This window comes from Pongo abelii, chromosome 3 (assembly GCF_028885655.2).
Source record: "Pongo abelii isolate AG06213 chromosome 3, NHGRI_mPonAbe1-v2.0_pri, whole genome shotgun sequence".
Classification (NCBI taxonomy): domain Eukaryota; kingdom Metazoa; phylum Chordata; class Mammalia; order Primates; family Hominidae; genus Pongo; species Pongo abelii.
In genome coordinates, this window is record NC_071988.2 from 100,907,080 (window position 1) to 101,051,258 (window position 144,179).

General features: G+C 35.0%; 1 long non-coding RNA gene across 1 annotated transcript; it reads right to left on the minus strand.

Annotated features, from left to right (window-relative positions):
- Nucleotides 1–16,300: 16,300 nt before the first annotated feature.
- On the minus strand, nt 16,301–82,152 carry LOC129058851 (uncharacterized). Its single transcript, XR_008524265.1, has 4 exons — nt 82,079–82,152; nt 23,984–24,043; nt 21,484–21,584; nt 16,301–16,461 (listed from the first exon to the last, which is right to left on the minus strand). It is a non-coding gene; the product is annotated as an uncharacterized LOC129058851 (long non-coding RNA).
- Between the last annotated feature and the right edge of the window lie 62,027 nt (nt 82,153–144,179).

Sequence of the window (144,179 nt, forward strand, 5' to 3'; positions counted from 1 at the left end):
TTTTGAGCACTTCTTCAAGGTACTATTGCTATCTTCATATATCTTCTCCATATTAATGATAAAGAAAGTTAGATCTGGTGAGGTTAGCCCAACATCACAGAGCTCCTAATTACCAGAGCCAGGGTCCATCCCGGGTCACACTCCCTCCACAGTAGACATGACTGCCTATTGCTTACAAGCCAAATAATCTCAAGTCAACATTGAAAAAACACTGATTTATGTACCCTAATTCCCAACAAAGCAAAATTAGGATTTTGTGCTTTTCTAATATGTCTCTCTCTCTCATCAGATTTGCGGCCTATCAAATGGACCTGCCATCATGGTCCATAGTGCTTTCACTGGACATAATTATGCTTCTGCTGAGGTTTCTTTCTTTTCTTATTTTTCCCCTTCTCTTTGCACCCAGCCATACAATGACTATGACTGGCCATTTTGAGTGTCAGAGGTCACCCTTCCCTTCTGTACCAAAGTCGTTATTAGAAAACTCAAAAGACTCCTGGATTTGAAATTTCTTCCTTGAAGATAATATAAAGAGCAAATAAGCCACAGCCCTGTTGCCGTAAATTCAATGTAGCATGACAGTGTGAAGGCTAGCTAACTCCACATATTAAAAATATTCTTTTACTTTTTATTCTTGATTACTTGACACCTGGAGCCCAGGAGAGACTGCCCTTCTCAGGGTTACTTAATAGGGATAGAAATGACACATCTATAAGAGTGTCTTTTATACGCAAACTAACCCATCCAGAGCCCATATCCCAACTACCTCCTCCATCAGATTTTCATACTCTAGGCCACTATTCTCCATCCTAGTCACCCCAGGGCCAGGTACCAGACAACTACAGATAGCCCCTATACCTTAGAGCAATTATTCATACTAGGAAACCCTAAACCTTTTTACTCTGTCTCATTTATCTCTTCCCATGGAACAATGCTCTTGTCCATGTTTTCCCCTACACCTTCTGTTTCCTAACTGACTCTGGTGATACCCTCTGGGTCCTCCAACAGCATGGCAAGATATGTGCCCTCCTCTTGGTATCGGTGAGTATGACAAGCTGTCTTTTCAATGGCAGTCATCTCCTAATGTGTTGGTCCCACCATACTTGAATAAAAACAAAATCTACATTTTAAAACACTCCAGAAAAGCCCAGTCTCATGGCATGATTCACACTCCCTGGAATGCTATGTTTGTTATTATGATTCTGTATGTGCTGAGCATTAAAAGAGCACAGGAGAGTCAGCTGTGATTCCAACCGGGGCTTTTACAGCCTGGTTTGGACAATAGCTCTTAAATGGCTCCACCTATATTAAGAGAGGATTCTTCAGTGTATTGATAATCTATACAAAATCTTTTTGTTCGTCATACACATGATTAAAAATATCAGTGCGTCATGTCAGTGCTTAAAACACGGGATGGGGGAACAGCCTGATGTTTCATTACAGGTCTGCCCCCAGAAAGTATGTGAGCTCATGTAGGCATTGACCCCTCACATACTAAATGGGCACGTCTAAGCTCTATGCAAGAAGTTAAAAGTAAAACCAATAGAATGAAGAGTTGCAAGACTAAAACATAAATGTTTAAATGCAACTCACTCTGAGCAAAGTTTTGAATGCCTAAAATGAATTCAGGCTGAATAGAAAATGCTCACAGCTACCACACAAAGCATTGTTTATTTTCTCTTGTAAAGACTCGTTCCCTCAGTATCTTTTCTTTGCCAGTTTGTGACGTTCTCTGGGGCAATTTCCCATCACCGCTGCTGCCAGCCAGCTGATCACCATAGTAGTCAACACAATGACCCAGGAGAGCACCAAGACACCCTGCTGTCAACCGGTTTGCAGGATGTAGCCTCAGCAAAGTGAAGAGCTCCAAACACCCCTGTGCTCTCTGGCTCAAACTTGGCAGTTTGAGGAGGCTGCCAGGACAACACCAGGAGGGGAGCCAGGGGAGCAGTGTGCCAGAGTCAGCAGGTGGCAATGGCCAACAGCAGCTCAGAGAGGCAGATCAGTCTTTCCAGCAGTGAAGACAGCCAACCGAGGTGAGAGCCAATGCGGCCCTTGTTATCCAATGTATAGGCATTGTTATAAATGACATCAGAACCCCCTGTACATTTCTCACTGGGCTTGTTAGCCAGGTGGCAGTCTTACCAGTCATCATTGCTCCAAGCAGAGCGTATGTTATAACGTTTAACTTACACTTGAGGCCAGATAATTACATTTCTTGGAATAATGTCTTGGAGACACAATAACAATGAGTTCTAGTATTTATACAATCCTGTTCTATAAAGCAGTTAATGAACCTGACAGACAGCACTTAAGTGAGATTTAGACCACTGCTCACAAATTGGTAAGGAAATGCTAGCCAGCCACTTAAAATATTTGAAACCTAATATGTAGATATAATGTTTTAGAATTCAGATCATGTAAAAATTGAGATAAAATTAAAATAAAAATCCAGGAGTTCTGAGTGTCATTTTTATACACAATCCAACATATCAGTTGATGTAGTATATAAAAGTCTGAGTGATGCCAGTACATTTGTGTTCATATTCTATTCCCCTGAAATGGCAAGACTGAAATACAGTAGAATACTAGCCTCTTTTCTTAATTTCAATCCAGAATAGGATTGCATATGCATAAGGGAAGTGAAAATTATTCATTATAAAACTAAAACGTTTCAAGAGCAGAGATAATATACAAAACAGATGTTATAAAAGATACTTTTCAAGTTGGAATGTTCCAAGTTGTAATATGTTTCTGAAATGAGCAGAGCCTATCAATTAAGAAGTAGTCTTGCTTGCTTATAACAAATTAAACACTCTTCTAGAATTTGTATACTTGAGGAATACATTTAAAAAATTAAAACAGACTATCTGTGTTTTTGAGGATATTACAATCTTGTTGACAGAGCAAAACTAACAAGAGGATTACCAGCCAACATTAAAGGAGACCCAGTTCCAGAATTTTCTTGCAATCAGCCCAGGAGGAGAGAAAAGATTATGGAGGCCAGGAGTAGTACCGGAAGACTGCACGGAGGAGGTGGGATAAATTGCCAGGACTTAGCATGGGTAAGATTGGACTCCAAAGCCTTCATTATATACAGCCCTAGACTAGGAGTCAGAGTTTCATCTGCCGCTATATAATGGTGATTACTATGATAAGTTCAATCATTGAGAATCAATCACAAGCCAGGAACTATATTAGAATACTGTGAACAAGACAGGTTGTGATTGTTTTTGGAAGTAAAGACTCCAGTAAATATCCTATAAATGCTGCTAGGTTCACTCAGATTAAATCTGGTTTGTTCTCTGTGCCTGAGGACGATCATGTATGTCCAACAAAACAAACTTACCCAAAGGAAGAAGCAGACCAGATTGTCTTAGTTAAAACTTCCTTCAATTTCCTATCTTCACAGACAATGCTTCTATGGCTTTTTAGAAAAGCAGAATCAACTAAAAATGTGGTGGAAAGCTTTTCTTACTCCCCTCAATCCCTAGGGAATGAATACTTGAAGTAGTTTACCTAGAATCCTAAGACTCAGGAAATAAAGATTGAAAATCGCTGGATAGGCTAATTTTCCAAAACCCTTTTGATTCTATGATCTTGAAAATAAAGCTAAGAATACCAGGTGGTAATTTCAAGTTCAAGCATAGGCTATAGATACATTGTTTCTAAAACGTTGTACAAGACAACTGATACGCAAAGTTCTGGAACTGGGTATAGAACCACTCCTCTTCCTGCCACCATACTCAGGTCCTCTCCTCTTCCCAGCACTACATTTGCCCCCACTCCACCCCTCCACCTCCCACACACATTGGTTCATCTTTACTCAGGTCCGTATATGTGTTTTATAATTATGTTACCATATCCCTCCTTTCTTTCTTTTCTTTTGCTATTAACAACTTTAATTTGCTAACACAGGATTGTTCACACTTGTGTTCCAAAGTTTTGAGAAAAGTAGACTCCAGCCATCCTGCCTCACAAGAAGCAATGGACATTTCAACATGGCAGAGTCATTTCACACACCTGCTTGCCATTTCTAAGTGGCATCTAGCACAACTTGTTTAGATCTGCCACTTCCTGGCTTCAGATTTGTTTCATGTTAGATTTGGGGGGAAAACACATAGAACATTTTGAGCAGACTTCCTCTCTAATACCGTTCTCAGCTCATCTCGTTTCATTCAGTTCTGAGACATCTGGGCAAACTCTAATGTATTACTCATAGCACTTTCCTAACATTTGCTGGGCCCATGGTAATATTTCACATTGTTCTTCGTATTTGAAAATACTGCTGATGCTGTCAGGATGGTAAACAGGATGAGTCTAAACCGAGACAGTCACACATACTCACCTCTCTCTCTTTTGGGATGTGACACCAGTTTCTGAGAGAGCTGCTGGGGGTTTGGAGGGTGATCTTGAATGTAGAACAGAACCATATGAACAGCTACTGTTTAAGAGATCTTGTGGGTACCTACTAGCTGAACAGGGCTGAAGTCACAGTTCTTATTGTATCACCAACTCCCCTCAAGAGATAGTTCAAAAAGGTGAATTGACATTCTAATACAGAGGCTTCAAGCACAGCCAACTAAAGTGGCTTCTTTTGGTTCCTCAAGCAGCCCAAGCTTGTTTCAGCCACAGAACACTTACCCCAACTGTTTCCTCTACCTGGGACTCTCATGCTTCCCTTCTTCCCAGCAATGGCACTTTCTTATTCTTTAGCTCTCAGTTCTCAAATAAGTCTTCCTCAGAGAAGCCTTCCCTGATCACTCTGTCTAATGCAGCATGCTACTCCCACCCCAGTATTCTCTAATATGTTTTCCTGTTTTATAATTAATATCTTTATAGCACTTATGAAAATCTGAAACGATCTGGTAAATTTATTTGTTATTTATTGTTGTATTGTTTTTTATTAGTTGCTCTGTATTAAATATAGGATTCTTGTGATCATTGACTTAATTAATGTACCATTTGACTAGTGTTTGACAAATCTTATGTGCCCCCCAAACTGTAGAATAAGTAAATAATATACTTTTTGCTTTCCAATATATTTTCCAGTTATGGTTTCACTTATTCTTCTCCTCACTCAGTCCTTCCCTTACTTTCTTTTCCATCCTGAAGTTGGAGAAGAGAACTTAGATGGTATAATATGCTAAAGTACCATTATAGTTAGGAAACATTCTCTGAGAATCCATAAAAATATATTTTCATATAACACCTCTCCAATTTCTGCCCAATTTGAAAGAATTACCCATTTGCTGGAGATTAGTGCGTCAGCCTGTTACAGATTAATTACCCAGGTGGCCCTCGTCTGCATGGGAAGTAAGAAAGCAACAGTACAAATCAGCCTGAGAGAGAACAAACAAGAATCATCACCTGCTCTTTTTCTCTTCGAATTGGCAAATACCAGCCATATACAGTCTGACCATTATAGGAAAGCAAGAGACCTGTTAATTTTTATTATGAACAAATTATAGCTATGACCTATAATATCTGATATTTTTGCTTTGTAATCCTAAATTCTAAATTGCTTCAATGAACAGAAGAAAATCTTAGAAGCCCATATGGCTGTCAAATTAGCAAGCGAAGACTTGGAAACACCATGTCTGAGCCCACTGAATCAGATAAGTAGAGATGCAACTTTGAAGTACTGGGATCTCAACTTATCTCATGTGTAGAAACACAAGAGTTCTATATATGTCATGAATTAACACAATCACAAGCTGAGAAAGGAAGAAATAGCATTGAGCATTGGTACACTATCAAAATCAAAACAAAATAAAAAGGAATAAAGTAAAATGAGCACATATTGAAGTACATAGTATATCTACAAAATATCTTGACATAGCATAATCTGACCTTAATGCATCTTTTTTACGGGTAGATGATTTTGCATTAGAATCTCACATAAGATGAAAGAGTTGCTTCAACAGGGCAGCACTTCTCTGAGGAGCCACTGTGTTTGGCCCATCTGCTAAAGAACTGTGGGGAATAACGTCTGCCCTACTGGCCTCAGCAATCCACTGCATTAATAGAACATAAGCGCTTATGCAATGGCACTGGATCTGTGGCAGCTGTTTGTTCAATGTTTCATGCTTTTAGCCACATCTGCTCCAAATGAGTGTTAATATTGCAGTGGCATCCACTAAGGATGGGCTCTGTCAGCTTTGCTGAAGATCAGTCTGACCCCTGAAACAATGGAAAATCACTTTGTCCCAGAGTACCATCTTTTAAAATATCTGTATCCTCTTAACCTGCGGGTTACACCATCATACCCTCTCTGCCTTCAGCTTTCTCCTCTTTAATCCACACCCCCCACCCCAACAAATAAAAACCCAAGTCAGTGAATCTCAAGGAGAAAAACTGCATTTATTTCTAGCACCCTGTCCAGCAATGTCAGATAACAGTTTATTCATCCCCCGGCCCCTGGATGACATTGAAGCATATCAACAGTGACAAAAGTATATTGAATAATTATCTTGAAATTAATACATTATCCCAAACTTAAATAAATGTCATCTGATCAATATATCTTGGAATGGAAAGGGAAGAGAATGTGAAGGGCATCGCTTCATTATTCATTAATTTTAGAGTAATGTAGGCAGATGAAATGGTTATTTCAGAGCACTGCTATTATACTCACTGGCATTTTAAATAACTCCCAATATTTAACAGTATATATTCCCTTGTTGGAACAGCTTATAGATGTTAACACTTTGGCTTCCAGATTCTACTGTTCTGAGAAGTCAACTGACAATATTCAAAGGCCATTACTTTTATTTCTGTCTTTAAAAAATGCCTGTACATTTTCGTTGGTAACTGGGTAGCTATAGCATATACTTGTCTTAAGTCCTCATGAAATAGCCTATTAATGTTGCAGTCTTGAGGATTCTAATTGTTCCATTAATCATATTCCCAAGGATAAAATAAATAACTCAATTATATTTCATTTCTCTAGTGTGTAAATGAGATATATAGGATCATACCTCTCAGAACTTATATAAACCAGTATGGGAAATATTTTAAAGGGAACAGAGTGTATAGTAAGAGGAAATTAGTAGTTAACTTCAGTAGCTAAATTATGACCAAAGGTAATGATTAAGGCAAATATACTCTATTTTTTACTATCCCATTTAATTGGAAATCAGTATATTTCCATATATGGTGATTGTAATATAAGTATGGCATTTATAATTTATAGTCATATTTGAACAGTTTGCCCACTTCCAAAAAGAAAACACTGATAAAATTGTCAAAAACATTTTCATAAGTATGTCAAGGCAAAGATAATGCTTGTTTAAAATTAAAATATTGAGATTTACTGTTAGTTAACCCTAAAATGATTTCACGATAGAATCCTTCATTTGCGATTAATGAGAAAGAAAATCGTAGCCACAGAATCCACTGAAATAAAATTAGCTGGTAGAGATGAAGACGGACGTTCTATCAAACCAGTGAGTGATTGATAGTTGGTAAAATTCATAGAAAGTAAACAAACAAACCATTCAAAAGCATTCAAGATCAGATTCTAAAGAAAATAATTTAGCTAGACACTTCTACTTAGCAATGCTCCAGCTCTCAACTATATGTGCAGTTTAAATGGGAAATGACTTTGCTAATTAGGCATCTTTGTATTTTCTGCCTCATGAAGTCTTTGACTTATGTCAGTTCTCAGGCAGATGTAGCAAGGGAGGTACTCAGTTTCCAGCCATCACCACAGATTCATGACACACCTTCTTGTTTTACAGGCTTGGACATTTCCCACGGAGAGTGGCCACCTGTGCTGGGACTCAGGGCAGTTTTATGACCTCAATACAGAGAAAGTAACACAATTTTTACAACCTTAGTTGTTCTATGACCTGATGAAAGTGAATTCAGGGCACCAGGCTGACATTCTCTTACAGTAGCTAATAACATGATTATAATATACTCTGAAATGCAGAAGAACATTTTACCCAATAGCACAAAAATAGTTGATAATATGTGAGTATTCCTGATACCTTAAAATTTAATTTTTTAGTGATTTAGAATATGTTTAATATTTTTTCTTATTAATCTAGAAACCATTATGTTATGAAAATCTATACTCCTTTGCTTTCCATTTGAAATATTTCTTTTTCTTCATGCCTATTCATATAAAATCAAACCATCTTTAAACTCAGATTATAGCATTTCTCTATCAGGCTTTTCCTCCTAACTTCATGTCAGTTGCTCTTCCTCCTTTAAACTTCTAATGTGATATTTCTCAAAGTATTTTCTATGGATGGTCTGCAACAGAATCACCAACATTAAAATCAATTAAATTTAATTGAATTTAAATTAACTTAAAAAACAACAACAAAAATTACTCAGACCACCCTTGAGAACTACTGAGTCAAAATTTAATGCCCATTACCCATGTGCTTTATTTTGAGCCTATGCTTTAATTATATAATATTTGGAGAAATTTCTTACATTGTGGTTATTTCTAGCTCTGTTATGAGTCTGCTCTATTATAGGAACTTATTTTTTGTGTTATATTTTCTACTAGGCTATAAACTAATGAGAGTAAGGACACTGTCTTTTCTTTTCCTTTTCTTTTTTAATGTTTTACTTTGTTTTGTCTGGCAGACCATTTTTAAAAAAATTTCAACAGTTTTTGGGGAACAGGTGGTGTTTGTTTGCATGGAAAAGATCTTTCGTGGTGACATCTGAGATTTTGGTGCACCCATCACCCAAGCAGTGTACACTATACCCAATGTTTAGTCTTTAATTGCTCAGCTGCCTCCCACTCTTCCTGTCAAGTTGCCAAAGTCCATTATAACATTTTATGCCTGTGTGTCCTTACAGCTTAACTCCCACTTATAAGTGAAAATACATAATGTTCTCCAACTCCATCCAGGTGTCTGTGAATGCGATTATTTCATTCCTTTTTATAGGTGAGTAGTATTCTACCACATTTTCTTTATTCACATGTTGGTTGATGGGCATTTAGACTGGTTCCATATTTTTGCAATTGCAAATTGCGCTGCTATAAACGTGTGTGCAAGTGTCTTTTTCATGTAATGACTTTGTTGGTGGAATTGCTGAATCAAATGGTAGTTCTTCTTTTAGTTACTTACAGAATCTCCATACTGCTTTTCTATACTGGTTGCATTAGTTTATATTCCTACCAGCAGTGTAAAAGTGTTTCTTTTTTACCACATCCACACCAACATCTGTTATTTTTTGAATTTTTAACTATGGTCATTCTTGCAAGAGGAAGGTGGTATCTCATTGTGGTTTTGACTTGCATATCCCTGATAATTGGTGATGTTGAGCATCTTTTCATATGTTTGTTGGCCATTTGTATATCTCCTTTTGAGAATTGTCTATTCATGTCCTTTCCCACATTCTTGTGGGATTGTTTATTTTGTTTGTTCTCTGATTTGTTTGAGTTCCTTGTACATTCTGTGTATTTGTCCTTTGTCGGATGTATAGTTGGTGAATATTTTCTTCCACTCTGTGGGTTGCCTGTTGACTCTACTAATTATTTCTTTTGCTGTGCAGAAACTTTTCAGTTTAATGAAGTTCCATCAATTTATCTTTGTTTTTGTTGCATTTGCTTTTTGGTTCTTAGTTATGAACTCTTTGACTAAGCCAATGGCTAGAAGAGTTTTTTCGATGTTATGGTTTCAGATGTTAGATTTAAGTCTTTGATCCATCTTAAGTTGATTTTTGTATAAGGTGAGAGATGAGGATCTGGTTTCTTTCTTCTACATGTGGCTTGCCAATTATCCGAGCACAATTTGTTGAATAGGATGTCTATTCCCCACCTTTATGTTTTTGTTTGCTTTGTCAAAGTTTAGTTTGCTGTAAATATTTGGCTTTATTTCTGGGTTCTATATTCGGTTCCATTGGTCTACATACCTATTTTTATACCAGTACCAGGCTGTTTTGGCAACTACAGCCTTGTAGTACAGTTTAATGTTGGGTAATGTGATGCCTCCTGATTTGTTCTTTTTGCTTGTTTGTATACCAGTACCATGCTGTTTTCATAACTATAGCCTTGTAGTATAGTCTGAATTTGGTTAATGTGATGCCTTTATATATATGTGTGTGTGTGTAGGTTATGCGGGTTCCTTTTGGTTTCATATAAATTTTAAGATTGCTTTTCCAAGGTCTGTGAAGAATTATGATGGTATTTTGATAGAAATTACACTGAATTTGTAGATTGCTTTTGGCAGTACGGTCGTTTTACAATATTGATTACGCCCATCCATGAACATGTGTTTCCATTTGTTTGTGTCATTTATGATTTCTTTCAGCAGTGTTTTGTAGTTTTCCTTGTAGAGATCTTTCACCTCCTTGGTTAGGTATATTCCAAAGTATTTTATTTCAGTTTTTTTGGAACTATTGTAAAAGGGATTGGATTCTTGATTTGATTCTCAGCTTGGTGGTTGTTGGTGTATAGCAGCGCTACTGATTTGTGTACATTGATTTTGTATCCTGAAACTTTACTGAATTTATTTATCAGATCTAGGAGCTTTTTGGATGAGTCTCTAGGGTTTTCTTAGTATGAGATTATACAATTGGTGAACAGCAACAGTTTGACTCCCTCTTTACTGATTTGAATGCCCTTTATTTCTTTCTCTTGTGTGATTGCTCTTGCTAGGACTTCCAATAAATGTTGAATAGCAGTGAAAGTGTTCATCCTCACCTTGTTGTGAGTCTTGGGAGAATACTTTCAACTTTTCCCCATTCTGTAGAATGTTGGCTGCAGGTTTGTGATAGATGGCTTTTATTACCTTAAGGTATGTCCCTTCTAAGCTGATTTTTGCTAAGGGTTTTAATCATAAAGTGATGCTGGATTTTGTTAAATGCTTTTTCTGCATCTATTGAGATGATCATATAATTTTTGTTTTTAAACCTGTTTGTGTGATGTATCACATTTATTGACTTGTGTATGTTAAATTATCCCTGCATCCTTTGTATGAAACCAAGTTGATCATGGTGTATTATCTTTTTGATATGCTGTTGGGTTTGGCTGGCTGATATTTTGTTGAGGATATTTGCATCTATGTTCATCAGGAATATTGTTCTGTAGTTTACTTTTTTTGTTATGTCTTTTCCTGGTTTTGGTATTAGGGTGATAATGGCTTCATAAAATGATTTAGGGAGGATTCCCTTTTCCTTTTATTTTTTATTTTTTTGGAATAGTTTCGGGAAGATTGGTAACAACTCTTTTTTTGAAGGCCTCTTTTTTGGTTCTTTCTTGATTATTCCCTAAGCTGGAAATCTGTCTGGTCCTGGACCTTTTTTTGTTGGCAATTTTTAAATTAACATTTCAATATTGTTACTTGTTATTGGTCTGTTCAGAGATTCTATACTTTCCTGGTTTAACCTAGCATGATTGTATATTTCCAGTAATTTATCCATCTCCTTTAAGTTCTCTAATTTGTTCACATAAAGGTCTCAATAGTAACATTGAATGATCTTTTCTATTTCTGTGATGTTGGTTGTAATATCTCCTATTTCATTTCTAATTGAGCTTATTTGGATCTTCTCTCTTCTTTTCTTGGTTAATCTTTCTAATGGTCTTTCAGTTTTGTTTATTTTTTCAAAGAACCAGCTATTTGTTTCATTTATCCTTTGTATTTTCATTTGTTTATTTCAATTTCATTTAGTTTTGTTCTCATCTTTGTTGTTTCTTTTCTTCTACTGGGTTTGAGTTTGGTTTATTTCTGTTTCTCTACTTTCTTGAGATGTGACCTTAGACTGTCTGTGTGTGTTCTTTCAGACTTTTTGATGTAGGCATTTAATGCTATTAACTTTCCTCTTAGCAGTGCTTTTGCTGTATCCCTGAGGTTTTGATAAGTTGTGTCATTATTATTATTCAGTTCAAAGAATTTTTAATTTCCATCTTGATTTCATTGTTTACCCAAAGATTATTCAGGAGCAGATTATTTAATTTCCATGTATTAATATAGTTTTGAGTGTTCCTTTGGAGTTAATTTCCAATTTTATTCCACTGTTGTTTGAGAGAATACTTAATATAAGTTTGATTTTCTTAAATTTATTGAGATGAGTTTTGTGGCCCATCATATATGATCTATTTTGGGGAATGTTCCATATGTTAATGAACAGAATCAACTATATTCTGCAGCTGTTGGGCAGCATGTTCTATAAATATCTGTTAAGTCCATTTGTTGTAGGGTATAGTTTAAGTCCATTGTTTTTTTGTTGATTTTTTTTTGTCTTGATGACCTATCTAGTGCTGTTAGTGGAGTATTAAAGTTCCCTACTATTATTGTGTTGCCATTTATCTCATTTCTCATGTCAAGTAATGCCTGTTTTATAAATTTATCCAGTGTTAGATGCATGTATATTTAGGACTGTGATATTTTCCTGTTGGAATGATCCTTTAATCTTTATATAATATCTCTTTGTCTTTTTTAAACTGTTGTTCTTTCAAGTCTGTTTTGTCTGATATTAGAATAGCCATTCCTGCTCAATTTTGGTTTCCATTTGCATGGAATATCTTTTTCCAACCCTTTACCTTAAGTTTATGTGAGTCTTTATGTGTTAGGTGAGTCTCTTGTAAACAGCAGATACTTGGTTGGTAGGTTTTTATCCATTCTGCCATTCTGTATCTTTTAAGTGGAACATTTAGGCCATTTACATTCAGTGTAAGTGTTGAGATGTGAGACACTGTTTTACTCATTTTGCTAATTGTTGCCCGAATACCTTTTTTTCATTATATTATTGTTTTATAGGCCCTGTGAGATTTATAGTTTAAGGAAGTTCTATTTTGTTGTATTTTGAGGCTTTGTTTCAAGATTTGGAGCTTCTATTGGTATTTCTTGTAGTTCTGAGTTTGGAGTGGTGGTTTCTCTCAGCATTTGTTTATCTGAAAAAGACTTTCTCTCTTCTTCATTTATAAACCTTAGTTTTGCTGCATACAAAATTCTTGGCTGGCAATTATTTTGTTTGTGGAAGCTAAAGATAAGTCCCCAATCCCTCTAGCTTGTAGGGTTTCTGCTGTTAATCTGATAGGTTTTCCTCTATATGTTAACTGATGCTTTTGTCTCACAGCTCTTAAGACTCTTTCCTTCATCTTGACTTTAGATAACCTGATGACTATGTGCCTATGTGATGATCTTTTTGTGATGAATTTCCCTGGTGTTCTTTGAGCTTCTTGTATTTGAATGTTTAGATCTCTAGCAACACCAGGGTAGTTTTTCTTGATTGTTCCCTCAAAGATGTTTTCCAAACTTTTAGATTTCTCTTTTTCCTCAGGAACACCAATTATTCTTAGTTTAGCTATTTAACATAATCCCAAATTTCTTGGAAGCTTTACTTTTTAAAATTCTTGTTTCTTTGTCTTTGTTGGATTGGGTTAATTCAAAAGCCTTGTCTTCAAGCTCTGAGGTTCTTTTTTCTACTTTTTCTAGTCTATTGGAGACACTTTCCAGTGCATTTTGTATTTCTATAAATGTGTCTTTTATTTCCAGAAGTTGTAATTGTTTTTCTTTATGATATCCATTTCTCTGGGGAAGTTTGCATCCATATCCTGTATTGTTTTTTAATTCCTTTACATTGGTTTTCACCTTCCTCTGTTATCTCCTTGACTAGCTCAATAATCAACCTTCTGAATTCATTATCTGGCAATTCAGAGATTTCTTTTTGGTATGGATACATTGTTGAGGAGCTAGTTTGGGCTTTTGGGGGTGTTATAGAACCTTGTTTTGTCATATTACCAAAATTACTTTCCTATTGCTTCTAATTTGGGTAGACTGCTTCAGTGGAAAAATCTGGAACTCAAAGGCTGCTATTCAGATATTTTTTATCCCATAGTGTGATCACTTGATGTGGTGCTCTTCCTTTCCCCTAGAAATGGGGTTTCCTGAGAGCTGGACTCCAGTGATTGCTATTATTCTTTTGGGTCTAGCCACCCAGTGGGTGGAGCTACCAGTCTCCAGATTGGTGCTGGGGAATGTCTGTAATGATTTCTGTGATGTGATCCACTTCAGGTTTCCCAGCTATGCATACCAGCACCTGCTCTGGTGGAGGTGGTAGGGGAGTGAAGTAGACTTCATGAGAGTCCTTGGTTGTAGATATGTTTAGTGTGCTGGCTTTCTTGAATGCTGGTTATGATAGCAGTGAGGTTGTCAAGTGGACAGTCTCAGGACCTCTTGTTAGCCAGGATGTTGCAGGCAGTGGAATTCGCTGTTTTCTCCTTCCTTGAAGCAGGGTTATTCTGTCATGAGTTGCTATAATGTCCTGAGTTGGTTGGCCTCCAGCAGGAGGTGATGCTTTCAAGAGAAAACCAGTTGTGAAAGTAGAAAGGGGATAAAAGCTTACCAATAATTTATGTCTTTGTGATGGGCTACCAGGGCAGGGAGATAAATACCATCAGGTGGGGGCAGATTTAGGTAGATCTAAGCTCAGAATCTCCTTGGGTGGGGTTTGCCATGGCTACTACGGGGGATGGCAGGGTGGTTCTCAAGCCAGTGGGGTTGGTAGCTAGGGAAGTGGGAGAAAGCAGTTAGCAATAGGGCTCATCTAGCTCCCACACAGTTGGTGAGGCCAGTCTCATTCCCAAAGTGTCCTGATAATAGTTGGACATGGCAACAAAAAGTTGCCATGTTTATCTCCAGGCAGCTTGTCCATGGGACTCAGAACTTGCCCCAGGCTAAAAGCCTCCCTGCTGAGAAAGCAAACACTGTGTTCAGGCCACCCGCCTCCCCTCTACTGCCCACACTGTGGGCTGCAGCTCCCTGCACTCCTTCTGCACAGTTTCCATTCAATACCCAATTCTGCTCAAAAGAGTTTGCATCAGTTGAAGTCATTACAATGTTCAATTGGAAGCTTCTTTCACCTTGTAACCTCTCCCAAATTCTTCTGGCTACCTTCCCCAAGAGCCCCTGTGAGATATAGTCAGGGATGGCTTCCCTGAGTTTGAGCTGGAGAATGGGAGTACCTACAAGGCTCTTCTTGCTACTGCTTCTACTTTTATAGTTCATGCTAAATCTGTTTCAGCTCTAGGTAAGGTTAAATCCTTATCCTGTAATCTGGATTTTTCAGGTTCCCCAGTGAGGATTGTCAGGCCTCTGAGCCCAAGCTAAGCCATCATATCCCCTGTGACCTGCACGTATACATCCAGATGGCCTGAAGCAACTGAAGATCCACAAAAGAAGTGAAAATAGCCAGTTCCTGCCTTAACTGATGACATTCTACCATTGTGATTTGTTCCTGCCCCACCCTAACTGATCAATTGGCTTTGTGACAATACAACCTCCCTGCCCTTGCGATAATGTAGTTTGTGATATTCCCTCACCCCTGTGAAGGTACTTTGTACTATACACCCTCCCCACCCTTGAGAAGGTACATTGTAATGTTTTCCCCTGCCCTTAAGAATGTACTTTGTAAGATCCACCCCCTGCTCACAAAAAATTGCTCCTAACTCCACCGCCTATCCCAAACCTGTAAGAACTAATGATAATCCCACCACCCTTTGCTGACTCTCTTTTCGGACTCAGCCCGCCTGCATCCAGGTGATTAAAAAGCTTTATTGCTCACACAAAGCCTGTTTGGTGGTCTCTTCACATGGACATGCATGACAAGGATGTGTGTTTGGAGGTAGGTTTTCCCCTCTTGCCCTTGGTAACTCACAGTTTCTCTCCTGTCTCATGGAATTTGCAGAGGCATGCTGCTTATTTCAAATAATCTGTGAATTATTTCAGATTTCTTGGTACATTCCTGCGGTGGTTCTTGGAGCAAAATCCACTGTGTGAGTCTCCACACACTGTTCTGTCTGTCCAAGTAGGAGCTGCACAATTGTCCTGTCTCCTATCTGCCATCTTCCTCCTAACCCCCCCGTCTTTTCTTCAGCCTCTCATCTTCACCCCTGCAAACACACATATACATGCACACAAAGGTGTCACAGAGCCTTTCAAGAATATTTTGAATACTTATTTGAGTATATAAAGTAGAGATCTGAAGCTCTAAAAATGAAAGTTTTTAAAAATAAAATTTGGCTTAGGATGTGGAATCTGTCCTCATATCATTAACAAAAATATGCTTTGGATACCACTTTGACAGTCCTCCAACACCTATATCAGTCAACAGGCCAGCACAAAACAGATGGCACACTCCAAATAAGGCACCTGGAGGAGGGTACATCTACAATGGACCTAGTTACAGAGGTGTTAAGTACAGGGGAATCACAAGAGGTAGTGTTGCAATCTAAGACTTAGTAAAGAGAAGACAGAAGAGATTAGTTAACAGAGAATTTAGAACAGTGACCTGGACAAAGGTCAGCTTACCTTGCAGGGAGAGAGTTAGGCAAGTAATGCCCTGACCTCATTCTGCAACTCCCCTCTAAACTTCTGGGGCTCCCCATTGGCTGAACATAGAGGATGTTAGAAGACATGAGACCCTCTCAAAATCCATACAGGCCAGGCTCTCAGAGAAGATAGGAGAGTGAAAAACTGTCAGAAAGTGGACCTAAAGGAGAAAGTGAAAGATGCTCAGGACAATATTCTTATTCAGAGGTTATACAAAGATTGTTTTAATTAAATATATAATATATGTTGGAAAAATTAGAATTATAAACAATAAACTTTCTATCAGTCAACTGTAATTCATCATTTTACTGTCTAGATGGACAAAAAGTCAAGTTACAGAGGTGTGTGTGTGTGTGCGTGTGTGTATGTGAACATATATTTGACTTTGTTAACGAGGCACTGACCAAAAATTTTTTAAATCATTAGATCATACAAAGAGAATTCCGGCACTGGGATTTAAACTATTTTGTCAACAGTACTTTTTCTTTACTTTGTCTTGGTTTCGTTTTCATTGTCTTGTTTTGTTATGGAGTGGACCATTAGTGCTGACAGCAGAGCCTTTGCTTTATCCACTAAGATATGGGAGATCCCAGAAATGAGAAGAATTACTAAGAGAAAGATAAGGAATCTTCAAAAATTGTATAGAACAAGCAGAATTTTTGTAAGTATAGTTGTGAGAGAAGAATGTTATAGTATACATCAGGGGGCTTGGAATTATTCTAGAAATTTTGCTAAGTGTTTTTTGCCTAAAAATTAGCAAATGAACCTCACCCTCTTGAATTCTCACAGCTCAGGGAGGAGACAGACATACGTATACATCAGATCAATTCAATAAGTTTACATAGTTCTTTTCATTCACCAGGGCATAAGAGATTCAACATTGAAGAACAATAGGGTATTTGTGCTCTCATTGATTTTATATTCTAATAAAAGGAAAATACAATAAAACATATAATAACATGAAAAATATTAGATGGTGATAATTGCTATGCAGAAAACTAAAATTGAAAATTATATAATTTGATAAACGTGATTATCTGCTTTATACTGAATAAACAGTGAAGGCCTCTCAGGTGGTAATGGGTTGAGATCTGAGTGACAGAAGAGTGTCCGCCATAAGAAGATTAGTGAGAAGATTCTGGTGAGAAACAATATTACCTACCAAGGCCTCAAGGTGAGAGAAGCAGGATTTGCCTACACAACTGAAAGAAGGCCAGTAATTCTGGCATTCAGTAAAAAGGTGCCAAATAATATAGGTATTGTTAAGCCAAGGTAAGAAGTTTGAATTTTGTTCCAAATATATAGGAAGCCATTGGCTAAGGAGTGGCATGATTTTATTTCTATTTTAATTGATCACCAAGGCTGCTCTATGGAGCACAGACTGGTGGATGAGAGTGAAGGCAGGAAGCTATGATACCAGTTCAGGAGGGAGGCAATGGGGGCTTAGACTGAAGAAAGTAGTCAATTTAGCAATCTTTTAAACATATAGGCAATATAGCAATTGACTTTGAATCGATAGATTCAAAGCCTACTGTATAGATAAATTGACAGGGCTTTTAATTGAGAGACTGGATGTGAGGTTGATAAAATGAAAACGAACAGTTGATATAATTTTGGCCAATAAGCATGTAAATACACTATTTCTGCACAGTGGTATAATTGCTGCAAAGCTAATGTATGCAAAGTTCAATGGACATGTAGAAAAAGATGAGTCTAAGATTTCCTAAGAGAATCCAAGAATGCTGTACGATGGATTTGAAGGATGAACATATTTGAGTACCGAGTAGAGGTAAAGAGTGAAATACTGGTCTTGCATGTCATTGTCACCAGTGGAACTTCCGCCCTCTACTCCCTACTCATATTTCTCATTCCCCTATATTTCTGATATTAATTAATGATATCACCACATGTTTAACCTTCAAAGTTACACCTTTGAATTCTCTACCACAGCCCCCTCCACACATACTCATACACAAAAGCCTAGAGCAAATATAATCAGTAATGGGAAACCATTAGAAGCCTTCTCTTCAAAATAAGGGAGTAAGAATGGCTATGATCACCAGTTGTACTTGATAATTCTTCTGTACTTTTAATTAATACACTAAGATAAGAAAAATAAATTTAAGATTTAATGATTAGTTAGGAAGACATTATGTTTTATTCTCAGATGATAGTCACTAAAAATCTGAAGAATCTCTACATAAATTTTTAGAAATAAGGCGTTATTAAGGTAAACAGCATATATAGTAGCAACAAACAGAAAATTTAATGAGATACTTTTGTATTTACTATAACAATAAAATACTTAAGATTCATAAAGGAAAAATATCTTAAAAATGCATGAAACTTGTATCCAGAATATTATAAAACTTTTGTGGAGGACATTAGAATATTTTAAAAAATTAAGAGATAACCCAAATTCTTTTTCAAAACTCAAGATTACAAAGATGCTGCTTTGTATTAAATAAATGCATAGATTCAATATAATTAAAATGAAAATTTCAAAGAGTTTTTCGTGAAATTTGACAAGCTAAAAGGAGAACAAATATTCCCCATCATTACTCTAATAGTAAATACACCTGTGGCTAATAATATATTTCTCCACAGTAACTGCATTTTCACTGTTATATTAAACACTATTATCCATGTAATTGGTAAGAACATAGAGTAAAAAACAACGACTTAAATATTCATATTGTCACTTCTTGCAGAAATTTCTCTAATCCCTAAAATCCCAGTGAGTATAATTTCTGGCACTCCCATAACAGTCTTAATTTCTTCATACACATTCCCTTCTCCTTTGCTTGACACAGTTTTTGCCTTTGTCCATGTCCCTGACTTTACCAATGATAACATCTTGCAACACTACAGTATGACATTACAGCCAGCATATTGACGTTGCTAAGATCCAGAATATTTTCATCACTATGAGGATGCCTCATTTTTAACTTCCCTGACCACACCCACTTTTTCCCACTCTACTCTTTTTAAATCCTGGAAACCACTCATCTTTATCCATTTTAATAATTTTATCATTTCAAAAATGTTATATAAATGGAATCATATAATATACAACCTTTTGAGATTGATTTTTTTCACTCATCATAATTCTCTAGAGATTCACTCATGTTGTTGCACATATTCATAATTTGATTGTTCTTTTCTTTTGTCTTCTTTTCTTTTTTTCTTTTCTTTTCTTTTCGAGACAGGGTCTTACTCTGTCACCCAGGCTGGAGTGCAGTGGCACCATCACAACTAACTGTAGCCTCGACCTCCCAGGCCCAAGCAATCCTCCTACCTCAGCCTCCTGAGTAACTGGGACCACAGGCACATGCCATCACACCTGGCTAGGGGATTTTGTTTTTGTTGTTTTAAATTTTATTTTGTAGAGACAGAATCTTCCTATGTTTCCCAAGCTGGTCTCGAAATCCTGAGCTCAAGCTACCTCCTGCCTCAGCCTCCCGAAGTGCTGATATTACAGGCATGAGCAGCCATGCCTGGCCTTTTTTTTATTGTTAAATAATATTCTAGAGCATGAATGTACCACAGTTTGTCGAACTATTCATCTGTTGAACAAAATCCGAGCTGTTTCCATTATTTGCCTATTGCAAGTCACTATAAACATTTGGTTTTGTGTAAACATAAGTCCTCGTTTCTCTGAGATAAATGCCTAGAAGTACACCTGCTAGAGCATGTGCTATGTGTATATTTACTTACTTCTGGCCTCCATGATGTTTGATAAAAAACCCACCATTATTCCAATTGTTTTTACCCTAAAGGTAAGATGGCATTTCTTTCTCATGGCCTTCAAGATTTTTTCTTTCTCCTTAATTTTCATAATTTTAATCATTATGTGTTTTGGTGTGTGTTTCTTTGGGTTTATCCTATTTGTGATCCATTTAGTTTCTTGAATGTGTAGCTATGTGTCACACCAATTTGGGAAGTTTTCAGCCATCGTTTCTTCGCATACTTTTCCCACATTCATGATTCTGATCGCATGAATGTTAGATCTTTTGTTACAGTTCCAAAGTCTCTAGGGTTCTGTTCGTTTTTTCAGTCTATTTTCTGTTATTCACATTGAGTAGCTTCTATTTATCTAACTTCCGGGTCACTGATTCTTCTGTCCGCATCATTCTTCTGTTGGACATTGCATTTTTAAGTTTTAAAATGTTCATTTGATTTTCTTTATTTCTTCTGTTTATTTTCTGAGACTTGACATTTCTTTGTTATATTTTTGTTTCTGTCATGTTTATAATTGTTCACTGGGTCATTTTTTAAAAGTCACGGGTGCTTTAAAATCTTTGACAATTCTAACATCTCTGTCATCTCAGTGTTGTCATCTATTTATTTATTTTTTCAATTGGAGATCTTTCCAGTTCTTTATTTTTTATTGAAATCTGGACATTTTTATGTGATGTTATGATGACAGTCTAGATCTTATTTAAAACATTCTTTTAAAAATGGTTTTGCCTCACACCATTCTGGCAGAGAAAAGGGTTTTGGGCACACTAGAATTACTACTAGGTGGGCGTAGATATTTAGCTTCCTAACTTGGCCTCCACTGGCACCTGAGTTGGGGAGTTCCTCCTTACTCCTGGATAATATGGGTGTTCCGGATTCCCAGGTAGCCTCTCCATTTGAGAGTTAATGCCCAAAGCCATCACTCTCCACTAGATCTCCTCTGACACCACTCTAGCGGGGAGAGGGAGGAGTACCTCATTACTGCCAGGTGGAGATGGAAAACTAGACTCCCTATATGTTCTCCACTGACATTTTTACCACGTGAGGGAGATTTGGGAGAGTCACTCATTACCAGATGGTGTGGAGAGAAGTTCTAGCTTCCTACATTGTCTAATCTTACACTACCCTGGCCAGGCTGCTGGATGCCACATTACAGCCTAAAGAGTGTAGAAGTCTAGGCACCGACTAGGCCCTTGCTGGTATGGCTAGGAGTAGGGTCACTCTGCTTTTTTGTCTGTTTCTTTTACGGTGTTTCACTGGAGTAGAAAAATTATTGTCTAAATGTTTTCTGTATTACTAGGCTTTCCTTTTTTTTTTGGTCCTTCAACTAGAGGGAGCAGGCTTTTTGAAAGTCTATTTTTGCCTGTTCATTTCTGGGTTGCTGGCTTTTTCAGCTTCAAGCCTGTGATGTTTGAATGAAAAAATAATTCTGGGAACCCACCACCATGTCTTTCTTCAGGTCCTGAGGCAAGTCTTCTTTCTTCTCTCTACCTTTCAGAGTCTTCTGATATCTGTTTTACATATACTGTTCAGTGTCTTTACCTGTAGAGGAAGAATATAGAAAATTGAGTCTAGTATATATTTCTATAAATGGAAGTCCCCCATACTTATTTTTTACATTTTCATTTTCTAGCAAAAGAAAAATCATAAATAAAGCTTTTGTGAGAAAATTTAACCAATTTTAATTATTATTAGTATATCTTTTGTGCTGGTCTTAAAGATGTCTGATACCTCTATGCAGCTCTTAAAGACCCAAAGTCACACTAATTTTGTGTTAAAGTAGCTTTAGTTTGCTATTCAGGATAATTAAAGACATCAATTTTGGAGTCAGAAAACCTAAATTTGAGTCCTGGATTTTCTGCCTGCTAGCTTTATGAATTTGGCCAAATGATTTGACCTCTCCAAGCCACATTTTCTGAGTGAAAAATTAAGAAAATAATAGAACTCACTCCATAGGTCTGTTATAACAACCAAATGAGAAAATAAGCAGCACAAGAGCTACCATATTAAATGCTTCCTATGAGACAGACACTGTGCTATATATGTATTTCTACGTGCATAAAAGTCCTGAAATTATAGTTCTTAACATTCTATATTTTAGTAGCTTTCTACTTTGTGCTAGACAAGCTTGCCTTTTTTGTAAAATGAGAGGATTGAACTAAATAATAAACACAGGGACTTTATCTTGTGTTGTTGTTTCTCCAGCATCTGGAACAGCGTCTGGTTCTTAACGGGTACTCGATAAATTGGATTGAATTAATGAATTGACATATTTGCATAAGATATTGTGGTTTATAATATAATCTTCCTATATTATCATAGCTAATTTTAGCATACACACTACATGCTTTGTTGTAATCCATATATTTCCTTCCAAGGTAAGATGTATTAATTGAAGATAATTTTCATACAATTATGCTGATTTTTACTGCATTGTTTATTTAGTGACTGTACCTATAGAATGTATATAGTACATAATGTATAAATATATGACAGATTTGATATAGCGCCTAACAGAGACTAATCAAAGATGAACATACAAATTATCTTTCTCAAAAGACTAAACTATTAAAGGTTTTAAGCAGAAGAATCATGTGATTTGAATTGCACTTTCATAATTTAAAAAATCGCTTGGATGGAGGATTGAGAACAGACCATGAGGGGATAAGAGTAGAAATAAAGAAACCAAAAATAATACAGAATAGAGCTAATGATGTCTTGAACCAGGAAGGTAGCAGTGGATATTGTTTCTGAAAGTAGGACTTTTGACAGTAGGATGACAACAGGATGTTCTGACAAATTGGATATGTGATGCTCGAGAAAGATAGGAGTTGAAGGGAATGCCAATGGTATTTATCTGAGCAAACAGAAGGATGGAAATGAGGAAGACAGCAGGTGGATTAGATAATGCACAAAGTTATGGTGATGTTGACAAGTGGAGTCTCAATGATGTGGAGGGGCAACAGCTCAGTTGGAGTAGGATTAGGAGAGCCTCAAAAAAGAATTCTAAAATACAAGTATGGGAAACTTTTAGTGTGATTTATTTATGACTACATTAGAAGGAAAAACAATGATAATCTGATAAGATCTGACCAAAAATCATATATATAAAATATCAAAAATTTATTTTTTTAGTTTTCAAAAATTTCCATGTTTTAATTTATTATCCATTTATTCATTTTTATGAATTTCATAAACATTTTTTAAAATGGATTCTGTAGATTTTTTAGTCTACTCTGTTTCTGTTAAGAAATGCATACTCTCTTTTAAAAAATTAACTTTTACTTTAAGTTCAGGGTACATATGCAGGTTTGTTATATAGGTAAACTTGTTTCATGGGGGTTTGTTGTACAGATTATTTTGTCACCTAGATAATATGTCTAGTACCCATTAGTTATCATTCCTGATCCTCTCCCTCCTCCCACCCTCCACCTTGCAATAGGCCCCAGTGTATGTTGTTCCCCTCTACGTGCCCATGTGATCTCACTGTTTAGCTCCCAACTGGAAGTGAAAACTTGTGGTATTTGGTTTTCTGTTCCTGCATTAGTTTTCTAAGGATAATGGCCTCCAGTTTCATCCATGTTCCCACAAAGGACATAATCGCACTCTTTCTCCACACTATTTTTTAGAGAAAGAAAAAAAAAGGGGAAGATACATGTGCAGAATATCACAGAAGGTCTCTAACTCTGTGACCCTGTGTTGTGGAAGCTGGCAGGCTGTCAGCCCCTGCTGAGGGACCTGGAAGGGACACATGGATGGGGCACAGCAGGGATGAGGTGGAAGCTCACCAACAACTTTTCTATTCTCTCTGTTAGAACAGATACAAGCACAACATAGCCTCAAGACTCAACCCCAGCTGTATCTAGGTCCCAGCACCTTTCAGGCCACAGAGACAAAGAGCTGGAAATAAGAAGTAGGAGAAGGAATTTCATTCAAGTTACCTTTTCAGCAATCACCTGCTCACAGGTATCTTGGTTTATGGTATTTTCCGGATTACATTTCTATAATGAAACATATAAATACGTGTTTTTATGAGCTATTAAAGAAAAGCTATGCTAGCGAAGAAGCGAAGGTATGCTTTAACAGTATTGACATTTTAAACAAAAATATTTCCAAAACCAATATGTGATGTAAGTCCAACTTTGAAAGTCCAAACTCTGAGTAGTTGCTCCAAATGAAATTGAAGAGGAATTCTGGGATTATATTGATCAATAGTACCATTTATGAAATTTATGCATTGTATCATTTTATCTATTACAGAAAAGAAGTTGAAATGCGAAATATAAAAATTATTGGATATTTCATAATATAGTCATTATATAGGAATAAAATATTTTAAATATAATAGAATAATTGCATTATCTTGTATTAAGCAGAAAGAAATCATGCTTTTTTTTAAGCCCATAAAAGTTCACTTCTTATCTCTTGGTAGTGCCCAAACAATTCTGAGAATTAAAATATCAGCTATTCATTCTTCTATTATGAAGAGTAAAGTATTCCAAATTTACTGATGATGACGAGTGGCTGACAGGAAGATGCTACCTAGCAGATATTTTGGGGAAATCTTCAAACATATCCCTTCAAGGTAAAGGTAGCACTTTAACAACTAAGAAAGTAACTTGGAGAGGGCATCTTGAAATGTCCCCATTATTGAGTGATTAGTTTTAGCCCAAAATAAATAAAGATATATAAGATTTTCTAATCTGGGCATGCTTTAAATTTAGAAAAAAAAAAGTGTGGCTTTTGAAGTTGTTTGTTAACATTAATATAGTACTTTCTGATTACTTTGCAAGGAAAAGTGATTGACATCAGAGAAGGTGAAAATTTATTAGTCACATTTCAATAAAAAGTTTTACTATAATGGAGGATGGGATTTTAAAATTACATGATGTTTTAGTAATCACAACCTAAAATGTCTCCTCTCATTTGGCTCAACATATTTCTATAAAGTCTCTTTTTCTACCATGGCAGTTATTACAATAGTGTGTGGAAATAAATAATACTTAAGAACCAGAGCTTTGAATTTCTGTATTATACGGTTTAAACCAGATTTGAAAAGCACATTTAATTACATTGATTGCATTGCACTCAGTCTTTTATTTTGGAATCCAAAATAAAATTATAATACAACAAGGTTTTTGAAATAATAGTAAGAAATAAAATTAAAATGTCTTTAACTTTTTATTTTTGCCTCATCTGTCTTTAATTTTTATTTTTCAGTATATGTTAAATGTATATATTAGTCTAATAGTACTGATATATAACTCATAAAACAATAAATAAACATATTTGACAGGTATGCTCAAAATATTAATAAGAGTGCACTGTTAGAAAAATGTAAAGGACATTGCAATAAAGAGAGCAGAAGTAAACACAAATACTTGTAGCATGACAGGGAAACAGGGCAGAGGCTAAAAACTCTGCTTGTCACACCTAATGCACAATACTTAAAATATGAGATGGTAGAAAATTATAAACAAGACTTCATCTTCTCAAGAGCTTATTTCCGAAGACATTTTTTACAGATTTGTTTTTACTAATTAAAATAGGACTGCCAGGATCCATTTCCCATTAGAATCAAGACAACGTTGCTGGAAAAATATAAGACTTTGTTGTCCTTTTAACAACTTCTTATCTCCATGGGATTCTGATATATTTCATATTGAAACTAAAGGCAGAGGCTTTCAGAAAAAAAAATATATATTTTTTCTGAAAACACAATTAACACTCAAATCCTTTTATTCTCTTTCTAATCCTACCCTATCCTATCCTTGGCAATTACATGACAGTATGAGGACAGAGGGAAACTCTGTTTTGAATAGGTATTTTAATTAGGCTATAACTGAATATTGACACAATTCTAAGACGCGTATCAAAAATTCTAAATATGTGTTGTTCCCCTTTTGCAACTGTGTTTTAATTTTTAGGAAAAATGTATCTGAGCCCTAGGAATATTTGTTTAGCAAAGATATTCTATTGAAATTAGCTGAGAATGAAAGAAACAAAGGGAAGTCAATTATAGCTGTCTGGTCATTTGGAACCTGGCAGCATTAACTGTCAGCTAATGGAAGAGGCTAGAAACTTTTGCTTCCTCAGAACTTCTTGTAATTAATATGGCTATTAATGTTATACTTCACAGCCAGAAATCAATAAATCACTGACAAAAAAGGTAGTGCTTAAGATGCATGTGAAATTTAGTTCTTCATGAAACCTCAAAGACATCCAAACTGACATCTTCAGTATTCCCATACCTCTGCATACATACTGAACTAATTCAATGTGTTCGCAGCTCTACAGTCAGGAAATACAATGTTTAAAACAGCAGAATTGGTCCTTTTAAACAACGTCTGCAGCCTCTACAGAACAGAACATAGGGTATGCAAGGAGGCATTATCTTTTACAGAGCTGGGAGTCCCCCTATGCACTATCTCCTCTTAGCCAGTTGCCTGAGTGTGGAACATCTGTGTTTATTTTGCATGAGAAAGTTGTTTCTTGGCTTTGCCAAAATGAGCTCTGATGTGGGACTCTGGGTTTGTGGATTTTCCATAGGGTGATGATAAAGCTCAAGTGGCAGGACATTGTTTTTGTATATAATGCATATTACATGAAGTCATCCATATTTAATGACAAGTGTGCTATATTTTTAATCTTTATAGCTTTAATGTGTGCGAGAGGTTTTAATAATTGGTGCTGGGATGATGGTAATGTCCCAGAAATGCTCAGCACAACTGCTGTGGTTCTCAGCCCACAGTTTGTACAGGTTGTAAATTATGAAACTTGATTAGCAATAGACTTGGCAATATCTCTCATCTTTTGAAGATGCCAATCTGTAGCATCATGGGTACAAAATATTTTTATTCACACTTTTAATATTCACCTAGATAGCCTACGTGAAAAACCCGAGAAGAAAAATGATGAGCTTTTCAGGGAAATTAAACTGTTTTCCTACAGATTTAGAATTCTACCTGCAAAAACTAAACAGTTTCACCTCCAAAATTGTCCAGTTAAAATTCTAATTTTTCTGTATATGGCAGCAGAGTTTTAAATATTGTGGATATGTATTCTGTAATGTTTCTGGTGTTTTTTTAAAGGCTTTGTGAAGAAATCATATTATTCACAATCACTAATAGGTTACAGTTAGGAATTTCAGAGATCTAACAATTTTGGTAACTTTCATTTTCAACAATATCAATTTTTGCTTAAATTTTTCCTGTACTCTTGGTCCAAATTATCTATTCCTCAGTCCAGCAATCAGTTCCCTAATGTTGAAAGACAAGATCAATCAGTCCAATGAGTATTTACTGAGCATATTAGGCCATTCTTGCATTGACATAAAGAAATACCGGAGGCTGGGTAAAAAAAGAGATTTAATGGGCTCAAAGTTCTGCAAGCTGCACAGGAAGCATGGTGCTGGCATCTGCTTCTGGCGAGGGCCTCAGGAAGCTTACAATCATGGTGGAAAGCAAAGGGGTGTCAGCTGGTCACATGGTGAGAGTGGGAGCAAGAGAGAGAGTGTGAGAAGGAGGTCCAGCTTTTTTAAAGAACCAAATCTCAAGTGAACTAAGAGCAAGAACTCACTGATCACCAAGCGGGTGGTGCTAAGCCATTCTTGAGAGATTCACCCCCATGATTAATTCACTTCTCTCCAGGCCCTACCAACAACATTGGGAATCACATTTCAAAAAGAGATTTGAAGGCGAGAAACATCCAAACCATATCACTCCGTATTTATAGGCAATAAAGAACATCATTGGACACTCTAGATCCTGCCCATCTACCACACATCAAAGCAACTATTACCCATTCCCACCCTTATTTCCATCACAGCATAAAATGGAGAATTTACTGTCTGTCAAACCGAGGGGACTCTGGGCATGGGACCACCCAGCTCAGCTGAGGGTATAGAGAATATAGCAAAAACTTAGGGGTTATGTAAAAGACTACATATAAAAATGAAACACTCCAACCTCCCAGCTCAAACTGTCACAGTCAGTTGAATGATTGTTGGCAACCAGTTTTATATCTCCCAGAAAGGCTAAAAAATAGTTAAGTATTAACATTTGAGTGTACCACCAATGAAAGGTTGTATTCCCAGCAAATCCCCCTACTAGTGTAGCTGCTGTGCAACAAACTTCATTTACATACAAAATCTCCAAACAGCATTTTACTACCTACTTCGTAAATATCGACAGATAACCAAGCATTCACCAGGCAAGAAAACTTCATGCCACACTGAAACTGAAATTATTATCATCAGAATATTTAATACATTAAACAAAATAAACCCAGCATGTATTTAAAAGGGAATTTCAAGAAAAAAAAAGAGCTCTAGGAAAAGTAAATAAACATCCAGAAATTAAAATAAAATCACCAAGATATAAAATATAGGAAAGTAAAGACGAGAAAATTAGAAAATCTGTCCAAGTAATTCAATAATTAAGTAATGGGATTCCAACAGAAAATAACAAAGAAACAAAAATCAGATAATTATATTAAGAATACCAGAAAATATCGCAAAACTGAAGGGCATGCATATGAGATTAAAAGTGCACCAAAAGTATTTACCACTATAGATAAAATAGAGACACAATGAGGCATTATATCAAGCAATTTCAGATAAATGGAAATGAAATAATCTTTAAAACATTCAAATGTATGTGTGTGCACACAGAATTATAAAAAGATCTGGATTCAGAATGAATTCAGATCTCAATGGAAATATGCAGAGCTAGAAGAAAATGAAGCAAATACCTAAGCAATTCTGAGGGGGGAAAATCATACTACGATTTTATATCCACTCACATTGTCAGTCAGGAGAAAAATGAGGACATTTTTTTCAAGCACACATTCCTCAAAAAATGTAGCTTCTGTGAAACATTTCTCATTTAGCCACTGGAAGATATGGGCTATACTAAGTTAAAAAAAAGATAAGATACAGGAGACTGAAAACTCTTATCAAATACAGGAGGTAAATCAAGAAGATTTCCAGAGTTTATGGGGATCAAAAATTCTGGGATGACAACTGTATATCAAGCTTAGAGAAAAATCATTAAAAATTAGAACAGGAAGGTGGTGGAGTACCAAGGCTATATTTGAACATACCACAAAAAGTTTTAAATTTCTGGCATAGGATTAGGGAGGAATTTGAGATAGCTACATCTGAGATTAAATAAATGGAAATATAAGGCAAATGAAAACTCCTGGGAAAATAAAAGTACCTTGTAAAATTTTTCTTTGAAAGAAAAATAATGTAAATTATTGTACATCACATGAATCATCTGTAAATAATATAACACGCTTATAATAACTAAGCAATAAATTAAATATTAATTTAACAAAAAACTGATGAATTAATTACATTGGAGAAACTTTCATCTTGAAAATTAAGTAGTCAATACATAATGTCTAAAACTGAAATATCAAAAAGTAGTGGCAAAGGGACCTAGAATAGTTAAAATAATTCTGAAAAGATAAACAAACCTGGAGAGCTTATACTACCTAAAACTCATTTAAAGATATAATAATTAAGACAGTGTGCTATACAAACAAAAATATTTAAATAGATTCATGAATCAAAAAAGAGACTCCAGATAGAGACCCACATGTATATGGTCAATTGATTTTTTACTAAGGTGCCAAAATAATTTAATGGAAATGATGGCTTTTTTAAAAAAAAAAAACAAGTTGTGCTGGGTTAATTTAATATCAGTACAGAAAAATAGTCCTTGATCATACCTCATACTATGCTGAAAAACTAATTTGAAATGACTCACATCCCTAAATGAGAAACCTAAAACTATGAAACTTCTGAAAGAAAAATAGTAGAGAATCTTTGTGACTTAGGGTAGGCAAAGATTTCTCAGAAAACAAAAAGCACTCATAAAACAATTAAAATGATAAATTGGCCTTTAACAACATCAGTAAGCTTTGTTCCTCAAAAGAAAATATATGAATGACCAATAAGCATACGAATAGATGTTCAAAATCATTACTTTCTAAGAAAATGTAAATTAAACCGTGAGATATGGCTACACATTCTTGATAATGGCTAAAACTGAAAATACTGACAAAAACAAGTGTTAGTGATAATATAGAACTGGAACTTGCAGGACAGTTCTTCCGTGTGCTTGTACCAACCCATTTCTCCCGGCTTTCTTGCTTGTAGTTCTCAAGAGTAACTGTAGAATGTGCTGGGAATGCAGAATCGTAAGTTGGGGGAAACTGCTTGAAACAGCTCAGGTCTTGTTCCTGACCATGCTGAGAAATCTTGAGATAAGGAGAAACTGCCCAAGACAGCTAAGGTTTCGTGCTCTCTCCTCTGGAAGCAGGATGTTCTTCAAGGTGTTGCCAAGTAATTCATGTTGCCCCAAAGCTGTCGAACTCAAGGCAGGTTGTTTTTTAGGGTCACTCAGCCTAGATGCAAGCAGGGCACACAAAGTCAACACTCCATCTGCCCTAGGTAGCTTTCTTAAGCCTTCAGGACTGGCTCCCAGTGGACCTGAGACTCCCTTCTTCCCTTGCCTACCTGTAAGTAGTAAGCCCACCTCATATGTCTTGTTATGTGTGAATGTGCTCTGTCTCATAGGACTTAGACAAATTGGAAGCCAGTGCATGGTGGACCTAAACAGTAGCCCAGGATGTAGTAGGCACAGTATTTGAACTTCTGCTCTTGGTTGTTGGCATAATGATGATGTTGCTACTATTGATGCACCCTTGGGATTGGTAATTAGTGAACCTACTTTAGAAAACTCTCATACACTATTAGCGAGGGTTTAAATAGTACAACTTTAAAAGTGTTTTGGCAGTTTCTTATCAAGTTAAACATATATCTACTGCATGACCAATCATTTCACTGCAAAGATAAACGAAAACATATGTCTACACAAGACTTGTGCACAAATATTCATAGCAAGTTTAGTCCTACTAATCAAACACCACAAATAACTCAAATATCCAGCAATGAAAAATCCATTTGAAAATTTGTAGCATACCCACATAGCTAAATATGACACTTCAATACAAAGGAAAAAAGTGCTGTTACATTCAGCAGCATGAACAAATCTCGAAATTATTTTGCTGAGCAAAAGAAGTGAGAAACAAAAGAAGACATACTATGTACGAAGGTATAGAACAAGTAAAACTAATATGTAATTCTATGCTGAATAAAATGATATCAGTGCCTTGGGTCAGAGCTGGGTAGAAGAATTGACTGGAAAAGAGCACAAGGAACTTCCCTGGGCAATCACAGTGTTTTGTCTCTTGAATAGGGTGGGGAGGCCAAAGCTGTACACACATATCTAAGTTCATTAAACTGCACATCTTGTTTGATATAATAAATTATAGCTCAGTAAATTTGTTTTATTAAAAATAGTGATATAACCTCTGTTATTTGGAAATATTGAGGTACATGACCAAATAATACAGATAAAAGAATTGAAGGATTGGAGATTGGGAGTAGGATTTCAGATTTAGAGTAGATAATGGCATTTTTTGTTTGTTTGTTGTATGCCTTGTTAAACGACTTGAGTTTTACATTTATATATAAATTAATTTACATACTTATACAACTGTAATTAAATAAATAACCTTCCCATTTTCTAAATCATATGAGTTGTGCTCCAATTGCATCTCTTTTGTTAAGCTCTTTGATCTTGGAAAAGACATTTCACTTCAATAAGCTTCTCTGTGGATATTCTTATTCACATTATTGGGAATAGAAATATCTGCTGCCTCATAATTATGTTGTGAAGTCTAAAACTTATATTTTATGTTAAGCACTTAGTAAAATACCTGGCAAATACTAAATAAATTTTTTTTCTTTTAGATGGGATCTCTGTCACCCAGGCTGCAGTGCAGTGCCACCATTTGGGCTCACTGCAACCTCTGCCTCCTAGGTTCAAGCAATTCTCATGTCTCAGCCTCTTGAGTAGCTGGGATTAAAGGCATGTGCCACCATGCCCAGCTAATTTTTGTATTTTTAGTAGAGACAGGCCATGTTGGCCAGGCTGGTCTTGAACTCCTGACCTAAAGTGGTCCACCTGCCTCAGCCTCCCAAAGTGCTGGGATTAAAGGTTTGAGCCACCATGCCCAGCCTAAGTAGAAGATTTTAACCATTAATATTATTAAATATTTCTATCCTTCACATTTCCATATCTCACAAATTCCTTTAACAATTACAACCGTCCTAATTTCTTTCTTCTTCCTCCTCATGCTTTTCCATATCTCTAGTATGGAATATTTTGACTATTCAGGGCAAGTCCAAAAAGTGGCCACATATGTGTTATCAGTGTAAAACAAAAGCATTTGTTTAACAACTATTTCCAATTATCAATCTTGATTTTTTTTTTTTTTTTTTGAGACAGAGTCTTTATGGCTCAGGCTGGAGTGCAGTGGTGTGATAACGCATGACTGACTGCAGCCTTGACCTCCTGGGCTTAAGTGATCCTGCCTCAACTACCCAAGTAGCTGGGACATCAGATGCACATCACCATGCCCAGCTAATGTTTTTATTTTTGTAGAGAAAGGGTCTCGTGATGTTGCCTAGGCTGATCCTGAATGCCTGGGCTCAAGTGATCCTCCCATCTTGGCTCCCAAAGTGCTGCGATTACAGGTGTGAGCTACCACACCTGGCTTGATCCTTTTCTTTGGTCACATTATTAAAAATTGCAGGTAACTCCTTAGTTTAATAAGTCATTATATGAAAACTGTTTCTACCAGTGAGCCTTTCCTTGAATAAGACTGAATACATATTCCCTGAATACTGAGAAATTAGAATTTGTTTCCTATGTATAATAATTCACCAGGGTTTCATCTAAATTTTAGTACAAGGAGGAAAATGATAAACAGTGTCTTTTCTGTGAGGAAAGACAGGCTTTCTTTTTTATAAAACCTGTGATATACACAATCCAAGATATCTAAAGATTTTGGAGGATTATTCATTTTTCACTATTTAAAAAATCATCTACACTGTCCAGTATGTATGTTTGATTGTGAAATACAGTGATGGGTAAGATACAGATGCTCTCTTGGAAGGCTGACAGGCACAGAGCTAAATGCTATGAACAGAATAAATGCATAATGTTATAAGAGGTCATCATGTTATACCCTCAATAGGAGGGATGTTGAGACCTTATAGAGAAACACAAGGGGCTTTCCAGAAGAAATAACATCAAACAGAGGACTGCAGAGTGGGTAGTAGGCCGGAGTTTCCACACTGGCAATACTGCATACTAGTTGTGTTACCCTGTGAATCTAACAAGAGCACCTATCTCATTATGTTTGTGATAATATGGATAGTGCCTAGCACATGGTAAATGCCAATAAATATTCCCTTTTATTGTTGTGAAAAAATTTTTAGCATTAGGAGTTATTTCTAAAAGTTCTCATCCAACTAACTGTTTATAAGTGAAACCAAAAATTGTTGCTATTCAAAAGAAGAAACTTTGTTTCACAGGACAGCGTTAATACAGGCCTGGAAACTTGCTTTTGCTTGGAAAGAACTACACAAGATTCATTGCGTGTAATATGAAATCAAGAATATTTATGTACTTTAGCTACAGTTACTTTAACATCTGTTAAGACTACCTTTAACTTGCCACTTCAGTTTAAAGTGATGAATAATAAAATATGCAAATTTAAATTGTTACAAAATATAGTAAAGCAATCTTAAAGATTAAAAGCATCTTTTTTTGAGTAAAAACAATTTGAATAATTTGTATTTAAAATCTATATCCTCCCAGAAAAAAAATTAACATAGATATTTCATGGCTATATTAAGCTCAAATTTATGATCAAATAATTACTGAGTTTTACAGGGCCTAAATTAATGCATTTCAGTGTGCTTAGTCAGCCTGAATGAATGTGTTCACCAAAGTCTTGACAAACTTGAATATCTTACTATTTATGGAGCTCTAGTCATATTAATTTTAAACATTATTTGAAGATGTATTAAAATATATATATTATCCGAATAATTTATATCAGAATATTTGAGAATTATTTCTCCTTGGAAAGGGATAGTTTTAAGTTCAATCATGTTTCTATTTTTTAAGTTTTATTGATGGCCAAAGACATTGATTTTTTTTCCATTGTCTATAACTTATGTAGTTATGTGCTTTATTACAAAATTTTTTTTAATTTAGAAAATAAACAAGAAAATAGTAATCATGATATCCTGTCACCTAGATATAATTATTAACCTCTTTCCCAATGTTGAAGTACCCCAGGAGACAGTCCTTCCCTCCCTACAGGCTAAACATAGCAGTCATAAAAGGCCATAAAAGGTGATACTTATAAATCCAAGTCATATCTTATCACTCAGCTTCCATAAGACATATGTATATTTTATATATGTACACACATATATGTATGTTTTTTGGGTCACAAAGTCCATACGTGCCTCTTTGACTTTTCTGAATATTGACAAAGTTTTCACAAAGAAACTTATATGAGACTCCCAGGGCTCTCAAGGTTGTCTAATGCTTGGTATTGACAAACATTTTCATTTTTTTGCAACATGATATTTTAATTTTTGGTTACCTGACTACAAGTGATGCTGAGCATCTGTTTACAAATGTATTGGTCATTCAGCCTTCTACTCCTAAAAACTGTATATCCTTTCCCATTTTTATTCCTTTGTCACTTTATTTCTGATTTATAAGAGTTGTGTGTATTAAAACTGTCATACTAAATTTTGATTAGTTTTAGCAATTACAGACATTTTTTTCCCAGTCCGAAACTTGTCTTTGCATTTTAATTAAGGTATCTTTTTAATGTACAGAAGCTTTCTATTTTAATACCAGTTCTATTTATGGAGTAACTGGCCTCTTCTTCCATGATATCTGCTCATATATATTATAAACAGGTGATAAATAGGTATGTATGGTCAGTTTTCTCTGTTTTATTTTATCATATAACTTTAGTCACTCTGGTCTTATAGTTCAATATCTTGCACAGCATAATTTCAGTATACATTTAAATATCTTGCACAAAATAATTATTCTCCTCAATTCAAAACTTTATTAATATCTATTGGCAAAGTTACAGACTTTTCTTCACTGTTCCTACATACTGTTAATCTTGTTCAATATGTTTTTTCTAGCTACTGTGAGATTTTTCCTAATCTTATTTCAAATTCATTATTATAGATATATAAAGAAGAAATGATTCTTCTCCGTTTTTCTACTGATCATCTTACATAATTCTTATTATTTCTAATATTTTCCACTGATGTTCATAATTTAACACAAATGTCTACATTTTAAAATGATATTGTTTATCTTGTTTTGAATAACTATATAATTTTATTTTCTTGTTATATCACAATGACCAGATCTTTTAAACAAATAAAGGTGAACAAATAAAGGTGATTGCAGATATCTTTTCTTTCTGACACTCTTAATATTTAATCATCTTAAAAACAACAAGGTAAATAAAATATATAAACAATCTCGCTGTAGTCTCATCTCAGTTTTGAGCAAATCACATTTATCATCAAATCACATTCCCTGGTTACTGAGACAATAAACTGGTTTCGTTTGTAAGTCAACCTCACTGAATATGTTCATAAAGCAAATAATTGAAAGGAAATGAGGCAAAAGCCAGAATTATTATAAATCATTAGCCCCAAATAGTCTATATTGAAGCAGGATATTTCCCTGACCCCTTCTCAGGACTCGTGACAAGAGTGCCCCATTTACTCATCCTGCTGCTCTCAACTCCTCACAGGAGGGATACACGAGTAAATGAGGCAGGAACTGGAGTACATGAGCTCTGGAATCAGTTAGCTGCTTCGGCACCGGCCGGAGCAAACTCCACTCACTCAGACTCGCTGCGTTCCACCCTTCGCGGGAGGTGAGTGGGTGATGGAGCCAGGGCCAGTGCTTTGGGGTGCCAGCAGGAGCAAACTCCATGCAGGCCCCACGGCACCATCTGGGAGGGTACCTGCCACCCATGAAGCCACAGAGGGCATGTTACACTTCTCTTTTAGCTCTGACATCTGCGAATGGCTTCAGTGTTAACAGCTCAGTGGGCCTTTTTGTATCTGCACTCGTGGCTCCCGAGCTCTTGTCCAGGGTCCAGAAAAATGAAGTCACGTGAACGAATTGAAGGATGATAAATGTGGGGGATTTTATTGCCAATGAAAGTGGCTCTCCGTAGAAAGAGGGACTGAATAAAGGACAAGGCGGCAAGGTAATCTTCCCCTGAAATCCGGCCGTCTCCGGCCAGATTCTTCTCCAAAGTTACGCTGTCAAGCAGCTTCTTTCTGGTGTCTAGCCATGGTCCTTGATGTCCAGCCACTTCTCCCCTCTGCTGGTTGAGTCTGTGGCCTTTATAGGTATAGGATGGGATGGCGCAGAGCTATGGGTGGTTTAGGAAAAGGCAACATTCAAGCTGGAAAGAGGGATATAAGTTCTCACTTAATGCCAGGGTCTCAGGCTTTTCGGCTTGAGGGTGGGGCTTCATCAGGGAACCCGCCCTTTTCTGCGTAGAATTTATCTGCCTCCTATCCCTATTAATATATTTCATGAGAATATATAAAGAAATAATTCACAGAAAAATTAAATATATTTAATCTCATAATAAAGAACTTCAAATGAAAAATAATAAATTATTTTTCCACATAAAACTAGCAAAGATAAAAAAAATCGAATATTTTATTTTGGCAAGGGTACAATGAGATAGGTCTAGTGTACCATACTGTTAATAATAATTGGAATATTCTTTTTGGAAATCCCTTTTAAAATCTGCATTTGGGTACAATTTTGCATAGTGTAGCTAGAGTAGGTAATAGACCTACTGTATTTCAGTAGAATCGGGCAATCGTGTGATTAGGAAAGTTTATCATTATAGCAATCCTTCAACCTCTGTCTTGAGGCAATTTCAAATTTCCACTTTCAAGCCCCAGCAGAGTCGCTCATGTTTTTCAGGATCTCACCATGTGTTCAATTCTACCTCTTGATTTAAGTAATCTCTTTAGAAATAAGAATGTTTTAAACAATCACTCCTTTGGAGTAAACTTATTTGCAATAATATTTCAGTTTAAATATTATAAATGGGGTTACTTTTTTAAGCATTTAAATAATATGGGATGGTATTAATATTTGGAAATGATAAGGTCTTGTGGCTAATATTTTGGGGATAAGAAGCCACATACTCATCTTGCTTCTAGAGTTGAGCCTAAGACTAGAAACAGAATTTTTAGTTACTCATTTATTTTTGTTGGTGACCTTATTTTTTCCTTTTTTTTTTTTTTTTTTTTAAGAAAATGACTATTGTTTCGGTAAAAATTCTTTTTCTGAGACTGAGTCTCGCTCTGTCACCCAGGCTGGAGTGCAGTGGCACAATTTCGGCTCACTGCAACCTCCGCCTCCTGGGTTCAAGTTGATTCTCCTGCCTCAGCCTCCTGAGTAGCTGGGATTACAGGCATGTGCCACAACACCCAGCTAATTTTTGTATTTTTAGTAGAGACAGGGTTTCGCCACGTTGGCCAGGCTGGTCTCAAACTCCTGACCTCAAGTGATCTGCCTGCCTCAGCCTCCCAAATGTTTTGGTAAAAATTCTATGCCTAGTCACAATAGAGTGGTGGAATCTGGAGCCTGACTACCTGGGTTTGGCTTCTTTCTTGGCCATACATTGGCTGTGTGACAGTGGGCAAGCGGTTAAACCTTGAAACATAATTTTTAAATGAAACATTATTTCTATATGAATTTTTTTGTGTTTGCGTGTGCCAGTTGGTCAAGAATTTAGTGTAAAATAAAAGGTGTTTCCTGCCACCCACTTCATTCCTTTTAAACTATTAACTCAAATCTCAAAGCCATAGATTTCATTGAAAGCATTTCCCTAAGGCAAGGTTCCCCAAATTGTGTTTTCTAGAACAACAACAAAATGTTACTGGGTATTTGTGGAGAAATGAAGTCAACTAAGTTTGGAAAAAGATAGGCTCAATAAAGCTACTTGTATTATATTCCATATGATGTAGTAAAACAATTTATATTAATGTGAAGCTTTCACAAATGCAAAGTGAAGTTTTTATCAAGATACTTGTATATGGAACTTTATATACATATGTAGTTTACTGAAGGCAGCGTAGATGACACTTCTTTCAAGATGTCTTTGCAAGTGAACCTACTCAGACCTTGATATTCCCATGAAATATCAGGAGGGTGATTTGAAGGTAACTGCTGTAAACTTTCCATCTCCTCCTTTCTTTTCCCCAAGATATAAATTAGTAAAATAATTTCATAGCTCTCCATTGAAAGGTAGGGACTCCTGGTTAAGAAGTGAAACAGTTTCCTACCATTTAGAACTTCCCTTTTACTCTCATTTGACGATGTAGATACCCATCAAAAAAAATAAATCCATGTCTCAGGGAATCCCTTCTTACAAAATAGCTTGGGAAGGCAGTGGTAATGATTTGTGAATGGAAAGGGAACTGTAAGGAAATGAGTTGAGACAATGCTTTAAGAATTTATTGCCAGGATAGTTCTCAAGAAACAGGAACTTCCTGTTAATTTTCTGGGATTCAACAAAATGGGCTTCTGACAACTGAAATAACATTAGACACATAATTAAGCTTTTAAACTTTGAGTGGGTTGCATTGTCCAATTATTTCCCCCGGCATTCAAACTCACACACCATTGAACAAGCACAAATCCAAATGTTCAAAACAAATATGTGAGGGTGAATGAAACAGATGAGACAGGGTAATTCTTTACTCAGAGGTAAACTGACGATAATGCTTGTGAAGCAATGAGAATTAAATAGAATAGAAATTTAAAACATCAAGCATGCATGCCTGGAAACATAAATAAAATAATGAGACTGGAGTGCCCATAGAGTTCCCTACTATCAAGTGAGATCTCAACAAAAAGTAAAAGAAAGAGATTTTTTAATGAACATTATTGAAACTATAAGAAAAGTAAAGTAACTTTTCTTTCCTAATTTGAAAGTTCCTTACTACACTGAGAGCTGCTGTCAGAGTACTTCGTTGCTACCCTACCTATTGCTGATCCCTAGTTCCTGGCACATTGCCCAAAGTAGACTAACTTCTCAATTTACCTGGGGGGTGTAAATTAACCAACCATGAGTTATGGTATGAAAGAGTATCAGGACTCATTAGATCTTCTTAAACATGGACCTAAGGCTATCATTGAAGCAACCATGTGACCAATTGTAATATGTTTGTTAAAATGGATTGGGAGGAAAAAATCTCAGAGCAAATTAACACAACTTGGTAAACAGAGAAGAATGAGGGAGGATGTAAACATGACTGTAAGTGTACTAATTTGTTCATATTTCATCGTGAGTGTTCATTAGATATTACCTCATTTCTGAGGGTGATAGACTAAGAAATATAAAGTTTACATTATTACTTAAGTTTATAACAATAACCTCTACTAGAATTAAAAACAGAACTACAGCTTTTCCTAATTACTGAAAATAACTAAGCATAGATAATAATTTAAGAAACAAACCCTTATACACACAAAAATAACAAAAAATAAGATAGCAGAAGTGAAATGAAAATATTGTTTCAAAGATTGATCTAAATGTAATAAACTCACATATTAAATGGAATGGATAAAGAAATACAAGAAAGTCTCATTATAACCATATACTACGGATCTACCTAAAAGAAGACTCAGAATGATCCATGGTAATTGATAGGACAAGAGACTACCATCTTAACAAAAGCCCACCATCTTAAAGTATCAGGCTTTTATTTTTCAGAACTGTCCATTGCCACCTGATCAAATTGCAAATGTCAACCCTGACCATATCTTCAACAGCACATAATGACCCTAATCACAAGAAAGCTTACTGAAGTCCAGCCAACACTTTCCCAACCCCTCCCTGATAGGAACCTCTTTTAGAGCACACTTCCCCCAACTGGGCCCTTTTTAAAAAGGTTCAGGCTGTAAGAGAAGTTTGCTCCTGACCCTGCTGGCCAGAAGCCCTTATCAGGTTTGCTCTCAATAAACCTGTCTCAACTGTTGAGCCACTCTCTAATTTCATCTTCCTTCTTGTCTCTCCCTCTGTGCTAACAGTAATGAGGACTAAGCTCAGATATATATATATATTTATTTATTTATTTATTTATCTTGTCCAGATTCCTATCTAAGTGGTCTGGGGAGTCATGCCCTACAAACCATAAATTCTCATCAGATGGGTTTTATTTAACCCTGTATATTGTGACTTACTTTCCAATCTGACTCTGGCATAACGAGGAGGAAAATCAAAATGTTTCACCCCAAAACATGTTTCTCATCCATACTTGAAATTGCCCTGCAAAGTCTCTTGTGGGAAAAATTCACATTCTATGGAGAATGCCCTTTCCCCTGTGTTTTCTTTCCTTCCTTTCAGGATCCAAGAGATAATCACCTAAGAGCCAGGCATCCTTGTAAGTCTGATAAAAAATATTTTACAACTTGCTCTCTCTGAAGTCTGAGAGCTTCCTCTGCACAATAAAACTTGGTCTCCACAATCCTTTATCTTATCCTGAACATTTCCTTTCATGCCAGGTCTTCAAATAAACTCAACCAATTGTCAACCAAAAGATGTTTGAATTTACCTATAGCCTGGAAACCCCCACTTCGATTTGTCCCGACTTTCTGAACCAAACTGATGTATTTCTTAAATGTATTTGATTGATGTCTCATGCCCCCCAAAATACATAAAACCAAGCTGTACCCTGATGACCTTAGGCATATGTTCTCAGGATCTCCTGAGGGCTGTGTCATGGCCACGGTCACTCATATTTGGCTGAGAATAAATATCTTAAAATATTTTACAGAGTTTGACTCTTCCTCAACAGTAATAAAATGATTAAATGTATTTTTTAAAAGTACGAAAAAAGAAAACAAAGGTTGCAATATAAATATTTGACAAAGATGGCTGTATATAAATGCGATAAATTCCTTTTTAAGTAACTAAGAGTATGATGCATAATGACAATCTCAGGAAACTGTATCCACCAAATTGCACTTTATTTAAATTGTTTAAGATGTAAGTAAAAGTTAAGCGCTCCTTCCATTTCTTCTGCTCCCATCACCTTCCCCTAAACAATGAGGTAAAAATATCAGCTATAAACAATCTAAATAATTTAACTGTTAATGCTGAGGAAACAGTCTGTAGCTTTCAGTATATTATTAAAGTGCCCTAAAATAAGGTTAAAAATTACTGTTCTCAGACATCTTCTACTTTGTTCTGAGAGAGAGCACTAGTCTAGCCTTTCTTCCATAAACAGCAATAAAACTGTGCTATATATGAGATAAATGTTTTTATATATTTAACAATAAGCTGTACAGGACTATGATCCCTAAGCCCCATATTTCCTCTGCTCTCTGCATGTAGATAGTATATGCATCATGGCATAGGACTATGGAGCTCGTGTCCTGAGAGGTTAAAGAGACAGAAATCACACCTTGGAGCTGATAAAATACCTAGATTCAGCAAAGCAGACACCAGGTAGAAAGCAGCAGCACAGGGGTGGAGGGGCACCAGAAGTCTGTTTGAGACTTCTCACAGTCCTTAGACAAGTTAGACCTGATGTGAATAAGACAAGACTACACAAGGTTTACTAGCAAGCAGCCACTATTAGGTTGAGTATAGAATGGGGATACTAAGGTAAGACAATGCCAGGGGATTTTTAAAGTCCTAGTCTACCCACAGGGGAAAGACTTTTAAAATTTCAAGCAGCCAGTTAAGATGCCAGAAAAGCCAAGATTTAGATTTAGGTGCTCCCAGAGTAAGGACTACTCCAGACCTACTATAACAAATTCTAAAACCAGGATTGACAATGACTGCATTGAAGGCAGAGTTAAAAATCTGACCTGCCAGGTTATAAGGGCTTGGGATTTCCTTGAAATTTTTACAAATCATCTCTAACAAAACATTTTTAAAAAATCTAACTACATAAATAATTATATTAAAAGTGAATAAAAATATTTAAATGCCAGACTTTATTAGAGTAGATAAAAAAATCTAACTATAAAAACAAGATTGAACTATATGCTGTATATATGATACTCAGTTAAAATAATAAAGATGCAAAGGATGAAAATTCAAAAAAGTGGAAAAATAAATGCCATACATTACAAAAGCGAGTATGGCTGGCTATATTAATATAAAAATTGTAGAATTCAAAACAAAGGATATTATTAGGGACATTATATAATAACAAAAAAATTATTTATCAAGAAGATGTAACAGCCAAAATATGTATGTACCTGATGACAGATGATGAATTAGATGAAGTAAAATCTGACAGAACTAAGGGAGAAATAGACAAATCCACAATCATTTTAACACCCCTCTCTCATAGAATAAACAAATGAAAAAATAGTAAGTAAATGTATTACACTGGCAAGCAATACAGCTGTGATGGTTAATACTGAGTGTCAACTTGACTGAATTGAAGAATAAAGTATTGATCCCGGGTGTGTCTGCGAGGATGTTGCCAAAGGAGATTAATATTTGTGTTAATGAGCTGGGAAAGGCAGACCCACCCTTAATCTGGGTGGGCACAATCTAGTCAGCTGCCAGCGTGGCTAGAATATAAGCAGGCAGAAAAATGTGAAAAGAGATACTGGCCTAGCCTCCCAGCCTACATCTTCCTCCCATGCTGGATGCCCCCTGCCTTCAAACATTGGACTCTAGGTTCTTCAGTTTTGGAACTCTGAATGGCTCTCCTTTCTCCTTAGCCTGCAGACAGTCTATTATGGGACCTTCTGATTGTGTGAGTTAATACTTAATAAACTCCATATATATATGTGTATATATATATACACACACACACACACACATATGTATACGTGTATGTGTATATATATGTATATGTATATATGTATATGTACATATATTCCACTAGTTCTGTCCCTCTAGAGAACCCTAATACAACAACCTTAACTAATTTTGTAGAAAACTATGGTACCCAAGAGTTAATAATGTTTTTTTTTTTCAAGTGCATATGGAATACTTTACAAGATAGACCATACTCCAGGCCTCAGTCTCTGGGAACTTCAAAAGATGAAAATCTTAGAGTATTTTATCTTACCCCAACAGAACTAAACTAGAAGTGAATGATAATAAAATACAGAAAAACAAAAAAATCAAAATTAAATAACATACATCTAAATAAGCTATGGGCTGAAGAAGATATTACAAAGAAAATTTTAAAATATTTTGAACTAAATGATAATAAAATCACATCCTGTTAAAATCTGAAGGATGAGTACAGCTAAACTTATGTTTGAAATGAATTTTTTTACTTTTACAGATATATTATAAAAGAACATTTGGCCGGGTTCAGTGGCTCACACCTGTAATCCCAGCACTTTGGGAGGCCGAGGCGGTCTGATCACTTGAGGTCAGGACTCAAGACCACCCCAGACAATATGGTGAAACCCTGTCTCTACCAAAAATACAAAAATTAGCTGGGCTTGGTGACGCACGCCTGTAATCCTAGCTGCTCAGGAGGCTGAGGCAGGAGAATCGCTTGAACCCAGGAAGCAGAGGTTGTAGAGAGCCAAGATTGTACCACTGCACTCCAGCCTGGGCAATAGAGTGAGACCCTGTCTTAAAAAAAAAAAAAAAGAACATTTGAAGTTAATTATCAAGTTTTCCACTTTACAAAGTTAGAGTGGGGGTAAAGCAAATTAAGCCATAAGTTATTGGAAGAAAGAAAATAAAAAAGATAATATCATGAATCAATTAAATTGAAACAGACTGATAATATGAAGATGAAAAGAGTTAAACATTAGTTATTTAAAAATAGTAATAAAGTTTATAATCTAGCAGGAATAATCAAGCATAAGAGGAAAGAAACACAAATTAGGAACATAAATGAAAGAGGTGATATCACTACAGATCTTAAATATATTACATAAGTAACAATAAAATATTTTGAAAATCTACATGCCAAAACATTCACTATCATAAATGAAATAAATAAATTCCTTGGAAAAATATGACTAGTCCAGAATCTATCCATGATAATTACTTCATAATCAGAAATCTTGTCACAAATAAAACTACAGGCCAAATGGTTTTGCTAGTAAATTCTGTTAAAGATTTAAAGAAGAAATACCTTAACCTCACTCATAAATGAGGTTAATATGTTAAACCCTCAGTTCAAGAATTTAAATTTTTAATTAAGAATTAAATTAAGCCCTTAACTTAAAGGTTTAACATTTTTTAAAATGTTAAAATTAATAAAACCTTAGAACATGGGGAAATATTATCAAATCATTTTAAGAAGCTAGAATAAGCGTGATACCAAAACTAGACAAAAATATTGTAAGGAAAGAAAATTATCCTCTCCATGAACAAGGTCTCAAAACCTCTCAGCAAACTATCATTATCAATTAGATAAATACGTAAAACGAATAACATACCTTGAGCAAGTGGAATTTATTCTGTGAAAACATGGTTATGTTAAAATTGGAATATCCAGCAATATAATTAACCACATACCAGAATAAATGTAAAAACACCATATTATTTCAACACGTATGGAAAAAAACACTGAAAAAAATTCGTTCATCATACATTTTTTTCAGAAAACTAGAAAAAATATAGCTAATATAATATGTAAAGCTGAGATATCACATATTTTTCCCTAAGAGGCAAGCCAAAGACATCCACTCTGTAACAAATTTTATATTGGAAGTCCCATTCAGTACAATAAAGGAAGAAAGAGAAGTTAAAACCATAAAAACTGGAAAATCAGAACTTTTCTTTATAACAAAAACCATTCATTTAAACAAACTAATCATCTAAATAAAATTTCTTAAAGAATCTTAAAAAAAGCTACTAATATTTATAAGTGAATATAACAATGCCATAGGTTATGTAATCAATATAAAAGATTAGTTGAGTTTGCAGTAAACAATTAGAAAATGTAACTAAATACCATTTTCAATAGTATCATATATTTAAAATATTTATGTTAAAGAATTTTAACTGAAGTCTATAAATCACTATACTGAAAAACAAAACGAAACAAAAACTACTGTGAGAACTAAGGAAGAGATAGGCGAAAGTTATATATTTAAAAGATACATAAAGTTTACGAATTTTTATGGTGTCTATTTTCTGCAAATTGATCTATAAATTCCATGTCACCTTGTTTAAAATCCCATTAGCTTTTTAAAATTGACAAAGTGATCTAAAATATGAAGGGGCTAAGATAGCAAAAAAATCTTGAACAAGAACAAAGTTGAAGAGCTTACATTGATTTCAAGACTTAGTATTCAACATATGATATAGCTATAAGAAAAGACAGATAGTTCAATAGAACAGAGAGTTCAGATACAGACTCACATATATACAAACTACATTTTTTTACAAAGATGTTAAGGCAGCTCAACATTGAAAATATAGTGTTTTCTCAACAAATGGTGCTGGAGAAATGGAAGTGTGACTAGAACAAAGTGAACCTCAATCCCCGACCTACATCAAACTCAAAAATTAATCTGTAATAGACAGTGGATCACAATTTACACAACAGAGCCACAAAGCTTCTAGGTATAAACATTGGAGAAAATCATGCCTTTGGTGTTAGGCAAATATTTCTTAGATTATACTTAAAGAAAAATATTAAGCATAAAAGAAAAAAGTGACAAGTTGGATTTCATCAAAATTAATAACTTCTGCTCTTTATGCCATCAAGAAAATGAAAATAGAAATAGGTTATTTTTAGAATTTGATATATGTGTATCTGACAAAGAACTTGCATTCAGGATACATAAAGAACCCCTACAATGCAATGAGGTCGACAACTCTATTAAAACATGAAAGGAAGACTTGGATGGGCACTTCAAAAAAGAAGGTACGCAAATCACTATTAAACACATAAAAAGATGTTTAACACCATTAGTCAGAGAAGTGAAAATTGAAACCAAAATATTATACCCCTCTTTATCTATAGTATAATGGCTAATTAAAAAGACTAACTCCCAAGCATTGGTAGAGGATATGGAACAACTGAATCTTCCATATTTTGCCGGTAGGAATGTTAAAGGATGCAACCACTTTGAACAATAGCTTCCCAGTTTCTAATAAAGGTAGCCATACATTTACCATTTGGCAGAATTCACTCCTGGGTATTTACCCAAGAGAAAAAAAAACTTACATCCACGCAGACTTACACACAAATGTTCACAGTAGTTTTAGTCATACTACACTAAAAGTAAAACAACAAAAATGTCCATCAACAGATAAACGGATAAACAAATTGTGGTATATTGAGATAATGAACTTAGCAATAAAAAGGAAAAAACTACAAATACACACAATAACATGGATGAACTTCAAAATTATGCTGAATGAGAAAGTAGACACAAGAGTACATACTGTATGATTCCATTCATGTGATATTTTAGAAAAAAATCAAAATTAATTTATAGTGATTGAAATCAGATCTTTGGGTGCCAGGGATGGAGTACAAGGTAATTTTTAGGATGATATAAATATTCTATATTTTGATTAGGATGGTGTATTAGTTCATTTTCACACTGCTATGAAGAAATACCTGAGACTGGGTAATTTATGAACAAAGGGAGTTTAATTAACTCACAGTTCTGCATGACTGAGGAGGCCTCAGGAAACTTATAATCATGCTGGAGGGTGAAGGGGAAGCAGGCACCCTCTTCACGAGGCAGCAGGAGAGAGAGAAAGTGCAGGGGAAACTGCCACTTTTAAATCCTCAAATCTCATGAGAACTCCCTCACTATCACGAGAACAGCATGGGGATAACCACCTCCATGACCCAATCACCTCCCACAAGGTCCCTCCTTTGACACATGGGGATTACAAATTGAGATGAGATTTGGGTGGGACACAGAGCCAAACCATATCAGATGGTATATTACATTAGTTTTTACATTTTTCAGAACTCATTGTGCTGTATAATTAGAACATGTACATTTTATTTTATGTGTATTATGCTTCTATAATACACATAAAATACACATAGTTTATCTTTTTAAACTATTGTTCTTAGTGTGTGGAACTACATTAGAATCAAGGGAGATCTTGTTAAAAATATAGCTCCCTGGGTTCTTCGTCAGTCTTATCATTCCTTGGTGTGGGAGATAAGCCACATTTAAACATGTTCTTCAGGTGATTCATATGTACACAGAAGATTAAGGACCACCATTCTAGAGAGTTAAAGGATTTAAATATTAAAACAACACCAAATTTCTGTATATAGAATGATGAAGTCATGAAGCAAAAATATTGGACTTTTAAATATCACATGATTTGGATATCAAAGTCTTATTTTAGGATATTACAAAAGGCATATTTTTAAGTATCTAAAGCAGAGGTATTTTATCTGAAATAAATCAGAGCTGAAGGAAAAAAGCTCTACACTTGAAATTGATAAAGTTGGAACTGAAAACTTTCAATTTTCTCTTTACGTAATAAGATAATTTTTGAACCACTCAAACAGTGGACACAACAGAATATTTGACATTAACTGAGTGAGGACATTTCTTATGATTTTATATATTTTTTGGTTAAAATAGCTTCCTTGAGATACTGACAACAAATTATTGTATTAATATGAAAATTGTTTCTGTTCCTTTTTTGGTTTCTAAGGTAATTAAAACCAGCAAAGTGCAAGAGGATAATCTTCATTTTCATTCCGTCGCACATTTCTACTATAAAATTATGTCTTGTCCAGTGGTGTCATTGAATAACAGAAATGGATGTTGGTAGATCCCATGAGATTCATGTAAATACATCCTTCTGATTTCACAACAGGCTCTGGAATTAATTTGCTTGAATATCAGAAGAATATTCTTCCATTACTAACAAAAATAATAGATATGAATTTAGAATTAGGTGTCATATTATGAAGTCAGAAAGTGTGGATAGGGTGGGCATCAGCAAGTACTGGGCATTTCTCTCCAAATATCTGGATAACAATGATGCCTCTGCTATAGATCAGTAGCTTTGTATCTTTTCTGGGATAACAGCATAGGGTTATTTTTAAAAAATAAAAGCTATTCTTGAGCCTTTTCTGGGAAACTCAGGTACATATAACTTTCATAGGTACCAAGGATGATATGTACCTATGAAGGATCATAGGAACCTAGGATGATAGGATGACAAATCGATTAGTTAAAAAGTAGAAGAATTTACTAAAATCTGTTTTTTTTCCTGTAAGTGGACTGTTTATTATTATTATTTGAGTGATTGATTTTGTCTCATTTAGAATTAACTTGCTCCTTTAATCAAAACCCTGACATCACCAGTGAGCTCTTTTTTTTCTAAGTCTTTCTTTTTATTAGCATTCTTTTTATTATATATATGTAAGGTGTACAACATGATGTTTTGATATACACAGTGAAGTAGCCACTATAGTCAAGCAAATTACCTCCATTACCTTGCATAGTTATAATATTTTTTGTGATGAGTACCTAAAATCTATTATTTTAGCAAACTTTCAGTATTTACACAATATTGTTATCATAGTCATCATGTTGTACATTAGAAGTCTAGACCTATTCATCCTACATATTTGCAACATACGCCCTTTGACCTATGTCTCCCCATTTCCCCCACCCCACTCCTAGTAATTTATTCTGTTTCTATGTGGTCAACTTAAAAAAATAGATTTCACGTGTAAATGAGATGATATATGATATGGTTTGGCTCTGCGTCCTCACCCAAATCTCATGTTGAATTATAAACCACAGTGTTAGAGAGGGGCCTGTTAGGAGGTGATTGGATCATGGTAGCGGATTCCTCCTTGCTGTTCTCGTGACAGTGAGTAAGTTCTCAGGCGATCTGGTTGTTTAAAAGTGTGTGGCACCTCCCCCTTCTCTCTCTTCCTCCTGACCAGCCACATAAGTCATGCCTCCTTCTTCCTCACCCTCTACCATAATTGTAAATTTCTTGAGGCCTCCCTAGCCATGCTTCCTGTACAGCCTGTGAAACTGCGAACAAATTAAACCTTTTTCTTGATAAATTACCCAATCTCGGCAGTTCTTTATAGCAATGTGAGAACAGACTAACACAATGCAGTAGCTTTTTCTATGTCTGGCTTATTTCACTTAGCGTAATGCCTTCCAGTTTCATCCATGTTGTCACAAATGGCAGGATCCCTTTCTGTTTTAAGGTTGAACAGTATTTTATCTTATAACACACACACACACACACACACACAAACACATCACAATTTATCCTTTTATCCATCAACAGACACTTAGGTTGTTTCCATGTCTTAGCTACAGTGAGTAATGCCGCAATCAACACACAAGTGCAGATATCTCTACAAGGTGCTGATTTCATTTCCTTTGGGTATATACTCAGAAGATGGATTGCTGGGTCATATGGTAGTTCTATTTTTAATTTTTTGAGGAACCTCCTTACTGTTTTTCATAATTCCTACACCAATTTACATTTCTACCAACAATATAAAAGGGTTCTCTTCACATTATTGCCAACATTTGTTGTTGCCTATCTTTTTGGTAATAGCCATCCTAACAGGTATGAGGTGATGTTTCCCAGTGGTTTTAATTTTCATTTTCCTGATGATTAGTGATGCTGAACACTTTTTAAATATACTCGTTGGCTACTTTAATGTCTTTTTTGGAGAAATGTCTATTCAGATCCTTTTCCAAATTTTAAAAATCTAGTTATTTGTTATTTTGCTATATAATTATATGAGTTCCTTATATATTTTTAATATTAATTCCTTATCAGATAAGTGGTTTGCAAATATTTTCTTCCAACCTGTAGGCTGCATTTTCATTACATTGTTTCCTTTCTTTTGCAGAAGACTTTAATTTGATATAGTCCCACTTGGTTTGGTTATCAGAGCTTTTAGTGTGGTATCCAAAAATTCATTGCCAAGTTCAAGATCAAAAAGCTTTTCTCCTACATTTTCTTCAAGGGGTTTTGTAGATTCAGGTCTTAGGTTTAGGTCTTTAGTCCATTTTAAGTTGATTTTTGTGTGTGACATAAGATAGAGTCTGATTTCATTCTTTTCGGATCCTTTTCCAAATTGTAAAAACCTAGTTATTTGTTATTTTGCAATATAATTATGAGTTCCTTATATATTTTTAATATTAATCCTTCATCAGATAAGTGGATATCTAGTTTCCTCAATACCATACAGATAAGCTTTTATACAAATATATAATTTACCAAAACCCAAACTAATAAACGTATAGTTTAAGAAGTAATCCATGTACAAAATATTATTTGCTCTTATAATACATAATTGCTTTAAAAGTTGATTTACCTTAATGACCAGCTAAAAATTTCCCTTGCTTTGATGTTGCCCTCTAGGGTCTATGGGACCCTTTAAAGCACAGGACTCACTGCCCCCTTTCTAACTTTACTACTCCCCGCTCTTTCTCACTGGGCTGTAGCCAAGTTGAAATGAACCACTGCTGTTCCAGGAATACCAGGTATGATCCCATCTTTGGGACATGGGGCTACTGTTTTCTCTGCTTACAACACTGTTTCCTCAGATATTGCAGAGCTAACTCCCTTACCTCTTTTGACATTTTGTCCAGCATTACCTTCTCAATAAGACCTGCCTTACAAACCCTATTTAGAACTATAATCTGTCCCTGTCCTACTCCTTGCCCTCTCGATTCCTTTTACCTTGACCTAGTACTCAACATTAATACCCTATATAATTTACTTATGTATTAACTTTATTGATTACTGTCTTTTTCACCTCTGCCCACTTGGAATGTAAGCTCTAGTAAGGCAGGCATTTTCATTTTATTGATAAATCCTCAGTGCCTGGAAGTAGAAGTGTGACTGACATATAGTTGGTAATACACTTAAATGTATTTATTGAATGAATAAATTCCATGGGAGATTTAAAATATTAAATTGTCAGAATATCTATATTCAAGACTTACAGGAACACAGCTACTGAATACCATAACAAATGCTATTTTGTGAAGTGTTTAAATTTTTAGGTTTCTGAAGTATCCTTTCCATTTATAGATGTTTCATAAAGAAGATCTGAAATTCCCACTCCAAAATTGGCCCTTTTGGCTAGTTAAGAAGATGAGGGTATTGTCTAACAAAGAGTTCTCACTCGATAATAATCTCTGGAATAGAGGGAAGGAAACTTCATAATGCTGTAAGAGATTATTTCATCTGATAAGCTACAAGAATCATAACATTATAAGACAGACTCAGAAGAAAAACTTAAAGCCATTTATCGATATAGCTGAAGACACAATTATTATGAATACTTTGTATATGTTGATGAACACCTATTTATGTTGATCCAAATGACCTTAACATTCGCCAGAGTTTGACTAAATTTTAGACAGGCTTCTTCCTGACTGTAGGCCTCTGACCTCCTTTTTCTTAGAATATTTACTTCAGAAAACTTGTAAATTCTTTCTCTGTTCTTATGAAATGTAAATCTCTCAACCTCTTGCCAGTTCTGCAATACAGGAATATTTTTCTCAAGGACTTGAGGGCTGTCCTTTTGAAATGGAGTTATCAAGAAATATAGGGCTTCTATCTCTCCCTCACTAAGGGAGGGTGGGTAGGAGCCTAACTTCAATAAGTACCAATAAGCAAGCACAGATGCCCAATCACATTGACCAAGCTCCCCCTAAGACCCTCCAGGACTTCTTTTCTAGCTCATCCCAGTGCTTGAAACTCTCTCACCTCTTGTTACAGTAGAATTGAGTTTAATCTGTTTCCCTATTACAACACTCTTGAATAAAGTCTTCCTTTGCTTGTTTTACTTATCTCATGCAATTTTTTTTGACAATTCTTTCTTTGATTTTATATCCTGGGGTCCAATTTTTTGTTTAAATATTTATTATTTATTTTTGTTAGTAATGGATTAACAACTTCTGCTGTACATCAAATTATTTTATACTTAGTATATTAGTAACACAAATCTAACAAAACACAATGTGTTTTTATGATCCTAAGTGATGAGATAGCGCACAGATGAGATTCACTCAGGTGTTAAGATTTGGTGTAAAATGTTCCCTGAATGAATGAATTATAAAGAAAATTTGGGAGCCATTAGGTTCGGAGAGGCTATTTTGGAGCAGGAGATTTTAGAGGTTAGAAAGGATGTTCCCAGTGTGACAGCACTGTTGAGTGCAGCATGGAATTGCAAGCTTAGTGTTAAGTAAACTACAGCAATTTTTGCTACTGGATTGTAAAATAGAAACAAAATGCGATATGTTTCTATTCAGGAATGTTCTAACGGCTTCCATATTAAATAGAGCATAGGTGAGTGATAGAAAGCATAGGATTTCAAGTCAAAATAAACAGTTTGAATATCAGCTTTGCCACTGACTAACTGAATAATTCTGAGGAAATTACTTAACTTCTTTGAATCTTTTTCCTTATCATTGAAATGGAGATAATAATAACCACCTCAGAAAGTTTTTGGGAGGACTAAATGCGAAAATGCCGGTACCTGGATTAGAACAAGGCCCCAGTAAATGTAAATATTTACTCAGTTACTTTGATCCTAGTAAAATACAGAATTTAATTTCTACTCTCAAAGATCTTCCAGGTTTTCTGGGAAATAAATCAAATAAAAATATCAGGAATGCATTTGTGAATTCAATAAATTTTTATTGCATACCTAATATTTTCCAGCCACTCTTCAAAGCTTTGGGAATATAGCAGTGATCCATGCAGACAAGATCCCTGTCCACACAGACAGACTTCACATTCTAGTGGGAGTAACAGACAACATACAAATGTAAAACGAAATGTTTAATTTCTGATAGTGATAAATGGTATAAATAAAAATACGTTAGGAAAATCACACAGATATTGGTAACAAGGGCCAAGGTAGGGAGACATTACTTAAATAATGTGTTCAAAGGGTGACCCTTTGAAGGACATTTGAGGAGAGACCTGAACCAAGTGAGGGAACAAACTGTATAAAGGTCTACAGGGGAAGAGCATTCCATGAGAAAAAATATTTAGGGTAAAAGTCCTGAAGTAGAACAAACTTGACATGTTGAAGGAATAGAAAGAAGCCAGTGGACAATGAGTGTGCTTTCTAGATTGGTAAGAAAGAAATCTTTAATTATATGAAACAACATTTATGAAATCATTGTCTAAAAGTAGTTGCACACAGAATACATTAGTTCAACATAAGCTTTTATGGGTAATTTTTGTGCTAGATCCTGGAAGTATATTTAAAATATATGAAATTGTCTTTGCTATCATAAAGTCTATGGTCTAGTATTACATTTTCACCATTATTAATCTTTATAGTTTATTTATGCTAAATTTTGACTACAATCTAGCCAAATCTAATAGCAGAGCTTGGAATGGGGCTTTACTGTATTTGATAGAAAAAAAAGAAAGTACAGACTGTGTAGTGCAATGCTCTTTTTGAGGTCATAGAATTATATACAGTCTATAAGAAGACCTAAGCCGTAATCATGGTTTTTAAGTTTCAAGTTTTTAAGACAAGCCTCCAAGTCAATTTTGAATATTTTACAATAAGGAAAAATGTTAGAAGTTAAATATGATTTACTAGGACATATAAAAATCATGGCTGAATGGGGACTTAACTAAATGATAGCCTTCTCTTGTTTCTATACATTTATGTTTAGTTTTATAGAGTATTTTAAATATTTGTATGTCCTTTGTATATAGTTGAGAATTGAATGAAAAAGATTTACAGAAAAAGGGAAATCAAGGTTATTGAAAAAGTGGAATCCATAAGAAGAAAGTGAATATTAGTGTTAGCATAATTTACTAATTATTATATTATATACTTTTCATATAATAATTTAATACATGTGTTACTTAAGCCAGTAGAACCAAAAATACAGAAGAGTATTAAAGGCATATCTAAGGCCAGAAATCCTGCAGCTGAAAATGCTTAAAGAAACAATTTTGTAGACTGACAGATCTATAGGAGCATATCCAAGAATTCTTAATAGAGGTGATCATTCATTCAACAAACATTTATTGAGTAAGCAAGACAGTAGATGAAAATCTAAAATCTGTACAGCTCTCTGCATAACACATTCACATATATCATTCCATTTAATACTTGTTTCAATCCTGTGAGGTGTGTATTCTTATGAGGAGATATTCACCTATGATTTCTTCAAGGAGTTTTACAGTTTCAGGTCTTAGGTGAGACCTTTGACCCACTTTAAATTAATTTTCGTGATTTTGTGGTATAAGATATGAGTCTAATTTCATTATTTTGCCTGTGGACACTTAAATTTCCTAACACCAGGCAGATAAACTCTTATATAAACATTAAATACCAAAACCAGAAATTCAAAAGACTTAACATAAATGACCTAGGTCATTTATTAGTAGGTAGAAATGCTGGATGTGAAACCCAGATTCTTCAGCAACATATTCCCTGACCTTTCCAGTACACAATGTTAACTTTCCTATTCGTCTTCACAAGGTCAATACTGTATAGGGCATTCTTCTTCCTATAACCTTAATTTTATTTGATTAAGAGTTATTTTTATCACCAAAAAAATGAAAAGGCTAAATATCTTTTATAATGTTTTGGATCCAAGTGCGAAGTAGCATACATGTGGAGGAGGGAGAGAATGATATTGAAGAGAAGAGGGAAGTGGGAAAATTCATTTTAATACGTTGAACAGTAAAAGGGTAAAGCAAGAGAATGAGAGGAGGGGAAAAGTAGTAATAGGGCAACAACAGACATAGGCACATAAAGTGGAAATTTCTTTTGTTTGCTGTATTTTGCAAGTAGCTTTGGTTATTTTAGTCTGTAAAAATATTACCCAGAGAAAAGCATGACAATCCCAGATATCTTACTGCATAACCAACATCAATTTCCCCTAAATTTTGCAGCATTGTCTTCAATCCACTCCTGTGGCTTTAGTTAACACATCTCAGCTGCTAACTTCATAATTTTGATCTCCAGACCCAACATCTCTAAGAATACTATATTTCCAGGTGCCTACTGAAAAAACAAATCAACTTGAACAATTCTTTAAATTCAGCAAGTCCAAAATCAAATTCATGATCTCTGAGAAAATGTCTTATTTCTCTTCCTGTTTCCTTCTATATCTTTCACTTCTCTAAGACCAGGACAGGTTTTTTTTTTTTTTTTTTTTTTTTTTGAGACAGAGTCTTTCTCTGTCACCCAGGCTGGAGTGCAATGGCATGATCTCGGCTTACCACAACCTCCGCCTCCTGGGTTCAAGCAATTCTCCTGCCTCAGCCTCCCAAATAGCTGGGATTACATGTGACTGCCACTATGCCCAGCTAATTTTTTGTATTTTTAGTAGAGACGAGGTTTTGCCATGTTGGCCAGGCCGGTCTCGAACTCCTGACCTCAGGTGATCCACCCGCCTTGGCCTCCCAAAGTGCAGGAATTACAGGCATGAACCACTGCGCCCGGCCAAGGACAGCTATCTTTTTACCTGAGACTTGCAAACCCAGACTCTGTGCAGCTCAGCATTTTCCTCATCCCTACATCCATTCACTAATCCTATTCTTAAGTTTCGTGAAATGTTCATAAATCTATTCTTCATTGGCCTTCTCCATCCTCATCGACCTGGTAATTTCCTCATTATTTCCTGGATTTCCTGAATGATCATAAGAGCCTCTTAATTTTTCTTTCTGCGTCTATCCCAGTCTTCACACTGTCGGTAGAGGCAACTGTTTAAAACACAAATGTAATCATGTAATTTTCTTGAAATAAATTCTTATGATACCTCCCACTTCCCACAAGATAAAGCATGGCTTCTAATTTTTTAGCATGGTTTCTAATGCCCTGAACAAGTTACACTCAACCTTTTTTATACCATCCAAGGCCCCTTCCACTCATAGCCAAACCAAATTTACTTTTTTGCTTAAAAGTCAAAATGTCTTTGTCTGAATCTTAACTCTACCGAAACAGAACTGTTGGTTTCCATGTCATCCTCCAATTCTCTTTTCTCTCCTCTTTTATAGTTTTTTTCCATTTTGATAAATGTCACTTTTTAAAACTAATGGAATTAGGTTCCAAAATCTACAGGTCATCCTTAATTTCTCTCTCTTTTTTCCAGTCCTTATATGAAAATATATCACTAGTTCCTGTCAACTGTTCTTCCAAAATATAATCCCACAATCTGACTGCTACTCACAACACTCTTATATCCTCCCTGGTCCATTTTTCTCCTGGATAATTGATTGCAACAGGCACCTACTTGCTCCCCATGAATCTGTTCCTGCCTCTCTGCAGCCTATTCTTTGCAGAATAGAATGATCATTCAAAAATACAAATTCCTGATTTTTTCCATTCTTGAACTTTTTCAGAGCCTTCTGACCATCATTAGAATAACATCTACACTCTTCACTGTGATCTATAAGATGTAAATGACTGGCCCCAGGCTACTCACCGAATGCTGCCACTTCCTTCCATGTATCCCTCATGTACCACTGGCTGCACTTTCTGTCCTGTGGACTTGCCAGGGATGTTCTCACCACAGAGCCTTTGCAGTTGCTGTTCCCCCAATTGGAAATGATTTGATCTCAGATCTTCTCATGCTAATACAGATCTCAACTCACAGGACACCCCTTAGAGAGCCTTTCCCCGATCACATCTAAAGCTGCCTTCGTGGCATGACCTCATTTTTTTTTCTTCAAAACAAAACATCATTTTTCATGATGTTGCCTCTCTCTTCACTCTCTCTCTTTTTCCTTTTAAACACTTATTGAGGTCTGGAATTGTCTTATTTATGTTCATTGTTGGTCTCCTCTCCCATTTTCCCTTATGACTTAGAAGGTATGCTTTCTAAGGGCAAGAACTCTATTTACTTTGCCGACTGCTATATATCTACAGTACCTAGAAGTGTCTCAAACATAATAGGTGACCAAGAGATATTTTCAGATTGCCTGACTGACTGACCCAGAAATATACAGGCAACTACTTTTGAAGCACAAATCCATGCTATCTGAGAGTCATAATGAATTGGCAAGCTGCTTCATAACATGTCACTTTCTCACTTCTCATATCACCTTTCATGCTAAGTAATAAAATATTTTTAACGGTATAATGGGGAAATGTACAAGCTTGGGTATCAGGAAGACTCAGGTCTGAATTCTAGCTCTGCATTGACTCAGTTACATCATTTAGAAAATAAAGAAATGTTTCCTTCTTTTCACAGTTATTCAGATCATGTGTGATACATATTTATATTATAAAAATTTCCTCCCTCCTTCCTTCCCCCCACTCTCTTTTTTCCCACTTCCTTCTCCTCTTCCTATATGATTTAGAACATGTTTTTGCAAAGGAAGGTGTAAAAGAAGAAGAAAGAGGAACATATCCACATATTAATTTTAAAATGTCTCTTTGTACAGTTTAAAAATCACACTGTCTGGTTTGGAAAGTGATCTTAGGGTTCATCTAGTCTCCTCTATGATGTTTCAATATCCTCTATAATTTCCCAGCACAGTTATTGTCCAGCTTATGCTTAAACAGCTCTCACAAGGAAAATTCTACCCCTAATGCTATCTAGCCACCAAAAAGTATTATAAATTATGTATCAGACCGTGTAAAATTGTAGCATCAGCTAATATTAAAAATAGTTTTCAAAGTGCAGGAAATTCATTAAATTAGTGAGTCCCTTTAAAAGAAAAACTTCAAGTTTTTTGCAATTTATCAAGACCTCTAAGGTTGTATTTTTACTGATATTTTTAAAATAAATTCTGATAACATCAAACCTATGAAAGGTTCATCACAGACCAAATACCTCTCTAACCTTTTAAGCTTTCACAGTAAAAACTGTCTTTTTTATTTATATAAGTTTGGGAAAGATACAAATGTAATCATAACGCCCAAAGCAAAATTTTATGGCAGTTTTCAGAACTCTTCACTATAAAAACTACTCAAACCTACAAACATAAAAGTTTCCAATAAAATTTGTTTTAGATACTGGCAATAAAACACTTTTTGCTTGCCTCTTAACTCCAAATTTTGGAGCCACAGCTCTCCAAATGCCAAAGATATATTCTACCTCTCCCAGATACACATACACCAAACTTTTAATCTCTCCCAAATGAAAACACCAACTATTATTATTTATTAAACATCACTAATATTTCATATTTAGGGAATGTGTATTAATGGAAATAAAAGCAAAAATAGGTCCTAGTAAAGAAATCACAATGAAAATAATACATAAATCACTAATGTATCTTTAAGCAACTACATTTTACTTTTAAAATAATGTCCTCATGCTTTCACCCAAAAATGTTTGTGATTTTTAACCCTGAATATGTTTCATAATTAAAATGTAAATAATAAGGGAAAATGTGCATATAAACATTGAGGTGATTCGTACTGGAAGGTCTTCTGAAATTATGTGTATGTGCTACATTAAGGGCATTTGGAAAGCTGATTTCCCTCCCCTTCTGGCCCTACCAATACCACTGGAAGATACTACCAGTGGTTTCAGCACCCAGAAAACACCCAGCAGCCTCCTAGCTCTGGACTCTTCCAACTTACCAACATGGTCATTTCAGGCCTCAAGTCTTGAAGTCATTTGATTTTATCCATTGCTCTGATCTCTATTTCTTTAAGAGATCACGCAAAATATAAACCAGGCCCTTTCTATAACATCAGCATATTGTGCACTGCGGATGGAGCTAAGTGGTATATTGAAAATACCCTGCACTCAATCCATTCCTTACATAGATGTTGTTCTTTTGTTTTAGGGAAGGAATGTTGTATGGAGACATGCACAGACTTTGGCACTCAGCCCTGACACTTTCTAATTGTATTAGCTTGGCAAGTTAACCTTTATCAAGTGACAATTTTTCTCATTTATAAAACTGGGAGTAGTTTCCTTCTCTTTGTCTTATTCCTGACACCATGGTGTCATTGCTAATCTTTCATGAAACTCTTTCAGCGATAAACTTGGTCTCTCTTTAAATATATTCCCCATCATATTCAGATTCAGCAAAGCAAACCCTGAGACAAAGATTCCCGTACAAGTGACTCGCTAGGGAAAAACTACTAGGAGAGACCTGCAAGCAGATGTGGGAAACAGGCAGGGAGAGAGAAGAAGGCAACCAAGGGTCCACTTTCAAGCAATGAATTGGCCTCACCTGATGTCACAGAGTTTGGGAGCATAAATTACACATATAAGTTAATTAAATCTGAATTTCAGATCAACCATTAATTCTTTTTAGTAAAAGCATGTTTCAAGTATTGCATGCAACAAACTTTTACTAAAAAAAGTATTTGCCATTTACCTGAAATTCAAATTTAACTTGCCATCCTGTGTTTTGATTAGTAAATCTGGGAACCCTAAGGGTTGCTGGGCTTTCACACTTAGGGCTGTGAAGGTGGAGAGATGGGCACTGGGACATGGGCAATGAAGGTTCATAAAAATGGTAAGAGAGATTGAGTGGGATCTGATTGGAGTACAAACAGTGTCTGTTAGTATCTTCTATTTCCTCATTTTCTTCACAAGAAACTCCTTCCACCTCCTTTCCATTTTGGAAACTTGGCCCATCTCCAAAGAAAGCACACTTCTCTTCAGTGGAGCCTACTTTTTCTCTGTGACAAAAATGGCTCTCTACAGTTCTTCACTGTGGAAAGATTTATGGCTTCCAGATTACAAGTTCATTGCTCTAACTCACTAGAGGTGAAGTCTTTCTTCTTTGAGCTCTGCCTATTTGATTCTTGCCTTCTATCTCCTTGCAGTTTTACCTACATTCAAGGGACTTAACTAGTTCACTGATAACTGTGGCATTCAGGTCACAGGCTTACTTGAGCCCCAATTTCTGCCACAATCTTAGTTACAATTTTTTCAATTAAGTAGATTTGAAGTTCCATGATCACTTCTCCATTTCCACAGCATGTCTTTGTAATTTCACTCTTATCTAATCATCATTGGGAATTGCCCCATCCCTGAAAGCTTCACTAGCCACCTTAAAAATACTGTTGTTTATTCAGTTTTCACTCCTTTACTCCTACTATATTAGGCCTTAGACTTAATGGAGACCTTTCCTAATCCATTGACTCCTCCTGAATTACTTTCTTCTCTCATCACCCAAACATTTCAATCTTTCCTCAATATTTACAGACATTCTAAATAACCTCATCCACTTTGCATTCTGCTACACACACCCTGAAAGACTTCAACCTCCATCAATGCAAACACCTCTCCCCTCCATCCTTCCAGAATTTAGCTGAGAGATTACCATGATGTCATGTGTATTGGGAGAGCAAAACTTTCACTAATAATGACAGGAAAAAATATAAATCTTACTGAAATTGACTACATTATATATTGCTATAACATAGCATTTCCAGTGATTGGCATTTGAAGTACAAAGATGCTGTGATACATTGCAATTTTTCTTTAGGGGTCATCCAACATTTAAGATGAAAAATATGAGATTGAGTAGAATAGAAGCATGAGTCTCTATACCTAGTAATTTATGTCATAATATAATTTGAAAACACTGTTAAAAAAATGCCAAATCTATGTTAAGAATTATACATTAAAAATATACATGGGAAAAATATAACTAATAATATTGCTTTAAAATTAGGCTTGAATTTGACCCCTTTTTTCAACAACATTTGATTACATTTACTTATTTTGTAGTCTGAAAGGATAAAAGAGGCAGAAGAAATAAAAAAAGAAAGCAAAATCAGAGGGGCAGAGCAAAATGGTAGGATGGGACTCTCCACAGAGACATCAATTTGAAAAATTATCCATGCACTAAAATACTTTTTCACAAGAGCTAAGGAAATCAGGTGAGAGATTATAGTAAGTGTTTGCAGCACAATAAGAAAAGAAATATTGAAGAGAGTGGGAGGGATAGTCTTATATTACCCACATTGCCCGTCTCCCAGCCCTGGGCAGCAAAGTCCAGCAACAAATACTGTCCATGTCAGGAAAGAGAGGAAAGTGAGCACAGTACCTTGCCTGTGCCCCAACACTAGGTTGGCCGCCGCAAAACCCAACAACAGGTAGGCCCCACAGCACCAGAATCCAGGCCGGTATCCACAGGCTGAGCCTCCAGACCTGCCCTCACGCTAGGTAGGACCCCTCCAGCCTCAGGCTTCAGGCCTGCGAGGTAGACTTAATCTCCAGTATGCCCTTAATGGTGACAGGAAGTGGACAGCTCTCAGTGCTTGGCAGGCCTTGGTGGCCTTGAGCTTCCAGCTCACCCCAGTGACGTGCGTGCTGGCCACAGTGGACTCCAACTCTGGGTGTAACCCAACCCCTTGCAGGCCACAGCAGCCCAAGGCTTTGGTCCTACCCCGCCCTTCACTGTCCTTCAAAAGTGAATGAGAGATAAAGACTTTCTCAAACAGAAGCTAAGGGAGTTTATCACCACCAAACCTATCTTGCAAGAAATGCTGAAAGGGAGCTTAAGGTGAAAGAAATGGACACTAATAAGTAATAGGAAAACTTGCTTTTATCTTTTCAGATAAAAAAATAAAAATCTGAAATGATAAAAATCTCTGGTAAAAGTAAACACTCAAATTAATAATGCTCTTCATACTGCAATGTTGGTGTTTAAATCACTATATCTTTAGCATGAAGCTTAAAAGACAAAACTACTAAAATAATAATTGCTACAATACTTTTTAAGGACTCTACAATATAAAAAGATATAAATTGGGACATCAAAAATGTAAAATGTTGGGAAGGTAGTGGAGTAAAACTGTAGAGTTTTTTTGTTGTTGTTGAGATAAATTTAAGTTGTCATACATTTAAAATAATCTTTTATGATTATAAGATGTTTTTGTAAGCCTCATGATAGCCACAAACCAAAAATGTACAGTATATACACAAAAAACAAAAAGTCAAACATAAAACTAGAGGAAATTGCTTAGCCACAAAGGAAGATAACAAGAAAGATAGAAAAGAACAAAGATCTACAAAACAACTAGAAATCAATTAACACAATGGTAGCAATAAGTCCTTACTTATCAATAATTATGTTGAATGTAAATTGATTAACCCAAATCAAAAGACACAGAGTGGCTAAATGGCCTTTTTAAAGGACTCAAATGTGTGCTACCTATAAGAGACTCAATTCACCTGGAAGAACACCCATGGATGAAGGGATGGAAAAAGATATTCCATGCAAATGGAAACCAAAAGAAAGCAGGAGTAACTATACTTATATCAGATAAAATAGACCTTAGGTCAAAATCTGTAGAAAGAGGCAAAGAATGTTACTGTAAAATAATAAAGGGGTAAATTTAGCAAGCGGATCTAACAATTGTAAATATATATGCACTCAACATTAGAGTATCTAAATATATAAACCAAATATTCATAGATCTAAAGGAAAAGACTACAGTAAAATAAGCACAGGAGATTTCAACGCTCTACTTCCATCAATGACAGATCATCCACACAGAAAATGGATAAGGAAACATGGATCTCAAACTACACTGTAGATCAAATGACCTAACAGATACATACAGAACATTCCAAACAAAGGCTGAAGAATGCATATTCTTCTCAACTGCACATGGAACATTATTCACAGTGGATCCATGTTAGACCACAAAGAAGTCTTAACAAATTTAAGAATATTAAAATAATATCAAGTATCTTTTCTGACCACAATGATATGAAACTAAAAATAAGTAACACAAAGGACTTCAGGAGGTTCACAAATACAAGGAAGTTAAATAACCATGCTCTTGGACAACCAATCAATCAATGAAGAAATTAAAAGGGAAATTTAAAAATATCTAAAGACAAAAATGGAAACACAATATAGTAAAACTTATGGGTTACAGTAAAAGAAGTTATAAGAGGCACATTTATAGCAATAAATACAGGAATAAAAAGAAAAAAGAAAGAAAGAAGCAAGCAAAGAAGACAGAAAGAAAGAAAGAAAAAAAAAGAAAGATCTCAAATAAACAAGCTAACACTGCACCCCAAGGAACTAGAAAAATAAGAATAAATCAGGCCCAATGATAGTAGAAATAATATAAAAATAAAAATCAGAGCAGAAATAAATGAAATAGAGATTAGAAAAAAAAAAGGTCAGCAAAACTAAGAGTTGGGTTTTTAAAAACAAAATTTATGAATCATTAGCTATGTTAACTAAGAAAAAAAAGGTAAGACTCAAATAAATAAAACCAGAAACAGAAAAGGAGATATAACAACTGATACAACACAAATACAAAAGATCGCAAGAGACTAGACTATTATGAACAATTATATGCCAATAAATTTGATAACCTAGAAGAAATGGATAAATTCCTTGAAACGTAAAAGTTATCAAGATTAAATTATACAGAAATAAACAATTGAAACAGACCAATCGTAAGAAGATTGACTCAGTAATAAAGGTTTCCATCAAAGAAAAGCCTAGGACTTAATAGTTTTACTGCTGAGTTCTACCAAACAATTAAAGAAAAACTGATACTAATTCTTTTCAAACTAGCCCCCCCAAAATTAAAGAGGACAGAACACTTCCAAACTCATTCTCTGAGGCCAGCATCACCCTGATACCAACGCCAAACAAGGACACTGCAAAAAAAGAAAACTGTCAGCCAATATTCCTGTTGGACATAGATGCAAAAATTCTGAACAAATTACTAGCAAACCAAATCCAATGGCACATTAACAATATCATTCTACGTGATCAAGTGGGATTCATCATATGTAAATCAATAAATGTAATATATCACATTAACACAATGAAAGAAGACTAATATGATCATTTCAATAGATGGAGAAAAACCATTTGACAAAATTCCACATCCTTTCATAATGAAAACCATCAGCAAATTAGGTTTAGAAAGTATGTACCTCATAAAGGCCATATATTACAAACTCAGCACTACCATATCCAACAAGGAAAAATTGAAAGCTTTTTCTCTAACATCTGGAAGAAGGTAAAGATGCCCACTCTCACCACTTCGATTTAAAATAGTACTGGAAGACCTAGCCAGAGCAATTAGGAAAAAGAAAAGAATGAGAGGCATACAAATGAGAAATAAAGACGTTAAATTGCCCCTGTTTGAAGATGACTTGATTTTATACTTAGAAAACCCTAAACACTTCACCAAATAACTGTTAGAACTAATAAATGAATTTGGTAAAGCTGCAGGACACAAAATCAAGATACAAAAGTTAGTAATGTTTCTGTACATTAACAACAAACTACCTGTAAAAGGAATCAAGAAAAAAGAACATTTATAACAGCTATCAAAAGTTTTTTTAAATACTGAGGAATAAATTTAACCAATGAAGTGAAAATTCTCTACACTAAAAACTACAAAACCTTGATAAAAGAAACTGAAGAAGACAAATAAGTGGGAAGACATCCCACATTCATAGATTGAAATAATTAATATTGATGCTGGGTGCAGTGGCTCAAGCCTGTAAATCCCAGCATTTTGGAAGGCCAAGGTGAGCAGATCACTTGAGGCCAGAAGTTGGAGACCATTTTGGCAAACATGGCAAAAACCCATCTCTACTAAAAACACAAAAATTAGCCGGGCATGGTGGTGCGTGCCTATAATCCCAGCTACTCCGAAGGCTGAGGCACGAAAATTGCTTGAACTTAGGAGGCAGAGGTTACAGTGAGCCAAGATGGTGCCACTGCACTTCAGCCTGGGCAATAGAGTGAGACTCTGTCTCCAAACAACAACAACAACAACAACAAAAATTAATATTTTTAAAATGCCCTCACTACCTGGAGAAATCTAGAGATTCAATGTAATCTTTATCAAAATAACAATGACATTCTTCACAGAAATAGAAAAAAATCCTAAAATTTGTGTGGAACAATAAAAAACCTCAAACAGACACCCAAAAATTGATAGAAAAGAATAAAGCTTAGGTCATCACACCACCTGACTTTAAAATATACTACAAAGCTATAGTAGCTATAGAAGACACAACAGCATGATACTGGCAGAAAAAGAGACAGACACATAGACCGATAGACTAGAACAGAGAATCAAGAAGCAAGAAAATGAATAACCCAATTGGAAAATAGGCAAATAACTTGAATAGACATTCTTCAAAGAAGACATAAAAATTACCAGTAGGTATTTGAAAAATTGCTCAACATTACTAATCAGCAGAGAAATGCAAATTAGATCTAGAATGAAATCACCTCACACTACTTAGAATTTGGTATTATCCAAAAGACAAAAGATAACAAATGTTACAGAGTATGTGGAAAAAGAGGATTCCTTGAACACTGTTGATAAGAATGCAAATTAGTACAGCCATTATGGAAAGCAGTATGCAGGATACTCAAAAAATTAAAAATAGTACTACCTTATAATTCTGTGATCCCACTTCTGGGTATATAACTGTAGGAAATGAAATCAATATCTTGAAGAAATACTGTGCTGCCATGTTTATTGTAGCATTACTCACAATAGCTAAGATATAGATTATACCTAAGTGTCCATCAACAAACTAATGGAAAAAGAAAATGTGGTGTATGGAATGGAATACTATTCAGCCATACAAAATAAGGAAATCCTGCTATTTGTGACAACACTGATGAACCTGGAAGACATTATGTTATATGGAATAAAGCAGACACAAGAAAATAAGTATTATATGAACTCATTCATATATGGAATCTAAAAAAAGCAGATCTCATAGAACTAGAGAATGGAATGGTAGTTACCGGGGCCTGAGGCTATTGGAAGGGGGAGGGGGCTTGGTGTTTATCAAAGGATACAAAATTTCAGTTAAATAGGAGGAATAAGTTCAAGAGATCTATTGCAAAATATAGTAATTACAACCAATAACAATATATTATATTCTTGAAAAATGCTAAGAAAATAGATAAATATCATCACAAATATAATAACTATGTGAGGTAATGAATACATTAATCAGCTACATTAATTCATTCCACAATGTTTATTACTTCAAAACACCATGATGTACACAGTAAAAACATTCAATTTTATCTGTCAGTTAAAAAACAAACAAATAAATAAATAAAGAGAAATAGCAATTATCACTCACAAGTTGTTGGATGGCATATATTAGTACATAAATGCAAAAATTAAGATGAAACAAAGAGAAATTGTTATACATACACATAAACACAATGTTGAAAAATTTATAAAGTTTGTATTACTTTCTTGGAATTAAAAATAAGTTGAGGAGCAACTTCAAAACATTAAAACATTTTGAAGTTCAATCTTTCGAAATTAAATATAAATTCTGCTTACTTCAAAACAACTCTAGCAAGATATTTTGCAGCAGCTTAATTCATTACACTATCAGTGTTCGAAAACAAAAATGACTAAAAGCTGGAAACTACACAGAGCATCCCCCTGACTTCAAGTAATGAAATTGAAGTAAAGGTTAATGGTATTTTAAAAGTTTTTTTCTTCTTTCTTGCATTATTTTACTGTCTTAGTCATTTAGTATTTAGTATTCATGAAGGTGTGTGAACATTAATTTTGGTTTTTATATACTTGCCTCAGACATACTTAAACTGAAATAGTTTGATAACCACACGAAGTATAAGGTAATAAATCATATTCCTTCTCCTTTTAGTACAACTTGATTTTACCAGTCTTTAGCCTTAAGTTTTATTTGCTGGACTTTAACAGCCCCAAATGTGCATATATATGTAATAGATTCCTTCAGCCTAGGTCCTGAGTCCCAGTGTAAGTTGTTGGGTGAGGTGAGGTAGTCTAATATGACTATAGCAATAGGAAAACTATTACTATAAGTAGCTGAAATGAAGTGGCCCAAAGGATGGGTTCCAGATTCATAATAATTAGCTGGTTTCTCTTTGTATCTAAGCCTGAGTCTAAAATTTCAGATCCAAGCAGTCTCTCAGAACTGGAAGCTACAAAAACTCAAAAACATATCTTCTATAAATAAACTTTTAGGAACTTAGAGCATGTTAAAGCAAGACATTGTAGAGAGATTCACCTGACATCTCCACCCACAACATAAATACACACACACAGACAGAAAGACATAAAAATATTAAATGAGTTGGGCACTACTGAGAAAGACATGTCTTTGGACTCATTATCTAATATAGAATACTTATGCCAGTCTTACTAAGCAAAAAGTTCTGCAGATTAAAAAAATGTTTCTAAATGACTAAATGCACCTTCCCAGTTGATACCCATAAAATATCATCTGAAAATCTCTACTTAATTTGAGGGTGATGTTGGAACAATCTACCTTTACCATTTAAGGTTTTCATTCATTTATTTGTTCATTTATTCAACAAGTGTTGATTGAATGTTTACCATGTTTCAAGCACTCTACTGAGTACTGAAAAGAATAGAACTGTGCCAGAAATAAATGTTGTTTTAGCACCCTGGGAACATAAGTATTAATATGATGAGTGTTAAGATCCAGGCAATATGCAATACATATGGCCAGAGAGCTTTCCACGTATGAGTCAGGAAAGACATCTTTGACCAAGTGGCTTTTCAGAAAAGACCTTATTTGGGTGGCCAGGAGTTGTTGAGGAAGGGCAGAGGGAATCCAAAAGATAGAATAGCTCTTTTCTCTTGAAAAGACTAACTCTGTATTTAGCCTTCATTTTCACTTGTTCTGATACATTCACAATGATTACAAATAAAGGTATAAAAAAGAAACTGTGAGGGAAAGGCAAAAGCTGGCATTCTTTTTGGTCTTCTTGCTATTTAAAGGGCTCATTCCTGTGGGTTTTACTTTAAACAGATGGCATGTAGTAATGACTTAATGAGATAAATGCTCCTCCCCAAGTTAGGATTTGTGGCTGGGTCTTTCTCTTAGAAAAAGCATTTACCAAAGAATACAATCAATTTCTTATATATTAGCATTTCTTAAGCTCATAACATTTTATGTGTCTATGATTCAATATTAGCATTTATGATCTGTGATATGGTTATGCTATCAATTCATTCAGTACTTTACTTCTTCTGGTTTATCTTAAGCGGCACTACTGTATAATTGCTTTTGTGCTTTCCCATTTTTTTTTCTTGTAAAAGAAAAAAGAATGAGAATATTAACAAGCCAGCTATTAGCACTTCTTTGATATTTCCCTATGGTCTGCTCCATTAGAGGGGGCTAAGTTCTTAATAACCATTGGATTTGTTAATTATTGGTAAACAGTGGTCTATGAATTTGGATAATGGATTCATTTTGTGCATTTATTTTTACCAAGGCAATTTGGGGTTCTCTTGTCTTTAATAGGTTTGTTAAAATATTCCTGAAAGCATAATTCAGATGTTCAAGCTTTCAGTCAAATTAAATAAAATCTTTCCTTTAGTTGTATATCTAAAGCAGATACAATTTCCAGTTTTTATTCAAGAGTTTATTTCAAATGATCTTAGGTCATATTCTCTATACTTAGCACAAAGGAGGAAAATAATATAAAAGGCAATTGCATTCATGACATGAATTAACATTTTATTCAATTATTCATTTACTCAGGTTCTACTTTATACCAGGTTTTCTGTTAGGCTTTGCGGAGATGAAAGCAATGGTAACGATGGGGAAAATTTCACCCTAGAGACTCCTAAACAGTTGATCCTTTCAGATAAAGTTCAAGGGCATTTGGCATGGCATTTGCTTTTCTATAGGATACAAAGAAAAACTCTAGTAAATTACGCTACAGAAAGTCGACAAATGCCTAATTCCACTGTCCTTGGTGATTGCCCACTCTGGGATAGATAAATTTATGTCTTTACAGCTGGATCACAAGAGATACCCATGGGGAAACCAAGAGACATAGATCTGTATGTTTATCCCTAAGGCAGAGAGATAATAGGAATAATGTATTTCACCAGAAGCAGTTTTGAAAAGAAGAAAAACTCTCCTACCAAGTGAGCTCATTCAGAAAACATCTCTGGGCTGAACCCTATGCTGTGAAATCTAGTGGTACCTCCTGAATGGCTCTAAGATCAGACATCTTGAGAGCTCATCCTCTCCCCTTAAGGCAATCTTCATGAAGTATATGACAACTGAAACACAGAGAGCAAAATACATTGAGAGAACTTAAGCTTTGGGTGCTTTCAGGATCCTCAGATAACATTTATAATTTATCTAAGACAGGGTCGAGTTGTATTCATATTTCTCACAGAGGCAGAAGCATAAATAAGATGCAACTGCTTTACAATTTGCTTAACTAACGATTGTTTTCCAGAACTGACTCTTAAAAGCCTACTCAGTCAGTTCCAAGAACATCCTAAAGAAGTTGACCACTTCCCTAATTGGAAAATTTACAAGGCAATAGATTTCTCTCCACCTCTCTGCATGTATAGGTCCATGGAGGACAACAAACTGAAATGATCCTCACTCCTGGAACCAATATGGAGGCAATGTGAAGTGCAGGCATATCCCCTGTGTCCTAAATGGCCTTCAACAGACATGTCCTAATGAAGCAAAGTTAAAAATTGGTAATAAATTAATAAGAATGTGCCTCTTAGTGACAATCATCCATCCATTTCCTCTTAGAGCACCTTTTAATTATTGTTACTAATGACAGAGTTTGGGGGTCATTGACTTCATAAAAGAAGAAAGCTTTTCTGCTCTCAAGTCAGTAATGTGTAGCCTCTGCATTCTTCAAACTTGGAATAACCAATACTTATTACTCATGGTTGTTTCTTTTTTAAATGTTGGGCAATGACAGTGCTTCACTGGTCTGAAAACGTATTTCCTAATTTTTTTTTTTTCTCCTGTCAGAAGGAGAGTTTCATTTTGGGCTGCTCATCATTTAGAGATAATAATGACAAGAGTATGGTCTCTATACACCTTCTTTGTCTTCATAGGGTGTCTTGATAACCCATAAAGCATCATGAGTATTAAAAAAAAACAATAAACCACAATGTCCTATTCTTTCATTTTTCTTCATTTTTCTGTTAACTGGGTTTATACTAACTTAAGCAGAGAATCATTCAGCTGTTCATTGGTGATCTTCATAGCTGCTGACTATTACAGACTCTTAAACATCTCTAAGAAGCTGTAAAATGTGCTTAGGAATTTGTCACAGTGACATGTGTTGGCAGCAATTTTATTTCTCAGAGAACCATGGAGTAATGCACTCTGACTTTCCCTTTCTCCCTTTTCGTTTTTCCCACTATACTCATGACATCTTCCAAATGGGGTGACTTTTTAGAATTACCTCTGCTGGAATATAATTTAACAGTTTGGAAATTGTACTTAGTAAAACATGTTTCAAAGTAAATGAAGAGCAATTAACATGAGTCAATAATTCGTCACTGTTTTTCTAGGCAACAAAACTAACTGGGGAATAGAAGTTAAGGACATCGTGCTGAACAGCAACAGAGCATGAGACGGAAGCCACTGTTCTAGAGCACTCTGCTCGGCCATCCATGGCAAACTCATACCCATTTCTGTCCTATCATTTCCTTCCAGCTACCAAAATCATATGGACTCTCTTTGTCCTGTAACTCCCAGTTTTAAAAGTGGTGGAGAGATAAAAAGAGTTGAGTCTATTTTCTAGTGACTTAAGAGAAACTGTGGACTTCATCAGTTTTCTGATTACTGTTCTAACTTTAGCTTGCTCTTTTCTGCTTAATAAAGGAGGAAGAAATTACAGGCAGTGCTAGAAAGCTCATGACTAGGAAAATAAGAAGGATAACTATATATGTGTGTATATAGATGAGATACACACAAATATATATATGTGCGTTTTTACATATACATACATATATAAGTATATATATGCATATATATACACACATATTCATATATATTATATATATAAATGAAGACTTTTATTGAGCTGGACATTTTCACAGTGTTTCCCACAATAGTACATTTTTTACCTTTCAAGACTATGAATACCAGATAGGTTACTTAATAGAAAATATCAAGAGTTTTTAAACACAATCTCGAGTGGAAGGAGATTGTAGATCTGTATGCACCACTGTCTACAGTGATTATTCTTGGCAGGACAAAATATTGATCCCAGTCCAATGTGAAAATTCCCCAACAGAATGAAAGTTAGAATTTAATAAAGGCAGCAAACTCTTGATTCAGCAAGCTCTCCATTGGATGAGAGATTTACATAATGAAGTACATTAGTAATCAACAGGTTTAGGGCACCCTTTCCAGTCCTCTTCACCATAAGCTCAGCAAGGTTCAGCTCCATCTTATTTACACTTATTCTCATCTTCAGTTTAAAATTGAAAAGTGAAGAATCCAAGTTTCTCATAGGCCTTGTCAAAAAATGCACCCTCACCTGAATTAGCACCTTTTTTGCAATGTTTTCTAACAGGCTAATGCAGCCCCCAAAAGGAGAAATACTTTGAGGAACAAAAGGAAACACAATCAGATACATGCACCCAGTCTCAAAAGTATCATTGACAGTGAAATTTTTCATCAAAATGTCTTTCAACTGGGTAAAAGGGAAGTTCATCCATGCAGAGGATAGCAAGCCCCATGTTACGCTTTCTCCTTCATAGGGCCAGAACGTTTCATTGCCACCAGTTGCTATGAGGTTAGGGAAAGATACGTTAATTCACATATTCATGTGTTTTAAAGAATACATTTCCAAATTTTTTAGATTTTATAATTTAATTGTCCACAAGTTCTAGAGGTCTTGATTAGAAAGCCATAAATTTAAGGTACTGTTGTTTGGATGTTAAATTAGTAGCAACTATTAAAAGGGCTGCCTGAATTAATTATGTGGGGTTTGTCCTGCCCTGTAGATTTGTGAGCTAGATTTTGCTTTGGTTTCATCATTATTTGTACCACCCAGAAGAACAAACAACTCTCTATTGCTACCATATGTTTTATTTCAACATGACATTTATCTCTTGTCAATAGGTAGAAAGCAATAACTTTACTCTTGCGACCTGGAATTAAGAGGGAAAACCATGAGAAGATATAGCTCATATATGATTTTGCTTATTCCAGTCTCTGTGACTAAAACACAGTTGACAACATACTTTTTATTCTATGCTTTCTTGCATAATATCTCTATGTCCTCCAAAGAGAACTTGAATTGTTTCCCCTAATTCAAATCCCAATGATCTATTATTGCTCTTTAATATTAACAGTCATTGCTAGTCTGTCTCTGACAAAACAAGCAGCTTAAGCTCCAAATCTCAAGGTCTAAAAACCATAGTCATTGTATAATGAGCCCCAGGGAGTCCTAGAGTAGCTCAGCCCATTAAGCAAGCTGAGTCTCAAGCAAGGGCTGCTGAAAGTCGACCTGAGACTGCCAAAATTCTCCTTTGTGGGGTTTTGTTTTGAGTCATAAAACTCACTTCCTTCGTGGCAAATCTAGCAATATTTGTTAACAGTGTCTCTGCTCCATGCCATAAGCTTTACCTCACTAGAGCATCTGCTTGAGATTCATCCCGTTGCTACTGATCATTTTCTACTCTCCAGTCACTAACTTTTAAGAAGCACCAGTGTGATATAGTGAAAATACACCCTTAAAGAGCTGTCATGAGACTTGATTTTGATTCCCATTTCTGCCAATAACTATTCAAGTAGCATGGAGGGAGTCATTTGACCCCTCTGAACTTCAGTTTCCTCATCTGCAAAATGGAGGCAGTGGGGAATATGCTAGATAATACCCAAGGTCCCCAGCTTTAATGTTTCAGTCTGTTCTCATAAAAAGAAAAGCCTTTGCTTTGACCATTTTAATGTAACTTTTGGTGAAACGGCACACGCTTACATAAATATTTTTTTAAAAGATCATTGGATCATCAGTTACCAAATTCTGGGGATAACTCTTTAAAACAATTTAAAAATATTCCTGAGTTTCACAGTATACTGGGAGACTTAAACCCGATAAAATGCTCTAAGAGTGCAAAACACCATCTATTTTTATTATTCATCCATTTAAAATCTGGGTTTGCTAGTTGTAATACTTTGTGTTTAGTGTTGTGTGGTTACATGTTGCTTGTTTTGCAACATCTTAACTATCCAAAGTACCACCTTTACTTTCTAAATAGGGAAATTAAAACACAACTTTGGAAGCTGTGGTCTTTATTCCTATTGATCTTTCTGCCAAGTAATAATTGGCTACTCCCTTCTTAACACGTACTTCTCATTGCCTGTTCCTTCTTGACTTTTCATTGGATCCTCTTCCTCTGTTCACTCATTATACATGAGTGTTTTCTCCAGGTTTTATTCTAAATTCTCCAATATAGTCCCTCTCTACATGTCCCATTAGTAATTTCTTTGATTACATGCAGATAATTTTCAGGCATTTCTTTATTTAAAAATCCTTCGGTGGCAAGCTTAATTACTTAAAAAGGCACATGAGGTACTAGCCTAGCTTTCTAGAATAATTGCCTTTTTTCTCTCCTATAAACACTATGATCTAGCCTTGCTTAACTCGTGACATTCTCTGAGTTCTCAAGGACTTTCAAGTTTCCTTTCTTTTGTCCATGTTATTTACTCCTTTTGAAATGTCCCGCTCTTTGCTACCCTATGTCTTAGAATGTTCTATTCATTTTTTATTTTTATTTTTTTAATTATACTTTAAGTTCTAGGCTACATGTGCACAACGTGCAGGTTTGTTATACATGTATACATGTGCCATGTTGGTGCGCTGTACCCATTAACTCGTCATTTACATTAGGTATATATCCCTCACCCCTCCCCCCACACCCCAGCAGGCCCCAGTATGTGATGCTCCCCTCCCTGTGTCTAAGTGTTCTCATAGTTCAATTCCCACCTATGAGTGAGAATATGCGGTGTTTGGTTTTCTGTCCTTGCGGTAGTTTGCTGAGAATGATGGTTTCCAGCTTCATCCATGTCCCTACAAAGGATATGAACTCACCATTTTTTATGGCTGCATAGTATTCCATGCTGTATATGTGCCACATTTTCTTAATCCAGTCTATCATTGATGGACATTTGGGTTGGTTCCAAGTCTTTGCTATTGTGAATAATGCCACAATAAACATGCGTGTGCATGTGTCTTTATAGCAGCGTGATTTATAATCCTTTGGGTATATACCCAGCAATGGGATGACTGGGTCAAATGGTATTTCTAATTCTAGATCCTTGAGGAATTGCCACACTGTCTTCCACAATGGTTGAACTAGTTTACAGTCCCACCAACAGTGTAAAAGTGTTCCTATTTCTCCACATCCTCTCCAGCACCCGTTTTTTACTGACTTTTTAATGATCACCATTCTAACTGGTGTGAGATGGTATCTCATTGTGGTTTTGATTTTCATTTCTCTTCATTTTTTAAAGGCACAGATCAAAGTCTCTTTTCTCTTTCTAGCCTTACTGACCCAACAGGCAAAATGAATTGCTCCCTTCCTTCTACCACGATTTCCAAGAACTCCTCTAGGACATTTTTATGCTTTCCTATGATAGGTATTATATTATTTTACTTCTGTATATGGTTAATTAGTTAATCTGTATTTTGTGGAGAAGAAACAGAAAGCAACTTTATTCTATTTTACCACTATCCCTTTGAACTAACTTTGTCAAATAGTTCTTTCCTGACAATGAATTAAATCTTGAGTGCATTTCACCATTAAAAAAATTCTTTTTCCTCATATCCATTCTGCGGTTCTGTATCTTTTAAGTAGAGCATAAGAATGATACAACATACTTTGGGGACTTCGGGGTAAGAGTGGGAGGGGGATGAGGGATAAAAGACAACATCTGTGGTGCAGTATATACTGCTCAGGTGATGGGGGCAGCAGGATCTCACAAATCACCACTAAAGAACTTACTCATGTAACCAAATACCACCTGTACCCCAACAACTTACAGAAAAATAAAAATAAAATAAAATAAAATCTTTTTAATATATGAAAAAGCCCAGTGCCATTTAAAACAAAACAAAACAAAGCAAAACAAAAAAACCTTTAATCTGTTATCCAATTTAAAACTTCTCTCCTCTAGCTTAGGCCTAACTCAGCCTCAGAAACCCGAGGACAGAGGGAGCGTTTATCCAGATCCTTTCTCTTCCTTGCACCCTGTCTTCCTCTGTCTTCTTCCCAATCCTAGTTGCCGTTTCAGGCTCAGATCGATCAAGGAAGGGAGGTGGGATTAGGTGGAAAAAGTAAAGTTGCATATACCTTTCTAGTTTTAAAAAATGTGGCAAGTGTAAATAAATAGTTTTTTTCTCTTGTGGAAATTTTTGTTAGTAAATTGGAAACCATGTGTCAGCTTGGTCTGCCATACCAAAATATCATAGACTTTATGGCTTAAACACTTATTTTCTCACATTTCTGAGGCTATAAATCCAAGATTAAGGTGCCATCTTGGTCAATGTCTGTTGAGGGCCTTTGTGTTTGCTTGTAGTTGGTTGCCTTCTTGCTGTGTTATCACATGGCAGAGAGAGAGCAGAAAGCTCTGTGGTATCCATTCTCATAAGAGCAATAATTCCATCATGATTACCCATCATTATCTAAACCTAATTATATCCCGAAGACCCCATTTCCAAATACCATCACATTGATGAATAGGATTTCAACATATGAATTTTGGGGAAAACACAGTCTGTAACATTCTGTTTCCAATCCCCCAAAATTTATGTAGTCTTGCCTGTAAAATACATTCATTTTATACCAAAAGCCCTAGAAATCTTAACTCATTCTGGCATCAACTCTAAAATCTACAGTCCAAAGTTTTAGCTAAATAACATATAAGTCATATATGTATGAGACTCCAAGTACAATTAATCCTGAGGCAAATTCCCCTTCAGCTGTGAGCCTGTGAAACCTGAAAAGTTATCTGCCCACAGAATACAATCATGAGAGAGGCATAGGATGAACATTCCCATTGAAAAAGGAAAATATAGAAAGGAAGAAAAAGATGGCAGGTCTTAAGCAAGTCCAAAATCTAGCTAGGCAAATTCTATTAGACCTTAAGTTTCAAAAATAATCCTCTTTGGCTCCATGTCTCACCTTTTCGGCCCACTGGGGGCGACAGCATCACCCAATGGTTCTAGATAGGGCTCCCACTGCCCAAGTTCTACGGGGTAGTTCCATCCCCATGTCTTTGAACAGAGGTCACCCAGCCTTTTGAAACCAAGGTGATGGTCCTAATGATCTCTGAATCATCTTTAGAGTTATTTTCTCAAGAAGTGGTTGAAGCAATATACAACACATCAGCATTTTTTTCCTAATTTTCTTTAAACTCCCAATATTTATTAACAGATTCTTGAGGCAAGCATGATTGGTTTATTCAAGGAACTGAAACCAAACTTTTATGGCTGGAATGTAATTAGTGAGGGGAGAGTGACAAACAATGAATTCAGACAGGTAAGCAAGACTGAGATCACATAAAGCATTGAGGTTATGATGAAGATCTGAGTTTTATTCAAAATGCAGTGGATAGCCATTGGAGCCATTGGAGGTCTTTAAGCAGGAAAGGGATGTGAGCAACCTACTGAGATTCACCTTTTAAAGATACACCTGTAGCTGGTATATAGAAAATGTATTATAAAGAGGGGAGAGTAGAAGCAAGGAGACCAAATAATAGGCTACTAAGTAATTCAGGCAAGAGATGTATGTGGTTTGGCTTAGAATGATAGCAGCAGAGAAGAAGGGAAGGTGATAGGTAAGAGAGAATGGTTTGAAAGTACAGCTGAGAGGATGTGCTAAAGGACTAATGCAGAATGTAAGGGAAGTAAATGGTCAAGAATGACTTCTAATTTGGGGGAGAAAAACTAGGTGGATGGGGTGGTATTAACTGGTATGGAAAATACTGAGCTAAGAGCGGATTTTATTTTTATTTTTGTTTCCTGCTCTGTGTTTGAGGGCAGAAGGGATTACAGGGTTCTACTTCAATTGTGTTAAATTTGAGCTATTTATTGGAATTTCAAGCAGATATGCCAAAAGACAAATAAAAACATATTAAAATTTGGAACTCAGTGGCTATGGCTAGAGATAGAAATTTAGTTTCCATGGGCCTACACATGGGTTGAAAATTCAATAAATGAATGAAAATATCTATGAGAGAAGGTAGAAGAAGAAGAATGGCCAAGTATCTGGATCTGGGACAACTGACATTGAGAAGTTACTCACAGAAGTAGCAGCCAGCAGAAACTAAGAAGAATCAGGATACAGGTTATTCAACAATATTTTAACATTTAAAATATACAGGTAATGAAACAATTTATTCTTCAGTCATATCTCACCTCAGCACTGGTGAAAATGCAAAACAGCAAGACCTAAGACGAAATTGTCCAATTTGCCATTCAATAGGCAATTATTTGAAAACATTTTTTAAAGTTTGGAAAAATTCTCTATTATTGCTGATTACTGTAGAATTGGACTTAAGTATTACTCCAGCCATCATGGGCCATTATTATACGTAAACATTAGTATGCATAGGTTAAGAGCATAGGCTCTTTAAGCACCAACCTTCACTTTGAAGCTGAGACCCTGGGCAGGTTACTTAGCCCCTCTGAACCTCCATGTTTTCATCTGTTAAATGAAGATAACAATAATAGAACTGGTCTCATAGGACTAATCTGAGAGGTAAATTATTTGATAGATGTGAAATACTTAGAACAGTGTCCATAACATAATAGTACTAAAATAAATGTTAGCTATGAGTAGAACATATAGTTATCTTCTGGGAGTTTAAAACACCTACAATATATCCAGACTAATGTAAAAATATAGGATAATTTTCTAGATTCAAGCATTAATTGAATGTTCAGCTCATTATGTACCGGAAAGAACTAATTATGAATTAGGTAGAAAACAGATTTGTCTTACAATTCTGGCACTTACCAGAATCATGGCTTTAGAAAAGTCATTTAAATCACAAGGCCCCAGTAGTCCAAATTGCATAATGGAGAATAGAGAGACTAAAATTTCTTAATAGTTTTCTGTAATTTTATGAATTTTAAGATAGGTGCAGCAAACCACCATAGCACACCTACACCTATGTAAAAAACCTACCCATTCCATACATGTATCCCAGAACGTAAAGTAAAATTTAAAATAAATAAATAAATAATAATTTGAAATTAAAAAGGGTTAATTAAGTTTTCTATATTTCTTATTGGACATTATTTTCTTTCTTTTCTTTCTACTAATGGATGGAATCCACTGCAAAATGGGTTAAAAATATTCACTTAAAGTTCGTACATAATTCTTCTCATAGCCAACTTTTAAGGAACTTGAGATCATAGGGATTTTATATTATTTGTATTTTTGTAGATCCCATATACTCATGTTCTGAAATAACTCTTACTGTAAATCTATTCAAATATCATGTTTGGAAGCCAGATGCAAGCTATTTAGGAAAATTCTAACTTTTGTTGAGTCTGAGGTAAAAATTTATTTTGTCTATCACTCATTTGTAAGTTGACTTTTAAAAAAAAATATAGTGATTTCAATACTATTAGATTAAAATTGATCTACTTTCAGAACTATATACTTAAATTTGCACATTCGGAAAATATATTTTTGGATCTAAAGTTTAAATCTAAATTCTGATTTGATTGAGGATATATACACAGTGTAATTAAATGTGCAAGTATCTTAATCCGACCAGAGCGTTGTAACAGAAACTATTACAAATATTACCACTTTTTTTCCCTTTTCAAATATGTCAAAAATAAATTTAACCTAGGAAAATAATTTCAGGGATTTGGCAATGCTACTTGGCTATGATCAGACATTGGCTATGATCAGACATTTGGGTCACTCAGTCACCCAGCCTTCTGGAGACCTTGTGTCTAACTAACTACACAAAATTATTTCTCTCCTTCTTAATAGCAATGAGATCTTTTACCTAGAGATTTCAGAATAAAAGGTAAGAAAGACAATTAATTATAGCCTAGGCCTCACATGCAAAGTTAATGAATTTTAATGCACATCAATTAATAGCTAATTGGGTTTTGCCTGACTATAGATGGAGGTGTTGGGTGATGAGAAGGAAAGAGGTCCTATTTTAGCTGAAATACAACAGTCATTCTTCTAGGACTTTGTCTTCCCAGTTCTCCTTGTCTTTAAGTCAAAATAAGAAACAAAATATCCAAGGCTTCTAATGAGCTCTCTGAAATTCAAAGCTTACATGTATACGTGTCAGCATTTAGAAGTATAAGAATTGTCTTTTCACATCAGGTAAATACAAAACTCTCTATAAGTTTATATAGAATATTATTTTTCAAAGCATTCTTGCATGATGTGTAGGGAAGGCATCTATTATATTTTTAATCTCTAAAATAAGGAAAGGGAGAAGAAAATAAATAAAGGAAAGAGAGAGGGAGAGATGATAGAAGAAGGTCTTAGAAGATTTAAGGTCTTGGTTTCATTTCTTGGCTAGTGTAGTTCACACAGACTCAAGACTCCAAATTTTATGAATCAAGCAGTTTCCTCTCACCACAAAATAAAAAGGTCCAAATTTAATATACCATAAACAAACAAAGACACACCTTCCACTTATAGTAATGAAGTCTGTGTGATGTTGCCCTAAGGATAGGCAAATATATCAATGAAAATAATATGAAGTCCAGCAATAGGCACACATGTTGCTGACTGATTTTTCAACAAAGGTATCTACATAATTTGCCAGGAGAAAGAATAGACTTTTCTACCCATGGTGCTGGAAACAACTACACATGTCTTTCGAGGAAACAATTCAATCTTGACTCCTACATTGTATCATACACAAAAATTAATTTGAAATGGATGATACAGTTAAATATAAAATCTAGAACTACAAGGTGCTTACAAAAAATAAGAGAATGTTTTTGTTATTGGAATAGGAGATTTTTTCAGGGACAAAAAAATCATAAAAATTATACACATTAAATGTTATCTAAGTTAAAACCTTCATCTCATCAAAAGACACAATTTAAAAAGTGAAAAGGTAAGCTATAACCAGGGAGAAAATATTTGCAATGCATCTGTAAGACAAAGAACTTGTATCCAAAATATGTAATTGATAAATACACAAACAACCCAAGCAAATATTTGCTAAAAAAATTAAGACAAAGGGAAAGTCTTGCAACCAGAGGAAAAAGACATATTACCTACAAAGAAACAAGGATAAGAATTACAGCAGATCTTTCATCAGAAAGCATTCAAGAAAGTATACAATGGAGTGATGTCTTTTCAAGCACTGGTAGGGAATCACTGTCAACCCAGAATTCTATACCTAGTAAAATATCATTCAAAAATTGAGGAAAAAATAATGATTTCCTTATGTAAACAAAAAATGAGTGATTTATTGTTAGAAGACATTTTTGAAAGAATTGTAGAAATGTTAGAGAATGTTCTTCAATGTAATTAATTTTTATAATTTTGTGTTGCCTTAGCATTTATTCTGAATACAAGTTTAATGTTCTCATACCAGAAGCACACAGTTTCCAGTTGTATACCACATCCACATAGTTCAAGCCAGTGGCCACAGGTAAGAACCTAGAGGTGTCTCTGCCATCTAGCAGACTGGGCTCCTTGCTTTCCCACTAGCTCCTTTGAATGGACGGTTCAGCCATTTGCTCACCAACTTAAAGTAACCCACACCTATTCCCTCATATACATTCCCAGTTGCTGGGCTCTCTCTCTCTCTCTCTCTCTATGTCTTTCTTTCATTCTCTCTCTCTCTCTATCTAACTCTTCATTCCTGCCTTGAATGACCTGAAGACAGAGGGTTGCCCTTCTGATTCACCACACTGCACTTTCCCAGAATCTGCACATAAAGATTTTTGTACTTGTTTCCTTTTTTGGCGTTATACTGAATTTGCACTTTCCATCTAAAGAACTAAGGGTCTCCCCAGGCTGAGGGAACACAAGGTTGGACTCACTGCCAGAATGATGGTCAGGCAGGCATAAACTAGAAACTTGTCAGACAAGAGCCACAAGGATAACCACAAGCAAGTTTCCTGTGTGAAGGAAACCCCCATCATAAGTTGGACAAGTAGGTGTTATTAGGTTATCTACCAGGTTAAAAAAAGAGTATCCAATGAAAGGCACACCATGAACACTCACATCCAGCAGTCCTTGATTTTCTGTTAAAGCAGGGTTGCTAGTCACTCTGATACTGGAACTTGAATTTAGCAAGGGGCTCTTAAAACATTCAGGCAGAGGAATATAATATAATAAATTGGATTTACCTTAAGAAAAGTACTGGAAATAGAATCAATTAAGGTAAAGTAATTTATGAGGTTCTTGATTTTCATTATGCTGATTATAATTGCTTGGAGCAAAAACTGTAACTATGTATTGTGTTTATAGTATATATAAAAGTAAAAATATGTGATACCAGTACCATGAAGAATAAGAGGAAATAATTAGGAATATAATGGTATATCCCAGGTCATTAGCATATGAAGGTGATATAAATATAATATTTATTAATATAATATAATATTTATATAATATAATTATTTAATAATATAATATTTAATATAATATTTAATAATATAATATTATTTGAACACAAACTCCAAGAACAACTACTATTTTTAAGAAAAATATAAATAATAGCTCAGTAGAGAAGAGAAAATGAAATTATTTTAAAAATGTATAAGCCCAGAAAACGCAAAAAGTAAAGAGGATTAAAAATAAAGAACAAATGGAACCAACGAAAAACAGCTAGCAAGATGGTATGTTTTAATGAAACCATATCAATAATCCCTGTAAAAATGAATAGTGTAGACACACAATTTAAAAGACAAAGATTATCAGATTGGTTAAAAAAACATAACCTGGGGAATGACAACAGCAAGATGGCAGAATAGGAAGTTCCAGTTTATGTCCCTTACACAAAACAATTCAGTAACTACCAACCAACAAAAGTAGCTCTGGGAGAACCCTGAATTACAATGAAGAAACTGCAACACCCAGTGGAGCACAAAAAGAATGGCTGCATAGAGAAGAATAGGAAACATTTTACCTGCATAAGCGCTTCCCCAACCCAGCACAATTTGTCACATAGATTGATCCTGTTGGCTACAATCTGCCCCTGTGAGTGAAAGAAAGAGCAAAAGGTCCCCAGCAGACTTTGCCACTGAAGATCTCAGCAACCCTCACCTTCTTTACAAATACACACAGCTTTTGCCACCCAAAATGACTGTATTAGCCAACACTGAACCCCTCCAGGGCCAGAGCCACTGAATTCTCCCCCCAACCCCATAGCTTCCACACTCCTCTCAGTCAGTGCCCTCATACCTACCTGTAGGAAAAGATCTTCCCCCACTGCAGCCAATCCACAAATCTGGAAGAGGTGACTGCTCCTTCATATGTGCAACACAAGTCTACAAGGAAAACAAAAATCAGGAAAACATGATACCACCAGAAAACAAAAACCACAATGAATTTCCAGTAACTAATCCCAAAGAAATAAAGATGTATAAATTTCCAAAGAGTTCAAAATTACCGGAAGAGTTGTTTTAGAGGAGTTCAGGTAGCTACAAGAGAACAGAGATAGACAAATCAATACAATCAGGAAACAGTACACACAAAAAATTAAAAATTTAATAAATAATTAGAAATTATTTAAAAACACAGATATTCTGGAGCACTAAAACACAATGAATGAAATCAAAAATGCAATAGAGCACCTTAAGAAGAATCAATCAAGCAGAAAAAATAACCTTCAAATTAGAAGACATATAAGTTGAAATTATGCAGTCAGAGAAGAAGAAAAGGATTTTAAGAGTGAAGGAAGCCTATGGCATTTAAGGGAAATTATTAACTGAACTAAGATGTGCATTCTAAGAATTCAAGAAGGAGAAGAGAGATATAGAGAGACAGAAAGCTTATATAAAGAACTGTTGGATGAAAAGTTCCCAGATTTTGGGAAGACTGAATCTTCCCAAATCTACCCTAGAAGAAAACCTAGGCATTACCTTTCAGGACATAGGCATGGGCAAGGACTTCATGTCTAAAACACCAAAAGCAATGGCAACAGAAGCCAAAATTGACAAATGGGATCTCATTAAACTAAAGAGCTTCTGCACAGCAAAAGAAACTACCATCAGAGTGAACAGGCAACCTACAAAATGGGAGAAAATTTTCGCAACCTACTCATCTGACAAACGGCTAATATCCAGAATCTACAATGAACTCAAACAAATTTACAAGAAAAAAACAAACAACTCCATCAAAAAGTGGGTGAAGGATATGAACAGACACTTCTCAAAAGAAGACATTTCTGCAGCCAAAAGACCCATGAAAAAATGCTCATCATCACTGGTCATCAGAGAAATGCAAATCAAAACCACAATGAGATACCACCTCACACCAGTTAGAATGGCAATCATTAAAAAGTCAGGAAACAACAGGTGCTGGAGAGGATGTGGAAAAATAGGAACACTTTTACACTGTTGGTGGGACTGTAAACTAGTTCAACCCTTGTGGAAGTCAGTGTGGCGATTCCTCAGGGATCTAGAACTAGAAATACCATTTGACCCAGCCATCCCATTACTGGGTATATACCCAAAGGACTATAAATCATGCTGCTATAAAGACACATGCACACGTATGTTTATTGTGGCACTATTCACAATAGCAAAGACTTGGAACCAACCCAAATGTCCAACAATGATAGACTGGATTAAGAAAATGTGGCACATATACACCATGGAATACTATGCAGCCATAAAAAATGATGAGTTCATGTCCTTTGTAGGGACATGGATGAAATTGGAAATCATCATTCTCAGTAAACTATTGCAAGGACAAAAAACCAAACACCACATGTTCTCATTCATAGATGGGAACTGAACAATGAGAACACATGGACACAGGAATGGGAACATCACACTCTGGGGACTGTTATGGGGTGGGGAGAAGGGGGAGGGATAGCATTAGGAGATATAGCTAATATTAAATGGCGAGTTAATGGGTGCAGCACACAAGCATGGCACATGTATACATATGTAACTAACCTGCACATTGTGCACATGTACCCTAAAACTTAAAGTATGATAATAATAATAATAATAATAATAATAATAATAATAATAATAATGTTTAAACAAAAATCTCCCTAGAAAGAAAAGCCCAAAAGCTGATGGTTTCACAGGTGAATTCTACCAAACACTCAAAAAACTAATAACAATTTTCTATACTCTTACAAAAAAATAGAACAAGAAACACTACCAAACTAATGTTATGAGACAAGTATCATCCCAGCACCAAAACCAGAAAAAGTCACCATAAGAAAATAAAACTACAGGCTAACATTCCTGATGAACATATATGCAAAAATTCACAATGAAATAATAGCAAACCAAGTTCAACAGCACTATAAAAAATCAGAATCCACAACCAAGTGGGATTTATCCTTGAAAAGCAAGAATAATTTAATATATGCAGATCAATAATTCTGACACATCACATTAACATAATGAAAAGGAAAAAATCACATCATCATCTTAGTAGATGTAGAAAAATATTTGACAAAGTTTAACACTAATTCATGATTACTAAAATTCTCAAGAAAATAGTTGTAGAAGAAATTACCTTAACACAATATAGGCTATAAATGAAAAGCTCATAGATGACATCATAATTAAAGAAGATAACCTGAAAACTTTCCCCCTAAGGTCCAGTATAATACAAAGAAGACCACTCTTTCAACTTCTTTTCAACAAAATACTGGAAGTCCTAGGCAGAACAACTGGACAAGGAAAAAAAGGCATCTAAATCAGAAAGAACAAAGTAATATTATGTCTGCTTGCTGATGACATGATCCTCTATACAGAAAACTCTAAAGAATCAACTACATCAACAACAACAATAACAAGAAAACAGTACTAAAATTTAGAAAGTTGCAGGATACAAAATCAACAAACAAAAATTAGTAGTGTTAATCCTATACACAGAGTATATTGTGTAGGTTTTCCTGAAAAGGATATTAAGAAAACAATATCTCTTGAGGGATACGAAAAATAGGAGGCAAGACTAACTTGGGGCTCCCACTTGGACAGACAGAACAGTGTGTGGGGACTCACACAGTGAACTTTTGATCCAAAAATTACTGCAGGAACATACCAAGAAAACTGAAATAATACACAGGCCTTGTGAAAGAAATGGCTTGCCATTGCAAACTCCATAAGACAGCTGAAAAACTCAGCTGCAGCAGGCCCCACCCAAGGAGAGTCTGAGCTCAGACACACCTAGCACTGCCCCAACTTGATGGTCTTTTTCTACCCATCCTGGTAAGTGATGACAAAAGACATAATTTCTTGGGAGCTCTATGACCCCATCCATTACTTGAGAAACCCAAATACTTAACACAGGCCATGTTAGGGCAAGCTTGAATCCCCCTATACTACCACAGCTGAGGCTCTCTGGAAAGCACAACCTCCTGGCTGGAGGCCAACCAACACAAGCCATTAAAGCAACTCATAAAATAATAACTCCACTCCAAGAAAGGAGAAAGCAACAGCTAATTCCTCTGCCAGTAACATCCTGGCTAATCAGAGGTCCTGAGTCTGTCCATGTGACAACTTAATTACCAGTGCAACCAGCATTTGAGAAAACCAGTGCACTAAACAAAACTGTGACCAAGGACCCTTGCAGAGTCCACTTGACTCCTCTGCTACCTGCACCATATCAGGTGCTGGTACTCATGGCTGACAGACCTGAAGATGGATTACATCACAGGACTCTTAGCAGACACTCCCCAGTACCATCCAAGAGCCCAGTAGCTTCCCTGGGTGACTAGACCCAGGAGAGCAATAACAATCACTGCAGTCTGGTTCTCAGGAAGCCCCATCCCTAGGGAAAGAGGGAGGGCACCACATCAAGGGATCACCCCATGGGACAAAAGAATGAAAAGCAGCCCTTGAGCCTTGATTTTTCCTCTGACATAGTCTACTTGAATAAGAAGGAACCAGAAAAACAGTTTTGGTAATACGACAAAGCAAGTTTCTTTAACTCCCTCAAAAGATTACATTAGCCCACTCATGATGAATTTGAAACAAGGAGAAATCTCTGAATTACCAGAAAAAGAATTTGGAAGGTCGATTTTTTAAGTTACTCAAGGAGGCATCAGAGAAAGGTGAAAAACAACTTAAAGAAATTTTTTTAAAAACTTCAGGATATGTATGAAAATCTCCACAGAAAATTTCTAGAAACAGCATAAATGAAAAACAATCACAACTCCTGGAAATGAAAGACATACTTAGAGAAATGCAAAATACACTGGAAAGTTTCAACAGTATAATTTAACAAGGAGAAGAAAGAACATTAGAACTTGAAGACACGGCTTTTGAATTAACCCAATCTGACAAAGACAAAGAAAAAAATCAAAACAAATGAACACAGCCTAAAATAAATTTGGGATTATGTTAAATAGCAACCCTGAGAATAATTGGTGTTTCCAAGGAAGAAGAGACATCTAAAAGTTTAGAAACCTTATTTGGGAATAATTGATGAAAACTTCCCTGGCCTTGCTAGGGATCTAAACATCGAAATACAAGAAGCTCAAAGAACACCTGGGAAATTCATCGCAAAAGTATCATTGCCTAGGCACATACTCATCAAATTATCTACAGTCAAGACAAAGAAAAGAATATTAAGAGCTGTGAGGCAAAAGCATCAGGTAACCTATAAAGGAAAACCTATCAGATTAAGAGCAGATTTCCCAGCAGGAAAACTATAAGCTAGAAAGGATTGGGGTCCTATCTTTAGCCTGTTAAACAAAGCAATTAGCCCAGAGTTTTGTATCCAGCAATACTAAGCTTCATAAATGAAGGAAAGATAGAGTCTCTTTCAAAGAAACAAATGCTGAGAGAATTTGCCACTTCCAAGTCAGAAATACAAGAACTGCTAAAAGGAGTTCTAAATCTTGAACCAAAACCTCAAAACAAACCAAAGTAGGACCTCCTTAAATCATAAATCTCACAGGACCTAAAAAACAATCACACAATGAAAAACAAAACAAGATGCTCAGGCAACAACTAGTACGGTGAATAGAACAGTACTTCACATCTCAATACTAACATTGACTATCAATGGTCAAAATGCTCCACTTAAAAGATACAGAATGACAGAATGAATAAGAATTCACCAACCAAGTATCTGCTGTCTTCAAGAGACTCACCTAACCCATAAGTACTTGTGTAAACTTAAGGTAAAGGAGTGGAAAAAGATATTCCATGCAAATGGACACCAAAAGCAAGCAGGAGTAGCTATTCTTATATAAGACAAAAAAGACTTTAAAGCAAAAGCAGTTTACAAACACAAAGAAGGACATTATATAATGATAAAAGGACTAGTCCAACAGGAAAATATTACATCTTAAATATATATGCACCTAATAGTGGAGGTCCCAAATGTATAAAACAATTACTACTAGACATAAGAAATGAGAAAGACAGCAACACAATAATAGTCGGGGAATTCAGTACTCCATTGACAGTACTAGACAGGTCATCAAGACAGAAAATCAACAAAGAAACAATGAACTTAAACAACACCCTAGAACAAATAGACTTAACAGATATTTAAAGAACATTCTACCCAACAACTGCAGAGAATACATTCTATTCATCAGCACATAGAACATTCTCCAAGATAGACCATAAGATAAGCCACAAAACAAGTCTCAATAAATTTAAGAAAATTGAAATTATATCAAGTACTCTCTCAGAGAACAGTGGAATAAAACTGAAAATTAACTCCAAAAGGAACCCTCTAAACTATTCCAACACATGGAAATTAAATAATCTGCTCCTGAATGACCATTGGGTGAATAATGTAATCAAGGTAAAATTTTAAAAATTATTTGACCTGTACAATAATAGTGACTCAACCTATCAAAACCTCTGGGATACAGCAAAAATGGTGCTAACAGGAAAGTTCATAGCATTAAATGACTACATGAAAAATTCTGAAAGAACACAAAGAAATAATCTCAGGTGATACTTTGAGGAACTAGAGAAATAAGAACAAATCAAACCCAAACCCAGCAGAAGAAAAGAAATAACAAAGATAAGAGCAGAACTAAATAAAACTGAAAAAAAACCACAAAAGGTAAATGAAACAAAAAACTGGTTCTTTGAAAAGATAAACAAAATTAATGGACCATTAGTGAGATGAACCAGAAAGGAAGAGAGAACACCCAAATAAGCTCAATTAGAAGCAAAATGAGAGATACTACAACCGATACCACAGAAATACAAAAGATCATTCGAGACTACGAAGAACACCTCTAAGCACACAAACTAGAAAACCTAGAGGAGATTAATGAATTCCTGGAAATATAATACTCTCGTACATTAAACCACGAAGAAATAGAAACTCTGCGCAGACTAATAACAAGCAGGAAGACTGGAATGGTAATAAAAACATTGACAACAAAAAAAGTCTAGGACCAGATTGAGTCACAGCTAAATTCTATCAGACATTCATAGAAGGATTGGTACCAACCCTATTGACACTATTCCAAAAACAGAGAGAGAGGGAATCCTCCTAATCTTTCTGTGAACCAATATCTCTCTAATACCCAAACCAGGAAAGGACATAAAAAAAGAAGAAAAGAAAACTACAGACCAATGTCCCTGACAAACGTAGATACAAAAATCATCAACAAAATACTAGTTAACTGAATCCAACAGCATATCAAAAAAATAATACACCAGTATCAAGTGGGTTCCATCAGGGATGCAGGGGTGGTTTAATGTGATACACCACATAAACAGATTTAAAAACAAAAATCATATGATCATCTCAATAGATACACAAAAAGCATTTGACAAAATCCAGCATCCTTTTATGATTAAAAACTTCAGCAAAATTGGCATAAAAAGGGCATAACTTAAGGTAATAAAAGCCGTCTATGACAAACTCACAGCCAACATTACACTGCATGGGGAAAAGTTGAAAGCATTGAGAACTGGAACAAGACAAAGATGACCACCTTCACCACTTCTGTTCAACATAGTACTGGACATAGTACTGTACGGTCTAGCCAGAGCAATCAGACAACAGAAAGAAGTAAAGGGCATTGAAATCGATAAAACGGAAGTCAAACTGTCACTGTTCACCAATGATATGACCATATACTTAGAAAAGCCTTATCAAAAAAGCTCCTAGATCTGATAAATAAATTCAGTAAACTTTCAGGATACAAAATCAATGTACACAAATCTATAGCACTGCTATAAATGAGCAGTTACCAAGCTGAGAATCAAATCAATAACTCAACCCATTTTATAGTAGCTGAAAAAAAAAAACTGCAAAAAAAAAAAAAAACCTTAAGAATATACCTAACCGACGTGGTGAAAGACCTCTACAAGGAGAACTACAAAACACTGCTGAAAGAAATCATAGATGACACAAACAAATGGAAGCACATCCCTTGCTCACGGATGGGTAGAATCAATATTGTGAAAATGATCTTACTGCCAAAAGTAGTCTACAAATTCAATGCAATTCCCATCAAAATACCACCATCGTCCTTCACAGAACCAGAAAAAACTATCCCAAAATTCATATGGAACCAAAAAAGAGCCTGCATAGACAAAACAAAGAACAATTTTGGAGGCATCACATTACCTGACTTCAAACTATATTATAAGGCTATAGTCACCAAAACAGCATGGCACTGGTATAAAAATAGGTACATAGACCAATGGAACAGGATAGAGAACCCAGAAATAAAGCCAAACACTCACAGCCAAGACCTTCATCAATGCAAACAAAAACATCAAGTGGGGAAAGGACATACTATTCAACAAATGGTGTTAGAATAATTGGCAAACCACATGTAGGGGAATAAAACTGGGTCCTCATCTCTCACCTTATACAAAAATCAACTCAAGATCTATCCAAGACTTAAATCTAAGACCTGAAACCATAAAAATTCTAGAAGATAACATTGGAAAAACCCTAATAGACATTGGCTTAAGCAACGTGTTCATTACCAAGAACCCAAAAGCAAATGCAACAAAAACAAAGATAAATAGATGGGACTTAATTAAACTAAAAAGCTGCACAGGAAAAGAAATAATCAGCAGGGTAAACAGACAACCCACAGGGTGGGTGAAAATCTTTGCAAACTATTCATGCAACAAAAGACTAATATCTAAAAACTACAAGGAACTCAAACAGTTCAGCAATAAATAAAACAACTATCCAATCAAAAAGTGGGCTAAGGACATGAATACACAATTCTCAGAAGAAGATACACAAATGGCCAACAAACATATGAAAAAATGCTCAACATCACTAATGATCAGGGAAATGCAAAATCAAAACCACGATATGCGATACCACCTTACTCCTGCAAGAATGGTTATAATTAAAAAATTTAAAAAAATAGATGTTGGCATGGTTGTGGTGAAAAGAGAACACTTTTACACTGCTGGTGGGAATGTAAACTAGTACAACCACTATGGAAAACAGTATGGAGATTCTTTAAAGAGCTAAAAGTAGATCTATCATTTGATCCAAAAATCTCACTACTGGTTATCTACCCAGAAGGAAAGAAGTCATTATATGAAAAAGACACTTGCATGCACATGTTTACAGCAGCACAATTCACAATTGGAAAAATATGGAACCAGTCCAAATGCCCATCAGTTAGCAAGTGGAGAAAGAAAATGTGGTATAAATATACCATGGAAAACTACTCAGCCATATAAAGAAATGAAATAATGGCATCCACAGCCACCTGGATGGAGTTGGAGACCATTATTCTAAGTGAAGTAACTCAGGACTGGAAAAACAAACATTATATGTTCTCACATATAAGTGTTAGCTAAGCTACGAAGACACAAAGGCATAAGAATGGTACAGTGGAGTTTGAGGACGCAGGGGAAAATGTGGTGGGGAGGTGAGGGATAAAAGACTACACATTGAATACAGTGTGCACTCCTTGGGTGATGGGTGCACCAAGATCTCAGAAATCACCACTAAAGAATTTATCCGTGTAACAAAACACCTCCTGTTCCCCCAAAACTTATTGAAATTAAAAATAAATAAATAAAAAAGAAAACAATATCTTTCATGATATCAACCAAAAATATAATACTTAGCAATAAATTTAATCAAAGAGGTAATAGAGTTATACACTGCAAATTATAAAGTATTGATAAATAAAATTAAAGAAGACATAGATAAATAAAAAGACCTGTCTGTGTTCAAGGATAGGAATATTTAATATTTTTAAAACATCCATACTACCAAAAGCAATTTACAGATTCAATGCAATTCCCTATCAAAATTCCAATAACATTCATTACAGAAAGAGAAAAATAACTCCAAAATTCAAATGAAACCACAAAAGACCCTACATAGCCAAAGCAATCTCTGTCAAGAAGAGCAAAGCTAGAGGTATTATGCGTCCTGACTTCAAAAAAATTACAATATTATAGGAATCAAAACAGCATGGTACTGGCATAAAAACAGACATATAGACCAATGGAACATCATACAAATTACAGAAATAAATCCATTTATCAACAGATCTCCAGCAATGGTGCCAAGAACATACAATGGAGAAAGAATAGTCTTTCCAATAAGTGGCGATAGGAAAACTGGATATGCACGTGTAGAAGAATGAAAATGGAACTTTATCTTACATAAATATAAAAAAATTCAAAATAAATTAAAGACTTAAATATAAGACCTGAAACCACAAAACATTAAGAAGAAAAACGTAGGGGAAAGGTTTCTTACGTTGTTCTGGGAAATGATTTTTCAGATATGACGCCAAAAGCACAGACAATAAAAGCAAAAATAGACAAACAAAATTACATCAAACAAAATACCTCTGCATAGCAAAGGACACAATCAACAGAGTGAAAAGGCAATGTACAGACAGGGAAGATATACTGGTGAACTCTATATAAGACAAGGGATTATATAGACATATTGTCAAACTCTATATAAGACAAGGGATTAATATTTACAATATGTAAGAAATTCATACAACTCAATATAGCAAAGTAAAAGCCCTATTAAAAAATAGGCAAAGGGTCTGAATAGATGTTTATGAAAAGAAGACATACAAACATCCAACAATACATAAACAGGTGTTAAACCTCACTAATCATCAGAGAAATGCAAATCAAAAACACAATGAGATATCACCTCACACTTGTTAGAATGGCTGTTATCAAAAACAAAAAAGATAACAAGTGTTAGCAAGGAAATGGAGAAAAGGGACCACTTCTGCACTTTTGGTGAAAAACCATTTTGAAAAACAGTAGGCAGATTCCTCAAAAAATTGAAAAGAGAAATGCCATATGACCGAGCAATCATATGTGTGTGTGTGTATATATATATATATATATACACATACATATATATACACACACATACATATATACATATATATACACACACACATACACACACACACGAGTATATATGTATCTCATATATGTATATCATATATATGTATATACATTTATCATAGATATATATGATTGCTGGAGATACATATATATCTATATCCACATATATCCATACAAAATGAAGTCACTATCTTAAAGAAATATCTGCACTCTCATGTTCATTGCAGTAGTATTCACAATAGCCATGATATTGAAACATCCTAAATTCCTACCAATAGATGAATGGAGTAAATATGTGGTATATATACATAGTGAAACATTATTCAGCCTTAAAAAAGAAGGAAATCTTGATGTTTTCAACAACATAGGTAAACCTAAAGGACATTGTGTTAAGTGAAATTAGGTAGACACAGAAAGATAAATACTGCATAATCTCAATTATATGTGAAATACCCAATATTCAAACTCTTAGATATATAGGTTGAAATTATGGTTGCAAGGTTTAGAGGTGGTGGAAATGAAAAGTTGTTGGTCAAAGGGTACAAAGTTTCAATTAAGTGAAATAAGTAAGTTCCGAAACCCTATTGTACAGCAATGTGAATATACATAACAATATTGTACTCTTGAAATTTGGTAAGAAGGTAGATCTTAAGTGTTCTCGTTATAAAAAATAAAGAGAAAAAGAGAACTATGTGAGGCAACAAATTTTCTAATTAGTTTGTGATGATTATTCACAATGTTTATATATGCCAAACAAATTCATACACCTAAAATACATAAAATTTTTGCCAACTATACCTTAATAAATATGAAATAAAACTAGAGAAGTCACCTGCAAAGAAAGAAAAAGAGAGAGAGAGAGAGAGAAAGGAAGAAGGAAAGAAAGAGAAAGAAAGAAAGAAAGAGAAAGAAAGAAACAAAGAAAGAAAGAAAAAAAGAAAAGAAAGAAAGAACAAAGAAAATAATACCAAGTTGCTATTCCAACTCAAAGAAAACTAAAAAGACTAACAACAAAGTCTGGTATGAGCCTGGATCTCAAAGAATATGTTTCTTCATAAAAAGGAAATTATTAGCATAATGGACATAATTTGTATAAAGGTAGTATGTTGGAGGGTAGTATTCTATCAATGTTAAAGTTTCTAACTATTATCACTGCAGTGTAGTTATGTAAAACTGTTCCTAAAAACAGATGCCTATTCTTAGGAAATGCACTGAATTGTTTGGGAGTAAAGGAAGAAAAAAGCATGACTCAGCTGTATACTTTCTACAAGAAACCCACCTTAAACATAAAGCTTTAAAGAGGTTAAAATTCAAAGAATGGAGAACTATACCATGCAAACACTAATCATGAGGAAACTTAAATAGCTGTATAAATTTCAGACAAAGCAGACTTCACAACAATAGCATTATCAGGGATAAAATAAAAACTTACAAAATAATAAAGGGAACAGTTTTCCAAGAAGACATAAGAATACTAAATGTATATTCAACTAACAAGAGAGCTTCAAAATGCATAAGACAAAACTGATAGCTGTGATAAGAAAAATAAGCAAATCAACATTTATAGTTGGTGATTTCAACACTTCTCTTTTAGAAATTGGTAGAAAAAGGAGGCAGTACGTTAGTATGAATATAGATGAACTGAGCAACACTATCAACTAACTTGACGTAATTAACCTAAGGTCCACTCAACAACAGCAGAATATGTATTCTTTTCAATCTTCATCAAGATAGGTAATGTTGTGTGCTATAAAGCAAACCTTACCACAGACAGAAGGACAGAAATTACACAAGGATATTCTAAGTCCATAATGAAGTACAACTAGAAATCAACAAAATATCTAGAACAACCTCCAATATTTAGAAATTAAACAACACACTTCTAAAAACACTGATAACATAGACTGACTGCAAGAATGCAGAGCAATTAGATTCCTCTTGTACTGATGGTAAGAGTGTAAACTGACCTAAACTTGGAGAACTCTTTGGCACTTCCTTAAACATATACTGACTGTCCCTGTGACCTAGGATTTCAACTCATAGTATTTACCCGAAGGAAAATTTTTAAATGTCTGTATAAAACTTGTAAAAGTATTTTCATTGCACTCAGTAATAGTTCAAACTGGAAATAACCCAAATGTATACCAAAAAGAGGGTGGACAAATTATTGTATATACATAAAATGTAATGCTACTGAGTGATAAATCAGTGCGGGTATGCACTCGTGAAGATCCATATCCACATGGATTTATCTATCTAGATTATCTAAATCTAGATAAATCTATCTGGATTTATTTATGCCAGGAGTTTGGGAGATTTTTGAGATATATCTAGCTAGTTGCATGTGTCAGTAGATCACAAAAATCTCCCAAATCCCTAGCATAAATAAATGCATATTGGATAATTTCATTTATTTTAAGTTCAATAATGTACCAAACTATTTTATAGTGATGGAAAGCAGAACAATGTTTGCCTATAGATTATGGGTATTGATTGCAAGGGATAATGAGGGAAGTTGCTGGGTTATGGCAGTGTGCTTCTCGGTTGGGATGTTAGTTACGTATTTGTGTGAATTCGTCAAAGCTTATCAAGGTATACACTTAAAAATCTGTGAATTTAACTCTATGTAAGTTTTATCAAAATTAGTAAAAGAATTTTTTTTAAAAATTAGAGGATAGTATTACACTATTAGTAAACATTTTTAAATAAGAGAATTCTTGATAATATATAAAAATACTTTAAAAGAAACTAAAAATTAATCACCAATTTATTTTACCTTTAAATAAATAAAATTTCCCAAGAATAAATTCCAATGTAAAGTTTCTTGATACTCAAATTAGACCATTTAAAATCTTAAGGGAGATCTGGTAAAATTTTATATTTTAGAATGCTTAAGCTATGGCCAAAAGTATGATGTAGTGTCATGCATATTTCAGTTATGTAGGTTTTTCACCCAATGCTATAACCACCACCTTTTACCATAATTAATCAAAATTTACATAAGTGTAAATAAAGATACAGTATAGTTCACACAAATTTGTTTGCATTTTTCAATTTCCATTGATTTTTAAAAAAATATTCTGGAAGATATATACAAATATCTTTAGAATCTATAAAAAATTGAATATTTTGTGACTGACAACACCTATTCTTATAGCAGATTTTTTCTCATAGGATTTTTAATGGGACATTATGTGATTGATGTTAATTGTCATTTTAGAAGTTCCTTTTACTTTTTTCGCTCATTTGATCACAAAAATTCAGATAACTTTCTTCTCACACTATCTGATGGGGCACTGCCTCGTGTACTAAAAATGGATGACTTCCCAAAGTGTGGCATATCTTTATTTCTTGGCTAGCTTCCCATGTAGAGAAATAAGTGTTCATAATTATCTGAAGGAGAGTGTTTGCATATTACTCTTTAAGCATATAATTATCTCTTATATTTTGGGAAGCATTTTATGTGTAGGCCTACAGCATACTGTATGTTTTCTTTAAAAGGCAAAGTAGCTAAAAATGAACGTGTAGAAAATGTGACAGTCATACCATGCTAGCTGTGTTTGTTACTATGCCACTATAACATGATTTAAAAGCCACTAATGCAAAAGGAAAGTGCATGGTACTTGCTGTGTGTTTCTAATTGGCACAATTTGCTTATACAGTCCTTGACGCCAGAATTCCGTTGTTCACATAACTGATTTAATAAAATTAAATGGCAGGCATTTTTTTCCTTGCAATTTTGGAACTTTGGAATAAGCAGAAAGAAAGGCTATGCCCATGAATACTAATTAATAGCAGTTCTTGCTAAATATAAATTGCCTTCTTCAAAGACAACTATGATTAAGAAACGGCTAAGAATGAATGCATGAGAAAATCCATTTTATAGACTAGAGCTGGATCAAGATTTTCTCTGTACACAGTAGCTTAAGCTTTTAAACAAAATCCTTTATTATCCTTTACCAAGTTGCACTCATGAAGATCCATATTCACGCTGACTTTTAACAACTGCCCAAGGAAGTAGGTAAAATGTGCTCTAAAGCAAAGAACACACACCCACCCCTTCCATATACAATGCTTCCTTATCCCCTCATTTACTTCTCACTTATCTCACCGTTTTACCTCAAACCCATTTGTGACAAGACTCCCCAGTGCAACCCTCAATTCACCCATTCACCCATCCATTTATCCACCAAAGATTTATTGAGCATCTACTAGATGTTAAAGACCATGTTAGATAATGGAAATAAAATATCAACAGAAATATTTCTTGCCTTCAGAAAAGTAATAATGGGCTGGGCGCAGTGGCTCACACCTGTAATCCCAGCACTTTGGGAGGCCGAGACAGGCAGATCACGAGGTCAGGAGATCAAGACCATCCTGGCTAACACGGTGAAACCCGGTCTCTACTAAAAAAAATACAAAAAAATTAGCCGGGCATGGTGGCGGGCGCCTGTAGTCCCAGCTACTTGGGAGGCCGACGCAGGAGAATGGCGTGAACCCGGGAGGCGGAGCTTGCAGTGAGCGGAGATCGCACCACTGAACTCCAGCCTGGGCGATAGAGCGAGACTCCGTCTCAAAAAAAAAAAAAAAAGGTAATAATCTATCAGGAAGAAGTAAACAACCATTACAACACAGAATAAAAAGTGCTATACTCTGAGTGTTATGAGAAAACTTAGGGATGCTTAGGGAAACCCATTAAGAAATGAAGTTTGCTACGAGGCTTCAAGAATAAGTAGAGGTTACCTAAATACAGCAGAGTCAAGAAGGAGAGCATTTCAGGTACAGAACTGGAAGTGCACACCCCACTACATACAATTTTGATATGTAATAGGTACATAAATACATATAAAAATTAATAGAAATGGGAAGCAATCATGTCCCCTCCTCCTCCCAAAAACATCTAGGAAATTCTTATCTTTACATTGTGTCTTCAAAACTTTCTTCTTCCAAGTAGAACTATTTATCATATTATTTGCATGATGATACTCTACCTTTTCTTTTCAGAAGATTGGATATGTTTTCTTTTGACATATAATGAGAAATGTACTCCTATTTTGATCCGACAATCAGGAAGCCCAGAGCTATATTTAAATCTAAATTGAAGTGTCTTGTCATATGTTCCTGTTATAATTTTTTCAACAACTATATTTTGTTGAACAATATGTATTTGGACCTCTCTATTTAACTTTCTTTATAACTTGCCTGCAACTCTTGTGTTAAGTCACCTCAGACCATTTTTTAGAAGACTATGTGCATTGTGAACAGTTATTTCTATAGTAATTTCTTATGAGATGCTTTCACATGGGCCTAGAACCAATGTAATAAAAATTAATATGACTTAAATGTATTTAAAATAAGGTACACATTCTTCTAATAACTCACCGATCATTTTTAAAAATTACAAAGATGGCTTGGGGCCAATAACATAACACTCTTAAAGTCATTATTCTTCACTTATCATTTAAAAAAAACCCCAACACTTGAACTGGTAGTCTTTAAAACTCTGCATGACTGCATATGTCCCAGTTCTGATCATTTTTTCCACTTTTTATTATTCAAAAAGTAATTTTTAAATTTTAAACCTGGAGAAGTTAAATGGGAATTCTTAAAATGAAAAATCAGTCTGTGCCACATCTTTTTCAAGAATAAAATGTTCTAGGAGATCATAATGGAACAAAATGCTCACTGGAAGATAGCAGTTATAGGACAAACAGTACACTCATCAGAGTTCTTGCTGCCACAGATAAATTGAAGGTCCAAATGGCATACATAATCCAAAACTAGAGTAAGTCCTTTTTACAATCAATCACAGTATAAGAGAAGCAGGAATAATACTTATCTTCAAAGAATAGATGTGATATTTTGTTCTATACTCTGAAAACATATGGCTAGAATTGTGTTTAAAAAGCGTCAGAGGGTTTAAGCTATTTTACCTTTAATTCAGTTCTCATCACACACTCAACAGTAATAATTGGCTTTCCTTCTTTTTTGCCCCCCTCTCTTTTGCATCCCCTCCTTTCCTTTCTACTTTGCTTCTTTCATTCTTGCCTCCTTTTCTTCTTCCTGTCTTCCTATGTGTGTTGGACTTCTGAATGCATGCATATACAAGAATAATAATTCAGTAGTCAATGCCCATGATCTCACATTTGCAGTGATCCTTAGTGTGTCTGCTTTCTAGTTTTCATTCATTAGGTAAGGGTCAGACCCTTTCAGGTTTCATAATCTTCTATGTCCATATCTAAGTCTTAACAGGCAGAGATAAATCAATTCTACTCAAATACGAGAAATAAATACAGAAACTTAAGACTTTCAGAAAAGAATTTGGAACAATGTACTTTCCCCCTTAACTTTATTATGATTAATTCCAAAAAAATTTGCCAATGATTCTTTATTTTATTAAATACTTATTAGTAACAAAGTAAGATATATTTACCTTTATTATTCCATAGCACCTGCTTTATTAACATCTTTTCTTATTAATTTTCAAAGGTGCTATTTGAAGTAGGCTTATTTTGTCTGGTGTTTTTTTGAAATGTAAATTTTATCTTGATATAATTAAAAGAAAAGAAACACTGGAAAATATGTTCAGTTGAAATGGATGCCTATGGTCTTTCTGATGATTGAAGAAAAAATTTATATATAGACTTTCTTTCCTATGCAATCTCTAAAGGATATTTATCAGCAATTTTGCTGATCGACGACCAAAGGTTTATAAACCCACATGCTATTAATTTTTAAGCACCAAAGGATAGGAGAGAGATAATATGAAAAAGAAAGAACTCATTAGTTTTTAATAGAGCATTGAACGGCACAGATTTTTCCATCCAACTATTTATCCAGGGCTTCTCATCACGCTCCTCAAAACTGCTGCACAATAACTAATAAAAGATTAAAACCCTAAACCTGGAAAACTTAGAAAAAATATTAGAAAATTTTATTTGAGATTATAAAAATCCTCAAATGATTTACTTTAAGAGACACCTTCATTGCTTCCATGTGCAAGGACTAATGATGTGCCGGGCTGAGGACTGGCAAGAGTGCTGCTTGGGAAACATAGTCTGTGGTAGATGATAAAGCAGGCTCTCCACACAGCTCTCTCACTGTCACCAGCCTATCTTTTTACCATTTGTTACAAGAAAATGATAGTCCATGTACATATTTATATATCTGGACTGTTATAACCTTGATTCTTTTTTTTCAGAACAGCTCCTTTTGTTCTAACCAACTCTGTTTCTAGGTATGGTGACTGCAATTAGTTTTTTTTGTATTAAGCTGAAATACAATAAAAAATTATAATTAAAGGACCAGCTCTTAGGATATTGACATCCAAGGAGACAAGATTTCACAATCCTTTTGGTTTTGCCTGTATCCTCTCTTGCTTTCTACCCAGGACTCCTTTAATTACCATGTCATCTATTTAGTAATTTTATACTCATTTCATATCCTTCCTCCTAATGGTGATGTATCTTTGATAGTTTCCCAGGTGACTTTTGAGGCAAAGTTGGATGTGCCTTCTCTGATAGATAAAACGTGAAGGTATATTTGCCAGTTTCAGCTGGGAGACAAAGATGAAGACTGGGCTTCAGTTTGGTTGCTTTTATTCACAGAAATAGAAAAAAGTAAACAAGTCATAATGATTATATTACAGTCTGGGAAATCTATGAAACCAGCAGGCTGAAGATATTCCTTATAAAGTCAAGTTTCTCATGAAATATATTCTCATTTGATTTTACAAACAGGTACATACAAGGAAATGAGAAGAATGAGGCAGAGTGATGGATCACTGTCTCTCTCTCAGGACTTGATGCAGCTCCTCACTTACCATGGAACCACAGAATGTACTGTTATTTCTAAATGCCTTGAGCCATTTTGAAACTTCCCTCAGGAGTTAACAGTGTTGTTTGCAGGACCTATGGAGCAATGGTATGGTAGGGTATAGGAAGTGCTCTGCCTTCAGGAGCATCGTCTCTACAACTTACTTTCAGTTATCTTCTTTGCAGATGTGGTATTTATAGGATTTATCTTATAAAATTGGGCCAAAAATTTAAAATAAAGTATTTCAAATAATGCCTGGCACACAGTCAGCATGAAATAATTTTTATAAGATTATCACTGTTTATTGACCTTGTAAAATTTATTTTATAATCACCAAAATGTTAATTTTATGTTCAGTATAGCAAAGATACCAAATAATTTAATAATATAGGGAAGAAAAATTAAGGGGTATGTTTTTAGGACCTTCTGTGGTTGGCAAAAGATAAAAACAATACAAAGTTAGGGAAAAGAAAAAATGCATTTTTCTATCAACTGCTATTAGAAAGAAAAAAAAGAAAGAAGAAAAGAGGGAATAAAGGCAAGAAAAAATCAGCATTAGTCAATGGGAATTATTTTTAAAATAGTGCTTTTCTTATTATTTTGAGAAGAGTGTATTGGATAAGATTAGTTTTACATTAAAATGTTGATTATTTTAAACAACAAAGTTATTTACAGGTACCCAAGCTATTTAACATGATATTTGGTTCACTGCCTACGAGGAATTCATAAAACTGTTTTGACAAAAGTGGTGGAAGAAAGTTAAATTCTAATTTTCTGGGCCATTAAAATTGTCTATGATGTCTTGTCTGCTTCCCATGCTTTTCCATGCATAGACCTGGCTAATAATATTAGCAATGTACTCCAGAGATTCAGTTACTTCCTTGGAGAGTGTCTGAAAACCTTCCATATTCCCTGTGATTTATATTGTATTTCAGGGGCAAATGTGTGTCACTGTTCTTTTTGCCTTCATCTTTGGAGAGCTACACAATGCACTGCACACTTTAGAGAATTTTTCCGTAACTCCCAAATCTGTTCTTCAGGCAATATGCTGCAAGTATTTTTTTTTTTATTTTTTGCCAACATTACCTCTTTTTCTTCGTTTTCAAGATGCAGTATTCCACATTTACCTGCACTGATTTCTGGCATTTGCCATCTTTTAGCCCAGGTACTTAAGTGATCCAACTTCTGTGTCTGACTACATAGTTCTTTTATTTACTGTTCTTTTGACTTTATTATCATCTGCAATATCAGGTAGCTCTGCTATGGAGCTTACCCTGTGGGTCACAGTTTAAAGTCAGTCTAACACAACAAAAATCTCTCTGGGTCTGGGAATTTTCTGATAATTTTTGTAGATCTTAGAAAGACAAGATTGGGGATTTCATGTTGGTAGACCTCTGAAAATGCAGATTTAACTCTTCAGAAGATAATTTTTCCTGAATTTTAACAGTGACCCTCTCCATAATTTTGTATGGCCAGTCAGTAGAACCCTTTTGACACTCCAATCTATAAAATAAGATCAAAAATATTTATATTTTTTATTTGCACAAATGCAGATACCTTAGAAAATATGAACCTCTCACATTGGTGTGTATTTTTTAAAATCAATTTCTAGCTGATATTAGCAGTTCTACTCAAATGGGGATTTTGGTTAGAAGGCCTAGAAACCTTGGGAAAAAAAGAGAAATTTTGGGGAGGAGAAAATTAGAGTGAAACTCCATCTCAAAAAAAAAAAAAAAGAATACTAAATTATCTGATCATGGGTTAAATGGAGAAACTAAAAGAAAAGTTGGAGGGAATAGATGTTGTTGTACTTTACTACATAATGATTTATGACATGTGTTCAAACGGTGTCTTAATGAACAATGGGCATTATTGCACAAATAGCATCCCAGTCCAAAATCTCATTGGAGACAATGCAATTCCCTTCTGCCTATGAACCTATAAAATGAAAAGCAAGTTAGTTACTTCCTAAATACAATAAGGGTACAGGCATTGGGTAAATACAGCCATTCCAAATGGGAGAAATTGGCCAAAACAAAGGGGCCAGAGGCCCCATACAACTCCAAAATCCAAAATTAGTACCAGTAGAGTGGGACATTGCTGAAAAGTTACCCCAAAATGTGAAAGTGACTTTGGAACTGGGTAACAGGCAAAGGTTGGAACAGTTTGAAAGGCTCAGAAGAAGACGAAAATGTGGAAAAGTTTGGAATTCCCTAGAGACTTGTTGAATGGCTTTGACCAAAATGCTGGTAATGATATGGACAATGAAATCCAGGCTGATGTGTTCAAAGATGGAGATGAGGAACTTGTTGGGAACTGGAGCAAAAGACATTTTAGCAAAGAGACTGGTGGTGCATTTTGTCCCTGCCCTAGAGATCTGTGGAACTTTAAACTTGAGAGAGAAGATTCAGGGTACCTGGTAGAAGAAATTTCTAAGCAGCAAAGCGTTCAAGAGGTAACCTGCATGCTGTTAAAGGCACTCAGTTTCAAAAGGGAAACAGAGCATGAAGTTTGGAAAATTTGAAGCCTGGCAATGCAGTAGAAAAAAATCCCATTTTCTAAGGAGAAATTCAAGCTGGCTGTAAAAATTTGCATAAGTAACAAGGAGCCAAATGTGAATGGTCAAGGCAATGGGGAAAATGTCTCCAGGGCATGTCAGAAACCTTTGTGGCAGCCTCTCCCATCACAGGCCTGGAGGCCTAGGAGGAAAAAGTAGTTTCATGGGCCAGGCCCAGAGCCTTGCTGCTTTGTACAATCTCAGGACTTGGTGCCCTCCACCCTAGCTATGACTAAATGGGGCCAATGTACACCTCAGGCCATTGCTTCAGAGGGTGCAAACCCCAATCCTTGGAAGCTTACATGTGGTGTTGGGCCTGCAAATGCACAGATGTCAAGAATTGAGGTTTGGGAAGCTCCACCTAGATTTCACAGGATGTATGGAAATGCTTGGATGTCCAGGCAGAAGTTTACTTCATGGGGTGGAGCCCTCATAAGGAACCTCTGCTAGTGCAGTGTGGAAGAGAAATGTGGAGTTGGGAACCCCACAAAGAGTCCCCACTGGGGCACTGCCTAGCTAAGTTGTGCGAAGAGGGCCACCATCCTTTAGACCTCAGAATAGTAGATCCATGAACAGCTTGCACTGTGCACCTGGAAAACCTGAAAACATTCAGCACTAACCATGAAAGCAGCTGGGAGGGGTCTGTACACTGCAAAGCCATAGAGGTGGAGCTGCCTAAGGCCATGGGAGCTCATCTCTTGCATCAGCATCACCTGGATGTGAGACATGGAGTCAAAGGAGATTATTTTGGAACTTTAAGATTTAATGACTGCCTTATTGGATTTTGGACTTGCATGGGTCCTGTAGCCCCTTTGTTTTGACCAATATTTCCCATTTGGAACAGGTGTATTTGCCCAATGTCTGTAACCCCATTGTTTCAAGGGAGTAACTAAACTGTTTTTGATTTTGCAGGCTCATAAGCAGAAGGAACTTGCCTTGTCTCAGATGAGACTTTGGACTTGGACTTCCGGGTTAATGCTGAAGTGAGTTAAGACTTTGGGAGACTGTTGGAATGGCATGATTGCATTTTGAAATGTTAGAACATGAGATTTGGAAGGAGCCAGGGGCAGAATTATATGGCTTGGCTCTGTGTCCTCACCCAAATTTTATCTTGATTTATAATCCAAATTGTAATCTCCACATGTTGAGAAAGGGGCCTTGTGGAAGGTGATTAGATCATGGGGGCAGTTCCCCCATGCTGTTCTCATGACAGTGAGTGATTTTTCATGAGATCTCATAGTTTTATAAGGAACTTTTCCCCCATTCACGCAACACTTCTCTCTCCTGCCACCATGTGAAGAAGGACATGTTTGCTTCCCCTTCCACCATACTTGTAAGTTTCCTGAGGCTTCTCCAGCCATGCAAAGCTGTGAGTCAATTAAACCTCTTTTCTTTATAAATTACCCAATCTCTAGTATTTCTTCATAGCAGTGTAAGAACAGACTAATACAATGATTAAATCAGGGTATCTAATACATCCATCACTTTGAACATTTATCATTTATTAGTGTTGTGAACATTCACAACTTCTCTTCCAGCTTGTTGAAAATATACAGTATATTGTTTTGAACTATATTAACCCTACATTGCTACAGAACAACAGAACTTATTCCACCTGTCTAACTGTTAACTTTTTAGCTGTTAATCAACTTCTCTCTATCCTCCTCTCCTCCTTACCCTTTTAGCCTCTAATAACTACAATCCAATATCTGCATCTATAAGGTCTATGAGTTCAACTTTTTTAAAGCTCCTATACATGAATGAGAACCTGCAGTATTTTTCTTTCTACGCCTGATTTATTTCACTTAACAGAATGTCCTCTAGGCTTATCCATGTTGCTGCAAATGACAGGATTTCATTCCTATTATAACTGAATAGTATTTCATTTTGTATATGTACAGCATTATCTTCATTCATCTATTGATAAACATTTAGGTTGATTTAATATCTTGGCTATTGTGAATAGAAATACAATAAATATGGGAGTGCAGATATCTCTTCAATATGCTAATTTCTTTTCCTTTGGTTAAATACCCAGTAGTAAGATTGCTAAAACATATGGCAGTTCTATTTTTAGTTTTCTTTAGAAACCTCCATACTCTTTTCCATAATGGCCATACTAATTTATATTTCTACCAACAGTGTATGAGTTCCCTTTTCTCCAAATCCTTTTCAGGATTTCTTATTTTTTCTTTTTGAAGATTTCCATTCTAATGTGAGTCAGATGATATCTTATTGTAGTTTTGATTTGCTTTTTCCTGATGATTGGTGAGGATGAGCATTTTTTTCATACACTTGGTGACCATTTGTATGTCTTCTTTTGAGAAATCTCTGTTCAGATGCTTTGCCCTTTTTTTTTTCATTGAATTCATTGCCTAGTCTGTTTCCTTATATTCCGCCTCTCAAGAAATATCACACATATTTTCAAGGTCACTGTCATCTTTATTTAAAAAGTAACTGATGGCTAACTCATTTTATGATGAGTTAGGACAAAGTCTCCCCTTTTCAATTGTTTTGAATAGTTTCAGAAAGAACGGTACCAGCTCCTCTTTGTATTTCTGGTCAAATTCAGCTGTTAATCTGCCTGGTGTTTGGCTTTTTTGGTTGGTAGGCTATTAATTACTGCCTCAATTTCAGAGCTTGTTATTGGTTTTTTCAGGGATTCCACTTCTTCCTGGTTTAGTCTTGGGTGGGTGTATGCATTCAGGAATTTATCCATTTATCTTAAATTTTCTAGTTTATTTGCGTATAGGTGTTTATAGTATTCTCTGATGGTAGCTTGTATTTCTGTGGGGTCAGTGGTGATATTCCCTTTATCATTTTTTATTATGTCTATTTGATTCTTATCTCTCTACTCCTTCATTAGTCTAGCTAGCAGTCTATCTATTTTGTTAATGTTTTTAAAAAAACAGCTCCTGGATTTGTTGATATTTTGGAGAGTTTTTAATGTCTCTTTCTCTTCAATTTTCTCTGAGCTTAGTTATTTCTTGTCTTCTGATAGATTTTGGATTAGTTTGCTCTTGCCTCTCTAACTCTTTCAATTGTGATGTTAGGGTGTAGATTTGAGATCTTTCTAGCTTTCTGATGTGGGCATGTAATGCTAAAAATTTCCTGTGTAACACTGCTTTAGCTGTGTCCCAGAGATTCTGGTATGTTGTCTCTTTGTTCCTATTGGTTTCAAAGAACTTCTTAATTTCTGCTTTAATTTCATTATTTACCCAGAGTCATTCAGGAGCAGGTTGTTCCATTTCCATGAAATTATGTGGTTTTGAGTGAGTTTCTTAATCTTGAGATCTAATTTGATTGCATTGTGGTCTGAGAAACTGTTATGATTTCCATTCTTTTGTATTTGCTGAGGAGTGTTTTACTTCCAATTATGTGGTCGATTTTAGAATAAGTGCCATGTGGTACTGAGCAGAATATATATTCTGTTGATTTGGGGTAGAGAGTTCTGTAGACGTTTACTAGGTCCATTTAATCCAGAGCTGAGTTCAAGTCCTGGATATCCTTGTTAATTTTCTGTCTCAGTGATCTGTCTAATACTGATAGTGGGGTGTTAAGGTCTCCCACTATTATTGTATGGGAGTCTAAGTCTCTTTGTAGCTCTCTAAGAACTTGTTTTATGAATCTGGGTGCTCCTGTATTGGGTGTGTGTATATATATAGAATACAAAGCTCTTCTTGTTGAATTGTTCCCTTTATCATTGCCTAAGGCCGGTCTTTGTGTTTTTTTATCTTTTTAATGTAAAACCTGTTTTGTCAGAGACTATGATTGCAACCCCTGCTTTTTTTGCTTTCCATTTGCTTGGTAAATTTCCCTTCATCCATTTATTTTCAGCCTGTGTGTGCCTTTGCACATAAGATGGGTGTCCTGAATATAGCACACCAATGGGTCTTGACTCCTTATTCAATTTACCAGTCTGTGTATTTTAACTGGGGGACTTAGCTTATTGACATTTAAAGTTAGCATTGTTATGTGTGAATTTGATCCTTCCATCATGATGCTATTCATCCTGATACCAAAACTGGGAAGAGACACAACAAAAAAAGAAAACTTTAGACCAATATCACTGATGAACATCGATGCAAAAATACTCAATAAAATACTGGCAAACTGAACCCAGCATCACATCAAAAAACTTATCCACCATAATCAATTTGGTTTCATCCCTGGGATGCAAGACTGGTTCAACATACATGAATCAATAAATGTAGTCTATCACATAAACAGAACCACAGACAAAAACCACATGATTGTCTCAATAGATGCAGAAAAGGCCTTTGATAAAATTCAACATCCCTTCATATTAAAAACTCTCAATAAACTAGGTATTGATGGAACATATCTCAAAATAACAAGAGCTATTTATGACAAATCCATAGCCAATATCATATTGAATGGAAAAAGCTGGATGCATTCCCTTTGAAAACTGGTACAAAACAAGGATGCCCTCTCTCACCACTCCTATTCAACATATTGGAAGTTCTTGCCAGGGCAATCAGGCAAGAGAAAGAAATAAAGGGTATTGAAATAGGAAAAGAGGAAGTCAAGTTGCCTCTGTTTGTAGATAACGTGATTTTATATTTAGAAAACCCCATCATCTCAGCCCAAAAATTTCTTGAACCAATAAGCAACTTCACCAAAGTCTCAGGATACAAACTCAATGTGCAAAAATCAAACATTTCTTTACACCAACAATAGGCAAGCAGCGAGCCAAATCATGAATGAACTCCCATTTACAATTGCTACAAAAATACCTAGGAATACAGCTAACAAAGGATGTGAAGGACCTCTTCAAGGAGAGCTACAAACCACTGCTCAAGGAAATAATAGAAAACACAAATGGAAAAACGGTCCATACTGACGTCTAGTAAGAATAAATATTGTGAAAATGGCCATACTGCCCAAAGTAATTTATATATTCAATGCTATTGCCATCAAACTAACATTAACATTCTTCACAGAATTAGAAAAAACTATTTCAAATTTCATATGGAATCAAAGAGGATCCCATATAGCCAAGACAATCCTAAGCCAAAAGAACAAAGCTGGAGGCATCACACTGCCTGACTTCAAACTATACTGCAAGACTGCAGTAACCAAAACAGCATGGCACTTGTACCAAAACAAACGTATAGACCAATGGAGCAGAACAGAGGCCTCAGAAATAACACTATACATCTACAACCATCTGATCTTCAACAAAGCTGACAAAAACAAGCAATGGGGAAAGGATCTCCTATTCAGTAAATGGTGCTTGGAAAACTGGCTAGTCATATGCAGAAAACTGAAACTGGACCCCTTCCTTATACCTTATACAAAAATTAACTCAGTATGGATTAAAGACTTAAATGTAAAACCCAAAACCATAAAAGCCCTAGAACGAAACCTAAGCAATACCATTCAGGACATAGGCATGGGCAAAGACGTCATGACAAAAATCCTGAAAGCAATTGCAACAGAAGCCAAAATTACCAAATGGGATCCAGTTAAACCAAAGAGCTTCTGCACAGCAAAAGAAACTATCATCAGAGTGAACAGGCAACCTACAGAATGGGAGAAAATTTTTTCAATCTACCTATCTGAAAAAAGTCTAATATCCAGAATTTGCAAGGAACTTAAACATATTTACAAGAAGAAAACAAACGACCCCATCAAAAAGTGGGCAAAGGATATAAACAGACACTTCTCAAAAGAAGACATTTATGCAGCCAACAAACATCTTTTAAAAAGCTCATCACTGATCATCAGAGAAATGCAAATCAAAACCACAATGAGATACCATCTCACACCAGTCAGAATGGCAATTAAAAAGTCAGGAAAACAATAGATACTGGCAAGGTTGTGGAGAAATAGGAATGCTTTTACATTGTAGTTGGGAATGTAAATTAGTTCAACCATTGTGGAAGACAGTATGGCAATTCCTCACAGATCTAGAACCAGAAATACCATTTGACCCAGCAACCCCATTACTGGGTGTCTACCCAAAGGAATATAAATCATTCTACCATAAGGACACATGCACACATATGTTTATTGGAGCACAATAGCAAAGACATGGAACCAACTGAAATGCCCATCAATGATAGACTGGATAAAGAAAATGTGGTACATAAACACCATGGAATACTATGCAGCCATACAAAGGAATGAGACCATGTCCTTTTCGTAGACATAAATGAAGCTGGAAGCCATCATCTTCAGCAAATTAACACAGGAACAGAAAACCAAACACCACATGTTCTCACTCATAAGTGGGAGTTGAACACTGAGAACAGAGAGAGGAACAACACACACCAGGGACTGTTGGGGGTAGGTTTGAAGGGAGGGAACTTAGAGGATGGGTCTATAGGTGCAACAAACCACCATGGCACATTTATACCTATGTAACATACCTGAACATTCTGCACATGTATCTTGTTTGGTTTTTTTTAGAAGAAATAAAGAAAAAAAATTAATTGATAGGCAGGTTAAAGATTTGAAATTATAAAAATGGATTTGTTTATAATCTTTGAAGAGCACTCATTTTGTGGGGTAAAGTTACTTAATAAAACTTTTATCTGGAATACATTAATAATTACTGGACTTTACTATTTGGAGAACTCACAATTTAGAAAAACATTTTTACTATTAATTTTTGCTATGTTTCTCATATATTTAATCTTCAGTTGATACACATAGATCTGATACTGTCTCTTTAAATATATGGCAACTATTCACTTAGAAGTATTTATCTGTTTACGGCGGTGTTTATCTGTCAGTCAGTCAGCTACTGTTTATTGAGGGCTCACAGAGTATGTTCATGCTTGTGAACATGAAGCTTACAGATTATTTAATTTTGAAAAATGGCACTTGTAAATCCTTGCAGACTAACTTTATACTGAAGATAATATTGTTTCCCAAAACTTACGCTTTGTAAATGCTATTGTAACTGAGTCTTTTGGCCTCTAATACATTAATCACATGTGCTTGGTATGAATCTCATGAGAGTGACCCAATTGTGTGATTAAATTTAATTGCATGATTAAAATTTTGTTGTTAATACTCCTAATGTTTTGGTCTGTAACAAGATCACTCCTCTTGCTGGGTTTGTGTTGTGAGCTCATGAATTGCTTGCTTTAGAAATACTCACACTCCAGATATTAGAATGAGAGTGAGATGTAGCCTAGAAACAGCTATCTGTGATTCTTAAAGCTGTAACATTGGAATAGTCATTTAGGCTCACCAGACTTCAGTGTCCTTTTGACAGGAATGTTAGTAATAATCACTATATTAACAATGAATGACAGATATTTGTTGAATACTTACTTTGTTTCACTTTCTTTGCTAAGAAATTCAGATAGATTATTTTGAATTTTATAATAAACTTCAATTACAGCACCACTATCATCTCCACACTTCTTCCCATCCACAAGCCCAACCTAAAACATTTCAATGACTTCTTATTGCCAGGATAAAAACTAAAGTCCTTCACACAGCCTACATATTTCTATATCTCTGACAATTTTTCACTTCTGCTAACTCTTCAATTCTCTGCACATCGGACACATTAGGCGTGCCTTTTCTTTCTTTCTTTTTCTTCTTTTCCCTAAACACAACTTCTTTTTTTCTTTCTCTCTTTCCCTTTCTTTATTTCTTCCTTTCTCTTTCTTTCCTTTCTTTCTTTCTTTCTCTTTCTTTCTTTCTTTCTTTCTTTCTTTCTTTCTTTCTTTCTTTCTTTCTTTCTTTCTTTCTTTCTTTCTTTCTTTCTCTTTCTCTCTCTTTCTCCCTTCCTTCCTTCCTTCCTTGCTTCTTTATTTTCTTCTTTTCCCTAAACACACCATATTCATTTTCCTGCCACTGAAGATACTTAAGGAGAAATATTTGCAACATACACAAGAAAAGTTCTGTATAATTAGACAAAAGCAGCTCTTTAAATCAAACAGGAAACAGCTATTATCTATATAGAAAAAATAAGCAAATCACTACAAAGAGACAATTTATACAATAAGTAACACTAGTGGGAATAAACATGAAAATACTCAATTTCACTGGTTTTCAGCAAAATGCAAATTGAAAAGAGATAGATTTTTTTTTTCCTGTTGAGGCTTCCTAGCAGTGACAGAGACAAGCATGACAAGAGAATTCTTATATCTTTCTTGTACACTTTTATACATACATACTAAGATGCCAGTGATATGTCTTGCAGCATTATTTATACATCGTGAGGAGGTTCTACACCATTCATCTCTGTGTAATATATATAAATACAAGAAAGAATCTGTGGATAACAGAATATTGATATATTGTTTCAAAGAACACTTGACATTACAGAGAAACTATAAAATGAAGACAACTCCAATACTTCAAATTTTGTATTGTACTGGTGAAATACATAAGACCATATTTGCAATAAAGGTAGAAACGAGCAAGTGTCACAACAGTGTTTCAACCAAAACACTTGAAAAATTCTGCCCTCCAAAGAAAAATATCAGATTGAATGCCATGTGTTCACCACATAGAAACAAGAGTACATGATGCGTTTGATGAGCTGATATGCCACCTGCAACTGCTTGTCAAAAATGGAAGTATGTACAGCTTGTAAATAGTATCATTCAAACTAGGATTGTAGAAAACATTTAAATGTAAATCCTGAGGGAAAAATATAACTATTTTATAAGTCAGTTAACTCTGATCATTTTTTCTACTTTTACTTTGAAATAATTATAGGTTTACAAGAAGTTGCAAAAATAGTACAGAAAGGTTCTATGTATCATTTACCCAGTTCTTCCCATTTCTTATGTAACTACAGAACAATATCACATCTAGAAAATTGATATTGTTATAATGTGTATACATAGCTGTATGTCATTTTATTATATGTGTAGATCTGTGCAGTAAACATCAAGATACAGAGCTATCCCATTACCACTGAAATCTTCATGCTAATGTTTATAGCCATTCTCTCTCTCTCTTTCTTCTCATCTCTAAATCCTAACAACCACTAATCTCTTCACCATCTCTGTAATTTTGTCATATTGATTTACTCAATTATTTTTATCTTTAGTTTTTATGCATTTGCAAATGTGAATTTTTAAGTAATGACACTTTTATAAATATTTCAGAAATAAACATCACAGCTCTCAAATCTTATCAGAGATTCAGTCAATGTTCAGTGAATATGAATGTGTCTTAATTTTGGTAATCCTAAACCAATGAGTTAATTCAATATACCAGATAAAGTATTGACAGTGGCAACTGCAGTACTAACTAGTATTTGTTCTCTATTTCAGTAAGCAAACCTTCTTTATAAAAAATCAGTTGATATGACCTTTATAATGAATGGAATCTAATATGCCTTATCTACTGATATGGCTTGGATGTTTTGTCTCCTCCAAATCTTATGTTGAAATGTGACCTCCAATGTTGGAGGTGGGCTTCGCGGGAGGTGTTCGGGTCATGGGGGAGAATCTCTCATTAATGACTTGGTGCTGACCTCATGGTAATGAGTATATTCTTACACTATGAGTTTATGCAAATCTGGTTGTTTAAAAGAGCCTGGCACCTCCTCCTTCTCTCTCTCTTATTCCCACTCTCACCATGTCACACAGTGGTTCCTCTTTGCCTTCTGCAATCAGTGAAAACTTCTTGAAGACCTCACCAGAAGCAGGTGCCAGCACTATGCTTTGTATACAGCCTGCAGAACCATAAGCCAGATAAACGTCTTTTCTTTATAAGTTGCCCAGTCTCAGGTATTCCTTTATAGCAATGCAGAATGAACTAACACATCTATTAATCTATTTCCTCCAAAAAGTAACCATTCATACACGCAAATAAAACATGTATTTAGCAACCACTAGAAACCTAATACTGTGTTAATATTGTATAAAGAAACTTCTAGCTTTTTTGGCATAATGTTGAACTAAAGTTTAACTCAGTGCATTCTGTACACACTAGACTAACTTCTTTCTCTCTCTTTTTTTTTTTTTTTTGACTTCTAGCTATTTTTTAAGAGATGGGGTTTTGCTCTGCCACCGAGGCTGGGGTGCAGTGGCAAGATCATAGTTCATGCACCTCCAACTCCCGGGCTCAAGTGATCCCTCCTTAGCCTCCTGAGTAGCTGGGACCACATGCACCACTATGCCCAACTAATTTTTATTTTATTTTTTGTAAAGATGGGGTCTTGCTATATTGCTCAGGCTAGTTTCATACTCCTGGCACCAAGTGATCCTCCCATCTTGGCTTCCCAAATTGCTGAGATTACAGATGCAAGCCTTCATGCCTGGCCAATCCAGCTCTGAAGAACTCAAAATACAGGTAAAGACTTAAATTATTTTAAAATATTTTATTGTTACAATTTGCTCATTTATTGACAAATGAATGGCTACTATATAGTTACTACCCTACAACTTTTAATTTTAATTTTTTAATTTAATTTTAATTGCAATGACATACTTTTTAAATCACTAATATCATCAAAAGATGCCATAACATAAGCAGAAGTTACCATTTGCCTCTGTTCATTAACTAAAGCTTAAAATATTTTTGTCCTATTTTGGACTGGAGTTCTATTACAATTATCCTTGGATTTGTGGTTCAATTATACCTTGATAGTTTGATCCAAGGATGTATTCAAATTCAATCATCCATTGCAGAATGCTAAAGTCATTTTTGCACATTCAGTACCAGATAATCCAGATTTTCTCCACGTTAATAGATATTTGAGCATGGAGAGCAAACTGCATCAGTCTGTATTGGCTATATTAGTGTAAACTGAGCAGCGCCAAGGCTTTATTTCCTATGTAGAGTAGATTTGGTGTATAAAGAAGTAAATAACTATAAAACAAATAGGCTACTCACAGTAGAGGCAATATGTTCCTTCTGCCAGTGAAAATTATCTAATAATAACCATAACATGTATGTATTCATTTTATTCTATGGGTACATTTATAAGGTGAGTTAACATTTATTTCACTGATATTATTAGAAATACAATAATCAGGAAGAATATAGCATTATAAGATACTGAGATGTGTTTTGTTATTGTTGTTGCTGTTCTTTTGTATTTATTTCTTGATTGTCTTTGTTTCTTTTCATTCAAAGATAATCTCTACAACATAGTGGCTGAGAATAGGCATTTATATCCAGCTGCAACATTTATCATTTGTGTGTCCTAAATAAGTATCCCATTTGTAAAACGTAATGCTGTTTTTCCTGTTTCAGAGTGGTTTTAAGGAACAGATTAGTTTACCTTGTAGGCAGTATAATACCTGACACACAGTAAGAGCTCAATAAATGTTGATGGTTATAATTATTATTATATTTAGTACAAACAAATATTTTGAGGAATGATTAAAGATTTATCAGTATATAATATCCACAGTTGTCTCTTTAGAACTCTCATAATATTAATGATAATCCTGAATAATTTATCTGAAATTGAATGTAATAAGAAAATGAAGGTGTTTCACCCCACTCTTCTTGATGCCAAGTAAAACCAAAGAAAATGGAAAACAGAGGAGAAAATTTATTCTGCAATAAAACATAGAAGGCACAGATAAACCAGAAACTATGAACGAGAGCTGCCAAAGCCAATGAAATTCATACCAAATTAAGAAAGCTTTCTGAGAGGATGTCAGCACCTATCAATCTTTCACATCATACTGTCTCCCTATGATTAGTCAAGCCCAAGGAGCTCAACTAGTGACTCTTCTTGTAATAAGAATGTCAGGAGAAGTGAAAAGTGTGGGAGTATCACCATAGCTATTTCACACTACAGAGAAGCAGAGGGAGAGGGCAGAATGAGGAATTTGGGAGACAAGACAACCTCAGCAGAGGCAGAGTGCCAGAGTGGAAGGACACGCCATGAGTGCAGCCAGTTTTGACTGTGGATCAAAGTCAACCAAAGATAAATCAACATTGTTGGGGGCTGAATTGTGTCTTCTCACCCCTTGACAAAATTATATGTTGAAAATTTAACCTCCAATGTGGCTATATTTGGAAAGTGGCTATTTAAGAATGTAATTGAGGTTAAGTGAGGTCACAGGTGGGGCCTTAATCCCATCTGACCGGTGTTCTTAGAAGAAGAAAGACCAAGGATGCACATACACAGGAGGAAGGCCACGTGAGGACACAGAAAGAAGATGGCAATCTGAAAGCCAAAGAGATGTGCCTTGGGAAAAACCGAAGCTGCTGACACCTTGATACTGGATTTCAGTCTCCTAAACTGTGATAAATTAATTTCTGTTGTTTAAGCCATCTAGTTTGTGATATTTTGTTATGTCAGCCCTAGCAAATTAATACAAACACTAAATCTGAATTTAAAATATAATGAAGCAAAAACCCTTGGCATTGCAGGGCTTTTCTCTAGGCCACTTATATCTAATTCCAAAAGGTGACACAATGGTGACAAGGTACAAGACAGAAAAGGTGTGAAGGCATTGTGAGACAGCATAACTACATTGAAACTTTCCATTTATGCATCTTTTTAACCAAGTACTGATTACAACTTCTGTCATCTTGCTAAATAGAATAGCCATAATTCAAAGGTAAGCAGTAGTCAGAAAGAAATCTGCTTTATATCTAAGTAGATATCCAATAAGAATTTTCCATTCTTATAACATGATTGGGTCTTTCTTAACTCAAAGAATTATAAAGACAAACAGTGACTATAAACTCACCCTTCTTAATAGCTTGAAAAAGTTGAAATCATACTTAGAACATTTACATAAAAAAAAGTGCTTTTCCTATTGCCTCAGTCACCACTTCCACAGCTGATCCTAAGAGTTTTCTGTGATTTTTTTTAAAAACAACTTATGCGTATATCTATCTACTAATCTCTTCATTCATTTATTTTTATTAAAAATTACATAAAGGTATATTACTATACACAATTTTTTGTGCCTTGCCTTTTTCACTTATTATTATATCTTACACATTTTTCTTTTTTGTATATATAGGCCTACCTAATTCTTTTAAACAACAATGTATTCCACAATCAAGTTAAAGATTCTATTACTAAAAGACTTCGGTGTTTTCAATTTTTTTCTATCATAAACACTTCAATGAGCATTCTCGTACATATATCATGGGAGCTGTTTTTAAGAATACTCATTGGATAAATTCCTAGCAGTAGAATTTCTGGGTAAAAGGATATCTGAATTTTAAACTTTTATAAATATTGAACATGGAAAATTTTCAATATGCAACAAGACAAAATAATCAATGAAATTACAATAGGAAAACAGATGGAATGTACAAATTAGCAAGGAAAAATGAAAAAGGCAATAACTACAGAAAATGAAACCAATTATAGATATCAAAAAGACAAACATATACTGTTAAAAATACCCACTGATATGCAGGATATAAATATACCTGAGCACACAGCAATATTAAATAACTCACAGCAAATGACTAGAAATGATTGAGGTAAAACAAAAAAAAGATACCGAAATCATACAAAGAAGAGCCACATGTTTATAATTGGCGGTTCTAAAGAAACCAAGGAAACTGAATAGAACGATCTAGGACATGCAAATACAAAGTAAAAATTTGCAATTCCTGTTCCAGGAAAAAAATTATAGGGAATAATCAAAACCAAAATATATCTTGGTGAAGTAAAGAATAATTTATAAATCTATGCAGAAAAAAAAAACAAGAATTAAGAGAAAGATTGTTCTCATATTTTTCATAAACAAAGATGATACATTTCCATAAAGACATACAATTTTCAAGTGAACACTTTTCAAAATTGACACATATTAGTTCCAATAAAAATATTAATATGAGACAAATTGTTACATAGCAAATAATCCATGTTGTGATCATGAGACAAGAAATCAATAATAAAAATAGAAAACAAACCAAAACTTTTAAAAGTTGGGAAATAAAATTATTTTAAACTAAAACTGGGTCAAAGAACAAGTATAATATGCCAAAAATCTGTAACTATAACATATATATCAGAACCTACAGTATATGACTAATATAGTTTCCACAGGAAATTTTATAACATTAAAAACACTAAGAAACTACTTAAAATTTTAAAATGCTTTTTAAAGGAAAAAATGTATTTAAATGAAGAAGTTAAAGAAAAAACCAGGACTAAACAAAAGCAAAACAGAAAAAAGCCATTAACAACAACAACAACAACAAAATCCAGAAAAATATGAACTAGAACAATAATAACATCAAACACTTATACTGCCTATTCAGGTGTTATTTTTTAAATGTGTAAATCAATTATTAAAATTTTTAATCTTTATTGATTACTGTATAAAGTAGACAACTATTATTATTTTCATTTTATAAGTGAGAAAACTAAATCATGTAGGTGTTAAGAAGTAACTTATGCAAGGTCATGCCACAGTGGAACTGAGATTTGAAAACAGGCAGTTTGACTCCAAAGCCCTTACTCTTAATGACTATACTATTAGAACTAGTTGATAAATCAGAGTTTGTTCTTAGAAAAGGTAAAATATGAAAACGAGAAAGCATGAAATCGCACAATTGGTCATGAGAACAGAGAAATGAATTCAGGTACAGAGAAAATTCAAAGAAGATAAATAAAATGCCTTGCTTAATTCTACGCAATTAAATTTAAAATTCTTAAAGAAGTTTTTGATTAGCTAGGGAAATATAAATTTAAAAAATTAGCTCCAGAAGAAAACAGCTACTTGTGGAAGGCACTGAGAGAATAGCCAGAGTTATTCCAAAGAGACACTGATGAAGATTTTTTTTTTCTTTTCTTTTCTTTTTTTTTTTTTGAGATAGGGTCTCACATTGTCCCCCAGGCTGGAGTGCAGTAGTGTCATCTTGGCTCACTGCAGCCTAGACCTCCTGTGTTCAAGTGGTTCTCCTGCCTCAGCCTCCCAACAAGCTGGGACTATAGGCATTTTTGTATTTTAAGTAGAGATGGGGTTTCACCATGTTGCCCAGGATGGTATCGAATTCCTGAGCTAAAGCAATCCACCCACCCTGGTCTCCCAGAATGCTAGGATTACGGGTGTGAGCCACCACCCTCGGCCATGATGAAGAATATTTTATCAAATCTTATCAAATTTTTAATTAGTAAAAACACAAATACCCTGTAAACTGTTGCAAATTATAGAGAAGATAATCTTACAATTTTTTATAATGCCAGAATATTATTATTACCAAAACCTAACAAAGGTAGACTTTTATAACAGTCAAGATGGAGTAACTAGGAATAGATTTATCTTCCTTCATGAAACATCTAAAAAATTGAATACAGTATATGCCACAAGGTTAGATTCCTATATAGTTAAATAAATTAAATTTTCAGATAAAATCTTCCTACAACAGAGCATGAGATCAAAATGGCTCTATTGTTGACATTTACTGAACATTTCAGAATAAATAATATCAACTTTCTACAAAAGCTTTCAGAAAACAGACCTTTTTTTTTCTTTTTTCTTTTTTTTTTTTTTGAGACGGAGTCTCGCCCTGTTGCCCAGGCTGGAGTGCAGTGGCGGGATCTCCGCTCACTGCAAGCTCCACCTCCCGGGTTTACACCATTCTCCTGCCTCAGCCTCTCGAGTAGCTGGGACTACAGGTGCCGGCCACCACGCCCGGCTAATTTTGTTGTACTTTCAGTAGAGATGGGGTTTCACCGTGTTAGCCAGGATGGTCTCCATCTCCTGACTTCATGATCTACCCACCTCGGCCTCCCAAAGTGCAAAAGAGACCACTCTTAAACTCATTTCATAAGGCCAGCATTAATCTGATACTAAAATATGACAAAGACATTACAAGAAAAACACAGATTAATGCTCCTTATGAACACAGATAAAAAATCCTCATCTAAATTATGACTTATAAAATCCAGCAATATATTAATAGGATAATATATCTTTACCAAGTGGGGTTTTTCTAAGAATGCATAGTGGAATTAATAATTGAATATGAATTTATGAATGTAATCATATTAACTGGCTTTTTAAGAAACTATATGATAATCTCAATTTAGTAGAGAAATGTCTAAAAAATTAGACTCATTGATGATGAAATATTTAGCAAATGAAGACTAGAAGAAAACTTCCTGAACTTGAAAGAACATCAACAAAAAACTAAAACTCACATTATATAAGTGAAAGTTTGAACATTTTTTTCCTAAAATTAGGAAGAAGACAAGGATATCCTCTTATTCATATCCAACACTTTACTAAAATTCTAGCCAGTGTAATAAGGCAAGAAAAACAACACAGATCAAGGCGTAGAAAGAATTAAAACTATCTCTATTCAAAGCAACATGAGCATCTACACAAAATCCCAAAAATCTCAAGGTCAATGTACAAAAAAAATTTTATAGAAACTATTAGAATAAATTCGTGGTTTTTGAAATGCATATTTTCTAGCTATGTCCACTGAAAAGGCTTAGAAACAATGACCAACCCCAAAGCAATGATTGATCATTCTTAGAGAGCCTATTAAGGTCTCTAAATATAATTTCTTACAAACAAAAACAAAAACAGAACTCTTTGAGAAATGGCTAATTCCAGCTCTGTGGCAAGAAATGTACAAGATAAGCCTAAAACACATTGTCTTACAGCAAGCAAGGAAGCTATTGAAACCTACTCAAGCTAGACCAAAAAAAGAGTCTAACTTAAAAGAGTTCCCTCAGACGGACAACTGATCAAAGACAGTCTTCAGATAGACAACTGAACATGAAAGAGTATCCTACCTACAATGGATCAACATACATCAATATACAGTGTTAACATTCATAAATTTCTAACAATACTTAAATAAGAAAGACATAATGCCCATCATTCATTTTTGGATTATGCGAAGAAATCAACTCATTACTCTGAAAAGTGACCCCAAAAATGGCAAAGTTAAGAATGTAGCATGCATTTTTAAAATTGTACTCATTAATCATGTAATTGATGAGGGCAATTTCAATGTAGAAAACTTCCATCTAATAGATTAAGAAGGGATGACAGTTTCATGTAGTATCACCATGTCAAAAATCTGAATGCAATAACTAATCTAGGATAGAGTCGTCATTATGTGAATGACAATGAGTGTCTTACAATATATAAGTCAGGGTGACAATAACCAAACTCACCATTTAATTTTAAAATAAAAAGTGAGAGATTATGAGATATTTGGGATCTACTGATATGATGATATAATAGGAAATGAAAAACATCACCTATAAAGTTTTCTTGCAAAACAAAAAACAAAAAACAAAACCACATAAAACTATGTCTGCAGCTCACACAGAGACAGAGGAGCATGTGAATAACTCCATTAAGAATGTGGAAAATCTATAGGGTAAATAACTCGGTTTACTATATCGATAGATAGAGGAAAGTTGAGATTAAAAACTTATAGTTTAAAAAGTCTTAAAAGACAAAATGTAAATTAGTTGTTGCCAAGGGTGTGGGGAAGAACGGAGTTGAGAATGATTGCTAATGAGTACGAGGTTTCTTTTTATGGTGATGAAAACGTTCTAAAGTTAGAGTAGTGATAATTTAACAACACTGTGAATATACTAAGAAACACTGAATTATACACTCTAAAAGGGTGAATTTTATAATATATAAAGTGTATCTCACTACAATTATTACTTAAGGAGAGACATAAAAGACATTACCAAGCAAATAAAATGTGTGGACTTTGTTTAAACGTTGATTTGAAAAATCAATTATATTTAAAATTGATCAGAGACTTGCGTTTATGTCTGGTTTACATAAAATTTTTCTACCGTAGAATTATTTCTAAATCTTCCCTATGCTTTCTTGTAGAATTTTTGTAATTTACTTTTGTATAGAAATAATTGCTTTTTAAAATATATTGTTTTCCTAATGTCTAGAGACATTAGGAGACATTAGGGAGATCTCAACAATAAAGAGTAATCGACGATATGAAAGAATCATTAACTTTAGGAATGACAATAATATTATTTTTGAAGTCCTTATCTTTTAGGCATGCATGCTAATTATTTAATATTGAAATGCTATATCTCTGCAATGTTCCTCTGTTATGACTTGAAGGGAGGTATACGGATGAAAAGAAACTTTTCCGCAGATTAATATTTCTTGAAGCTGAGTGGTGGGCACATAGAAATTTATTATATTAACTGCTGTCTTTTTTATATGTGTTTCAAACTTCCCATTATAAAAAAGCAGGTAAAATATTATTGAGGTCCAAGAAAGAAGAGTATGATAAATTGAAATATACACCTTTTTCTTGGATAGGAATTTTCAATATTTAAAGGTGTCATTTCTCTCTAAATTAATCTAGAAAGTTGATATCATACTGATAAAAATATGAACAGAATAATTTTAACCTGACAAACTGATTTTAAAGTTCCTAATAAGAAATAGGCTGTAAGATTTGCCAGGAAAATTCTGAAAAACAAACAAGCAAGCAAAGAATCCTAAAGGAATGTGTATGAGAAAGAGAAACCAAAACTACTAGATGTGAAAATATATTCTAGCGCTATTATTTTGGAATTGGCTCATGGATAGTCAGATCACTAAAACAGAAGAGACTATCAGAATTAGACTCAAACATAGATGTCTTGTTATATGATGAACATGGCATTTCAAATCAGTGGAGAAAAGATGGGTCGTTTCCTTAGCAATGTTGGGAAACTAAGCAGTCTTTTTAAAAAGGAGGAAGAAAGAAAAAAAGAAATAATGCTAGATTTGTATTTTGTTCAACACATCAAAATCCTTATCTTATCCAACACAGAGATATACATTTTAAAAAGCAATGATTTTCATTTAAAAGCAAATCATAAAAATTCTGGAAGAAAGCATAAGAAAAGTTTTGGAAACAATCTTATGGTAGAAAAATTTTTTATAAACAACGTAAACCCAAGTCTCTGACCAAAATAAATTGGTAAATTGAAAGCTTTCATAAAGCTCTAAATTTGATAAAATATAAAAGGGCAATTAAAATGTTCTATATGTTTCTTTCTATTAATTTATCAAAATGTACACATAAAAACTATGAATTTCAATACTCAAAAAAAACAAGTGAATAGTTGAAGACTTTTCTGTGACATACACAAGAGAAAGAAAGGCTCATTTGCTTATTTATTTTAAGGAAAAAAAGCACGTAAAAATCCACTAACAACTCTTTTTAAAAATTTAATATTATTTTATTTTAAGTTCCGGGATACATGTGCAGGACATGCGGGTTTGTCACATAAGTAAATGTGTGCCGCAGTGATTTGCTGCACCTATCAACCCATCACTTACATATTCAGCCCCACATGTATTAGCTATTTATCCTGATGCTCTCCCTCCCCTGCCCGCCCTGCCCATGTGTGTTGTTCCCCTCCCTGTGTTGTGTTCTCACTGTTCAGCTCCCACTTATAAGTGAGAACATGCAGTATTTGGTTTTCTGTTTCTATGTTAGTTTGCTGAGGACAATGGCCTCCAGCTCAATCCATGTCCCTGCAAAGGACAAGATCTCATTCTTTTTGAAGGCTGTGTAGTATTCCATGGTGTATATATACCACATTTTCTTTATCCAGTATATCACTGATGGGCATTTTGGTTGATTCCATGTCTTTGATATTGTGAATAGTGCTGCAGTGAACATATGCATGCATGTATCTTTATAATAGAATGATTTATATTCCTTTGGGTATACACCCACTAATGGGATTGCTGGGCCAAATGATATTTCTGGCTCTAAATCCTTGAGGAATAGCCACACCATCTTCCACAATGGTGGAAATTATTTACATTCCCACCAACAGCATAAAAGTGTTCCTATTTCTCCACTACCTCACCAGCCTCTGTTGTTTCTTGACTTTTTAATAATTGCCGTTCTGCCTAGTGTGGGATGCTACCTCATTGTAGTTTTGATTTGCATTTCTCTAATGATCAGTGATGTTTCTCTTTTTTTCATATATTTGCTGGCTGCATGTCTTCTTTTGAGAAGTCTCTGTTCATGTCCCTTGCCCACTTTTTAATGGGGTTGCTTGTTTTTTTTTTCTTCTACATTTGTTTAAGTTTCTTGTCGATTCTGGATGTTAGATCTTTGTCAGATGGATAGATTGCAAAAATTTTCCCCCACTCTGTAGGTTGTGTGTTCATGTTGATAATAGTGTCTTTTCTGTGCAGAAGCTCTTTAATTTAATTAGATCTCATTTGTCAATTTTTGCTTTTGTCACAATTGCTTTTGAAATCTTTGCCCATGCTTATGTCCTGAATGGCATTGCCTAGATTTTCTTATAGGGTTTTATAATTTTGAGTTTTACGTTTAAGTCTTTAATCCATCTTGAGTTAATTTTTGTATATGGTGTAAGGAAGAGGTCCAGTTTTAATTTTCTGCATGTAGCTAGCCAGTTTTCCCAGAATCACTTATTAAATAGGGAATCCTTTCCTCATTGCTTGTTTTTTCAGGTTTGTCAAAGATCAAATGGTTGTAGATGTGCAGTCTAATTTCTGAGATCTCTATTCTGTTCCATTGGTCTATGTGTCTGTTTTTGTGCTAGTACCATGTTGTTTTGCTTACTGTAGCCTTGTAGTATAGTTTGAAGTCATGGTAGAGTGATGTCTCCAGCTTTGTTCTTTTTGCTTAGGATTGTCTTGGCTATATGGGCTCTTTTTTCTTTCCATGTGAATGTTGAAGTAGGTTTTTCTAATTCTGTGAAGAATGTCAATGGTAGTTTAATGGGAATAGCATTGAATGTATAAATTACTTTGTGCAGTATGGCCATTTTCACAATATTGACTTTTTCTATCCATGAACGTGAAATGTTTTTATGTTTCTTTGTGTCCTCTCTGATGTCCTTGAGCAGTGGTTTGTAGTTTTCCTTGAAGACGTCCTTCACATCCCTTGTTAGCTGCATTCCTAGGTATTTTATTCTCTTTGTAGCAATTGTGAATGGGAGTTCATTCATGATTTGGCTCTCTGCTTATCTATGGTTGGTGTATAGGAATGTTTGTGGTTTTTGCACATTGATTTTGTATCCTGAAACTCATTTTTTAAAATGGCCAATGGCATAGGAATAAGTTCATAGAAAAGTACACATTTGTTATAAATTCAGGAAAATATACCTAATCTTACTCATAAATAAAAGCAATATAAAACACAATAGGATTCAATTTTTACACATTACATTGCCAAAAATATTTTCAATTAATGCACAGGATTTGTGGATGTGCAGGAAAATAAATTCTTCAGTAATGTTGGTAAGACTGTAAGTGGGTCCAAACTTGTTTGATAAAGTTTAATTAAATTATATACTGAACCCAAAAGAGAATATGAACAATAAAAAGTGAACCTATAGAGATGTAGGTTAAAAATCATGAAGCTACTATATATGTGTATATATATGCTTTAATTTATTTTGTATAATATAAACTACTTCTTATACTTCTATATAATCTGTGTGTGTATATGTACAGACATACACACTGTATATATGAGGTAGTGTGTGTGTATATATGTATAGTATGTGTATAGTATATAGTGTGTGTATATAAATAGTATGTGTGTATTTATATACAATCGTTTTGTGCATGTGTGTGTAAATTTAACAGTGAATATGTTGCATATATTGATAGGGATTTTTCTGTTTGAGAGACAGTTTACATATAAGTAAAAAGTGAGATCTAATATGAACCTTGTGGAGTTTAATTGGATAGAAAGTGGCAGTATGACCTCATGGTTTTTTAATATATATTCCGATAGATATATATTAATTAATATATGTATTAATTTATATATAGATATATATTAATATATATTATATATTAATAATTCAGATTTAATATATATTCAGATAGATAGATATAGGAAACCAAATAGGTATGTATATATAATATGTGAGTTGGTATATTTATATTTCTTTTTTCTGTCCACTGAAAGAACCCAGGAGCAATGATACTCCTAAAGCAATGACTATAGTTAGTACTTAAATCTAGGTTTCTAAGCACTATAATCTAATAAAGGAAACTAGAGCTTCTTGGAAAAATCAACAATCTTAGGGCTGGGGCAGAAGGACTGTAAGATGAACCTGGAACATTTTATAGCACCAAAAGCAAGACAGAGATTGCACAAGAGAGGGAGACATGTCAAAAAGATACAGAAGCCAAACTAATAAACTCCCAATAGCCAAATTTGGAACAATGAGAAACAAAATAATTAATAGTAGCATTTAGCCATAACCCAGAGTATAAAATAAATATCCATGGGTCTATATAGATATGAATAAATAATTGAGCAAATAAATAAATGGAGAAGAAGCAGCCCTTTCTTACCAGAGAAGGAATGAAGGAAACACAAATTCATCACTGGGTAAACATGACTGTAATAATTATTCCAACCAAGATCCATCAGTGAATGAAAAATACAGTGAGTGAAAGTTGGCCGAGAAATAGAATATTTACAGAGTCCCAAAATATCTCCCTCAAGATATTTGTCTATTAAAAAAGGAAAACAGTAACTTTATATTTGAGAAACCTAGCAAACATCACCTTTGTCATATAATAGAGGTTTACACCACTAGTGATAATATATACATGCGAAAATCTTTTTCGTCTCATTATGATGCAGTGAAAAAGAGACATTACTTCTGTCGTTTTCTTCCCAAAATATACTACCTCATTCTAACGAGGGGGAAACATCAGACAAACCCAAATTGAAAGACAGTCTATAAAATAAGTGACTAGTACTCATGAAAGGTGTCACAATAGGGAAAGATAAGGAAAGACTGAAAAACTGTCACAGATGAGAAAAAACTAAGGAGTCATAACAACTAAATGCAACGTAGAATCCTACCTGGATTATGGAATATATATATATATATGGAAAACTGAAATTTGAACAGGTCTGTAGTTCAGCCAACAGTATCATCCCGATGTTAACTTCCTGGTTTTGATAATTGTACCATGATTTTGTAAATTATTAACATTGTGGAAATCTGGGTAAAGCTATGCATGAACTCTGTACTATATTTGCAAGTGTTCTGTAAGTCTAAAATTATTTTAAAATAAAAAGGTTTTTAAAACTTACTATAGAAAAATTATGTAAGTAGATGTACTTCTAGAAGTTTATCTTTGAAATTCAATAAAAGAAAATTATGCCACTTCAACAATTAATCTCACACTTTTACTATAAAAACTTGCTATATGTAAAAAATAGTGTTTGTGTATGTGTGTGTGCACACGCACACGTACACTTAAGCTGGGTTCAAAGGCACTAATTAGAGACAGTATTGAAAATCTCATCTTGTTCTCCTAAAATTGAAAGAATTTTAATCCCAGTCACAGTTAATACATGCTTTTTTCTTTTTCTTTGTTATTTTCTTTCACCGGAACTGCCAGTGTTTCATGCTTTTTTCTATCAAAGAGGAGAAACTGGGAAGAAAACTTGTGTTATGTCTTTTGAACAAAGAATTTTTTTTAAGGAAGCAAAATGTTTGCTCAGAAATAAAAGAATGACCAAATAATTCCTTTTTAAAACACTTACTCTACACATATTCTCAAACATGCATGTAAATTTAAATCAACCAGGATTTCTCTAATGGAACACCCTGAAACTACAAAAGAGAATAAAGTACATAGATACATTTTATGGAAAAACATAAATCAGTTGTAAAATTTCAAATAAGCCAAAATAGTGTGTATTTTATGTTCCAACCTGTGCTTTATGTCAGCAGATATACGTGTTTTTAGGTGAGAATTTCTCACAGGATCCCCAAGAAAATTTTGATAGTGGCCACCTCTGGAGATTAGAGCTTAGGGGATGGAGTTAAAAAGTGGTACTTTTAATTTTATATACTTTTACATCATTACATTTTTATTATGAGCCTGTATTATTTTCACAATAGAAATATTAAAAGGAAAATTATTTTGGTATTTGGAAATAAAATTGCTCAGTATGTACCATTGAATATAAATAGAACAATTGAAAGACACTTCAGAAAAATCCTTAGCTGCTTAATGTGAGAACACTCATTTTTCACACTTAAAATTGCCCAAAGATGGAAATGATCATCTCTCATCATATAGACTCTGCTAATGAAGGTGTTCAGATATAGACTCACAACACAAGACAATCACTTAGAAGAAACCTTGTGTAGAGAATACAAGCATTTGGAAGAGTAGTTGGACTGGCTGGTTTTTAGGATCCCTTCCCTTACATCCCGCAGATTGTAGTATCCTTTCTTAAAGTACACAAAATGATGTCATGCTTCAATAATAATGTACATTTATATAGCAAAGATAATTTTTCATCTTCTCTGAATTTTTTAAATACTTGAATGATAGAAAAACTATTATTATGGTTACTCAAATATTTAGATGTTTGAATATTTTAAATTGGCATATTCAGATGTCACAATCATATTATCTCCCAAAGGAGGGAGTCAATTAGAACAACTTGAAAGTGAACAGTGAGTCACATTTATTTAATTCAGTCATGTCAATGTTCTTTTCTATGCAAATAAAAAAAATGTATATGCAACCTTCAAATTTTAACACAGGACTTAGTGGAAGGACAAGTAGAAGATTTAGGTTGTTGACATCAAAGAAGCCACCTCTATCTACCAGAAGAGCAAAGCACACATAAGGTAAGTTTGGTAATCATGATTTAAGGTGATTAACTTTTAGATCTCAGCTTAAAACAAAAGGTGTTGGACTCAAACTTCAATCAAGTTTAGCAGAAATCTAAAATCTGGGTGGGAAATATTATTTATTTATTCATTTTTTATCTACTTGAAAACTATTTATGGAGCACCTCCTATATTTCAGGCACTTTTCTACACACAGGAAGATAGTGGAAAAACACAAGTCCCTACTATCATGCAGATTACATTCTAAAGAAAGAAGATATTTTAAAAGACAAATAAAACAATTTTACATAAAGTGCTCTGAAGAAAATAGGGCAGTGGGTTAAAGAGTAATGGGCAGGAAATCCCCCTTGAAGGGTTGAATTGATTTGAAAAGGAATTTATACAAAAATATTGAGACTAAGTATTCCAAGTAGAGGGATCAGCTAGCGAAAAAGTTCCCAAAACTAATCAAAAATGACTCCCTTAACTTGTCCAAGGAACAAGAAGGCCACTGTGATTAAAATGTAGGTAGAGGCAAAGAGATTGAGGAAGAAAAAAAAATGAAACTCTCCGTTCAGTTCTTATCTGTGACTTGATTTCAATCATATTTGAGTAAAAATATTTTGTGGCTATTAAATCTTTCCTATGAATCTCTATGTTCTTTGAAAAGTATCAAGTTGGCATACTATGACTGTTTATAGTCTTTCAGTTTTCTTCCCCATTAGTCACTCAGAACAGTGAGTTATAGATAATAGATAGATTAGATAGATAGATAGATATAGATGTAGATATATATGAATGATTGAAAGCAAAGAAAGTAGCTAAAAAGAAAAATCTGTTAAAGGATCTAGGAAACTTTGATAGAATTGTCAGGTCTGTTGGCAAGATGAACTGCTAGAGTAGGGTAACATTCTGCTTTGATTATAGTTCTCTTCTGGAAATGATTTTTCCTATGAATTGAAATTTCTACGTGTTCAACAAAGCTTTAGAGGCATCCATCTAAATATTCATCTAGCTGAATATTTGAGAGATAACTAGGTGTAGAATCAATGTGAGTGTAGCATTTGCCAACTTAAATCTCACCACTGAATAAACAGATGGAGAGAAAAATTATTAAATGGTATAAATGTCACCTTCACTTTTTTGATACAAGCAAAGAAATGTGTGCCGGCTTGGTTAGAAGATTTTTGCTGGACAGATGTATGCTCAGATCCAGCCTATTTATTAGAGAACACTCTCAGCTCTCATTTTCAATTTTAATCACTGTGTCAATTTTAAAAGGGCAGTTCTCATTACATAAACATTTGGAAGTTATAAAGCTGAAAGGTCAGGGTATAGCCAAGACAAAAGATAACATGCCACCAGCTGGCATAAACTTCCATGAGCAAAACTTTCCTCCCAGCAAGCCTCCCCTAACCCTCAGACACTAAGATCCTAGTACATACGAAACCATTGTTAAACATTTTCCTGTTTCTCCAACTAAGTATTTTATTTGTGGGGACATAGTTATGCATATTATTCTACCGGAAGATTATGGAGGGTAGAATTCTTCAAAAAAACTTTATGACAATTAGCATCATAATTTGACTTAACCAAATAGCTTTAGATTAATAATCATAATTTCTACTGTTATTTAGCAATAACTCTGTACCAATTGTTCACTCTCTGTTATTTCAGTTAATCCTTACCACATCTTTGTGAGGTAGGTATTTTTATCACCAATATACAGAAATGGAAATTAGGATTTAGGGAATTTAAGCAATTTTCTGAATTATAATTCAACAGGTATGTGGCAGATATAACTTTTACCCAGATCTGTCTAACTTCGAAACATGGTATTAATCTCTATATTAGGCTATCTCCTTGAATAAGTGCAGCTTGAATTGAAGGTTTTACTTTAGATACCCTAAAATTTGTACTGGAGGATTCAAGAAATCGTAAAACACCTGGGAGAAAAGAAAGCATGAATCTTTGACATCACAGTATTTTTATCACCTTTATCTAAAATAGTGCAATATAAACTGAAAGTTCTAAAAAGTACTGATTGGACTGTTAGTTAAATATAGGAGAATAAAGGTCTATTTTCTTATTCTTTTTCTTTGAAACTCATGACAAAATTATGTATATGTATAATTATATATATAATTATATACTCTCTATATATATCAGGTATATAAAATATATAGGCAAAGATGAAATTTGACCTATTTATTTCTCAGACTTTTCTTTTTTTTTTGAGATGGAGTCTCACTCTGTCACCAAGGCTGGAGTAGTACGGTGGCGCAATCTCTTCTCACTGCAACCTCTGCCTCCCAGGTTCAAGTGATTCTCCTGCCTCAGCATCTGGAGTAGCTGGGATTATAGGCACATGCCACTATGCCCAGCTAGTTTTTTTTTGTTTGTTTGTTTGTTTTTTTGTTTAGTAGAGACAAGGTTTCACCATGTTGGTCAGGCTGGTCTCGAACTCCTAACCTGATGATCCACCTGGCTCGGCCTCCCAAAGTTCTGGGATTATAGGCATGAGCCACCATGCCCAGCCGACTTTTCTTGAAATTAAGAAGCATTGTCTTAAATGGCCTATATGAATATCCTTTGATTGTAGAGACAAGAACTAGGAGTATATCTGTATCACATGAGAGAATGGATAAGACCCTGGTAAAACCTTGTCTGAGATCACGAAATACAAATGAACATGGAGCTGAAGGGGAAACTGAGCTGGTCACGAAGTTGTAAGTTCATTGTCTTAGAGGATCAAGGAAGAAAAGTACAAAGTGATAGTAACACAGAAAGCTGTGACCTAAAAAGCTGTCTTCAATAAACTTCTTACATTAACGACAATAACAAGGACTGGAAAGTTACCCCCAGGACAAAGGAAAATAAACTTATTGAGGATACTTGCAACAGCAATTCCAAGAAGATGCTGACTGGCTCATTTTACTATTTCTATTTCTCCCCAAGTGATTCTTCAACAAATAGCTTCATTGAAAGTAATAATAACAATCCAATTAGTATGAAAATCTTTAGGCGGGCAAGAGGGTAAATAAAGAAGAATCAGAACACTAGGAAAATACAGATGACAGATGTAAGAGTAAATACACAAGGAAACAGAAAAAGAAACTATAAGAATAGTTCTTTATAGATGTTGTTGTATTTTTAAAAATAAAGAAAAACTGCATTTTTTTTCAAAGATGAAATTACTCAAAATCAAGAGGTGAGTTTGAACCAACAAATCTTGAAGACAAATTGTAGGAAGAAAACAAATACATTAAGAGAAGAAAAACACATTAAACACAACAACCACGAAATACAACCACATGTGTTTACAAATATAGGGAGTGATAGATAAGATAGAGAAAATCACATAAAATGACATTTAAAGAGATCTTACAGAGATCCTACTTCTGGTGATAATGGAAGGCCTTGTATTGAATTAACTCTTTCCATGTAAAACAGTTATAACAAAATATTTATAAACAACAACAACAACACATTTTGAGCTACTGGAATGAAAAGAAACAGGCAGAAGCTGGAAGAAATTGGAATCTTAAAGAAAAAAAGAACTGCACTGCTATATATACATTTAACACAGCTTTTTAACTGAGGGCATTTCCCAGTTCTAATAATATAAAGAATCTAAAACCTAAACAAAAAGTCATAGTCTTGAAGAATCAGAGGACCAAGCTTAGAGCTGCCACAAAATTTCAGAAAAGAAAATATAAAAACTAGTCTATAAATTCTGATTAAATCTTTGGTTAACTCAAAGTTGCAAATAAATGGACTGACTCCAAGGAGAGCAGAAGGAAACACTGCTGGAAAGTTTAAAGAACCAAGTAGAAATTTAATTGCTTCTGGGAAGGAGAGACAAGGCCGAAAGTTTGAGTCAAACCCAGTTAACTACCTGCTAGAAATAAAACAGTACTCTTCAGAGGAAGATAATAAAATCTAGAGTCCCTACAATATATTGCCTAAAATGTCTAGTATAACATAAAACATTATGAAACCTTAAAAAAAAAACACAGAAAAGTGTTCACATAATAAAGAGAAAAATCAGCCAATAGAAACCAAACCTTAGATGACCCAGATGTCAGAACTAGTATACAGGAATTTAAAATAATTACTACAAATATTGCCTAAGACCAAGTAAAACAAAGTCACAATAAATTAATGGATGGACTACCTCAACAGAGAAATAGAGACTATTTTCTAAAAAGCAAGTCAAAATTTGGAATCTAAATAAAATATCTGAAATTATAAATTCACTGGTTAGGCTTAAGAGCAGCTTGGGAATAGCCCCAGTAAAATTAATTGTAGATCAATAGAAAATATTCAATCTGGAAAATAGAAGGACTGGGAAAATCGTGTCTCAATGACCTTCAAGACAATTTCAGGAAACAATTATAAATGTAACATAGAGGGGATCCGGAAAAATTATTTTTAAATACTAGCAATTTTCAAAAATATATGGTAAAAAACATAAACTTACAGACGTAGAAAGCTGATTGAAACCAAGCAATCTAATAAAAAATACAGAAAAAGAAAAAATACTTAAAGTAACCAGAGAAAAACAACAAATTACCTACAGAAAAGCAATAATAGAAATGATAGCAGACTTCTCATCAGGAATAACAGAGGCCAGAAGACAATAAAATAAAATCTTTAAAGTACTGAAATAATTTGATGTTCATTTCTATTTTTTTTTCAAAAAATGAAAACATAATATAGACATTATAGAAAAATGAAAACTTGGAGAATTTTAGCAAGATATGCTGAAAGTTCTTTCGGCTGAAGTCATGTGATACCAAATGAAAACTCAGAATTACAGAAATTAAGGAACACTGGGACTGATTATTACATGTATTTTTCTTTTACCAATTAAAAAAAAATGACTAATGCCAAAATTACAACATTATATTTCATGGGTTATAATGTATATTTATGTTAAGATATTTGACAATAACACAAAGGATAGGATGGTAAATGGAGCTATACTATTGCAAAGTTTCATGCTTTATGTTATGTGGTAAATTAATGATTTATAATGTGAGTTCCTACATCAACTACTAAAAATGTACTGCAAAAATTTTACTAAAAAGGCAATAGAGAAATTGAGATGCAATATTAAAAACTGTCTGGTTACCCTTAAAGAAGGCTAAGTAGACAGAACAAAAAAACAGAACAAATAAAAAGAAAATAGCAAAATGGTAGACTTAATTTCAACTAAATGAACTGATTACACTATATGTAAAATGGCTGAACACTCCATTTAAATGTCAGAGATTGTCAGCCTGGATAAAAAGTAAGATGCAACTATAAGTTTTCCATAAATGATGCATCTTAAGAGATAAATAGATACAAATAAATATGAAAATGCATACCATGAAGACAACGTGCATTACAAAATTGGCATGCCTATATTAGTATAAAAATTGACTTTACAGAATTTTATTAGAGATAAAGAGAACATATTTTACGGTAGAATAGTCAAATCATCAAGAGGACATAAAAATCACAGATATATGTGCACCTAATAACAGAACTTCACAATACATGGGAGAAAAACAGAACTAAAGGGAGAAATACTTGAGCACAGCTTTACAGTAACTCTAACACCAATCTGTCAGCAATTGATAGAACAAGTAGTGAAAAACTCAAAAAGCCTACAGAATATTTGAATACTACTATCAAACACCTTACTTTACTTGATATTAATAAGCATTTAACCCAACAAGTGGAGTATATTTCCTCTCTTTTAGTGCACAGGAGATGGTCACTAAGATAGACCATATGCTGAGTAAAGATAAAAATTTCAATAAATAAAAAACCTAAAATCTTTCAGAGTAATTGTTATTAACACAGTAAAATTAAATAAGAGCTTACTAACAATGATTCCTAGAGAAGGACAGATAGAAACAACACATTTCTAATTTGCCCCTGGGTCAAAAAAGAAATAGCAAAAAAATTAGAAAGTTAGAAAATATTTTAATTAGAAAATTTCACAATTTGTTGGCTGCAGCTAAAGTCATGAAAATGTATTACTTTAAATGCTTAGATTTAAAAGGAGGAAAGGTCTAAATCAGTGACCTAATATTTCACCTTAAGAAGCTGGAAAAAGGACAGCAAATCAAACTAAAAAAAATAGTACAAGGAAGGAAAAATAAAATCAGAAAAGCAGAAATCAATGAAATAGGGGAAATAACTATGATAGGGAAAAATCAACAAATTTATTAAGTAATTCTTAGAAAAGATTAATTAAATTGATAAAATGCTAACAGGAGTGCCCAAAAAGAAAAGGGAAAACACAAATTACCAATAGCAGTGATAAAAGAATATACAACAGTGAAATCCCAGGTATAACTTAAAAAGAAGAGAATATACTAAAACTACTTTATACCAATAAGTTTGACAGTATAGTTAAAATAAACAAATTCCTGAGAAAAGCAAAGGATTAATTTTGACCCAAAAAGAAATTGATAATACTAATAATCTTAAATGTATTAAAGAAATTGAATTCATTGTTTAAAATATTTTCATTAAAAGTACTTAATTCAGATTGTTCTGCAGTAAATTATCCCAAAATTTTAAGAAAAAAGATTTATTTCAAATTTCAAATTATTTCAGAAATTAGAAAAAAGACACATTATTTTATGAGTCCAAGATAATTTTTATACTTAACTGAAAAGGATATGAGTAGAAAAAAATACAGACAATTCTTTTTCATAATGATAATTGTGAAAATTCTAAATACAATATTTCTGTGAGTAACTTCAAAAATCTTCTTGACTTAATTACATGGTTTGTATAAAATATGACCATTACCTGCCAAAAGGAATAAAATAGTAAAATGTGTTTTAAAAAATAATAAATGTCTAAGCAAACTGCATAGGTTTTGATGTCAGAATGATGTTACACACACATGTGTGCACACGCACATCGTTTAATAATACAGAGTCTATTCGGCTATCTTGCTATATGCTGCTTTTCTTAGTTCTAGAGATCCATAGGAAATAGCAACATCTCACAAAATTGCATAATATGACTTACAAGAAAAAAAGGTTTATCAAAAGTTGTTCTTAATATGCTGTTTACTCAGCAAAGAAAATATAAATAAGGAAGAATTACATGAACTCTGAAAGTTGCTACAAACCACAAAATATAATGGTGGGACAGGCATAGGACAGACAACTTTGATTCCAAAAGGGAGAAACAGGAAAGACTAAATCAGTAACTGGTCCAAAGCAAGTTCAAAACTCAACAGGGCAAACAATACTAAGTCCTAAAGCTTGAGCATAATATTTGACTTCATGTCCTGTCTTCCAGCACACTTGGACAGAAGTTGGAACTGCAAGGCCTCAGGCAGCCTTGTTCCTATGCTTTGTGGGGCTTAGTCCATGCAGCAGCTCCTACGTGTTGGAGTCCCATGCCTGCAGCTCTTCCAGCCTGCTATTGTATGCTGGTAGCTGTACAGTTCTAGGATCTTGAAGATGGCCCTGTCCCCATGGCTCCACCAGCAATTGCCCTAGTGGGGACTCTCTGCAATAGCTCTGCTCCTATGACAAGTCTGTTAGGGCTGCCAGTATATCTATGACATCCTTTGAAATCTAGGTGAAGAAAGCCATGTCCCACCAGCTCTTGGATTTGACGTGCTTGCAAAGTTAGCACCACCTAGACTGCCAAGGTTTATGGCTTGTACTTTTTGGAGTTTGGGTTGAGTCAAATTCAGGGACTGCTTGAGCCATGGCTGAGGCAGCTGAGAAGGGCTGCCCTGGAATGCAGGAAGTTGAGATTTGAGGCAGCCCTGGGCAGTGAGCCCCAAGGTCCTGAGGGTACTCTAGGCCTCCCTCTTGACATATTTCCTTCCCCAGGCCTCAGCACACTGGGCCTGTGACGGGAGAATCTCCGAAGTGCCTTTAGGATCATTCTTCCATTGTCTTGATCCATAGCTTCTCACTTCATTCTATCCATGCTAATCTTCTTGTCAAATGGTTGCTTGCCACATCCTTGGTTTCCTCTCCTGAAAATTCTCTTTCACTCTATACCACAGGGCTAGGATGAGAATTCTTCCAATCCCTACATTCTGTTTTCTTTTTAATTATAAATTCTGTCTTTAAATCCTGTCTTCTCTCATTTTCCTACATGCAATTAAAAGAAGCCATACAGCACCCTAAATGCTTTGCTGCTTAGATATTTCCTCTGCCAGAGAGCCTAGTGCACTGCTTTGAAATTCCACCTTTCATGAAGTCCTGGGGGACTGATAACAGTTCAGCCAAGTTCTTTGACACTGTAACAAGAATGGCCTTTCCTCCAATTTCCAAAATCTTGTTCCTCATTTTCATCTGAGATCTCATCAGAATGGCCTTTATTGCCCATATTTCCACCAATATTTGGATTACAACCGCTTAAGTAATCTCGAAGAAGTTTTAGACTTTCGCCACAGCTCTCCTCTTCTGACCTCTCATCAGAATCACTCTACATGCTCCATTCATAGCAATATAGGCTTTTTTCTCACCTGCTCTTCCAAATTCTTCTAGCCACTACTCATCACCCACTTACACAGCTGCTTCCACATTGTCAGGTGTTTGTTACAGCAACACCTCAATTCTCTGGTACAAATTTCCTGTCTTAGTCTACTCATGCTGCTCTAACAGAATATCTGAGACAGGATAATTTATAAGGAACAGAAATTTATTTCTTATAATACAATTCTGGAGGCGGGGAAGTCCAGGATCAAGTTTCCAGCATCTTGCAAGGCCCTTCTTGCTGCATCATCCCATAGCAAAGAGCAAGAAGAAGGGCCAAGAAGGCACACCGGAGAGCCAGAGAGCAAGAAAAGGCCAAGCTCTCCCTTTTATACCAACATTGATCCCACCCATGAGGGTGGAGCCCTCATGGCCTAATCACCTCTCAAAGGTCCCACCTCTTACTACTGTTATAATGACAAATTTTAACAGAAGTTTTGGAGGAAACAACATTCAAACCATAGCAATTTATGTTTATTTTCTATTCCTGTGTAACCAATATCATAAGCTTGGGGTATAAGACCACACAGATTTAACATCTCTCAGTTTCTGTAGATCACAGGCTGGGGGAACATCATGACTGGTTTATCTGCTTAGGGTCTCACGGGGCTGAAATCTAGGTGTCAGCTGGGTCTAGGATTCTCATCTGTGGCTCAGGACCCTCTTTAAAGCACTATTGGAAGAATTATTTTTTGTCGTAGAACTGGGGCTCCTACTTTCCTGTTGGATGTTGGCTTATGACCACCCTTAACACCCAGAAGCTGCGCATGGTTTCTTGCCATGTGGCCCTTTCATCTGCAAAGCCAGCAAGAGTGGGTCTGTCTCACATCAAATCTCTCTCATGCTTCAAATCTCTGACTTCCTCTGTGTCTGGCCTCTATAGCCAGATTTAAAGGGGCCAAGAGATTAGGTCAGGCTCACCCAGATAATCTGTCTTTTTTAAAATTATGCCGTAGAACATTATCTAATTACAAGAATAAAAAAAACTATGAGATTCACAGTCCTAGGGATAATGTATCAAAATGTACATCAGAAAGTGGAAATCTTGGAGGACATTTTAGAATTTTGTCTATTACAGGGTTGTTTTAAGGATTAAATAATATAACATAGAAAAACATATATCCGAATACCTAGTCCTTAATAGAGACTTAATAAGTATCATTTATTTTGAATATGACATTTGGAGGGAGGGAAGACAGTTGACCTACCAACTAGGCATTGTCATTTCTATATATTAAAAATATTAAAATATCAACAATTGTATATGGTTGTATTATACCATGTTTGCTCAATGTGATATTTTACAAAACTGAAGAAACACCTCTATATTGAATTTTTAGTCAGTAAATCATTCATTTTCTTCATTCATCCATTTTCCCCAAAGTCTGAGCTAATACTTAATACCTAGTATGAAATAGCCAATAAGTGGGGCAATTTAGAGCATACATTAAAGAGAAAGACATCATCCCTAACCCTCAAAACTTTAGGATCTAATGGAATCTGAGTCCTCCTAGATTTTAACAGTGTAGTTGATATTAAACAAAGCTGCTTCTGACAGAGCTAAAAGAAGCAACACATATAGCAATTTCATGTGTCTAACCTCACATTGTTTATAATTCTATGACAAAAACAAATGGAGAAGATAAATTTAGAAGAAACTCTGTACTACACAGGCTCTGTGACAAATGGAGTTTACAGTCTTGGCAAGCAGCCTCCAAGGTTTTTCAGCGTTAGCTGGCATCCTACTTTGGAAATACCTTTCTTAGTTTCTCAGCAACAGTTCAGATATGACAATTCTAGTGTCTCCTTTTTTGGCTTCAAATAAAATAGCATAAGCATATTTAAACATCCATCTTCTTCTGGCTTCTAAACTCTTTTTTCACATAAGCACTTAATTCATGGCTTTGTGCACCTTACTTGTGTCCCTCAAGGAGAGTATTCCAAACATCCCTGGACATGTAAAAGCTTCTTTTGTATGGTGACTCAGAATTCCACACTTCTTTGATTTGTTTTTTATTATTTCATTGGTCAGAATGTGGGCAGCTTCTGCTGCAGATACAGTCTCCAGTAACTGCCCTTCTAATGGTGACTTGGCTGAGTTATACTGTGATACAAAGACAGTTTCCAAATCTCTGCCAATCTTCCTTGTGTTGATATAATTGCAATAATAAAACATACCACAGAATTTATCTTAGACACACTCTAGTCTAATCCCCATCATACTTTTAATTCTTATTGCAATATCCTTAACAATAACACCCACTCCCTTCTTGAATACTGGGATCAAAATGGAATTCTTTAGCAAAGAACATTGTTCCTGCTTTTAATCCTTAATTTCCACGTTGGAAAAGTTATTGCTGAATTTCTGGTCTTTTGTGTTGGTTGTGGATGGGCAAGTAGAGATTTCTCCACTCTCCCAAGATATAAACAGATTAAAACTCCTGATTTCATTAGTCAAGGGCACAAATAATTAACAGGAGCAAGTTAGAAACAGATATAACTTCTCTTGATGTGAATTTTCCCAGGCCTGTAAATCCCTAAAAAGGCAGAAACTAACACATTTCCAGAATAGGATAATGTCTGATATGAGAAAATAATCTGATTTGTGATATGACAAGCCTTTCATATTTGGGGTTTATCAACTGCTATAGGCAGAATTAGGAGTCCTCAGCCCCAAATATGTCCATGTCCTCATCCCCAGGACCTGTGACTGTTAAGTATCCTGGCAAAGGAGCATTAGGGTTACAGTATCAGGAAAACTGCCCCGATATTCATGTAGGTTCTTTTCTATTTTCCTTAAGTGTTGGCCAGCTTGAGAAATAAAGGGACAGAGTACAAAAGAGAGAAATTTTAAAGCTGGGCATCTGGAGGAGACATCACATGTTGGCAGGTTCCGTGATGCCCCACAAGCCGCAAAAACCAGCAAGTTTTTATTAAGGATTTTCAAAAGCGGAGGGAGTGTGCGAACAGGTGTCGGTCACAGACATTAAGTACTTTACAAGGTAATAGAATATCACAAGGCAAGTGGAGGCAGGGCGAGATCACAGGACCACAGGACTGAGGTGAAATTAAAATTGCTAATGAAGTTTCGGGCACCATTGTCATTGATAACATCTTATCAGGAGACAGGGTTTTGAGATCAACCAGTCTGACCAAAATTTATTAAGCAGGAATTTCCTCTTCCTAATAAGCCTGGGAGCGCTATGGGAGACTGGAGTCTATTTCATCTCTGCAGTCTGGACCATAAGAGATGGCCACGCCAAGGGGGCTGTTTATAAGCCTATACCTCCAGGTGCGTATTCTCCTTCTCAGGGATGTTCCTTGCTGAGAAAAAGAATTCAGCAATATTTCTCCCATTTGCTTTTGAAAGAAGAGAAATATGGCTCTGTTCCACCCGGCTCACCGGCGGTCAGAGTTTAAGGTTATCTCTCTTATTCCCTGAACAATTGATGTTATCCTGTTCTTTTTTCAAGGTGCTCAGATTTCATATTGCTCAAACACACATGCTGTACAATTTGTGCAGTTAATGCAATTATTACAGGGTCCTGAGGCAACATACATCCTCCTCAGCTGACAGGATTAAGAGATTAAAGTAAAGACAGGCATAGGAAATCACAAGGGTATTGATTGGGGAAGTGATAAGTGTCCATGAAATCTTTACAATTTATGTTTAGAGATTGCAGTAAAGACAGGCATAAGAAATTATAAAAGTATTAATTTGGGGAACTAATAAATGTCCGTAAAATCTTCACAATCCACATTCTTCTGCCATGGCTTCAGCTGGTCCCTCCGTTTGGGGTCCCTGACTTCCCACAACATCTCTCCCTTTCTTTTTATACAAATGTGCCATGGCGATGAAGGCTTGTTCATTCTCCCGATTTTGACGCAGGATTCTTTGACTGGTCTGGCACACTAAAAACAAGCCAATTAAACAGAGAAACATAATTCCAAAATGTACTACAGTGGAGCCCCCAATAGACTTAATCCAAGTCATGGGGTTTAATCCATAAAGATTTTCTGCCACCTGATCTAACGCCTCAGCTCCAGGCACAATGGATAAGTGAGCTTGAGAGGCTTCAAAAATTTGTTTCTTTAATTTAGTTATGTCCAATAATAAATTATCTTCTCTACCCAGAAGGTGTCCTTTGACCATTTCCCATGAATGATCAGTCTCATTATAGGAATATGGGGTGATGTAGAAATCCGAAGTATTCCAATCGCACTGCATTTGCATGAGATGCTCGAGACTCACTACCCAATCTCCAAGCCAAATAACAGACTGTCTTAAATCATTAATTTGATTTGCCAATTTTTGATGGATGCCTTGTTGAGAATTCCACATTTGGGTGGAATTGGCTTGCCAATCATTAATAAAATGAGCCGTTTGAATGGATTGGTGTAATGCCATTCCAGCAGTGGTGGCCATTGCAGTGACTGTAATTAGGCCCATGATAACAGCGATTAAAGTGAAAACAAATCTCTTAGATCTTTTTAGAATTTGCTGTAGCACTTCCTTATTGAGGGGGAGGATTCCCAAGGTCTAGGTAAAGTTACCAGAATCCAGATTCCTTCTTGAGCTCGAACCAACATTACGTTTTTCCTGGAGTCAAAATGGGAGTTAATACAAGTGTATAGATGACAATTAATGCCTTGGACAGTTTGATTATTTGTCCAAATTTTGATATTTCCTACTAACAGCATGTAAGGAGGCTTAACACAACTCTGTATGGGAACAGTCAGGTTGGAGGTAAGTAAAGCAGAATGTCTGGGTCTACGTTGATACTGAGAGAGTGGGATGGTAGTGGGAACAACAGTCAGAATAGTTTTCCCTTCCCATACTCACAGTCCAGACATGGTAATAGCCAATTTCCAAAGTTCTGGGTGTTCTGGGCTCAGAATGGGGAGTATCATACGAGGCCTGGGGTTGGGGGGATGGGTGGTAATGCCTTTATCTTCCCATTTTAAGGGAAAGAATGAGCTGATCCTCCTATGCAAAGTAGAATGATGATTCTCATTCTCCTGATAAGAAATAAAATAAGTAGCCTCCAGGCATTCCCTTCCGCCAGAGGAGCAATTGTTTTTTAAATAGCCCTTTGGTGCCCAGTCTATTACTAAACCATATGAGTCATTTTTTAATATTACTGCATGTGAGTTAACACAATCTTCCCAAATTAAAGTTTTAGATGGGCCCTCAAAATTTTTAGGGCATGGTTTTCCTGCAGTTTTATATTGAAAGTATGGGGTATCTCCCATTAGTCCTCCTTTCATTTGTTTTAAAGGAGAAAAGGAGAGGCCAGAGACCAAATGTCCCATTTTATCGGTAGCTGAACTTTCCAGAAGATAAGCAGCCCAGACTTGAGTTTCTAGATGCATACAACCAGGTGCATGTCTGAGGCACAGAGGGCGGTATTTATAACCCATGGTAACATTAAATGCAGTGCCTTATTCTCCTGGTTGAGCAGGGCAACGGTCATCTGTGGCTCCAGGCATCCACACACTATTGTTAGTGTAGATTTCTGCAGGAGCATCTATCCAGGTGAGAGGTCAAATAACTGGAGGAAAAGGCACATAAGCCCAATAAGAATAATTATGTGTAGCAGGTAAATCAGTGTGAGAGGAAACTGGTGAGACAGAAAGTATAAGGAGGAGAATCATTAAATAAAACCTAGTGTAAGTGAGATTCAGTGCTGAAGGAGGAAGAGAAGAACAGTGTTAAGTATCCTGGCAAAGGAGCATTAGGGTTACAGGTAGAATTAAAGTTGCTCATCAGCTGATTGAAGATAAGGAGATTGGCCTGGATTATCCAGGTAGGCTCAATGTAATCACGAAGGGCCTTTAAAGTGAGAGAGGGAGGCAGAAGAGGAAGTCAGAGTGATGTGCTGTGAAATCTACTACCGTTTGCTGGTTTTGAAGATGGAGAAAATGGGTGATGAACTAAGAAACATGGATGGCCTTGGGAACCTGGAAAAGGTAAGGAAACACACTTTCCCCCAGAGTCTTGTAAGAGGAATGCACTCCTGAAACGATTTGGTTTTAGTCCAGTGACATGGTTTTAACCCATATTGGACTTCAAATCTGTAAGTTAATAAATTTGTGTTATTTTAAGCCGCCAAGGTTGTGATTACCTATTATAGCAGCAAATAAAAAACTAATAAACCTTCTGACTTGGGTTGGTTTTAGGCTCTGAAATGAGGATTCATGTGAAAGTGTTTTAGTAGGAAGTGTTCCCAGGAAAAATTGTTTAGGGAGGTAGGAAAATGGGATCAGGAAGGAAAAGATGCCAGACATGGATGTCAAGTCATGCTATGTTTCATGCAGGACTTGGATTCAATCCTATATGAAGCAACAATAATACATTTTACACTTAAAAATTTGATAAGAGGGTGGATCTCATGTTAAGTGTTCTTACCACAATAAAATTTTAAAGAAAATCTTTTTAATCCCATAGGGGAACTCTGGAGAAAATGTGGGTCATTTGTCAGTTCTCCGAAGTCAAATGGCAAGAGGATTGAGTTATTCATCTCTGACCAGACATTGCTTATACACCACCCATGGTGGTGAGGTAGAGGAGTAAATTCCTAGGCAATTTTAGATCTCCATGCATGTAGAAAAATGGAATCTGAAAGTTTGAAAGCATCTGCCTACCAGGAGACACAGGTGTTGGCTGTTAGGAATGAAAGCTGACTGGGAGCTTACACATATGACAACAGCAAAGAAACCCGATGAGAGATGGGTTGAGTACTAACAGTGTCTGCAACAGTTTCCTAATCTATGCACTTTTACCTAAATGAATGTTAACAGATTGCATTTTTTATTGATTTTGTATCAAAGTCAGCATCTACAAGGCCACATACCATCTAGGGAAAGAAAGACTCAGTGCCCAAATGTTTCTGAAAAGTATCTTCACCTTCTCAGAGATCTGCACAATTCAAATAATCCACTCGTCAATAAGGAGTTTGAGTATTGCTGTGTTCCAGGAATGATCTCTGAGAATCTAGTAACATACTTCTCAGGTTTCAGTGGAAGTTGTGATAAGATTACAAAAATATAAAAAATAATAAATTATCGTATTGAATGAAAACAATCCAATCTTTTGTCTGTCATTGCTCTGAAAGTATGATATTATGTAACTTCAGTGTTTAAGAATGCCCTGACTATGCCCAGCTTCTCCTTATTAACTTTGCGAATGGATCCATCACATCAGAATCAGCTGCATCAATTTTCTAAGTCACCAGTTGTCTTCAATGGACATCATCTTTAAGATTATGTTCAAAACTGATTGTTTTCCCCTATAAATCAGCCTCTTTTCCCAGCTTCTCTTCCTTTATTAGTGGCATTACTATTATTCTGGCCTCTCAAGTTAAATTTATTAAACTTTTTCTTCTTGGTCCTTTTCCCGTTTGCCCTGAAAATACTCACTGGTGGTGCTTGTGGCTACAGCGTTTACTCTGTGATAATTTTGCCATGAAATATGTCGCTTTTATTATTTTTACATTGCTCTAGTATATCAACTTTGGAAACAACAGGCATCATTCTATTTATAGCATTGTGTTTTTAGTAGTGGTATTTCCATTTACAAAGTATAGTAATTCTCAATCACTGTTAAAATTTGAAGAAATTAGTACCTTCATACACTGCTGGTGGGAATATAAAATAGGGCAACCACCTTGGATAACAGTCCAACAAATCCTCAAGTGGGTTAAACATGGATTACCATATGACCCAGTTATTCCACTCCTAAGTATATATCCAACAATAAAAACATAACTTGTTTCAAACATCTATAGCAGCCATATAGTTGAAACAATGTCTATCAACTGATAAAGTGGAGGAAATCACTGTGGAATATTATTTAGCCATAAAAAATAATAAAGTACTAATATATGCTATAACATGGATGAATCTTAAAAACATTATGCTAAGTAAAAGAAGCCATTCACTAAAGAACATGAATTATATGATTCAGTTTATATAAAATGTCAAGAATAGGAAAACCTGTAGAGACAAAAAGTAGGTTAGTAGATGCTTAGGGCTTCGGGTCGGGGGCTGGAAGGATAACTAAGAGTTACAAGATTTCTTTTAGAGGTGTGTGATGTTAACATCGTTCCCAAACAGCTGTTGGCAGAAGATTCATTTCATGAATCTGATTTTTCCAAAACAGACAATTCTGATGATTGAGATGATTTTGATGTTAGTTCTGTTTAGAAATAAATCCAAGATCAGTTTTTATATTTTATTTTCACATCGAAAAGCTATCACCTTTGTTTCAGCCTCAAAGAGTGTGTTTATGTAAAATTAAATGAGCACTAGCAGTGAGCTGCACTCTTTTTTTTTTTTCTAAAGGGGAAAAGGGTTAAACCTAGTTTCAAGTTTGTCATTAAGTCTTAAGATATTGCTGCTACTTGTTTTCTCCCTGTGACCAAAACTTCTGACAGTCGAAACTCACTTTTTGTTTATATTGCTGGCCACCTAATATAGTGAGTCCAGTAAGTCAATCAGAGAAACCAAAAATATCATTTTTCTTGTCACTTCCCTGGTCAAAAATCTGCAATGAATCACTTTTTACAGCACCAGGAAATATGACCAAAATATTAACATTTTAT